The sequence below is a fragment of the Dermacentor variabilis genome, chromosome 6 (assembly GCF_050947875.1).
Source record: "Dermacentor variabilis isolate Ectoservices chromosome 6, ASM5094787v1, whole genome shotgun sequence".
In the NCBI taxonomy this organism is placed as follows: domain Eukaryota; kingdom Metazoa; phylum Arthropoda; class Arachnida; order Ixodida; family Ixodidae; genus Dermacentor; species Dermacentor variabilis.
In genome coordinates, this window is record NC_134573.1 from 48,822,281 (window position 1) to 48,966,459 (window position 144,179).

The window sequence follows — 144,179 nt, forward strand, 5'->3', positions numbered from 1 at the left end:
TTTCTCAGAATATATCCGCGTATGATGACAGCCTCCCTAAATATCATTAGCCTGTCGAGAGGCTGGTGCTTGAATCTATTGTGTTGGCTCTACCGCAATTTGGACTCTGTACCAGGAGTCCGAAAGGAAGTTGGCCTACCGTAGGCGCCTTTCTTGTAGCTATTTCTATTAATTCTATCAGTGACATACCCAGACCATACACTCATGGCTCTACAACTGTGGGCGAATCTACAGTAGCTGTGATCTTCCCCGCAAACTGCGTAACATTTCTGTTTCAAGCCTCTTACTGAACAGCATCGACTGCTGAGGAGCTTGCTGCACTTAGGAGCGGACTTCATATGATTCATGAAGATAACTTCAAGGGAACGTTCCACGTTCGTTATCCGCTCTACATCGTGGACGACGTAGACCACGTATTGCTGGAAATAAGACAGTAGTAACACCAACTAGCAGAGGAAGGGAATGAGCTGAATTTTCAGTGGTTAACAGGATACGGCAGTATCATGGACAAGACACATGCTGATGAAGCCGCTAGGGTAAGCTTACGAAAATGACGCTGAACAAACGCATTCTGGGGTGCTATGCAGGATGCGCCGAGTTTCTCGTTCACCCGAGTTTTACCCGAGTTTGCTCGACGGCAGTCAGTGAACGGAGATAGCTTGAAACGCGCCGAAGCTGCAGACAAAAAAATATGTAGACAAAAAGCCGCGCATGACAACATGAGCGCACCCTGCGCGGCACGCTGCTTCCACGTTTCAAGCGCAGAAGGCTGCACAACGAAACGCACCAGCGCCGCGTATTGTTATCAACGGATTATCGCAACTTAGCGATACCGCGACTGTGCCGCGGTCTGTCTGCACACTTGCCGTGAGCCGCTTGCCACGCCTTCCCCGGGCGCGTCAAGGGCGTGCCTCCTCTTTCGAGCACTATCTTTGTTTCCTCCTTCGAATGTGAACAGGGTACATGTGGCGCATTATTGCACCTACACTTTCACTCAAACGAATGCGTTAAAATACAACAAATAAAATAACTAACATTTTTATTTCTTTAAGTATCTGTTTTTTGTTTTCAACGCTAGAAATTTGTGATGACAAACGGAGATCGAGCAAATTATTAAATTTTGCACTTCTTGCCGCGAGTGGCGACAGTGAGGCGAAAGCTTAGAAGCGGTACATTGAAGCGGGTCGCACGCACGAGGGCGTTCATACGGTGATAAGTCGCCTAGGGGCGCTGTAGTGCTATTCTCAATAGCGGCGCTGGCATCGAGGCACCCTAATTCTCAATAAAGTCGGTCATGATCCATGGAGGGTCATGGCCACTCTTTCTCTGTTAGGGGAATACAAACGCAGCGCCGTGGTACGGCTGTTCATCGCAGGCCCTTCAGTAGGCTATTAAGGCTCCCGCTTTATCAACTGAAAACGACACAACGTCTACCGCTGCAAAATGGCGGTATGTTATTATAGAGTGCGTAGTGACGCAGTTCAGTGAAGATGTACCAGTTTATCTTTGTGCGCGAAGCCTCTGCGATACATTGTGAAAAGTGCGTGCTTCCCAGCGACACAATTCATCGCTTGTCATCGTTTGCCCAGTGAAGGTGCCTCTGACCGCATGTACGCAGTATATGAGTGTGTTGTGTAGTCGAAGGTGCTTGCGGATTACCTCTGCTGGAGCCAGCAGCGATCGTAGATGGATATCGTAACGACACCACAGCACTCGCATTTTGGCAGGGGAGGGCTCTTGTGTGCAGTTATGAAATCAGACTTCGAATGAAGAGAGGTGTTGGAACTGTTGAGTGCGCAGTGCTTGTGATGAAGAAATGCCATTGCACTGGGTCTAGAAGAGCGAGCGACTCTCGGACGCTGATCGTGATTACGACGCTGTGGCTCCGTTTCATCACCGATGACAGAGCAGCCATCTCAAACGACTGCTGCAATACGCACTCCTCAGCATCGTCGTCCTCCTCGGCGCATCGACGCCTTGCAAGCAGCTACAGTGACGTGCCGATAATTATTTACTGTGCGCTACGTCGCCACAATGCAGGCAATGAAACCGTGCTGTGGGGCCCTCTCAGCCCGAGAAGATATATGCATAAGCCAGCGACAGTCAACGCTTTGTTTTTGATAGTAGTGCGCAGTACATCACCGATGACAGTGTGTTGTGCGTGTTTTATGTCGGTGGTGAATATTGTTGATGCCTCTCAGCTCGGCACCGCGTCGCTGTTGCCGAAAGATAAGTTGGGCGTGGTCCAACCGTGGTGGGTGCGCGCACAAGAGTTACGTGCCTCGCGCGGGGCGTGACCTCTGGCTTTGATTGACAGGCGAACTCGTGCTAAACTCGTACATCGCGAAACCCCCTCCGAGTTCAACTCAGTAACATGGCGGCGGCAGCAGCAGCCTGTTTCATTGCATCCCGCGGCAGCAAGCGTCAGTATGACCGTCCGGACCCGTTCACCTACATGACCGACAGGGAGTTTCAGCGTCATTTTCGCCTGTCGAAGACAACAGTGCTCTGGCTGTGTGACGAGCTAGGCGAAGACTCTCGTCTGCGGAGACAGCGTGGCGGGCTTCATTCGCTCACCGTCGTAGAGCAAGTCATCTGTGCCCTCCGTTTCAACGGGACTGGGAGCTTTCAGGGAAGCGTCGGCGCCGAGCGTTACATTGGACGCCATCAAACTACTCTTAGCCACTGTGTCAGAGATGTGTCTGACGCGCTTATCGATGCGGCAGTGCGTAAGCGGTGGCTGGCTTTCCTGAATACTGCGGCTGAGCGGGCATATATAAAAGAATGCTTCCTACTTCGTGGGAACATTACGAACGTAGTCGGGTGTGTCGACGGAACGTACGTAGGAATTAAGGTGCCTTCAATGTCAGTGTTACTGTGATTAACACTGAAGCAATGTTTAGAGACCCATATTGCCAAATTTGCCACTTCTGTGTAGCCGACTTAAATTTTGTGTTAGCGACATCTCACATGCGGCTGCTTATGATACTGACTTTTTCGCTGGTTGATTACTTTTCGCAGATTGTTCTACTTGTCTGTCAGGGTGCCTTCCAAATGGCTCACTTTCTTGGCAAAGAGGTTAAGTATAAATAGATAAATGGATATCACAAATTGTGTGACGTAACCTATGAATCCTAATCTCATAAAGAACTTGGGGTTCTTCGTTGGTGAAGTTACTTAGTATGCACAATGCTGAATTTTGGTCATGCGTAATCTATCGACCGCACTATGAAACAGCGAGGCATTGCACAATTTGTTGCAGCGCGAGATGTGGATGTTGCGCCAAGCCGGTCGTGCCTATGCATTTGTGGCGAAATGAAAATGCATTGAGAATGTTAGTGTGTTGGCTTGCATGAAGAAAATACTTCAGATTGTTTGCTCTGTTCACTGTCGATGCATGTGCCAGAGGTTCAGTGTACCTTCTTTTTTTTTTGGGGGGGGGGCGTTACTGGATGGATAAATCGTATATTTTCGTATCATAATGGGGCTCTAATTCTTAAGCAGTAGAACAATGCACATCCAATGCTCTGCAGAACTCTCTGTACGTGAAGATGTCGTGAACCACGAAGGCAAAATTACATATCGGGAGAAATGTGGTGCAGATGCCAATGAATAGTGGGTCTTTAACCCACCATGGTAAAAATAAAAATTGCAGATCAAATAGACCATTTGTACAGCTTTAGAGCAACGATTACACAAAACGTGATATACTCAAACGAGTAAACGCTTGCCGCAATGCCATAGTAGGATGAGCGACATGCAGCATATATTGGCATTGAACATGTCTCATAACCGTTATTTTTATTGTAAGCCCTCGCTGTCACACCTTTCCCTCCGACACTCCCTTCACTGAAACGTGGCACTGTCTTTCCATTGGTGTCATGATGATAATGGTAACGACAGCAGCAAGGCTGGTTAATGCTTGCCCCTTTGATTCCTGTGAGTTTAGTGGTAAAGAATATGGCACATGCATACATACACCTGTGCTGCAAAATTTAACACTTGTGATTTTTTGGAGAGCTAATTTGTGTTGGGAAATTTCGAAGATGTGCACCATTGTGGCCTAATAACTAGAGCATTGGCGAGGTTGAAGACTGGGTGTATTGGTATAGAAGCTTGAAGTTTAGTTGCATAACAATTCGACGGGACACAAAGAAGAGAAATAGTACACACAGCAGAATGCTCTGCTTTGCGTCTTACTCTTCTTTGTGTGCCGTTGAATTGTTGTGCGATCGAACTTCAAATAGGGCATTGGGCTTCTTTGGTGCAGGACCGAGGAAGTGTGAGCTATTCGACAACATGCCAGTGCCTTGCCACACAATTATGGAAGTCGGAAGGTTTGCAAACAAAGCTTTGCTTTCAAATCCACCTACCTGCTCACGTAATACAAGCACTGATTGAAAGAACCATCATACAAAAATAATGGTGAAATCAGTGGCCTGTGAAAAGTGTAATTTCTATATTGAGACTGTTTACATATTAGGTGCCATACCGGCCTCCAAATTGTACTGGACAGAGCAGTTTGTTTCCTATGTGAAGCACAACCTCCCATTACATGCTGTGCAGATAACCAAACTCAGTTTGTTTTGACGTGCTATACAACATTCACGGTAATATGTTTTTGATTCTGAAGAAGTGCCAAACAACACCCCTTTTTTAAGGACGTCATGGGAATATTTGGCGAGACCTTTTTACAGCCCCTCAAAATGGAAGTGTGGCCAGCCAGCTTTGCTTGGATGCCTTTATAGATTTCTGCTCCTGATCATTGTGTGCTATCAAGTTGCAGAAGTCTATGCAACTGGTGCAAGGCATTACGTGTTTCTATAGTCGGATACAACTTTAGGAGGCTGTGGAATCTGCACTTTAAGGCAGGTGAACACAAGCCTGCACCAATGGTCACGCACTCTATAGACTGACATCGTGCCGCCGGACAGACTAATACCTGCTCGTTGGAGAGGGACTATTTCTTTAGACGTGGAGGCAATCGGCTGCTGCGCTTTGGTGATGTGGGCGGGGCCTCTCCTGTCTTCTGAAGTTTTATCCGACTGTAAAGGATGCTGCTTTTCATACAACACAAAAGGACAAAGTGTAACATTATTTGGCCTATGAAATGGATAAATCAGAAGTGTGCTATGCAAGGGCTTAAGATGTGTGAAGTACAGTACATGCAATTATAAGACAATGTTAAAGAATATGTGGTATCGAACATGCATTTAATGGGACATTTGAATCGGGGAGTGCTGCAGTCATATGCACAGTCTATAGGTGATAGCATTATTAAGCTCCTGCTGTTTCCTGTCTTCATTGTGAATTACACACCCCGTTCATCTTGTGGCTAATCAACACGCACTGTATTCTTGCACATAGAAAGAACAAACAACACAATGACAAGTATTCTGCATTAGTGTATTTTTTATTTACATGGTCTAAGAGTGGCACAGGTTGTCTTACGTTTCTGCCTATTTTGAAGAGACAACAAGTGCATGTTACAAGTCTCCTAATATGCACAGCACAATGTTTACTGCAATAATTTTATTTATGTTCTTGAATAATAAAATATTAAACTGAAAGCTCCTTTATAAGGTGCCTTCTGTGGGATCGACAGGAGAGCAGTGAGGGCACCAATACTACTGTTGCAGAGCAGCGCTCTGGACCTCTGCCACACTCTCAAGAGCATGTGCCTGGCGCTCCCCTACTGCCACCAGGCGGTTGAGTGCCCCCAGCAGCAGAATGTTTTGCTGCAAAAAAAAATTGTATTGGAATGAATCAGCTGCATACAAACCATTATTTACAAAGAAAAATGCTCGTTGCAGTATTAGTACTATGTGCCCTTGACTGTGGAAGCCTTTAGTATACTATGCATAATAAAAGAATGTGTCGGGACAACGTTGCTTTATTTTTCATAACTGGGGTTTTCTTTTTCAGAGCCAATTGTCAGTTGATTACTGTGCCAGCAGCTGAGGTGGCCCCGCACCTTCTCGAGTCTCTACTGTCAGCACCACAAACCTATTTTTGTTCGCTGCAAAACAAATGCCTCACCCTACAATCCCATCTTATACGAGCTGATTGCATCCTATGCCTACAAACATCATATTTTTGTCCCATTACGCAAATTTCTACCATCCTCGGCTGTAGTTCTCTCTCCTTGACATCCATTCTGTCACACTTATGTAATCGCCTGTTATGAATTGGCAACAATTGATCGAATACGTGCGTGACCTGCCTGCCGATTCCTTTTTTTTTTTCTTAATCTCACCTAGCATATCAGTTGCCATGGTTTACTACGCCACTGTCTTCCTGCCTTAATGCTATCTCCAACAATTTTTGTTACTTCGTTTTCTGCACAGTCCTTGACATCTCAAGTTTCTTTGTTAACTTCCAGGTTTATCTCCCATATTGCATAACCGGTAGAATGCAATGATTCTAAACTTTTTTCAAGGATATCGGTAACGTGGCGATCACGATTCGGTAATGCCTTCCATGTGCTGTTCAACCCATCAAATTTTTTTTGTTTCCAGCTTTATATCAATACCTGCTATTGATATTTCACCTGGATAAAGGTACTCTTCCATAAATTTTGCGGGCTTAATGTCACTCATGAATTTCTGTTATCTCACCAAGTTAGTGAAGGTTACCTTCATCTTTTCTATATTTTCGCGGGCCCACTTGCATGTAAAAGCACGAACACTCATTGGTTCTCACTGCCTTTTTTAAACTGAAGGACATGCAGTTCGTTACTACGAAAGTGACTTAATCCGTGCTCTCTTATTATGCTAAATATGAAACAGTAGAAATATACTTATCTGCAGTTTGTCGATGTCTCCTTCACTGTGTTGGTAGCGAGATCCATCGTCGGTACCACCTCCTTGTCGCATCGTAGCTATATAGGATGTCTTCCTTTTGCACACACTATGTAATGTTCGTAACGCTCGCAGTCACGCAGAGTGGATGAACTCCGCGCATTCGCAGAAGCAGCACCGGACAAGTTTCTTCAGCATTGCGCTGTGAACAGTAGGTGCGCGTTGCGATCTGTAAAATCGCCCAAGCTATTGGCAGTCTTACGGGGTGCACGGAAAGATTGCTGACGGAGGAACAGAACTATCTAAGAAATAGTGGTCATCGTCGAGCCTGATCACTACGTCGCGCACTGCAAGCTCGTTGTACGAGTTTGTTTACAGTGGGCCTTTTCGATGTTTAGCCGCCATGCTCGCCCGGTGAATGGATGTGATGACGCCACCACAGCGTTCCCTCGTGGTATAATGGGAAGCGTACTAAATTACAAATTAGTCTAATGCGCATTCAGTGTACATGTTGTAAGCTTTAAAATGCTTCTAAACCGCGTTAAACTAACTAATAATATTGTACTAAATGCGTTTGTTTTATAACTCGCTTGTGCATGTAATGCACTCGGTGGAACGACAAACAAGTGAAAGAAGGCACGACCGTGCACCGACGGTATGATCACGTGAGCCCTTTTTGTCGACCGCCCAGACGGCAACGCTCAAGGAATGATAGCCAGCCAGAGTGAATCTAGATAAACCAATGAAACTGGAGGCTTGTCGAAAGATGAACTGTGTCTCCGTACCATTCGTGCTTTCATCTTGGGGTGTCGCCAGAGCTCGTGAAGATCCCGAGTTTCGCCAAACTCGGCGCATCCTGCATAGCACCCCTGCGATCAAAAATTAATGCAGCAACAGAGATATGCATACTCGCGCGTGTTGTCACACGGTCCATGCTAAACATGAAAGCTTTCCGGCGTATTCCTCCGCATGACCGGTACCCATTCCTCCGGCTCCGCCTTGAAAGCGCCGGACGCTGGCGAAAATATAAGTTTCTTTCTCTCTCTCCCAGCCTTCAATGTAAACTCTGCTAAACCGAAACAACTGTTCTGTGCTTACGGTAGCTGGAGTTTTTCACAAATGCGCTTGTTTGCCACATCAAAATCGCTCATAGTGCGGCCTGTGTCAATCGCGGCAGTGAGGAAACTATTGATGATAACCTTTGATTTTGTCCTCACTACAGCTCCCAAATACAGCCCCTAGCGATAGCACTGGCACATCTCGACAATCGCAATCGGGCGCTTTCTGATACACCGAGCTTGAAGTGCTACCTTATACGGACTTGACACAAGAAGTTCACGAAGGTGGTGCTGAAGTTTCTCCGGTCATGTGGCGTAGTCGAGCGGCTGTGACAGTAGTGCGTTGTTTTGTGTGGTTGTGTTTTTTTCTCTCCCTTTGCGCTTTCCTTCCGTATCGATCTTCCTCCCCTTACCACTTCTCGATTACAGGGTAGCAAACTGGATGTTTATATTCCGGTTAATCTCCCCGTCTTTTGGGTGTCATTTACATATATCTCTCCAATTTCAAATTGAATATTAGGCTATTGGAACAGACAATTGCTGAATCAAAGGTGGATCGAGTTGAAACAAATATTCGCAATCAAAATTTCACGTACCAGCACAACTCTTACAGCAAATCGTACACATTCGATGGGACGAAAGACAGTTAACGCACGATAAGCGCTTGTCTTGTTTGTAAAAATAGAGGCTGTTATTCATTTCTTAAGCAATTGACTATATCGAAGTGGCAGTCATTAACATTAATTAGCTGATTTAGGGAGTCAATTTATTGAAGGGAAACTTCTGCTAGATATCTATATTTGCATCCGCAATATGAAGACAAACGTTGGCTGCAATCTTGAAATTTGCCATACCTAACCATACCTAGCTATATTGGTACTTCCATAGCGCAAATATGACCCACGACAACTACCAGGTGATCAGTCTTATCTGTGCACCACTGGGAAGGAGGACTGGGCTTATGTCTGCCGTTCCTCTGTCCTCGTTCCAAGTGGTGCGCAAATAATATTGATATTGAATTGTAACCAAAGCGCCCAAAACAGCTCCAGATGATGTCAACGAGGTGAGCATCCGCCTAACCGCCTCCTCCGCGACGCTTCGCCTGCTTTCTCTTCTTCGCTTCAACGGTGGTGCGGTTCAATGGTGGTGCTGTTGCTTTGCCGCGAGCTCAGCCCGCTGCTGCGTACGTTCCCCGGCGTGCGATTTTCTCCACCTACAGGCACCTTCCTCCTCTGCAGCTCGCATCCCTCCAGGGGACGCACATGATCTCGCCGATGTCACCAACGCAGCATTCACAGTTGCGCGTAAAAAACAACCCGAAAATTCGTCTTCGCGCATAGCTTTCGTTGCAAGTGTTTCCTGGTAAACATTATGATTGCATAGGCTGCAATTACCGAAAAGAAGTAAAAGCCGGGAGCGACATCATTGCACTTTCTTACGTAAAATAACAACCTGCTTAGCAAGTGATCTCGTTTGTGTTGTGCTAGCGCTATGGAAAGGCCACGGATACTTTGGACTTCCGAAGAAGAGCGTGAACACAATGAGCGGCGACGGGAAATGCATCGTCGATAGGGACGACGGCTTCATAGTCAGGCTAGAAGGACACAGAATTTTCTGCTCAAAGCAAGCCACGCAGAGTTAAGACTACTGAAGAGCAGCGAAAATACAATAAGCTGCGAAAACGAGTACCTACCTCAGCAGGCGCAACGGCTTCGTGCTCAGGCTAGGCATGAGCTAGTTCAAGGCTGCTTCACATTGATTCTGTGCGGTGGGTGCCGGCCGTACAATAAGAAAAAGGGCGGAAACCCAGTAGTGCTCTCAGTGGAGGCATAGTAGGCGTAGATGACGAAGGGCAGACTGGCATTCCAGCTTGTGTGGTCGGAGGCTACGTGCATTGCGCGCATGTCGCCAAGCGTGCGGTTAAAGCGTTCTGTGAGACCACTGGTCTGTGGATGGTAAACAGTAGTTGTGCGCTGCACAACATGCAACGTTTCGATGACGGCTTCTACGCCTTCCGGTAGGAAGACACGTCCGCAATCGCTGAGCAACTGCTCTGGTGGACCATGACGCAGTATAATCGGCGAAACAGGAAGGCGGCAACATCGCGCGCTGTAGCAGCCGGGAGAACAGCAGTTTCGGCGTACCGCGTGAGGTGGTCAACAGCCGCGATAGCTCAGCGGTGGTGGCCGGGGCGCGGTGCTAGCCCAGCGCAAACAGGGGTTTCTTTAATATGACGTGGCGTATGCAAGTCGTACGCTTAGGAAAGCTGAAAACAATTACAATGTGAGAGAAAAACAATGCCTGGCCATCATTAGGGCTCTATGTTCAGGCATAATTTGCAGGGCCGTCCGTTTGATGTAGTCACGGACTCACATGCACTATGTTGGCTGTCATCCAATAAATATCCCTCAGGCCGTCTTTCTCGATGGGCACCTCGCCTGCAGGGCGACGATATCCTCATGCTATACCACAGCGGCCGTCAGCACTCTGACGCCGAAGCCCTCTCTCGCTCTCCCTTGCCCGACGACAATGCCCGCTGCTCCATATCCAGGCTTGCCGTTTATTCCATCCACCTTCGCGTCATCGCTTCTGAACTCCATGATGACTGGATGACCTCGGTGATAGACTTTCTCCCTGATCCATTGGCACAACCAACCACTCGCGCGTTATGGCGTCAAGCCCACCATTGAGCCATTCGCGAAGACCTACTGCACCCACGCAATTACACTGCCGCGATGGCAGCCAGTGGTTGCTAGTCATCATCAACATCATCAGTCTGGCTACGCCCACTGCAGGGCAAAGGCCTCTCCCATACTTCTCCAACAACCCCGGTCATGTACTAATCGTGGCCAAGCCATGCCTGCAAACTTCTTAATCTCATCCGCCCACCTAACTTTCTGCCACCCCCTGCTACGCTTCCCTTCCCTTGGGATCCAGTCCGTAACCCTTAATGACCATCCGTTAGCTTCCCTCCTCATTACATGTCCTGCCCATGCCCATTTCTTTTTCTTCATTTCAACTAAGATGTCATTAACTCGCGTTTGTTCCATCACCCAATCTGCTCTTTTCTTATCCCTTAACGTTACACCTATCATTCTTCTTTCCATAGCACGTTGCGTCGTCCTCAATTTGAGTAGAACCCTTTTCGTAAGCCTCCAGGTTTCTGCCCCGTTGGTGAGTACTGGTAAGACACAGCTATTATATGCTTTTCTCTTGAGGGATAATGACAACCTGCTGTTCATGATCTGAGAATGCCTGCCAAACGCACCCCAGCCCATTCTTATTCTTCAGATTATTTCCGTCTCATGATCCGGATCCGCCGTCACTACCTGCCCTAAGTAGATGTATTCCCTTACGACTTCCAGTGCCTCGCTGCCTATTGTAAATTGCTGTTCTCTTCCGAGACTGTTAAGCAATACTTTAGTTTTCTGCAGATTAATTTTTAGACCCACTCTTCTGCTTTGCCTCTCAAGGTCAGTGAGCATGCATTGCAATTGGTCCCCTGAGTTACTAAGCAAGGCAATATCATCAGCGAATCGCAAGTTACTAAGGTATTCTCCATTAACTTTTATCCCCAATTCTTCCCAATCCAGGTCTCTGAATACCTCCTGTAAACACGCTGTGAATAGCATTGGAGATATCGTATCTCCCTGCCTGACGCGTTTCTTTATTGGGATCTTGTTGCTTGCTTTATGGAGGACTACGGTGGCTGTCGAGCCGCTATAGATATCTTTCAGTGTTTTTACACACGGCTCGTCTACACCCTGATTCCGTAATGCCTCTATGACTTCTGAGGTTTCGACAGAATCAAACGCTTTCTCGTAATCAATGAAAGCTATATATAAGGGTTGGTTATATTCTGCACATTTCTCTATCACCTGATTGATAGTGTGAATATGATCTATTGTTGAGTAGCCTTTACGGAATAGTCCTGCCTGGTCCTTTGCTTGACAGAAGTCTAAGGTGTTCCTGATTCTATTTGCGATTAGCTTAGCAAATAGTTTCTAGGCAACGGACAGTAAGCTGTTCGGTCTATAATTTTTCAAGTCTTTGGCGTCCCCTTTCTTGTGGATTAGGATTATGTTAGCGTTCTTCCAAGAGTCCGGTACGCTCGAGGTCATGAGGCATTGCGTATACAGGGTGGACAGTTTCTCTAGAACAATCTGCCCACCATCTTTCAACAAATATGCTGTTACCTGATCCTCCCCAGCTGCCTTCCCCCTTTGCATATCTCCCAAGGCTTTCTTTACTTCTTCCGGCGTTACCTTTGGGATTTCGAATTCCTCTGGACTAATTTCTCTTCCATTATCGTCGAGGGTGCCACTGGTACTGTAGAAATCTCTATAGAAATCCTTAGCCACTTGAAGTATCTCATCCATATTAGTAATGATATTGCCGGCTTTGTCTCTTAACGCTTACATCTGATTCTTGCCAATTCCTAGTTTCTTCTTCACTGTTTTTAGGCTTCCTTCGTTCCTGAGAGCATGTTCAATTCTATCCATATTATACTTCCTTATGTCAGCTGTCTTATGCTTTTTGAATAACTTCGAAAGTTCTGCAAGTTCTATTCTAGCTGTAGGGTTAGATGCTTTCATACATTGGCGTTTCTTGACCAGATCTTTCGTCTCCTGCGATAGTTTGCTGGTATCCTGCCTAACGCAGTTACCACCGACTTGCATTGCACACTTCTTAATGAAGCCCACAAGATTGTCGGTCATTGCTTCAACACTAAGGTCCTCTTCCGGAGTTAAAGCCGAATACCTGTTCTGTAGCTTGATCTGGAATTCCTCTATTTTCCCTCTTACCGCTAACTCATTAATCGGCTTCTTATGTACCAGTTTCTTCCGTTCCCTCCTCAGGTCTAGGCTAATTCGAGTTCTTACCATCCTGTGGTCACTGCAGCGCACCTTGCCGAGCACGTCCACATCTTGTGTGATGCCAGGGTTAGCGCAGAGTATGAGGTCTATTTCATTTCTAGTCTCGCCGTTCGTGCTCCTCCAGGTCCACTTTCGGCTGTCCCGCTTGCGGAAGAAGGTATTCATTATCGTCATATTATTCTGTTCCGCAAACTCTACTAATAACTCTCCCCTGCTATTCCTAGTGCCTATGCCATATTCCCCACTGCCTTGTCTCCAGCCTGCTTCTTGCCTACCTTGGCATTAAAGTCGCCCATTAGTATAGTGTATTTAGTTTTCACTCTACCCATCGCCGATTCCACGTCTTCATAGAAGCTTTCGACTTCCTGGTCATCATGACTAGATGTAGGGGCGTAGACCTGTACAACCTTCATTTTGTACCTCTTATTAAGTTTCAGAACAACACCTGCCACCCTCTCGTTAATGCTATGGAGTTCCTGTATGTTACCAGCTATATTCTTATTAATCAGGAATCCGACTCCTAGTTCTCGCCTCTCCGCTAAGCCCCGGTAGCACAGGATGTGCCCGCTTTCTAGCACTGTGTATGCTTCTTTTGACTCCTAACTTGACTGAGCCCGATTATATTCCATTTACTACCATCTAATTCCTGCAATAGCACGGCTGGACTCGCCTCACTAGATGACGTTCTAGCGTGAAACGTTGCCAGGTTCATATTCCAATGGCGGCCTGTCCGGAGCCAGTGATTCTTAGCACCCTCTGCTGCGTCGCAGGTCTGACCGCCGCCGTGGTCAGTTACTTCGCAGCTGCTGGGGACTGAGGGCCGGGGTTTGGTTGTTGTGTTCATATAGGAGGTTGTGGCCAAGTACTGCACCAGGATGGCCAATCCGGCTCTGGTGATGGAGTGCGTTACCGGTTCTGGTCACCGGGATCAGGCCACACTCCAGCCCTGTTTGTGCAATTTTATCAACTCGCGGATTTTTTTTTAATCTGGTGGAAAATTGCCGGCACCGGATTCGAACCACGGACCTCTTGCACGCGAGGCGGGTGTTCTACCTCTATGCCACCGCTGCACATGGTTGCTAGTAGTACCGCGCATCTTCACCACTCGTAAAGGCGTTTATTGGTCACGAGCGTTTGGGAACGACCGTTAGAGCAGGGCAGGGACTCACAGCACGAGCGGCATTCACGAGCAAAACGCTGAAGAGGACAACCCACTAGAAAGCACTGGAGAGGAGGACCCGCTATGTCGTTCCATTCCTTCCCTACATCGTCGGTTCAACGAATCGGGAGGCAGGACTTCTGACAGACATCCTCCACAGCACTATGCCCGGTAAATAACCAGTCGCTCGTGTTATAGTCTGTATCGAGGCTTGCTTGATTTACTTTAAGCCATAGCGTCGCAGATATAACGTCGCAGACTGGAGATGTAGATTTCGTGAAAATTTCAGCGGCTTGAAAAGAGCTGGTTTGCTTAATGTATATTTTAAAAAATATAAAAAAGCGGAAAAAAAGAAGATTGCGCACAAAACTGGGAAAAACTCCATAGACGTGTTTCCCTCAGATTGAAAAGAACATAATTGTTACATTATTGCATCACAAAAGCCCTAGCAGAGCTTCCGGCTTCAAAATTGAGACATGATTTACATTAATTCATTGATTTCACATCGAAGCACCAAGACCGGCATTTATACGAATCAATGCCCGATTAATTTGCGCTTACGCATCAACGCTTCATTCTGCACGGTGGAGGCCCTCTGGACATAGAGGTTCGAGTGCGCGGGCTCAACTTTTTGCACGCGATGCTCTGCGAGTCTATTGGGCATCTTGGTGCGCAAACTGGTCCCAAACTGGGACCAGTTTCTTTCACCTCCCACAGAAGAATAATAAATCTCATGTAGGCGACAAGCGAGGAGGCTCAAGGCTTGGTAGGAGCAAGGACCTTGCCACAACGAAGATGGTTTCAGGTGCTTCGGAGGTTCCGCCCAAACTCCTTCTCTTGACCAAACTTTTAAATACGTCGCAAGAAGTCACATCGTAGCAGAAGGATTCTGCAGGGAAAGTCTTTTTCTTATTTTGTCATGTTTGAAAAAATATGAAAAAACTTTTCAGACCGACATTTTGAGCATTCTTTTCAACCGCTTACATCATTACATATGACAGAATGCACTGCGCATGTTTTCATTAACCTACACGTTTTAACACAATGCCTACGCGACTTGCACTTTTTTTATACGTATAAACGTTTCGTGGTCGTATTTTGTGCGCTTAATAATTATGTACACCAAGAGGCTTAAATTCGCGGGCTATCGAAGCAGCGTGTAAGAACTTGATTGCGATACTTTTAGATTCAGCACACTTTTATTGACAAAATTTGAGGCTCCATCGTGAAAACTCTTGTTAAGAAAGCAACTTTTTGCCTTTTAGCGTTGCTTATTACTCATCTTGAGAGGGAATGGGTTTGTGCGCCTGTTTCGGTCTGTTCGCTTTTGGTGGTCGGCCGGTAGATCTGCGGTGCAAAGGCACCACGTACGAAAGCGTGCATGCTCTCTATAAATCAAGATAGCGGGTGCATTTATCGAAAAACAGCATCGTAGATCGTTGAGACGGACATGGTGATTCACGTAAGCTTTAAAGTGTGTGAAGGCTTCGATGCTGCAGCGGAACACTCGCAGAGGAAACGTGCGCTCGCCGGCTCGTTCACTCGGTCGTTTATTCGCCACTTGTTTTTTTTTAATTTCTTTCCTCAAAGGTCTCTTGCTGAGACATTACTTGAAGGAGTGGGGGTTAATGACAAAGAAAGACACTACAAATTACAAAGGGATATTTTCGATGATACCCGCCGTGGTTGCTCAGTGGCTATGGTGTTGGGCTGCTGAGCACGAGGTCGCGGGATCGAATCCCGGCCACGGCGGCCGCATTTCGATGGGGGCGAAATGCGAAAACACCCGTGTGCTTAGATTTAGGCGCACGTTAAAGAACCCCAGGTGGTCAAAATTTCCGGAGTCCTCCACTACGGCGTGCCTCATAATCAGAAAGTGGTTTTGGCACGTAAAACCCCAAATATTATTATTATATTTTCGATGAGTCACTTGAATGCAAGTGGGTCGATGATAGTGACAACTTTGGTCTGGTGTGCGCAGGAAGAATGATTGCTGAAAGTCACGGTATGGGCTTGTGGGGGATATACTGTGTTAGAGTGACTGGTGCGGGCAATGCGATGTGCTCTTTTTATGTGTGGGTTGTCAAAAAACAAAGAATGGGAAAGAATTTTGAAAAAGGTTAAGACGTGCTCGTAATTGGGGCAGTAATTCGCTCGCTTTAATCGTACACTCGGTCATAACTTGACTAAAGTGCGGTCGTTCGCTCGTTCGATGGCTCGTATAGTAGTCATTTTTAGTCGTTTGATCGCTTTAGTTGTTCGCTAGGTGATAGCAAAACTTAAGGCAAATCTTGCAAATGCTATTTTGCAGTGAGCGGAACCATCATCAATGCGTGTACCTCTTAATTGCTGACGGTGCAACTCGCTTCGCCATAACAAGTGTGCCACGTCGTGAACAGATCACCTAACGAACGATGGGATCTTACTCGAGATCAGTCACTAACCTGCAAGATTAAAAATAATTTACTCAACTTAAGCTCACTATGCCCTTTCAGTCCGAGTGAAACGCTGTTGCCGTGTTCCCACTAGCGAAGTAATGTTAACAATTGGTGTAGAATGCACGCTGTGAAGGTGGTTGTACAGCGAAGCTGCGGTATCACCTGATCCAATAGAACAATGTGAAGTAGCCTCGAACAAGTTCCTGGCAAACCTGAACACGGCGCCATTGTGCATATTGAAGTCGTTGTTCCTTTGGTCCCTCATCTTGCCGGCAGTGCTCTACGGGAGTGCTAACTGTGCGTGGCCTTTCCATAGCGCTATCACAAGAAAAATGAAATCGTTTGCTATGAGGGCTCTTTTTTATGAAGGAATGTTTAGTGTTGTCGTTCCCTGCTTCCTTTTCTACCACTCCCATTTCCCGGCAACTACAGTTTCGATGAATGTGTGTTATCCAGAGGAGCAAGGGTCAAATATGGGCAAACAGCGCCGCGCCATTGGTAATGAGTTTGCAGTGGAGCGATGAGTTCTATGAAGTTGATGTGACCTGGCTGTAAAGGGGCCTAAAATAATCGCTGTAAATTGCGTAAAATCTACGTGTACTAAGATAACAGCAATGACTAATGACCTGCACCATGACGATTAAAATGTCATGCGAAATATTGCTACGATATACAAAATATGTCAGATGCTGAAATTGGCTAAAGCACTACTGCCTCGCCATAGCCCCTGAATCAGAAGTGCCTGGAGGCACGCGCTATACAAAAAAAAAAAAACTATTACGACGGCATCCTCTGGGAAGTGAATGCGCTGCGAAGATATTGGGCTTATAACAGATAGGATAATATTATTCAAGAAAGCGAGAACTGCTTCGGTCTTAAAAAGTGGTTCTTTAACCAAGGAACATAGCCGGATTAAGAGAAACACAATAAAGGTATGCAAGAGAAAAATGTTTCTGTTCGCTCTCTTTCGGCTTCCCGACAATCTAGTACGACGTAGAGGACGGTCAGCCTGTCACCGCATCTACCAAAGGCTGGAGGCCCGTTGCCAGTCAACAAAAAGTTATGAGTGCCATGTGTGTGTCCTATTTTGAGACGAGACAATAGAACATCTGTTACGCGTGCTTTCGTAGTTGAGGGCCAGAAACCTAACTTCGGCCTAATCACTTGAAGCTTAATGCTTGCTTCAGCATCCCACAAGCTTTGCCAGTGGCTTGGCAGTTTGTTTCGTATCAAAGGCTTCAGTTCTGTGGCAAGGGCAGCAGCAGAATGATTAATACCTTGCGGTGCTATTGATTTGGCGATTTCGTCGCCAAGCACATTACCTTCTATGCCTCTATGGACAGTTATCCAGCATAAAGCTACATGTCATGAGATAAATAAATTTTGCACAGGAGGGAGTAAAGTTGAAGCGAAACTAGGATTTGTATGTTTTTCAAAGACATTAACGCTTTTACAAGTATTAACGAGTATGCGACTGCGAGGGGCGCCTGAAAAGTCCCTGGCGTTTTCCGGACGTAGGGATTGTGGGCTGAAATTTTGCAGCGAGTTCTCGAGATAGTCTGCCTTGAGGGTCACACATGTACACCATCGCTAATGAAGTTTCATTATTGCAGTTTGATGGAAAGTTTGGTCCTGCTCGTTCAAAAAGTCTTTTACAGTGCCCATGACGGTTTCATCAGAAAGAAAACTGTATTCTCCGCATTGTGTGTGAGGTTGTCATTATTGTGTTTATCACTGTTTTACATACCTGTTATTTTGGAAGTCTGTAATGTGAAAGTTTGGATGATGTTGTGATTTGTATATCTCATAAGCTTCTCCGTCATCTGTATCTTCTTTTGCAGAACATTATGTATAATTCAAATAGCTCGATTCTACGTTATCTTCTTGCCATACTCAAGGATGTTAACATAGGTCCAATATCCTTAACACTTTCTATGTACCCTTCTGGGTACTTATGAAAATGCCTCTACCATAATGTCTACAGACCCTTGTAACCGAATCCTGTTAAAAAACCTGATGGGATGGAAATATCACGAAAAAGAAAATTTAAAAACCCGCCAAGGTGTTTTTTTTTATCTGAGGGAATAGGTGGTTGTCCTACAGAGCCAAATCTTGTGAATATGGCAGGTCCTCAAGCAGTTGGAAACCACAGGAGTAAATTGCAGTCATCACTACAGCCAATGTATTAACTGGCGCATTGTCCTGGTGGAAACCACTCCTTCCCAGGGCATCCCTCACCGTTTTTCCCGAATTGCCGACCTCAGACGACGAATCTGAGTTGCATAGTATTCCCCGTTGATGGCTTGACCTTTTAGGGGAAATTCCAGAAGAATGACATCTTTGCGATCCCAGAAATGTCATGCAACCTTGTCAGTGGAAGGAACCACCTTTGCCTTTTTGGGGCGGGTGCAGGTGGGACGTTTTCCCTGTTTCGAGGCTTCCGTTGACTAAGGACGAAATTGATGCACCCAAGTTCCATCCTTTGTAACTAATCTCTCCAGAAAAAAAAACATCAACTTCAAACACTTGCAGGTTTTCTGCAGAGCGAAGTTTTGTCAGCCGTTTGCTCTTTAGTGTCTTTAGACAAAACTCTCGGCCAACATCGGGCCGAATAATTGTGCATGTCCAGGAGCTGTGTTAGGATACAGACAAGCCTCTCCACTGATATGCCCACACATTCTGCAATGTGCCGTTGTGTGACACGTTGATCAGACATTTCAATGTCTTGCACGTTTTCGACGTTTTGCAACTGTGCATGCTGTTCAGGAATGACAACTGCGCGCGTCACCTTCAATTGATCTGTGAAGTTGCTTGAAATAAGCTACACACTTTTTCACCATACCATAAGAACGAGCATAGTTCCCTGATGCTTCCAGCGTGTCCTTGTGAATTGCTTGTGGTGCCAGTACTTCATTCAAAAGGCATTGAATGACGGCTTGGTTCGTGAATTTCTTCATTCCTATATTTCAGATTCAAAACCTTGTTTTAAACGACTGTGCGAAACAAAATAATCTAAATAAATCCAGATTGCTCATGGGACCATTCAAATAACTGAATAGCATTGCCAAACAAGACCAGGCCCAATATATTTCACGGGGGGCTTCAAAATTTTCAGGCACCCCTTGTATTTTTGCTTTCTCAAGTTTTGATTTCTTTATATATTTTACAGTAGACAGTTCCGTAAAGGCTTCTTCAGTGAACATACTTCACAGAGGGTTCAATACGTCAGATTTGGAAAAGGGGGGACCAACAGCAGCGTAACAACTGCAGCTTAAGCAGCCCTTACATTTACCGAGATACGCTTAGTTAATTTCTTTTTCCACCGCTCGGCCGGTGCTACGCGAATGCGAGCGGGATCTGGTGGTGACGCAAAAAACTCCAGCGCCACACGCGCCCCGCGCCTTCCGCTGTGATTGATCGAGTTTTGGCTACGGAGACGAAAATATCTCAGGCTCCTATAGTAATATTCATCCTTTATGCGGTGATTTTGAGAGCGCTGCCATGTCTAATCACGTGGCGACGCGTCCATTACATGCCTCATCTTTCTCCGTTGCCTTCGCACTTACAAAGAGTGTGTATGACGCAGGTGCGGATAGTTAACCTCTGTTTCAGGAGATATCGTAGACGGTGACTGGGTGGACGACCCGAAGCTTCGGCCACAGCTTCAAAGAACATCAGGTGAGCTTTGAAACCTGAATATGTCATGTCCGAACGCTGCGAGCAGTGTATATGGTGCTTGTTTTAAAAGCGAGGCTAAATATGTATTCCAAGCTATCGAAACTTTCGCTCATGAAATGAATTACAATTAGTGTGTTTTGCTTTTCGTCCTTTATTTGGGGAAATATTTACAAGCAGTGGCTTGTCAGATTTCTGACTGAGTAAATTTCCTTTGAGTGGCCAGTACCATATTATTACTGCCTGATCGCTCGCGGGTATGGTCAATTCCGATAGATTTGTTCTTGCCGCGCGCAAGGCTTGAAACGTAGCGGTTTTGTACATTAAAATGCATTGAAGCAAAACATGCATTATCGCTAGTAGCTCGCTTACTATTGTGGACCGTCACTAAACATTCAGCTTTGACCATTCGTGCGCTATCGATGTCGTCCGTCATTTATTCTGCGTATGTCGTACGTATATAATCAAGTGCGCGCCCATTCACTTATATACACGTTGGCGATAGAGTAGGCGTAAGATTCCGTGGCAGCTGGGGTAGCTGTGTGTACATACTGTGCGGAAAACGTTCTATGACAGAAAGCGGCGCTACTTGCTTTGTCATTGTTTAACGAGCTGTACTCACTCTTGTGGACCTTGCGGGGCTGAGGCACTTTCTTTGAAGGCTAGCGAGACAACGCTGGCGGATCAGCAAATTTCTGTGTCCTCAAAGAAATCCGTACATATCGAATTGCCGGTAACACGCGCGAACAGTTGGAGCAGTGGTCCGCGAAGTAGACTACACAGATTCCTTGATATGCCAATCCCAATTTTTTTCAGCCAACTACTGCTCATGTCTTCAATGGCCATCATTCAATCCGGCATTACTAGAGCACTGTGCCTCAGCTAAAACTAGCGATAAACCAACCGCTGATCGCACAGAAGCGAGGTGGAACCGGTAATGGTTTCATGATGGTGCGCTGTTGCTGAGGTGACGCGCGGCGCGCCGCCGGAAGCGCCGCGCGACGTTTATACAGACAAAGACGCGTGGAAAATCCATTGTGTACGTCTTGTCGCTGCTGCGAGACACTTCAGCACCTTATATTTCAGTGTCCCGCTTTCAGTGCGCAGCGCATGTCGCTAGTGAGAAACTATCCTCTCCTTGGCCTGCGGTGTACGACACTCGAGGAATGTTTATACCCCAGTGGTTGTGCGTCTAAACGTGGTCAGGCTCATGGCGCCCTACTTACTTTTCCAGATTTAGCTAACTTAGGATCACGTTTGTAGCGTCGAAAGTATTCTATTCAACTTTCTGTAGTAGCGTGACCTTCAGTGACAGGCCCTACTGTGTGTGATCCGTACTGTTCTACTTCAGCCTTTAGATTTCTCCTGTTGCTCTTCCTTTCCTCTTTCCTCCCTTCCTTCGTATCTTCCAATTCTGTGTTGCTGTCACCTCCCTTCTGAAGAGTAGGCAGGCGTTGTGTCCCTTCCGGTGGCAGTTGCCAGCTTGCTCCTCGCTTTCCCTTTCCTACTAATTGTGTATATGTGTTCAAAACAAATAATAATAATAATAATAATAATAATAATAATAATAATAATAATAATAATAATAATAATAATAATAATAATAATAATAATAATAATAATAATAATAATAATAATAATAATAATAAATTGTTATTGCTATTATAAATCAAACAGAGATGAGTGTGTTCCCCTCTTTGCTTTTTATTTGGCGAACAATTTGAAGAAGCAAATTGTCATCTTTCCGAGTCAGTAAAGTTGATCGGTGCAGTTCGTATTTCATTGTTCATTTGCTGCCTAATCGCTCGCTGGCATGCTCAGCCGCAATAGACTTTGTCTTGCGTGCTGCGCACAAGGCTTGGAACATAGCTATTCTGTGTTTTGTGATAGGTTGTAGTAATGACGTGTTATTGTTACTCGTTTGCTCACTCTCTGGGTCCCCGCGAACAATTCAGCATGGACCATTCATCTGCTGTTGGTGTAATCGTCGTTACCCCTGCTTCGGCGCATTGATTCAAGTGGCCGCCCATTTACTTATTCCTAATACAGTGGCACTATAGTGGGCGTAAGTTGGCCTGCGAGTTGGGGCGGATGTGTGTGGATAGCTTGCGAGAAACTTATATGCCAGGAAGGGACTCTACTCCCTACGTCATGTATTAACTAGTAATTCGTTGAAGAGAAAGAAATTTACTCATCCGCTATCATGATTTCTATGACTAATCTTTAAGGAAGCGACTTCAACCCGGAAACGTCGGCAGCAGTTAAATTCCAAGTTAATCGGTACTGTCGGTGCTACTACTGGAGCTCCCGCCTTCGCACCATATTCAAAGAGAGAGAGAGAAAGAGAGAAAGGCAAAGGAAAGACGGGAAGGTTAACCAGAGATTATTTCCGGTTGGCTACCCTTTACTGGGGGAGGGGCAAGGGGGTGCGGTAGGTGAGAGAAAGAGAGAAGGATAAAAAATATATTAAAAAAACTACAAACACACGCACATACACGCGAACTGTTTCTGTGGGCACTGTCACGCAGCCCGCAAAGGCGTTTGTAGTGTTACGCAGTGTCACCGTACAATCATAGAATCAGCGGATCGCCCTGGTGTTCGCGTGGGCAAGTTTCCAAGAATCTTGTTTTCTGTCATTGGGCGCTTGTCCACGTTGTCAAAGGTGGCTGAGAGGACTGCTCTTCTGGTGCTGGTGCTGTTTCCGACTAGTGCTGAATAAGCTAATGACACTGTCCAAGGCAGCACAGCCTGGATGTACAATACACGAAACCCCAGAGACGCAGTGGGTTGCGGTCACGGTTCCCATTGCCACTGCTGCAGTGGCTGCTGTCATCATCGACATCATCAAACAATCACCTTCCCCAAGACAAATACTGCATCAGTGCACATGCTACAACGACGTTAGCTGGAGCGCGCAGTTCCTAGTGGAGGCAACAGCACAGCTAAAGGCAGCGGAAGTAACTCGAAGCCCAGTGCACCACTCTACTGCGGACCGCATGGTAGCGTTTGTAATGTTGTACCTGCCTTTTTCTATTGTAGGTGAGAGGATGGCTTGGGACTGGAGTAAGAGCCATGGCTACGCAGGGTAGCCGCTGCCACCTGCATGATGATACAAATTGTATCAAATCATATCCGTCTGCACATCGTTGAGTGAGTGAAGCATGTGATATACAACATAGGCCTAGTGGAGAGAGGCTGCAACAAAAGAATGTAGAGGCCGAGTAACTGACGCTGGTGTGGTCAGTACCGATAATAATAGCCGGTGCATAGCATCAATTGTAGCATCCATCAAGCTGGCTGTTCGGGTAAGTTCGTCTGCGTTCTCGAATAAGTACCAGCGTAAATAAGAATGTGGCAAGACACATGCGTTGTACTTCAATTTGCATACACATTACAAAAATTAGTTTGAAGTACAGCACAGGTACGTCGTCACTTTCTGTTTAACACAAATATTAATCGAAACATTTTAACATCCCTTCAAGGGCTATGTCACCCACATATTCAACAAGTTAATGCAACATAAGCCTTTTGGGGTCGGACATTTTCTTGCGGCGGGATCACACTAAACTGTATTGCTGCCGTAATTACAACTGCATCTATTATTCCTGTGCTAACATGGAAGGTGCTCTCCGGCTTGGACAATCTGTCTCCCCTGGAACCGACGACGCAACCACGTAGTCTGCCAGGCTCCGGTCCCAGAGTATACACGGCGAGAACCGTCATGCCTGCCTCACATACCAGACGAAAGCGTGCACAGAATCAGCCACGCGCTGCTATGACGGTCAAATTAGAGAAACATGAAGACCGAAGCGTATGAGCATGCTGTTGACGGCAGATACCGCCTGTGCCACATAAAAGTGGCCTTCTGCTCACCGCTTGGTGCGATAATGGCAATAAGAATGCCCTACATAAATCCGATTGCACCGGGAACGCCGCCGCGTCGTAGGAACCCTTTATTCACTGCCGCCTCTTCTTCCGACATCCTCGGAAAGTAGACCGACTTGTTGTGGGCATAGGCTTGAACGAGCGCCTCCGTCAGTCGTCGGACGCAGTTGCTGACCGCAAGCTGAGTAACGCCAATTGTCTCCTCGCTTCCTACCGAGCCTTGAAAATTGCCCGTGAGGAAGAACCGCAACGTGCTCAACACGTGACGCTCCAAGGACAGCGCTGGAGCTCGCATGCCTCCGAGTTCGTCCACCACTTCGTCGTACAGCCACCGCGCAGATTCTTTCTTTACACGAAAGTGCCGCCGAAGCAGGTCGTCTGGCTAGTGAAACACGGGCTGCCTTCTCACGCGCCCGAGCTGACGAGCCGCAGCTGGCCACGCCATCAAGAAGGCAGCCTTTTCTATTCCAAATAGAACGGGGCAGTCACCGGCTATTTTATGATAGTGCTGGGCTTGTTCGATATAATTTAGCAGAAATAGTGCGTAAGCGTCACTTTGACGTGTCGATATTTTGAGGTTTCCCGACGTCGCTTCACAGACAGCAAAAATGGGTGCGACCGGACGAATTTGAGCCTATCAGCAATGAGCAATAGCGTATTTGGAATAAAAGCAGTTTGAAATCATTTTCTCATGCAATCCATGGGGTCTCTAAAGTTGAGATTCTCTAAAGCGCGCGAGTTAGCGCCGTCCACAAACTACAAAACGCTCGCAAGCCGCGCAATTTCCCTGCGGCAACAACTGATCGCCGCGGTGCTGTGAATCACGTTTAAGAGGAAGCTTTAGCTCGAGGGTTCCTATCTGATACATCGAAAAAAGAATGTTTTTTGTTCTGTGACCATTGCATCGAGTTTCACAAGATCTAGTGCATTTAAAAGAAAAAGTTAAGATCTAGTGATGTTGATAGCAAATTATTTATTTGACTTGTCAATTTGTTGAAAAACATTGGCAAAAATTTGGTCGGTACGTGCGTTTTGCCGACAAAAACAGTGAGTACCACATTAACGGGCCTTATTTCTCATAATCGTTACCACGAAATATCCTTTGAATGGACAAGTCAAGTTTGTGCGACGCACTCTAAAAATATACTGTGAGCTTGCCGTGGTGTCTAATCTAACTATAAAACATGTGTTTCACAGATAAATGAATGCTTTTCTTCCACATTGTGAGTGACTATTTCTACGTTTCCATGCTTTTCTCCGCGATCCTGGCACAAGTAGAAGATGTAGTGTTAACAAACAAACCTTAAGTCCTATTTGCAGCCATGCACGGCCCGGGGAATGCGTACGGGAGAGTTAGTACCCCTGTACATACAGGGACATTAGGGAGAGTTAATTATTCATGACTAGCTTATCGCAGCGGATACTGTAGGCATCCCGAAACCTTAACGATTCAACCAATGTCGCTCGTGTGGCGACATTAAACTGCCTTGCTTGCGCTTCCACTGGCCCGCTATTCGCGCATTTACTATCACGTACGCGATCAGGCCAACTCGCGTCACCGAAATAATTTGTTTGGCGTGTTTATAATTAAAACTTTTCCTGCCTCGAATGTAATTCCCCTTCGTGTTCACGCTAATTCGCACGCTTGCTGTTACGGCAAAGTGTTAAGTTCCAACTTCAAGTGTGATGGTTGCGTGTGACACGCCTTTCTTCTTTTGACTTTGTACTGCGCATTCTATCGAGATACAGACACGCTTCGAATCGCCTGACTGCTCGTCGGTATTATTAAAATATTGCGATCTTCGCAGCTGACCGCTCAAGGTTGCATTCTCTGCAGGAAGATGAGAGCACACCACTTTGCGCATGGTCTTCCTTGGCGTCCTCCGTTTGACCCATCAATTGTGTTGGGCTACGTTAATACGCATTGACGTTCGTAAAGCAAGTCATGAATATAAATCTCTTGAATCTCGCGGGCTCAAGATGAGGAAACTTTAGCCAAACTCGTAGTTAATAAAAATCTGGGGCTTTACGGGTCAGAATCACGATATGATATTCAGGTACTTATTAGTGGGACACTTTTTACCACCGGGGGCTCTTTAACGTGCACCCAATGCACAGCACACGAGTCTTTTTGCATTTCGTCCCCATTGAAATCTTGTTGTCATAAGCCGGGATTTAATCCTGCGCATTCTAGGCGATCTCATAGTGAGATCAATTGCGTGGCTGCTGTTCTGTACAGCGGCTTCTTCGGACAACATGCATGCTAATTGTGCCGTGCCGACGTGCCACCTCTCGTACGTAATATACGGCGTGCTATCTTTTATTAATTACCACACTTTCTAAAACTAACTTGTGACATGTCGCGCAATTCTACTTCTTGAGCTCAATCAGTCTGCGGCGGACATTATATGGACGATAAATCAAAATGTTTCACATATTAACAATTTTTAATTAGCATTTAAACGAATAACCTTACGGCACATGTCGCCATTTACAAGTTGTAGCCATTGTCATTGAATGCCACCCGCTGTGGTTGCTCAGTGGCTATGGTGTTGGGCTGCTAAGCACGAGGTCATGGGTTCGAATTCAGACCACTGCGGCCAGATTTCGATGGACGCGAAAACACCCGTGTACTTAGATTTAGGTGCACGTTTAGGACCATGAAGTGGTTAAAAATACCCGAGTGCCTCACTACGACGTGTCTTATAATGTGACAGTGGTTTGTACACGTGAATCCTCCTCATTTCATTCTTTTTCACTTGGAATGCCATATCCACTTTATAAGAGTATTTAGAGATATGCTTTACTAAAGTTTGCGAGGAAATGTATTGGTGTTCAGCTATTTATTTTTCTTCAATATATAAAATGCGTTTTCTTAAGTAGGTAAGCGGAACAACTGGGCATTTTTGCTGGAAGTGTGAGAGCGCATGTCTCAGCACTGCTGCTAGTTTCGGAATTTGCGGGAAGTCATATCTGCAATATGAAATCACTCGCTTCAGTTTGTCTATATTTATGTGCGCTAAATTAATTAGTTCGAAAGGTGATTATGACACTTTTGGTAATGAGTCAATTACCCATGTTGATTTTCGGTGTAAGTACCGTCCGTCTCTCCGGCTAATCTAGCAGAATAATCAGTGCCATATGCCATAGGCGATTTACGTTATCGTAAGACATCCGGTATTTTTGTCTATGCTAAATGGCTGCTATACACGAGGTGGCGGGATCGAATCGCGGCCACGGCGGCCGCATTTCAATGGGGGCGAAATGCGAAAGCACCCGTGGTGAACGTTAAAGAATCCCAGGTGGCTCAAATTCCCGGAGTCCCCCACTAGGTCGTGCCTCATAATCAGATCATGGTTTTGGCACGTAAAACCCCATGATTTAATCTTGTTTTTAATTACAGGCTTGTCATATATCTGAGTGGAACTTCTATACGAAAGATACCGCGTGAAGGTCCCATGTAACGCGCCCCATCGTAACATATTGCTACGCCGAATTGAAAAACTGTTCTTTGCATTTCTCAATTAGCATCGTTGCCGTCTGAGAGGATGTGTGTCTTTTTTAAATGCTTGATTTCTATGCTTACCCTACACACAAAGCCGTCCGTCCAATAAGACGATCGCTCTCATGATAGGGCGCGCAGCAGCGAGCGAATTCACCTTCGTGCTGCCTCTCGCTTCAACGCAAACTAACCGGCGAGAACGCAGCGCTTACGGCCTCAACACGCCGCACTCTGCAGCCGTAGGATATCGCTTTTAAGATTGGCGGGCGCGCATCACGCTTCATTATTTCCATCGAGGCTGCTTTTTAGAGCGCAGCTCTTTGGCGTCCGTTCCTGGGTTTCGCGTCGTCGTCGGCGTCGTCGTCGGCCTCGTAACCAGCTCCGCCCCCCTTTCATCCCCCCAGCGCTAGCAGCGACCGACTGATACCGCTGGATGCCGCTGACGCCGCTAGAGAGTCAAGATAACGTGACTGCATAGAACACCGTCGCCGCCATGCAGAAAGAGGAGGAAAGGGTCCCCCCCCCCCTGTTCTTGTGTGGCGGATAGCTGGGGTTGACTCACTATCGCCGTCAGCGGCATCAGTCAGTCGCTGCTGTCTCTTTCCTCCTCCCTTTATCGTGTTGTCCGCTTGCTGCGCGCGCTTCTGCCCCCATCGTTTGCCGCTGGGTGCACACGCCGCCCCCCTCCGCTTCCGCTTACTGCTGGTTGCTCTCGACGGCGGCGATGAGCCTCCGCTTCGGCGGCGCGAACTGCAGGGTCTTCTCGGCGGCGGCGATGAGCTTCTGCTTCAGCCTCGCTTACTGCTGGTTGCTCTCGACGGCGGCGATGAGCCTCCGCTTCGGCGGCGCGAACGGCAGGGTCTTCTCGGCGGCGGCGCTTAGCCTCTGCTTCCCCCACGGCTGTGACAACCTCGCGAGGCACTTGTATAGATCTCGTCTTTGAGAATCAAGCATTGGTGTACCAAGTCGAACATATATCAGTCTATTTCTCCGACCACAAAGCTTCCTTCATGACTGTCAAGAACTGTTAGTGGAGTCTTTGTTAAAGGAATACGTGTGAAAAATAAAAAAAAATTATGTGGTAGCGCATACATGTGTTGCTCGATTTCTTTGCCTCAATCTATCCAAAAGGTGAAACAGCTTATTTGCTGCGCTCACATTTCGCATTAGGAAGTAACGTAATCGTCGGTAATTTTTGGTATTACTCCCTAGTCTAATGAACTAGTGGTGCTTGTCGATACAGTATTAAGGTGCTGACGCTTACAATTAATGGTAAACATTCCTGACTAGAAGTGGCGCCAAAATTTTAGTGCTTTGAATGGTTTGTACGTACGTCACCTTGGGGCCCTAAATCACCCCAGGCAGCACACCAGCATTGGTCCAACCATGGCCCAATGCTGGCAGAAATTGGTACCAATGTTGGACCAATGTTGGCATATTGGCAAAGTGCAACCCAATCCAATGATGGCCCAGCGTTAAAGCCAAGATTGGACCAATGTTATGCCAATGCAGCAGCCATCGTAGGACCAGCGTTAAAGCCAAGATTGGACCAATGTTATGCCAATGCAGCAGCCATCGTGCTGCCAGCGTAGGACCAGTGTTGAGCCATATCGTTGCCATTATTAATGCCAGCTTTGAGCCAATGCCCTTTGCATGACGGATATTCTAGATACGCTGGCTTTATAGCACGCACACATTCTTACCGCAAATATTTTGCTAGCGGCATTTTTGTAGCAATTGTCCCCTTACCGTCTTGCTCAATAGTAGCTAGGAAAGCTCGACAAAAAGATGTCAAGAAGCAGAAGTCATATATGCTTACAAATAATAATAAAAGAATACTGATATTGATGTTTATGACATTTTATTTGCGAATAAATTTTCACAAACAGGCATTTTCCGTGGACCTAGATGGGTGACGCTCGGTTATCTTCAAACAGTTTATTTAGAGGCACTGCCCTCAGGATAGGAATTGGGCAAGGTGCCGAGGATGGTGGGCTGGCCAGGGGTTTCAGGGCAGGGAGCTGACGTCGATAGGCAGGTTGGTCAGTGCTTGGATGACGGCGGGCTGATCACGCCCCCGAGGACCACGATAACGCGGTGGTTTCGTTGATATTGCTACCATATCCCATAGCGACTTCACCACTACTTGGAGGAAATGCTTGCACTGTAAAATAAAAAGAAACATTATCAGAAATGTTCGTATGACAAATGTATGTGGCAGCGTTTTCATTTGAAAAATGGCCATACTGCAACAATATTATATGTCTGGGCAGAGAGTTCCAAGGGGTGAATCAAGAAACTTTCTTGCAAGAGATTTGTCAGGTAACACTTCTTAATATTTCCACATATATGGCATATCTTGTACAAGGTGTAACGTAATATTTAGAACAGACATAAAATGCGCAAGATCCATCCGCCTTGTTTACAGCCCACACCTAGTCAGCGTAGCACTTTATAATAAAAAAATTGCAGAAGAAACTGCTACAGCACAAGAAGCCTAGTTTCAGACTGTCTAGACACAATGCGGCCTTCGTGCGAAATTTTTAATGTGGAAACCGAGAAGTTCCATCAGGAAACACTAGTAAAAGAGGCATTTATTATACGAAAAAAAAGAAATACTGTCGGCTGGAAATGATGCTTGACCTAGAACAGTGAGAAGAAGCGTGGTTCGTCGGTATCACTAGCATGATCAGGCCGCGCGCGTGACTTGATAAAATCATAGTCCTGGAATTTGGGTGAAATTCACAGATTTACACGTGGTTCTACTCCGGGCACTATTCAAAGGCTGCAAATGAAAAGAGCTATGTAATTACGGGCACTCTACATTAGCCAGGCCTGTTTCAGTAATATATAAACCGCGTGATATTGCTTGGGTGATATTGCTCCTTATAAAACTTATAACATGCGCAAAACAAAGGGACTCACCATTGTAAGATCCATGCTTCTGTGTATCCGAGTTCATCCCACATCGAAGGCGGTGGCCACGATCGCCGACTTTTTTCTAATTCTTGTTTCGCCTATATTAATTCTAACACTCACAAAAATTCGTGGCCACATTGCTGCGTATTTCAAGATGTAGGCTTCTCAGTAGGAATGACGACCGCAAGCGAGCATTTTTCACGAGAGGAGTGCGCTGGCAAGAACGGACAAGACGGCAAGCACTCAGGTGGTGTTGCACCCAGTCGGCGTGCTAGCGACGCATTGAAGGAAAGAGTGAAAGGAAAGGGTGAACGAAGAATATGGGGTAAACGCCGCTTTCCCCCGCTGGACCTAGCCCGACCGCGTTTTGGAGTGGCAGCGACGGAGGGCGACAAGGAGCACAATAGTGACCCCGCCGCTTTCCCCCATGCTTCCGAGAGCACCCAATTCGACACAGCAGCTTATGGCTGTCTGAACGCTTGACTGATAGCATTGATCAGGCTCACGTTGGTGCGTGGGGGAGAGGCAAGTGGGGGCTGAAGGACGGAAAGCTAGGCCGAAAAAGAAAATCCGGAATGAGCCGTGCCTACTAAAGGCAAAGTCAAGAAGTTGTAGACACGCAAATGCCGAAACGTGCAATTAATTTTTTTTTATGTCAGGGGGATTCATACAAGGAGCTTACTACACATGCACGAACAAACAACAAATTAGAATAGGAGCATGATGATTATGTCGCCGCAACATGCCATGCATGCTAATCAAACAAAGAAAAGTTTCACTAATACATATGCGCTCCATCTCGATGCGATATAAAACGGTTCCATCAGCTCTGAGGCACTGTAATTCTCGATTCTCCTCAGGATCCTGATCCACCAAAGCCGCGGAGCGTACATGCAAAATATACAATGCGCAGGCAAATTCGCAATACCGTTGCTTCTTATGGAAAGGTCATGTTCTTATGCACGAAGAATAACGCAGCGGCTAATTTTATGCGACTACCCATGCTTGCTACGTGGTACACTGGCTTTTCTCTTTAGGGAACGCATTTCGCGAAAGGAGAAGTGCAAAAATGGCGGTGTACCATGCGTGGAGTTGACATGGGAGAACATATTCCTGGTTCCTGCGCAGTTTGCCTGTGATCAGTGCATTCGTTTTCAAAACACGTTGTTCAATCTCAGCAAGTCGTAGAGCACTAAAAGCCGACAAGGTGAAAATTGGCTTATTACGGGCCAATGTCCTCCAAAGAAAGCCAACTAGTAACCCATATTGGCAAATCCATACGAAAATCGGTCCAATAATTCCCGCCTTGTTGAACGGCAGTGCCAATATTGTTTACTGACTGTGTAATGTGGGCCAACGTTGGATCTCTATCAGAATGGCACAGCCAATATTGGCGCCACGCTGTTAACCTTAGGCCATCATTGGGCCAGGAATCAGAATGGCACTGCCAATATTGGAACCACGCTGTCAATCTTAGGCCGGCATTGGGCCAAGAAGTGCCAATATGTTTCCAACGTTGGCCCAACCTGACGTGCCGCCTGGGACATGTCCCTCAACAAATTCGCAAATGTCAAGCAACAATTTGCTTTACTAAATTTAGGGCTACGGTACACAAATATTGACTCGAAGGTGTCGTAGCTTGGTCTTCAAAAATCTATTTAATCGGTTGGGAAAACATGTTTAACACGTCTACAAGACGTCTCGCAACATTTCTTACGGCCGTTTTTAAAAGGGCTATATGATGTAACACATCTCACAGCGAGGGACGAGACACCGTGGTTGAAGAAGGCAGGGCGAACACAGGCTAACAACTGGCTTATTGAAATCACACATTGCTGCTTCTTAGAACCATGCGCATGCCTAAGCTAGATCACAACCGTGTGACCATGGAACACTTCCTCACCGAGCACCTATGTACAAAAAAAAATCAATCTCTTTCTTTTACACTTGTGTGTCTCGTCCCTAGCGTAGTTTAAGCTCACCAAAAATATGCCGTACCAACTAGCCTCCCAATACACTCTGCTTAATGCATACCCCTTTCTGAAACAGCTACAAAACGTCTCCCAAAACGTCTCGTAGCCTTTTTAAAACGGCTGCAAGATCTTTTGCAAATTGTCTTATATCCCTTATGAGGTGGCGAACTAGGAGGTGTTAACGACGGCTACAAGACGTTGTAAAACATCCGACAAAGTTTTGGCAAGACGTCTTAAAGAAGTCCTAAATATTTGCCAAGACGTCTTGATGATATGTTGTAAAGGTTTATAATAACTTACAAGCCGTTTTCCTCATCTTGCCAACAGGTCTTGTAGACGGTAATAGACTAATGTGAGTTCAGTGTGTTAAGTGCCATTGGCGCAGCGCATATAAAACGGAATAAAGAGGCACAAAAATGAGGTAATCTAAGCTTGTACGTTGGGCTCATTGGTGAGGTATATTAAATGCTATTGGCCCAGCGTGTACAAGTTGGGACGAAGAGGCACAGAAATGAAGTAGCCTCAGGTTCCACGCTGCACTTCTTGGTGTGTCGTTTTGAATGCCATTGGCGCAGCGCATTTAAGACGTGACGGAGAGGCACCGAAATGATGTCGTCTAAGGTTGCACGCTGCGCAATCACTAGTTAGATTCTGTTCAAAATATACTAACCAACTGTGTTCATCCATTTTTGTAATATACAACTTAGCCAACCAATCAACTGACTAACCAGGTCAGTGAAAGCAATGCGAAGTCGGCCTGTCTACTGCGACAGATATGCCTTAGTTAGGGCGTTATTAAATCTCAACCAAAATAGTGATGCTTGTGTCTAGTGTCGAACAGCCAAGATGAAGGGATTCTATGGCTGTTGAAGGGTTCAGAACATGTCACTATGCAAATCAGCTCTAGTTTCTGTGCTATGCATAGTGAATTGTTCTTTATTTATGTTTTTAAAGGTTAGCAGTACACAGTTTTCGCAAACATTAGCAATAAGCATTCACGGAAGAAAATGCAATTATCAAGCCAGTGTTTAGCCCAAAAGACAACATACAACCCATGTTGGCAAATTATGGTAATGTGGACCAAATATTTTCCGCTTTCTTGCACGGCAGTGCTAGAACTATTTACTGTCTGTGGTGATCAAGGAAACCATTGGATGTCTATCTGAATGGCACTGCCGAAATCGCGCCAAACTGTTAACCTTCGGTAAACATTAGACGAGGAATCTAAATGGCGCTGTCAATATTGGCACCACTCTGTCAAGCTGAGTTTGACATTGGACCTGAAAATATTGGACCAAACGTTGGTACGAACTGAACTGATATACCGCCGGGAATGACGCGCAGTCTACCTGCGCCGAAATTGTAATCTCCGAGTCTGTATGGGAAAAATGAGTTTCTAGTTATCGGTACCCTGTTCATTTGTCTTTGAAGAGATCTTCAAGTGTTTTAACTTCAAATTTGTGATATCACATGGATAAAATAAAATATATACAACAAGATGCACATTGGCAAACTTGTAGCCTTTAAATAACCTATAGATATACATATATATGAGAGCAGAAGAAGCCTATTCGCTTCTGTTAAAATTTCAAAAATACATATAAAGCCTCGGCGTTGTAGTGGAAACTACCACGAATTAATGAAAAATTCTGTACTGTCCGTTCTCTCGCAGTGTCGCATAGTTATTTGAGTATGAATCTCTCTGCTGAGATAAGCAGAGATACGTTCCTGGGTATGAAATGAAATAGCAGCACGTTCGGTATATTTGTTCTTTAGAGAGCGCCGAGTGATGCCATGTAGCCAACGTTTTTCCGGCACTGGCGGTCTGCTGTCAAGCGCAAATGCTGCCCCCACCGATAACAATTGCGAAATTAATAAAATTTCGATAAGCATGCACTTTTTTTTGCCGACAACGGCAGCGAATGCTCGCCTGATTTTAAGTGCAGCTGTCTCTAAGCGGCTTTCCTGGCGGGGTGAAATGATTTGCGTCGCTGTGCTTTGAATCGTAGAAGCCTGGTTCGCAAATAAAAGTAGTCTGTGCGTCAAAAAGGAATGTAAAAACGTAGCAAATGAAAGAACGCATTTTCGTTTTACCTGCAGGCTGACGCAGTGGCTACACGCCTGGCTTTAAAAATGCCTGCCATCAAGCAGCCTTCTCAGTGGAGTGTTCAGAGACGCTGCGATGCAAACTTGGGCTGCTTTTTCCCTGGCCTTGCTCTTACCAGCCACCGTGGTCATGGGTGAGCTGGGCCTTCCAGGAGGACCCCTGAAGCTTGATCACAAGGTGTACGACGGGGCAGACATTATAAAGGTAGCTAGCTGTCCTAAGTGTAATGCCTTGCAGTGCAGTTTATCACTGTGCAAGCTTATAACGTTTGCACGTGGTCGAAGAACTTTGTTTCCTAATAGTGAAAATATTGAACAGTTATGGGTTACTTATACAGAGATTACATTGTGATTACTTTCATACTCGATTCGAACCCCCAATGTTCAGCTCATCCAGTAAGAGGGACATGGCTCAGAAGGCAGTGAAGGCACTTTTGTACTATCTCAGAACTTCTGGTTTGCGCAAGCGGCTTTAACTCAAGTGCTGTGCGTGCACATATCTACAACCTCTCTCCCTCCACTCTCTTCCCCTTCTCCCTTCTCCCAGCGTAAGGTAGCCAACCGGGCTATTGACAGGTTAACATCCCTGCCTTCCTATATTCCTCTCTCTCTCTCTCTTGTTCATCCATTATCTTACGACTTTGGGTGACATCTTTGCGGCCGCCTCGCTTACGGGGCCAGTATTTTTGCTATTTTTCAGTGTGTGGCAACTGGTAAGTCTCGTTGCCGTTCGTATTGTACAAGTGTCAGCTCATGCCAAGTATCCCAGACGTAATGCTTGATCATCTAAAATTTACCGCTTTGCCCACAATCATTTCGCAGCATTCATTCACTGAAAAAATTGTCACGTGACGAGTTTCGAATGTTTGCGAGCGTGTGCTATACGTGTTTCTGCGAAATAAAGTGTATACAAGGAATGTTTTTCTAAATTAGTTGAAGTACAACTATAGATACCTTGACAACGAACAGAAATAAATTGTTCGTCACCATAAGAAAAGTTCTCATAGTTATTTCTCACATACTGGTTTATAATTCTACCGAAGGGTTCTTAGTTCGTTACGAAAATAATAATTTCTTTCCTTCATCAGTCGCATAAAGAAGGCCTTAGCATGTGAAACGTCTTTCATTGGTAGAAGAAAAATAAGATACATTTATTTGCGGCGGTGCTTTCTCCGCGTCACTATACAACTGAGAAAGAATTCAAGAGAGTATTCGCGGAATGTTTGTTAGTGCTTATGGAGCGTTGATCTTTCTTGGCTTTCTCCCCTTTATTCTGATAATGGAATAACTACAGAATAACGTGATGTCGGATGCCTTGGGACAGGAATATAAGCGGTTTTAACATATAGGTAGCATCCCAGTTCGCCATTTCTTCACGTGGTTCGAAAAGCATGGATTTCAGCCAGTTGAATTTTTGTTTTTTTTCTCTGAGTCACGCTAGAGAAAATGCTGATGATTGACTATAACCTGTACATGGACATTACATTCAGCTTTTTTTTATCTCCAATGCAGCACGGACGCGTCTCTCAGTGATCTGCTACAATCCTTTTAATGCATCGTAGTCATGTGCATTGTAATCATATGCATTTAAATTACATAACCTGATCAAACCACTTGATCGTCTGCCTTTGCATCTCTCATTTAGCATAATCAACAAACTCGCGGATCAACCAAAGCTTCAGGAGTTACTGTGGTGCATTTCTTGTACGTCTCAGATCTTTGTACCATTTTCTTTCGTTCATGCTTACAAACTGTGCACAATTGTTTACGTCAGTCCACGCGTGCTCCTTCATTTGGAGTTGTCTATATAGCATTCCATCCCTGATAAGAATTGTTGAAAAGTTATTCAAATGTCATTGGTCAGCGTGAACCTATGGTATTCATAGCACAATGTGGTATTGTTTAAACATCACTGAGGAAGTTGACAAGTACTGGTAGTTGACCATGGATATTTTGTCAAAACATTATTGAGGCACTTTAATTTGAAAAGTCATTGATGCATTCATAAGAACGGAATAGTGGGCTAGTTGGTGGTTCATAACAGAGTGCTCGTAGGACAAAAAGCGGGGACGATGTTTTAACCATGTGGAATAAAAATTCAGATGGTAGTAACATTGTGTCTTCGTCTTGTTTTGTTGGCCTACGCGCTCTCTTGCGCTTAACCTCTAGTCATTGGTGGATTGTTGAAACCATGTTGTATTTCCATACTGAAAGCCCATTGAATAATTGTTGAAGACTTCTAGTCTAAACATTGAAAACCCCTGTGAAAGTGGAAGGTGTTGTATGTAAATATGCAACACCGCTTTGAAAAACCCAGCTCCAGAACAAGAGTTATGCGGTCTGCCTCGAGAAATATTTAAAACTTCGCAAAGGGAAAAATGATCATTCCGTATAACCTTATCATTCATAGGTCGAATGGAGTCATGCCAATTTCGCTAACCATTTCCTACCTGTGAAACAACATGGCAATTGCATTACGTGATGCCATAGTGGCAGTTCACTGTGCTGAATTGGTTGTTGAATGATCCAGTTTTCTGCCATGATTACTAGGTTCCTCAACAGGCCGTCCCATGCCAAGCGACTTCTTTATTTTGACTACTTCAAATTTTTATAAGGAATACCTTGGCCATTAGCAGCATGCTAATGTGTTAACAACATGCAACATGCTAAAAATGGTGAAAGACGGGTCGTTGACTGTGTCTCGGTGTTATATGCGTAAGTAACGAAGGGGAGTCCCAATATGAGTAGTAGGAGTCAATGTACATCGAGAGCCTATCTCCCAGCGTGCAGTTGAATCGTTGAACAACAGCTTTCTTTCGTTCTAAGACTTTAAACAATTGTTGCCGCTGTGATTTCTATTTCTATTTTAATCATTGCCCCAAAAATTTAGAATAAAAGAATTCACCAAAATATCAGAATCAATATACATGGAGAGCATATCTCCCCGCGTGCGCTTGAAACGTTGAACGATGGCTTTTTGTCGAGCTAAGACTTTCAACAATTGTTGCTCCTGTGACTTCCATTTCTATTTTAACCAGTGCCACATAAAATAATAAAAGAATTCACAAGAAATTATATTTCAAATATACATGAAAGGCGCATCATCGCCATTACCAGATAGCTTGTGTCGCACTTTAAATTCAAGCAAACTTATAACTTTTAATCCTTATTCATGGCCTCACGCAAGGAGACACAATTTCTCCAATGCTATTCACTGCTTCCTTGGAAGAAGTATTCAGGCTATTAAGCTGGGAAGGCTTAGAAGTGTGGATCAATGGCGAATACCCCAGCAACCTTCTGTTTGCAGGTGACATTGTTCTGTTCATCAACACTGCGGAAGAATTGCAACTAATAAAGGGATTTATTGACGATAAGCGACAGACGTAAAACCAGCGCAGTCCCAAGAGAACAACGGCCTCGGCGCCAAACGCTCGTGATCTGCGCTCACGTAATACATCAATGATAGCGCCGCTCTACTTCTTGCTTCCTGTTCTTTTTCATTACAATAACCCAGGCGGCGATGAGGAGCCATCCTGGCGTCTCAATGCGATAAAAGTATGAGATGGTCGTGATGCGGCTTGAGGCGGCTGATAGGAACCGTGTCGCGACCAAGGCCGCGCTTGTCCAAGTAGGTGCTGACCGGTTCAATGACATAAGTGACGGGAGACCGGCACTCGATGACGCGGTAAGCCCCGTGGTACTTGACAGCAAACTTGGAAGTGAGGCCAGGGGAGTATAATGGTAGTCTGAGCCAGACGATGAATCCAACGGCAAAACTCTGCACATGCTGACCGTCGTCGCGGCGATCTTTTTGGAGGGCTTGGCTGTCGGACGTAAATGAGCGGGCCAAGTGACGACACTCTTCTGCATCGAGAAGGGTGTCGAGAGAGCGATCGAGGGCGATCGAGAGAGCGCATCCGCGTCAGAATGCTTGCGCACGCATCGGTCAACATCGCGAATGGGGAATTCTTGTATACGAAGAGCCCAAGGACTGAGGCGACTAGAGGGATCCTTAGGGAGGCCAACCAGCAGAGTGCGTGATGGTCTGTTACCAGGTCGAAAGGCCTGCCATACAAATAAGGGCGAAATATTCCTAGCGCCCATACAAGTGCGAGGCACTCTTTTTTGGTGACCGAATAATTTGCTTCCGCCTTGGTGAGGGCGCGGCTTGTATATGCCACAACATACTCACGCAAGCCGGGCTTGCGTTACGCGAGAACTGCACCAAAGCCGTAACTACTGGCGTCTGTATGTATTTCGGTTGGCACAGCGAGGCCCTAATGGCGCAGCACGGGTGGCGAAGTAAATAGGCGACGTAGTGTCGCAATGATGTCATTGCAGGCGGATGTCCACTGAGAAAAGTCGACGGGGCCAGCGAGGAGATTCGTAAGCGGAGCGATGATAGAAGCAAAATTTCCGACGAAGCGACGAAAATATGAGGCCAAATGGACAAAGGTTCTGAGTTGTTTGATGGTAAATAGCTTCGGAAACTCGGCAACAGCACGTAGTTTGTCCGGGTCAGGTAGAATTCCTTCCTTGGGGACGACGTGGCCGAGGATGGTGAGACGGCGAGCCCCGAAGTGTAATTTCTTCAGGTTGAGTTGTAGGCGTGCGCTCGTAAGGCAGCGGAGAATTGTGTATAGGCGAGATATTTGTGAGGAGAAATCGGGGGAGAACACGACGACGTTATCCAGGTAGCAAAGACATATTTTCCTTTTCAGACCGCGTAATATGCCGTCTATCATCCGCTCGAATGTTGCGGCTGCATTGCAAAGCCCGAAAGCATCATTGTAAATTCATACAGGCTGTCCGGCGTAACGAACACCGTCTTCTGACGATCACACTCCGCCATAGGGACCTGCTAATGTCTCGATGGCAAGTGGAGGGTATTCGGTCGTCATCTATGCGAGGGAGATGAGAAAAGTCTTTGCGAGTAATCTCGTTGAGGTGCCGGTAGTCCACGCAGAACCTAATAGAGCCATCTTTCTTTTGACCAGTACAACAGACAAGGAGCTGCAAGAAGGCGTGATGACTCCGAGCTGAATCATATCGTCAACTTGTTGCGTAAATACCCGATGCTCCACAGGGGGCACATGATAGGGGTGCTGTCGCAAAGGAGCCTGATTCCCAGAGTCAATCGCGTGAACGAACGCATTAGTTCCGCCGAGTGACGCTTGCGGTAAGTCAAACGAAGTACAGAACTTCGTTCTGTACTTCGTTTGGGCATATTGCCCTGACTTGTTGCCCTGACTTCGTCAGGGCAAGAAGCTATATCTGTTCAGGCGGAGCGAGGCCGCTGTTGATCGAACGGTGAAACGAATCCGAGGGCGCGGCATCGGACGCAAGGTGAGGTGGCAGGGCGTTCAGCTGATGATTTGGCTCAGGCTCAAAGGGATCCAGGGGCACGATAACGTCAACGTCTGTAGGCTACACGCGCCCACGCGTTTCATTATGGTACAAGGTCAGAGGGCCCGAGTTGGGGTTGCAAACAAATAGTCCGGGATTATCTTGATGAAGCGCGAGGATGGTAAATGGCAGTGACATATTGTGGTGGCGACGAAATATGTCGGATGACGTGAACAGAACGGTGGCATCGGGAAGGACGGTACAGGAAACGGGAAAAACAACGGCCCTGTGAGGTGGCAGGTCAGTATCGACGGCGACGACAAGCTTGCTATCACCAGGAGTGGCCACATAGGCAGAAGGCGTCGCGCAATATACATAGAGCTCGACCTGAGCACGAGTGCAGCCGATAAGAGCGTGATTACTCGATAAAAGTCCCACCCAAGTTAGACCATAAGAACACGAAGCCAGCACAAGAAACTCAACGCTGTAGCTGACGCCTTGCATGAGCACCCTGACCGTACTTGCTGCAATGGGTTGAATATGTTATGCGCTCGCAGCACGGAGAGAAAACCCTGAAGGTTGCGTCGTCAATTTACGGAGAGAGTGGCAAAACTTCTGGCTCGTTACAGAAATAACGGCACCAGCGTCAGCAAGCACGAGAGTTTTCCACTTTGAACAAACACTTCAATAACATTGCCGGGGGACAAGCGAGGACTGAGACGGTTGAACGATGGCGTAGTTCGTGCCTCAGAAACTGCACCAGTAAGTTTTCCGCCTAAAGACCGCATGGCCGGGGCCGCATAGGCGGAAGAAAATGGCGGCGCGGTGAAGGTGACCGAAGAGGAGCGATAGGCTGGGCTGCAGTATGCTTCCGGTTGTTGATCTGGCTGCGTGCTATAAGGAGGTCGGAAGGGGTAAACCGGACATCTTTGTGCACTGGTGGTCCCCGCGGAATGCCGGCGATAGAAACGGGCAACATGACCCGCAATTCCGCAGGCGTAGCAGATCGGCCGGTTTTCTGCAATGCGGATTTGCGTACTGCGGCTGTGCCCCGACAGGTGGCGTCACTGGTGGTTGAATTGGTCGTTGAAGGGTCAACATCGACAGAGGACTTGGCTTCATGATTCATTCGCATACGTCAGTGGCGTGCCGAGCGGAGTCGGCGGAGTGGCAGACGGCAGCGTAAATGATAACGGTGAGGGGACAGGAGTCGGCTGGCAGACAGACGGCAAAGCCTAGGTGAATGAATGAAGTAACTTTATTTTGGTCCAGAGAAGACGCAGGGGAGATCCCGCGCCACCCGGCTAGTCCCACGTAGGGACCGCCAAGCCGAGCTTGACGGCCCGATCGCGGGCACTCTGGACGGCCAGGGTTTGGTCGTTGAGTTCGGGGCTGCCCAAGAGCGCAGCCCACCTATCCTCGCTGAAGGAGGAGCCGATGGCTTCACACTCCCACAACACATGGTCCAATGTTGCCCTTAGTCCACAGGCAGGGCAGTCCGCACTGGGATATCTTTCGGGGTATATGGCATGAAAAACCGCGAGGTTAGGGTACGCACGGGCTTGTAAAAGTCGAAGGGTAACCGCCCGCGCCCTACATAAGGCGGGGTGCGGGAGGGGGAAGACCCGTCTTGACAGATAGTAGTGCGTAGTGATCTCATTAAACGTAAGCAAGGGTTCCCCGCGGGGCTGAGGGACTGCTGAGGCGGGCAAAGCCTAGGTGACCTGCTCCTGTATAACGTGTCGGATGGCCGCAGACAGTGCGTAGGTGATTGCGTGGCTGGGAATAACGAAAGCTGTCGAGTAACTTCCTCTCGCACAATCTCCTTGATCTTTGCTGGGAGCGCCGTGTGATCGCCACCGATGGTCAACGCGGCGAGAGTATCGTCTTTTGAGATCTGCCGCAGAGTTAAGACGCGTTGCTTCGGTAATTTGTTGAAGCTCTGGCACAGGCTCACGAGTTCAGACACGGTGCGTGGATACTTAGCCACCAACATATGAAAGGCGTCGTCGCCTATGCCTTTCATGATGTGCTTGATCGTGTCTTGGTCAATCATTGAAGGATTCACGCGCTTGGACAAGTCAATGATGTCTTCGATACAGCTGGTGAAGTTCTCGCCCTGCTACTGCGCCCGCTCGCGCAGAGGCTGTTCAGCACGGAGCTTGCGTACTGCGGGGCGACCGAACAATTCCGCTAAGCTCGTCTTGAAAGTAGTCCAAGTGGGGAAGTTGGGTTCATGTTTGCAGAACCATAGGTTTGCGACATCTTTTAGGTTGAACAGGGCGTTCCGCAGTTTCGTAGCGTCGTCCCACTTGTGCACGCTCACCCTTTCAAACGACGACAGCCAATCTTCTACGTCATGGTCATCAGTGCCACTAAAGAAGGCAGGATTGCGCTGGCGCAGCACGCTTGACACGATGAGCGGCGGCGATTGTGCCGCGCTTTGCTAGGCGGCATCATCAGGAATTGTCGGAACGGCAGTGGGCAACAGCTTGCTGAAGAGCTCCAGGTTTCAAAAGGGTACCTAGAACCTCCGCCACTTTGATAAGGGGATTTATCGACGATAAGCGACAGACGAAAAACCAGCGCAGACCAAAGGAAACAACGGCCACGGCACCAACCGCTCGTGATCTGTGCTCGCGTCCCGCATCAATGATAGCGCCCCTCTACTGCTTGATTCCTGTTCTTCATTACAAAAGAAATGATTGAGCACCTTAAAATAGAAAATAGAGTGGGGTTTAAGATTCTTCTGCAGAAGACAAAGATAATGTTCAGTAGCCTGGCAAAAGAACAAGAGTCCTGGATCCCCAGTCAGCCTCTAGAGTCGGTAAAGGAGTACATTTATCTAAGTCAATTACTCATAGGGGACCCTGATCATGAGAAGATAATATACACGCGAATAAAAATGTATTGGAGTTTATACGGCGTGCATTGCCAGATCCTACCTGAAAGCTTACCACTATAATTGAAAAGTGTACAATCACTGCATTCCACCAGTGTTAATATGGGAAAGAAACTTGGAGGTTAAAAAAGAAGCTTGAGAACAAGTAAAGGACCGCGCAAAGAGCGATGGAACGAAAAATGTTAGGCGTAATGTTCAAAGACAGGAATAGAGCGCTGTGGGTCAGAAAGCCAACGGTGATAGCCGATTTTCAAAATGACATTAGGTGAAAATAAGTGCAGTTTGTCAGGCCATGTAACACATAGGATGGATAACCGGTGCACCATTAGAGTTACATAATGGGCGCCAAGAGAAGGGACGTGCCGTCGAGGATGGAAGAAGACTAGGTGGCGTGATGAAATTAGGAAATTTGTAGGTGTAAGTTGGAATCAGTTGGTGTAGCATGTGGGTTTTGTAGATTGCAGGGAGATCGCTTTCGTCCTGCAGTGCACATAAAGAAAAAATTGCTGCTGCTGCTGATCTACTGGCACAGAAAAATCAACCATTTTTTAGCCTATGTAAATTACACAGCTGCTATTACATGTGAAGGAAGGAAACGAAAGCTTTCGAAAAATTTCTTCCAGCACTTAGTTTTGCTTATTGAACAAACTTGAAAAAGTGTGGCTTCATGGAATAGATATTGAAAAAAGGTGGGTTGTTACAGACCAGCCCAATTAGCATACTGTTAGCACAAAAGCATCGAGCGCTACAAATCACATTGGTTTGTTCATTTAAGAAATCCAAATTGAGCGTTTCAAGAGACTAACGTAAAAAGAATCATCATCAGCCTGATTACACCCACTACAGGGATAAGGCCTCTCCCATACTTCTCCAACTACCCCGGTGATGTACTAATTGTGGCCATGTCGTCGCTGCAAACTTCTTAATCTCATCCGCCCACCTAACTTTCTGCCGCCCCCAGCTACGCTTCCCTTCCCTTGGAATCCAGTCCGTAACCCTTAATGACCATCAGTTATCTCAACGTCTTCATAGAAGCTTTCATTGTCCTGGTCATCATGACTGGATGTAGTGGTGTAGACCTGTGCGAGCTTCAATTTGTACCGCTTATTAAATTTTGCAACAAGACCTGCCACCCTCTCGTTAACGCTATTAAATTCCTGTATGTTACCAGCTACATCCTTATTAATCAGGAATCCAACTCCTAGTTCTCGCCTCTCTGCTAAGCCCCGGTAGCACAGGACGTGCCCGCTTTTCGGCACTGTACATGCTTCTTTCGTTCTCCTAACTTTACTGAGCCCTATTATATCCCATTTACTGCCCTCTAATTCCTCCAATAGCACTGCTAGACTCGCCTCACTAGGTACCGTTCTAGTGTTGAACGTTGCCAGGTTCAGATACCAATGGCGGCCTGTCCAGGTACAGGGATCAAGCATACTCTGCTGCGTCACAGGTCTGACCGCCGCCGTGGTCACTTGCTTCGCAGCTGCTGGGGACTGAGGGGCTGGGGTTTGATTGTTGTATTCATCTAGGAGGTTGTGGCCAAGTACTGCTCTAGGGTGCTCAATCCTGCTCTGGTGAGGGAGTGCTTTACCGGTTCTGGCCACCGGGATCAGGCCGCACTCCGGGCCTGTTTATGCAATCTTATCAACTCGCGGATTTTTTTATGCGGCGGAAAATTGCGCGGCACCGGGATTCGAATCATGGTCCTTTTGCACGCCAGGTGGATGCTCCACCTCTAAGCCACCGATGCACCACCGCTGCACCACTAACAACCATAAAAGTGCGTAAAAATCTCGAGATTTACAAAAGCATAACACTTGTGTTCCGGTTTTAAACTGGTTTCTCCAACTGATTGCCGAGGAGGGCGAGTGCCTATATTTTTGTGACACGATTTGATTTGTCATCTCATAATGGATTGAGCTCTTCCATTGTTCGGCGAACTTCTGCTTAATGTCTGATAGCCTGTGTTTCTTTATGCGCGCAATAGCCGGATTTGTCAGACTCCCGATGGCATTCTATAGCGTGCAAGCAAATGGAAGCGTAGTGTCCATCCCTGACAATCATGATGTTTATTATTGGTGTGTTACGAGCACTTTTATCGTATTTTTTCTAGTTTGAGCTTTCTCTTACTCCTGGAGCTACAGATTATTTTTTCTAACGCTTTGGCACTGTAGTTCTCTATGCGGAATAACAGAATGAAACAGCACCTCATGGCTTCAAATTATCAAAACTTATTATTTTTGCACAATTTTCTGTCATCTTGCGCGCTGTTAGCTTAAGCCTTTGTATTGAGTCTAGTGTTGGATTGTAGCTGATCTACTCGGGATGAAACATTAAGCAAAAAACGGCAGGCACCGACCAATAGAAATGCTAAATATGAATAATTCTTTAAGACGTTTCGGCTTCATACGGAAGCCTTGTTCACAATGGGTGAGGTAAAGTTCATGGGAGTAAAAAAAACTCGGAGGACACCTCGACACTTCTTACAAGTTGGGAATGTGAAATCATCAATGTCCAATGGACACATTGCAAACAAGCTGCTGCGCATGCGCGCCGCTCGCGAGCGCCCCTTATGCGGTTAGGAAGCTAGCAGACGACTCCCCGCCTGGCTGGGCTTTCCGGCACGCTCAGGCATGCTCCGGTGTCCACGTTTCTGAATGCCATGACAGCGCACTGCGTTGCGTACGGCTGTGCGAATTATAACGGCCAACTCACAGCTACCAACATTCCATCGCCTTCGAGCAGCTGTCCGCCACCACGTGATCACCGGTTGGATCTACCATTCTCGATCCACGAACTTAAGGCAGCATTAGCTTTGTGTAGCCGCACATCAGCGCCAGGGCCTGACGGAATTTCCTACCGAGCTCTGTGTCACCTGGGGGAGCGAGCGAGAGGGGTTCTTCTTGAGGTGTACAATGAATCTTGGAGAAATGGCACGCTACCAACAACCTGGAAGACAAGTCGCCTTGTTCCACTGCTAAAGCCTGGCAAGTCGCCGCTGGATCTCTCATCATATCGCCCGATCGCTTTGGCGAGCTGTGTGGGCAAAGTAATGGAGAGGATGGTCCTAGGACGCCTGGAGTGGTACTTGGAGTACCACAACACCTACCCAGATGCCATGGCGGGCTTCCGACGCGGTCGATCATCGATCGATAACGTCGTCGACCTGGTGACCTACATTCAACATGAGAAACGCCGTAAGCGTCTCTGCGCATCCTTATTCCTCGACGTTAAAGGGGCGTATGACAACGTTACGCATGAAGCCATCCTCTCTGCTCTCGCAGAGGCAGGAGTGGGTGGTCGGATGTTTCAATGGATGCGGAGCTATCTATCCATGCGATCCTTCTTTGTAAGCACCGAGGAAGGCCATACTTCTCTACATTATAGCTACCGCGGCGTCCCCCAGGGCGGTGTACTTAGCCCCGTGTTATTTAATCTAATACTAATTGCTCTCCTTGAGCACGTGCCAACCACAGTCAGGCTATCAATGTACGCGGATGACATCTGCATATGGACATCTGCAGTAACACGCCTTCAGCTGCGAGCGAGGATTCAGAAAGCCGCGACGCAAACTGCTATCTACCTCCGTAATCGAGGCCTGGAAATTTCCTCCGAAAAATGCGCACTTGTGCCATTTACGCGCAAACCCATGGCAAGCTACAGTGTAACGATAAATGGCCAAATAATACGACGGGTCCGATCGTACAAGTTTCTAGGTGTCATAATCGACAGGGACTTGTCATGGAGCCCACACATATCTTACGTGAAAAAACGGTTGACAGGCATTTGCCACCTGTTCAAGAGTTTCGCTGGCAAGACCTGGGGAATGTCGCCTAGTGCCATGTTACAACTGTACAGGGTGCTTTTTCTGGGATTTCTGCGATACAGCTTGCCAGCAATAAACAACACAGGCAAAACGAGTCTACGCACAATACAAAGTCTTCAGGGTCAAGCGCTCCGGATCTGTCTAGGCCTGCCTCAGAGTGCTTCAACAGTGGCGACGATAGCAATCGCTAGAGACCACCTTGTCAAGACCCACATTGAAATTGAAGTACTCAGGACCCATATAAGGCATCTAGCCAGGACTCCTCATCACCATTTAGCCTCTCTACCAGCGGACAGGCCACACACATCTTTCAGCCAAACGATAACTGCATATGATGAATCATTGCCAGCTTGTTTCACTCCGGCTGCGAGACCTTCGATCCCTCCATGGTGCCTCGCTCAGCCAAAAGTCAACCTCGCAATACCTGGTATCTCGAAAAAAGCTGATCTGTCATCACCAGCCCTTAGACAGCTCACGCTACTATATTTGTACGAGAACTACCGTGACTCTACGCATATTTACACTGATGGATCTGTCCTTCCAAGCAGCTCCGCGGCGGCAATCGTCATACCAGCGAAAGCTACTACAATCAAATTTAAGACGACCCACGCGACAACATCGACGGCAGCAGAGCTCGCAGCGCTCTTTACTGCTCTTCATCACATTGGTGATGAACCGCCACACAAATGGACAATATTCTGCGATTCGAAGGCGGCACTGCAGTCTCTACTGTCACCTTTACGACGCGGACCGCACGAACAACTAATATTCCATATTACAGAGACATTACACCATATAAGTGATGCAGGCCAAGAAATAACCTTTCAGTGGCTTCCAAGTCACTGCGGGATCAGCGGCAATGAACGGGCGGATCACGCTGCCCGCTCAGCCCATACTGAGGAGTGCCATGTCCCAATTCCTCTTTCTAGAACTAACGCGGCACGGAATCTCCGCCTACTTGCTCGGCAGTGCACCGCGTCGCAATGGAATGAGCCACATTTAAGAAATCCGCGACTGTACTCACTTGATCCAACATTAAGTCTTCGAGCACCCTCACAGCTTCGCCGTAGAGACGCCACGCTTTTATATCGACTTTGGTTGGGCGTTGCCTTTACTAAAGCCTATGCCTTCCGCATAGGGATGACCGACACCCCAACCTGTGACCACTGCGGCCATGAAGAATCAATTGGTCATATTTTGTGCACCTGCCCGCAGTACAGTCCACAGAGCGCATGCCTTAGCCACGAACTTGAACAACTGGACGACCAACCGCTATCCGAAAAAAGAATTCTGCAACATCGAAAGGACCTACCGTCACAGAAGAAGGCCGTGCAAGCGCTTTTGCGCTTCTTGCGATCTACCGGCCTGTGTGAACGACTTTAACTGGAACGCCTTTTGTGTGTGTGTCTCCAGGTGTGCGCGTTCGTTTTTTTTTTGCGTTTTCCTCTCTGTCATCTTTCTAACACCTATCCCCCATCCCCAGTGTAGGGTAGCAAACCGGAGACTCATATCTGGTTAACCTCCCTGCCTTTCCTCTTCACTCTCTCTCTCTTGTTACTTAGTTGTTTCTGTCCAAGTAGCGGTACACGCTGAAATGAACGTCGTGGGTGAACGCCGTAAAGCAGTAGAGTGCGGACGGCTCACTTTTGTAACTCAAGGATTTGGATTCGCAGCGAGCACTTATAGCAGCTGTATGTCATGAATTTTGGTCTGTAATGAGTCCTTTTTATTAATATCTGCTCTTCTTCCATTTTAGGCCAGCTTCAAACTTTTGTAGCCAACCTGACTACGTGCCAACTATTTTCTCATACACCCGAAATTCCGGCCAGGCTGCAGTGCAGCGGCACGGTTGTTGCATAGATAAAGAGGCATGTAGGAGCACGTTAATGACAGCGAAGTAGGATTTCAATGTGGCATGTGCGTTGCGGCGTATGCTACCAGTTTTAGAGCGCGCTTTCGTTCTCGGTGTGCGCTCGTAGGTCTCAGCGCGCAGGCTAGTTCCGCCGGCGTATTGCCGGCTTAAACCGTGCGCGCGTGCGCGCGACAACTAAGGCACGCGTTTTTGTTGCGTGAGGAAACGAAAATTAAGGGCCGTAAATGCTAACGATAATTTTGAAAATCATGTAATACCACCTCGCACGTCGCTACACATTCGATAGCACATTGATTGGCTACTTGATGCGAGTGCATAAATGCACTGTGTTGGAAAATATGGCGTAAAATCCGTGATCACTCCACGCTGCAAATCGAAGTGCGAGATGAGTCAGCGATATGAAGCAAAGCCTTCCCGACGTAATGCAGTCAGCTTCGACAGTTGACAATGCCACAGGTTGTATGTGTTAGCGTCTACCCAAGCCACTTGATTCAGTTCATCCCTGAACTACATTTTATCTTTAATTTAATACATACATGTAACAGTTTGTACAAAACTAAATGTGCATTGTAATACATATAGCTGAGCTTCTACAACATTGCAATAATAATAATATTTGGGGTTTTACGTGCCAAAACCACTTTCTGATTATGAGGCACGCCGTAGTGGAGGAGTCCGGAAATTTTGGCCACCTGGGGTTCTTTAACGTGCACCTAAATCTAAGCACACGGGTGTTTTCGCATTTCGCCCCCATCGAAATGCGGCCGCCGTGGCCGGGATTCGATACAACATTGCAGGAAGAGAACACCAAAAGTCAATTAACACACGTCAAATCCAAAGAGTAGACGCAAGCCGCCTGAACAAGAAGCACTTGTGGGTCACTGACGCTTAGACTGAGCATAACGTTCTTCACGAAACCTTCTTTTTTAAATGCCCAACCACAATGGGCCTGACGCACGGTAGCGGTTGTTGAGTGCATGGAGTTCCACGCCTCGTCGCTGGCGAACGAGCATCGCGAAAAGTCACAAGTCCATCCCTTGTCCAAGAAAGGAAACGGAATGCAGTCTTCCTCCATCTTTCTTAAACGACGTAAGGAGACTTATTATCAATTTCACGCCAAGAAACTCGATGGCACAAGTAGCAACAAGGCAACGACGGGGAATTTTTTCCACGCAAATACTCTCGCACCCAGCGCACCGAACCCTTCCTTAGGCCTACGGTAGTGGGCGCTCACTTTTTTTGCAAAGTGTATATCGTAATTGGGTGGTTTTCCTTTTTTTTTCTTTCGTATTTCGTGTGCGCTCGTGTGTTTCGTGTACATTTGATTTTGCAGGATGGTTAGACTTCTTTAGCGCCACGTGCTTCAACACGTGCAGCCGGATGGGACATTGAGTTACTAGAGAGACTAATAGCTATTAGTAATAGTCGAGACTACTAATAGTTGAATTGACTTGTAATAGAGTACTAAAAGTAGACTAATAGTTGACACTGAAGCTATTAGTGGTTTTACTGTCCGTGTTTCGGTAGGAAAGTGAGAGCGGGGCCGTGTGGTTGAGCACGTGCGAGAGCGTGTCATATCTTGGGTCTCCGCAGCATTTATTGCCTTTGAAACAGTGGTGAGAGTTGCTTTGCAACTATATGAAGATTTCGATCCTGTGCGTATCGGCTTTTGCTAAAAGGCACGTGCTCTGTATTATTATATTATTGTAGTACTTGCATCAGAAAAACACATGCAATACATGACAAGAAAGCCGGGAAAGCCGGCAGTGCGGGGGGAGGGGGTGTCCCTCAAGGCCGATGAAGGAACGGATGAGAATGGAGAAGGAATCGAGTCAACCGGTACACACTGTGATGTCGAGACTAGGCTGCAGAAAATGGAGGCCTTCCAGGAAGAGCTTGTCAAACAGGGGGAACAGCTCATAAATAAACTAAACAGCGAGCGTGATACACACAAGGTAGTTGTATAAAAAAGAAGTAGCCGAGGAAAAGCTGAACAAAGCTGCCATTGTGAACGAGAGAGAGAGAGGTGGTTCTTGTGAGGAAAGGAGGAAAGGCTAGCACTATCTTCTGGAACCCATGCGGGAGCACGGCTCAGCGCCAGCAGGCTGGCGCAGATGGAAGTAATGGAAAGAGAGGTAGGAGCGAGAAAGGTAGAGGGTCGTCTCAGCAGCATCAGAGCAGCCCAGCCGGCAGGGCCCAGTGGGTTCGACTGGAGTAGTAGGCTGGTGATAGACCGTATAGGAGGTGGCGCAGCAGAAACGAAGTTGTGGCGGATCGGGAAACCCGAGGTGGCGGGATGGCCATTAGGCTATCGGTCTTTGTAGAAATTTCCTATAGTCTCGCCGAAGCCCCGACGAGTCGAGGTACTCGAAGACACTTAGAAAGGCGGGTAGCTGATTATGGCAGGGAAAGAGGATATATTCCTGTCGTGAACATGGGAGTGTCAGGCGGTGAAACTCCTGCAGAAGTCGGCCGCGGTGCGGCAGGGGAGCAGGGCAGGCCAGCAAGAGGTGCTCCAGAGTCTCTGGTTCACCGCAAGAGGCACAGGCTGGCGAGGTGGCTTTCCCAAGGCGGTGCCGGTGGGCTGCCGTCCAGTAACAGCCAACTCGCAGTCGGACCAGCAATGAGGCATCCCTTCGTGGGATGCCGTTCTGTAGAAGAGGCCGTGGAGGCCGGCCCAGTGATACCCACTTGTCCGGGTGGCAGGCGATGATGTGCCGGCGCAGCCTGTGTCTCGAGAAGTCTGCGGCTGTTACAGCAGGGCTGAGGGGACTGCTTGAGTGCTGGGCACTCTTCGCAAGAATGTCCTCCTCTTCATGCCCACGTGTGCCGGTAACCAATGCAGGGATAGTGAGCATCCTGCGTCCTGAAGGGCCGTCAGTCTTGAAGAGAGCAGCGCAACCCTAAGGCTAGCCCTGTCAGGGGTCTGCAGGCAGAGCAGTGCCGCCTTGGAGTCACAGAAGATGGCTGCCGGGGTCGCTGGTAGTTCCTCTGCCAGCAGGTCCACAGCAAGGTGCAATCCTGCTAGCTCTGCTGCGGTAGAGCTTGCATGTCTCGGGAGATGGCACAGCTTGCTCTTTTGTAGGGCCTGTGCAACGCAGGCTGCTGTGGATGAGCCCGTCTCCGGTTTCACGGATCCATCGACGATGATGTGAAGGCCGTCCCCAAGTCTCTCTTACAGAAGCTACCGTCTGCTGTAGGGCACATGTTGGAGAATGGTTCTTCGAGACACCTGGCAGCTCCATCGAGATAGGGACTGGTAGTCGCGTTGGTGGGCGAGGCTGTACAGCGTTCGCACGCGTGTTCCCTATGACTTCCTTATCGAGGCCACACAGCTGTCCCTTTTATGATGCTGGCCGGGAGCGTAGGCGGGTCAGGAGTCCTTGACCATCCGCGGCATGGTGTAGGCGATCAATGTGCCGTAACCCCTGTTGCAAGAAGAGTAGGGACAGGAGCCATGCACCTGCCTCAGCAAGAGTGGTGGTCACTTGTGAGGTTCAGGAGACGCCAAGACAGAGGCGTATTGCTGACCGGTGCTGCAGCCCCAGTTACCGCAGGCGGGCTGGGGGCAGCGCCACAAGAGAGAGGGTATACAGTAGCCGTGAAGTGGCTGAAGCTTCAAAGAGTTGCAGGGCCCACCTGGTGGTACAGCCATGTCCTCGGGCAGCGAGCTGTAATATCGCCTTGCGGACCCGAAGCGTCTAGGCGCACAGGGCCTTGGTAGCCGGCAGGCAGGTCAGCCGATTGTCAATGTGCAGCCCCGGGTAGGTGACTGCCTTGTTCCATTAGATCTGGGCGCCTTCCAAGAGTAGCCGGGCAATGGAACGCAGTCCCCCGACGTGACAGGAGAGGGAGTGCTAGCAAAGTATGTGGAATGCGTGCAACATTATGATAGGTAAGCTGGAAAGAGCGGCACCTACCTTGAGGCCGCCACGCGGCAAAAGCAAGAGCCCAGGGGATAATGCCCCTTGTCGAGTCCCAATCACGCGGAAAAAGACAAAGGGCCGCAGGGAGAGGTAGGAGAGAGTGAAAGGGTGTTTATCGCCGGCGACTCAAACCTGGCTGGGTGCTCAGAAGCAATTGTAGAGAGGGTTAAAGGCGATAAACGAGTGGCGGTATGGACATTTCTAGGGCGGTCACTGGCTTCTGTCACCGAGCGAGCAAAAGAAAAGCTCGCGGAAAATCCGCACGTGCGCAATCTTGTCATAGTAGCAGGTGACTAAATGACGTCATAAACAGGAAGGGGACAGGACTAGCCTAGCTCTTGGCGAAGGGGGTAGACGACTTACGCGAGCTATCCCCTAAAGTGCAGATCGTGGTGTGCACGGAGCCGGAAGTGCCTGTACGTTACCGTCACGTACTAAGAGCCGTGGTGGCTGCTAATGAGGCGATATGGAAAGTGAGCCGAGAGAAAGGCTTCGAGGTTGTCGAAGTAAACAGGGAAGTGAGAAAGTGTGGGGGTTTTAAACGAGACGCCATCCACTTCTATTACAGGCTGGCACGAGAAGTGGGCTGGCGACTTGGTGGTCGCGCTGTTGCGTTTTGAGGGGGTCCGCAGGCGCTCACGAGGCAGAGTAGGTAGTAATGAAGAAGGTCCCCTAGGGGAACCTCAGAAGATCATCGCCGTCTATAATAGAAAAAAGAGAAAAGCAAGAAAGAGAGGTCGCCATGCAATAGGCTGCATAAACATGCACGGTTTGCGCATGCACACATGCATGCATGTTGCCGTGCATGCAAACATGCACGGCAACAGCCCTTGCATAAACATGCAAGGACTGAGGAGCGAGGAGAACTTTCATATCAACAAGAGACTGAGGCAGGGGTGCCCTTTATCCCCTCTGCTATTTATGATGTACATGGTGAGGACGGAGAGGGCGCTAGAAGGAATATCGGGTTTACTTTCTCATACAAACAAGCAAGTACAGTAGTAGAGCAGGAGCTCCCACGTTTATTTTATGCGGATAACATTGTGTTGCTAGCTAACAAGCAATGTGATTTGCAACGTCGGGCTAGTATCTGTGGACAGGAAGGCAACAATTTAGGTTTGATGTTTAGTGTTAGAAAATCAGGTGTTATGGTATTCAATGAGGAGTGGGCACGGTGACACCGCAGAAGCCATGTCACCTGTAACTCGTCTTCTGTTCCTTGAACCGGTGCTATTGATCTGCACATCTTGCCATGACAACGCATACAACACGTGCATCGTTGCATCTGTTCCTGATATGGTCGTCTTCGACTGGGAAGTGCCTGTCAGCGACACCCTCGGCACCAGATACTATGGAAGCATCACGGGAACTTCGTCCAGTGCTATAAAGGCAGCGGATTCAGCAGCCTGCGTCAGTGGGCATGGTGGCACCGCAGAAGCCATGTCACGTGTACCTCGTCTTCTGTTCCTTGAACAGGTGCAGTTGATCTGCGCATCTTACCATGAGAACGCATACAACACGTGCATCGTTGGATCCGTTCCTGATATGGCCGTCTTCGACTGGGAAGTGCCTGTCAGCGACACCCTCGGCACCAGATACAATGGAAGCATCACGGGAACTTCGTCCTGTCCTATAAAGGCAGCGGATTCAGCAGCCTGCGTCAGTGGGCACGGTGGCACCGCAGAATCCATGTCACCAACTCGTCTTCTGTTCCTTGAACAGGTGCTGTTGATCTGCGCATCTTCCCTTGAGAACGCATACAACACGTGCATCATTGGATCCGCTCCTGATATCGCCCTCTTTGACTGGGAAGTGCCTGTCAGCGACACCCTCGGCACCACATACTATGGAAACATCACGGGAACTTCGTCCTGTCCTATAAAGGCAGCAGATTCAGCAGCCTGCGTCAGTGGACGTGGTGGCACCGCTGAAGCCATGTCACCTGTAACTCGTCTTCTGTTCCTTGAACAGGTTGTTTTCTATTCGTACTATGATTACAAGAATGATAATTGCTTCATTGTAGTGCTGCCGTGCCCAAAAGTGCTTTATTTATCATTCGCTTCTCTGTGTCTGTTGTTATCTGGTGAAATTGAGACGAATCCAGGTCCTAACACAACAACGCTCATGAAAGTACTGCTTGACCGGCAACAAGCCATAAAAACGGATTGAGCCGACTTGAGTGAGAGAATAAAACAAGTTGAGAAGACAGTGCATGCTGTCTGGGACCAAGCCAAAGTGATAGCTCAGTTAACTAAGACAAACAAAACCCTGAACGCGTCTGTAGAAACGCTGTAGGCTTGTGCCATTGAAAGACAGAAGCAGACGAAATAACCTCAAGGTTTTCGGGATTCCGGAGGGCGAAAAAAAACAACAGAAGAACAATCTACAAAAGTGCTTACCGACTTATTTGCCAAGCAGCTGAACGTAACTCTGCACACAGTTGAACGAATATACCCGCCGTGGTTGCTCAGTGGTTATAGTGTTAGGCTGCTGATCAGAAGGTCGCGGGATCGAATCCCGGCCACGGAGGCCGTATTTCAGTGGAGGCGAAAAGACCCGTGTACTTAGATTTAGGTGCGGGTTAAAGAACCCCAGGAGGTTGAAATTTCCAGAGTCCTCCACTACGGCGTGCCTCATACTCAGAAAGAGGTTTTAGCACGTAAAACCCCATAATTTTTTTTGTTGAACGAACACATAGGATAGGGAAACGGCAGAGCAAACAGCCGCGACCTGTTATTCTAAAGCTTTACGATTCCAGTGAAAAGTCAAAAGTATACAAAAACTGTAAAAAACTGAAGGGAACAAGGCATATCCATTGCTGATAACTACAGCAAGGAAAGAGTTCGCAAACGCAAGCTTCTTTGGAATTCTGCGCAGGATGAATGAAAACAAGGATCGCGCGTGCGTCTTGACTATGATAAAATGTTCGTCGATGGTGATATGTACAGTTGGGACGACGAAATACCGTCGAGTCAAGCTCAGGCGTTATAAGAGTACTCTATCAGTTGTAAGCGAGGAGTGACCGAAGCAGGGAGGGCATCATGAATTTCATCTAGTTAACTTTAATGCTAAAAGCATCGTGAGTAAAACTGCAGGCTTAGAGTACAATTTAGGGAATTATGATCCGGTCGTTGTTACGATCACAGAGACATGGTTGCGTTCAGAGATTCAAGATAATGAGATAATACCTCCCGGATACAATGTAGTACGTCGGGATCGACAGTGTCGAGGAGGCGCCGTTGCAATAATAATGAAAGAAATTATTGAATTCAAAACACTAAATGGTATCCCAGGACACGAAAGTCTTTGGTGTGAAATGAATATTGGAACGTCACGAGTCCTTCTCGGTACAATTTACCGACCCCCAAACTCGCCTCTTTCATTCTTAGAGTCGATACAGAGTTACTTAGAAGCAAACAAAAAGCGCCACTGCCGACTACTCCTAACCGCTGACTTCAATTTACCTGCAATTAACTGGGACACATTCGCAAGAGAATTGCGGGAACAGGCACACTGCGATTTGCTTCTTGACATTGCATTCACTGATGACCTTTCCCAAATTGTTCGTCAAAGTACGCGAAATTCAGGGGAAAGTCCATCCATCCTGGATCTGGTATTCCTTGACGGGCGCTTTGACCAGTTTGAAGTGTCGGTGTAGGAGGGTATCTCAGACCACGAAGTTGTCTTCGTTCAGATAGCACATAACGAGACAAAGTCAAAATATAAAGAGGCAGTTACATAAGTTCCAAATTTTTTGGAAGCTGGTGACACAAGTATCATTGACTGCTTGTCATTTGCACTGGACAATTTTGATTCTCAAAGTGATATCAATACCATGTGGCAATCGTTCAAGCATATTATTTTCTATTGTATTAGCAAATTTGTGCCGGTTCGTAAAAGAAAGAAAACTAAACGGAACCCTTGGATCAACAGGGAAATCATCCAACTAAAATGTCGAATAAGCCGCCAGAGACGGGAAGTAACCAAAGACCACGCAAAAATAACTGAGTTGTCTGTACAACTGCGTTCTATGATTACTGAAGCCAAAAGTAAATATTACAAAGAAACATTGACAGATTTCATGAGGTCGTCTCCCGATAAAGTTTGGCGTCGCATGTCGAAAAAGGAGAACGAGTCGCATAGCATTGTAGTTGATAGCGCTGTAGTTACTGATCCTGCAGTCATTGCGTCTTCTTAGAAGGAGTTTTTCCAGTCTTTGTTTTCTGCTCCATCACAATGCAGAACTGAATCCATACTCTCCCCATCGCTTCGCTCGGAAGAGATGCCAGACGCTGTAGTCTCGTATGAGGGAATTGTAGTTCTTCTACTAAACATTGACGTCAAAAATCGGCAGGTCCCGATGACATACCCAACGCATTTCTGCGCAGGTATGCGGAATGAGTTGCGCATTACTTAAAAATTATGTTTGACGCGTCCCTTGCGGAAGGCCGAGTCCCTGATGACTGGCTTACGGCAAAGGTTATAACTGTGCACAAATCTGGAGATGGACAGATAATTCAAAATTATCGACCAATATCGCTTACCTGCGTTTGCTGGAAGCTCCTAGAACATGTTGTAGCCAAGTCAATTTACACGTACATCGAAAATTCGAACTCATTATTTCCCAACCAGCACGGATTTCGACAGCGCCTTTCCACAACAACACAGCTTCTTGGAACAATCCATGACTTTGCCAGCGCATCAAACAATAAGAAACACATAGACGCCATCTGTCTTGATCAGTCGAAAGCATTCGACAGAGTGGTACATGCAGAATTGATTGTGAAACTGAATAATGTGGGAATAAACGCGAAAATAGTGAAATGGATAACCGCGTGCCTCCGGGGCAGAACCCAATACGTAGAAGTGGAACAGATTAAATGAAAGCCGTTGAACGTAACGTCTGGTGTCCCAGAAGGGTCTGTTTTAGGTCCTGTACTATTTTTAGTATATATTAATGACATTCCCTCTGAAATTGACGAAGGTGTCACGGTGCGACTTTTCATCGATGATTGCTTACTATACAAAGGAATTAATAGCACAGAAGATCAGAAATTACTCAGTGAGGCTCTTAGGGCTATAGAAAAATGGTGTGACAAATGGAAAATGAAAATAAATGAGAGTAAAACTGTTGTATTGCGCATAACAAATAAAATAAATCATATGTTTAATTTTAATTACATAGTGAATTCTTCGGTTCTTTCCACGGAAGGCGTGCTGAAATACTTAGGCATACATATATCCGCGAGTTTAAGCTGGTCGAACCATGTCACAAAAATATGCCAAACTGCGGAAAAGAAGCTTTCGTTGTTGCGACAGAAATTGCAGTTAGCCTTACAGTCAGTAAAACTAACAGCTTATTTAACGTACGTTCGACCCACGTTAGAATATGCCAGCATAATCTGGCAACCTTATCAGTCAGGGTTAATTCAGAGACTGGAAAGAGTTCAACGTCGACCAGCAAGATTTATTCTATCGCGTTATTCTCGCACAGATACAGTCTCCGAAATGCTCGGTTTGCTGAACTTGCCTACGCTCGCTGAACGCAGGCGCATAGCTTGGTTAAAGTTCTTTTTTCTTCTCACTAAAAACACAGTCAACATCAATAGCGAACAGTATTTGATAGAACGACAAGGTAGAACACTACGGAAAAGCAAATATAATACTTTTCAAATACCTCAGATGCACATTAACGCTTACGCATGTTCCTTCTTCCCAAGAACCATTAAAGAATGGAATGAATTACCGGTGTTAACGCGAGAAAGCATCGGTGCGGAAGAATTTGAGAAAAACTAAAGCAACATTGAAAGATGCACGCACGTATACGTGTTTTTTTTAGGGGGATGAGTGTATGACCTTGTTTATTAACGCTGCATTTATAGTCGTATTGATCGGAGTATAATACTTCGCTTATGTATCGCCTTTATTTGCTTATGTTGACCTATTAACACACTATTGATGTACTGCCTTCACGTAGTGTACTAATTGCCGAAATACTGCTATTGACTTGTTTTTTGTGCTATATGTAATATTGTAATACCATGTATTGTACTAATTGTTGAAGTGCTGCTTTGACCAGGCGTCTAACGGCCGACAGGGCAACAATATCAGTAAATAAAAAAACAGTGAACAGACATTGGCGATACAGGGCCAGGAAATACCTGGTGTAACAGAATATAAATACCTTAATATATGGGCAAACGAAGGCAATAGATATATGGAAACACAGGAAGAAACAATAACAGTGAAGGGGAAGAGAAATGGCAGCCATAATGAAGCACAGGGCGCTATGGGGATACAATAGGTACGAGATGCTCCGAGGTATGTCGAAATGTGCAATGGTTCTAGGACTTACTTTTGGAAATGCGGATGTTTGCTTTAAATCAGGGTTGCAATCGGGACTCGATGTGAATGAAAGGTCCGTGGGTCGCCTCGCATTGGGCGCTCACGGGAAGACTACGAATGAAGCTGTGCTGGACTAGTTTTGAAGTGAGGGAAGCTCGCAGTAAAATTGATTAGGAAGAACGACTGATGAATATGGAAGAAAGGGAATGCGCTGGTAGTGTGTTGAGGTATTTGTACAGGAAAAAACATTGATTCACAGTGGAGGAAAAGAACTAGGAATCTTACCGGCAAGTATGCGGCCTGTAGAGTGGGCAACACAGCAAAAAAGAGCCTCAAGCTGAATGTCAGACAGGCTGAAATAATGTCATGGGTGGCGGTAATGGAAAATAAACCTGCCATGAGTAACTACTTAAGAGGAAAATGCTAAATCAGGAAAGAATCAATTTATTATAACTCAAAGGTGTGTCCATTACTTTTCGAAGCGAGATCAGGATGCCTCAGATCACGCACGTATGTAGCGAGATATAAGAAGGAAGAAGCATGTGCTTGTTGCGGTAAAGCTAGAGAATCTATGGCGGATCTTTTATTAAAATGTGAAGATGTCTACCCAGCGGTCGATTTAGGCACCACTTGCCTCCTTGAAGCCCCTCGGTTCAGCGAGAGCAGTGGAAAAGGAAACATGTCCGCAATAGGGATTATTAATAGGCGATTAGAGGATTGGTGGAATAAGAGTACTTAAACTACAACAAACGGAGACGTACAAAAGCACAGTGCGTTATAGGGGATCAGAAAATTTGGCTGTGGGAGTTGATATAGTTTTTTTTTAGTTTAACCTAGGTAGGTCATTAGTCAGTATAATAGCAAGAGCTTGGTGGCGCAACCCACTGCTCCTTTCAAAAGGGGACGCTCATAACATCCATCCATCCAGTGTGCATTAAACGCCGCTGAGTGTTCCTTTGAGTTACGAGCTCATCGCGTGCAAGCGAGCGCGTTGAGATGCGTGGCACGTTTAGATTTCGCCTTACTGAGGCGTAGTTTGAACGCAGATGAGAGCTTGCGCGGGGAAGGAATGCGCGGGTAACAAGTACCTCCGAGAGCAAGGGTGACATGGCGTCGTGGTGGTGCCTTTTCCACCTCACGCAACACCTGGCTCACTTTCCTTGCAGCAGGTTTCTCTTTCGCCCGATTACCACCTTCGAGGAACGCTCATGCCGTGGCGTCGCAATTAATGACAACCCCGTCGAGGCGCACAGGTGACGTGGCGTCGCAGCCAATTTCGATGGGAGCTTAGCTACCGTTTCGCTACGGGAGCCGACAGCCAGGAGGCTTTCTCGTTCAGTGAGTCATTTGACGCTTTCGCATCAATAAAATTGACAGTGGCTTAGCTCGGCTATGCCAGGATATACATAGCGAAAGCTAAGGCATAGCATGGTTAGCCTTGGTTAATCTTGATTGCAATTCCTGGTTAGTCTGGTTGTGTAGCGATGTTGCGGCGTTTAGCCAGTCGTTAGGCGCGCTCTACGTCTGTTCCCTGGGCGATTCGCTTCCTCTTCATCTCGTTCCGATGTCGATTCGAGGCCTCCTCCTGCTTATCAGAATTGTCGGCATCCATAATGCCGCCTCAACTGTGCTTGCGGAGCAAGCGAGCTCTCCTTTTCAATCCTCCGTCATGTTATCAGGCATTCGATGCAGCTGGTGAAATGAGTGGAGGCGTGCGCAACGACGAGGAACGTGGTGTCAGGTCATACCAAACCGCGGCAGCGGAAAGGCGCGGCGCTGGGCAGCGGGGGAACACCTGTGGCTCGGTGCTACTAGTGGCGCATGCGCAGTAGTGACTAGGGAGCGAGAGGGAGAGAAATATCCGCGGCGAAGCGATGGTTGCGACGTCATGTGCCTCCTCGGTGCACCGCCACGGCGAAATGGCAAGTTCGCGGCAAGTAAAGCTTTTGCTTTAATATCAAAACTTTAGGAGTAGCGGTTGTTGGTGGTGGTTTAACCCGTTTCTCTGCTGCCTGAGTTGACACTTGCGAGGCACATTCTTCAGCGAAGTTCGCGGCGCGTTCCTTGTCAAGATTGGCTGCTTTGTCATCACGGCATACTAAAACTTTTGTTAGAGCTCATGGTCTAAATGATTTTACTGCGGAAACAGCGCTTGTTGAACTTTGCGAATGACTTTTGTTTCATTGAAACTACGTCATTGCCTGAGGTGGCGGCAGAAGGTCGGCCCACTTCAGGTAAGACGGGTAGCAGTTTGTGTCCTGTGTGCCTTTTCGCCAGGAAACGTATGAACGTGAATGAGAATCCGAAGAGTCGCTTATCGGTGTGGCTTCAGACAGCTTACGCTAACGTGCTCGGACGTGCCCAATAACTCTGACTATTCGTCACGACATCCTGTACATGGTTAAGTTGTGAGAGGCTACATTTCGCCCTGTTTCAGTGACGTGCGTGGAAACCTCGCATGTCGTTGTCAAAGGGCCCTGTGAAGTGTTTCACAAAAACTCTTTATTTACTTGTTCGTGCTGTGTTCTTACTGACCCTTACTAGACTTGTTGCAAAATTCAAGCTTACATCTATTGCTTTTTCTACGAGTTAAGGCAGCCCTTCAAAAAAGAAAATGCTTGCATCAGTATGATTAGATGAACAACTCTGTATCATACAATTCGTTGCCCAACTAAATATTTTGTTCGCACCTGGGCCATGCTTTCCGAGTGATCTCTTATTTCATGGGTAATTCGCATTTAATTGCCATATATTAGAAAGTCAATTTGTGAACAGTTTCACTGTTTTTACGAGAATCAGTAGCAAAATATTCTGCGGTATGGTAGTTTGGTTCATACGAGAAAAAATTATACAGTTGTTGGTAATATTTGCAGGATGAGTCCTCCCTCTTAATCGTACGCGGCGGGACAGAATTACACAGCAGAAAACGCCAAGTATTTAGCAAAGAATGTTTGGCTTCACTATAGTGGCATTTTTTTCATATGGTGCACTTTCGGTGACAAGTTGATATATTCATGTCGATCCGAAAGCGGGTTGACTACAAAAAGACTTGCGCACAACTTTTTTTTTTACTCTACAATATGAAGTGGTTGCACACTATACAGATTTTTGTGAAAACATATGTGACAGATGGCACAATTATAGTCCTTGGGCTGTATAAGATGAAGAAGTAAACAGTCCTAGCAATAAAAATCTAAAGACATAATTAAAGAAGTTAGCTACTTTGCTTACGGCACAGATCGCGACGGTTATTCATGAAAGGGTATGTATTCACCTCAAACAAATTCTCAGGACAACACCAGTTTCAAGATACTGATTCCTAAAATGTGCGCGGAACTACTTTGGCATTCCAGTTACTTTCGCGGTTTGATGGATTAAAGAATGTTTTGTCAAAAACGTAAGTGAAACGGTGCATTTTCACAAGAGATTTTGCTGCGCATATAATAAAACCTGTGGCATCCTGAGAAATCCTTCCTAGTGGAGGTATCCTACACTCACAGGTAGCACTTCGTAAATTCCAATATAGGTAGCTAGACAAAATCTAATGAGTAGATTTTTCTTGGTAATCTTATGTGCATTTCCTTTTGTGCGCAAATATTTCACTTTTGGGGCGTCCAGTTGAAGAAATAAAAATGTGCTATGAGGCACGGATAACTTTTGGAAATTCTGCATAATCTGATAGTCTAGAGGAGGAGGAGGAGGACAAATTCATTTGCTCGAACTGGTTAGAAATAAGCGGTGGCGGATGTGGTCGGCCGTCTTCACGGTATTCTTCCCCATCTGCGCAGGGTCGATGCCCCTATTCCCGGGCACCACTTAGGACGGCTACTCGGCGAGCGTGCCTTACAAGCCCATGCTGGATAGTCGGGTCGCTGATGGAGAGCACCCTCTCCCACTGCTCCGCACTCAGGTCTTTTATTTGAAGGAATTGTTGACCGTGAACGCATCCCCATGTAACGTGGCATAAGCTGGGCTTGGCACCTCATCAGGGGCAAATGCCTCTATACTGGGTGGGAAAAATCTTCGATAGCGTGTTTAGATTTGGGTATGTTCCTGTTTGCAGCCTCCTCCAAGAGGTTGCTTCATGCTGATTTAGTATGTTTTTGCGTGGAGGGTATTTGATTCGAGCCTTTCTTTAGTAATTCAGAGCGTCACAGTAGTTTGGGTCGACTGGTATGGGTTCCTCAGGATCGGTGCTTGTGGCCGCTCGGTTTGTGTGCTCTTGAGTAGTGCGCCCTTAGGTGCCCTTCTATTCCAGAGTGTCCCGGTACCCAGAAAATTGCATGCCTGACTTTGTTGTTAGCCCTGCAGGAGCTGAGGACGTGAAGCGCTCTGCGTCCTATTCTGCCGTTCATGTAATTCCGACACGTAGCTTGCCAGTCTGTGAGTATTCTTGAAGCCCTTTCGCATCGGTGGCCCTCCACTGTCGCTACAGCTACGGCTATTTCCTCAGGTTCCGTTACCGAGCAATCCTTCATTGACGCACTGCTGATCTCGTTGTATTCCGTGCTTATTACTATCGTAGCTGTCTTTACTATGTTTGTTCTCTTTGCTTGGCGTATACTGTAGCATCTGTGCATATGGTTGTGTTTTTTTGGCCAGGTACTTTTCGACGTATTTCGCCCTTGCGTCTCTTCGCGCCGTGTGGAAGTTTGGGACCATGTTTTTTTGGGTAGGGGGCTAACAGTGTATGTCTTCCGATATTCATCAGGAATCCCCTCCGTTTTTTTGGTTTCTTTGATTCATTCCACGAAGCCTATCCTTATTAGCAGTTCTCTTCCCGTTTTGGTTGCCTGGAGTCTCACGAACTGTACGATACTTTGGGCTTCTTTTAGTTCATCGAAGGTGTTGCTTAAACCAAGTGCCATTAGTTTTTCTGTCGATGTGTTGTTCGGCAGGTGAAGCGCTGTTTTGTACGCTTTGCGCAACATGAAGTCTGCTTTTTCCATTTCCTGTTTGGTGCAGTTGAAGTACGGGAGTGAGTATGCGACCCTGCTGACCACCAGGTTCACAGCCAGCTTAAGTTTGTCTCCTTCTTTCATCCCATATCTCTTTTGTGACACTCGCGTGATCATGCGTGCTATTTGGGTTGTTGACTGCTTGAGTGTTTTCAGCGTGTGGGTGCAGCGCTGGTTGGATTTCACCCACATTCCGAGGATCCTGATATGTTGGCTTTCCGGTATCGGATGCTCCTTTGGCCGCATGTTAAGGGTTTCTTTACTTTTCTTGTCGCGTGTAATTCTCAGGAGCTCGGATTTCTCCGTTGAGCACTCAAGGCCTCTTTCGCTGACGTATTCTTCCACGCAAGTGGCTGTTTCTTGCAGATAGCTTTCTTTTTGGCGCAGCGAGCCTTTAGTGGCCCAGATGGTGATGTCATCTGCATACATGACGTGTTGTGTGTTTTCGATTTTGCTCATTTTATGTACTAGGCCTCCCCGCAGGGGCGTCTGCATCAGCAGGCGTTTGGTGCGTTGTGACACCACGGACCGGAGCACATGAGGGTTGGATCCTCCCGCGTGTAGCCGTGCGCGGCTTAGCCGTGTCCGGGGAAAGGGGGATCCTGGAGGTTGAGCCGATGCCGGGTGCTCGGACCTTTAAGGCCCCCGGGCGGAGGCAACACACCTCTTTGGCCTCTGCTTCACGTAGAGGGCACCCCCGGACTGACCCACCCGGGGGAAATCGGTAGTTGCCTTTTCCTGTCTCTCTCTTCCTCCAGCCTTCGTCTTTCTCTCACTTTTCATCTTTCCTGTCTTCTACTTTTTTCCGCTTACTTCCAAATTTTCCAGGCAGCAAGGGTTAACCTTGTGTGAATAGCCAACCTAGGTTACTTCATATTTGGTTATAGTGGTAACGTACAGCTGGCGTTTGCAGGCCGTGTTTCGCGTGTACTGCAGCGTCCCCTTGTAGGACTCCACGGTGGGTGGCTGGCGTTACTGCCGAAATTACAATCTCCTATGGCTACTTCCTTTCCCCCACTACCTGATCGCTCCCTGAAGAGGGGGCGCACCGATGATGTTTTAGAATTTTTCGCTCGTCAAAAAGAAACTTTTCCTCGCTTCCACGTTGTCCACTCCGAAACACCAAACAAACCAGTACGAACAATATCACCATTACTCGTGTCCAAGTCTCTGACCCAAGTTCTCGGTACAGGTTACAAAGCATCCAGAATGACAAGCGGTGATCTCCTTTTGGAGCTCCGCAACCTGAAGCAATATGAAAACCTACCCAATCGAGTTTCATTTGGTGACGCCAAAGTGACAGTAACTCCGCATCGTACTATGAACACCACCCGTGGCGTAGTCTCCGATGATGATCTCTTAAAGTTGACTGAGGCTGAGCTCTTGGAGGGCTTCAGCGAGCAGAACGTCATCAACGTTAAACGAATTAAGATGAGGCGTGACAAAAAAGAAATACAGACGAAACACCTGATACTTACTTTTGGAACAAGCATCCTACCCGAGTCAATCGAGGCCGGGTATATCAAGCTCCGTGTTCGGCCATACATCCCTAATCCCCTGCGTTGCTTCAAATGCCAGCGTTTCGGTCACAGTTCACAGAGCTGCCGAGGCCGCCAAACCTGCGCGAGATGCAGTGCTCACGAGCACACTTCTGATTCTTGTGAAAACTTTCTCCACTGCGTAAACTGTGAAGGCGAGCACGCCGCGTACTCACGGTCGTGCCCATCCTGGAAAAAAGAAAAGGAAATTGTTACAATTAAAGTCAAGGAAAACGTAAGTTTCAAAGAGGCACGTAGGCGGGTATCTTTCCTGCCAAAGCACACCTTTGCCGATGTGGCGCGTCAGGGGGCAGCGCAACAACGGTCTCCGGCGGCTGTCCGACCCACAAGCCGTGAGTCCGTAGCTATGCCATCTGCCCCCGCGGCGGTTGCAGCTAGCGCTGCTCCGTCAACCCAGAATGAGGGATCATCGACCCCGAAGGTTGGCGCAGCCGGGGCTGCCCCGGCCTCCCCGGCCCCTTCCAGCGCTGGCCACAGCCGGCGCAGCCAAATCAGTCAGGGAGCCCCATCGACCTCCGGGCTGGTGGGCGCAGGGGTCTTGCCCTCCAAGGCGGGACTCTCTCTGGTAACCTCTCGCTCGCAAGAGCACGTGTCCGGAGCCTCACTAGAGGCAATGGGCACTACACCTGTCCTGAAGGCGCACCAAACGCCTAAGGAGCAGCGAGGCTCCCTCGAACGCTCCAGAAATGGCAAAACCCCGATTACAGGGCCTCGAAAGGGCTCTGTAATTTAATCTCTGAAATCTCCACAATCACTACTTCTGTTTCTGTACACACAGCACCTATTTACTATCAACATGGATACACCGATAATTCAATGGAACGTCAGAGGTCTCCTTAGAAACCTTGATGATGTACAAGAACTCATCCACAAACACAATCCAAAAGTGCTGTGTTTACAGGAAACACATTTAAAATCTATACACACACACTTTCTCCGAAAGTATGTTACATTTCGCAAAGACCGCGAGGATGCTGTCGCATCATCTGGCGGTGTAGCCATTATTGCTGACAGAAGTGTAGCGTGTCAACTTTTAAAGATCCAAACGGCCCTTGAGGCCGTGGCCGTTCGAGCCATACTTTTAAATAAACCTATTACCATCTGCTCTTTGTACATACCACCACATTATCAGCTTCACAGACGCGATTTAGAATCATTAGTAGATGAGCTCCCAGAACCCTATATGATTCTCGGTGATTTTAATGCACACAGTAGTTTGTGGGGCGATTCACGCTGTGATGCGCGAGGTCGCGTCATTGAATAGATGCTTTTCTCTTCTGGAGCATGCCTCTTGAATACAAAGGAGTCTACGTATTTTAACCTGGCTAACAAGTCATTTTCTGCCATAGATCTTAGCATTTTATCGCCGACACTTTTACCCTATTTTAAATGGCATGTGCTTAACTGAACGTATGGTCACTCCCATACGGGTTGTATGGGAGTGACCACTTCCCAATAATCCTAACTAAGCCGAAACAAGCTCAACTTCCCCCGCAGGTACCGCGGTGGAAGGTTGACTCAGCCGATTGGGAGCAGTACCGCACTCTTACACATATGACCTGGTCTGAGATGTCCGGTATAACCTTAGATGACGCTGTTGCATATTTTACAGCTTTTATACTTGATGCCGCATGTAAATGTATTACTCAAGCGAGCGGCATGGGTTCCAAACGGCGTGTTCCCTGGTGGAACGATGCATGCAGGCAAGCACGGAGGGACCAGAACAAAGCGTGGGCGATGCTTCGCGATTCTCCAACAGCAGAAAACCTGGAAAACTTTAAACATATCAAATCCCAGGCGAGGAGAACGCGCCGACAAGCAAGACGAGAGAGTTGGGCGAAGTATATAGCAAGCATCAACTCGTACACAGACGAGAGCAAAGTATGGAATAGAGTGAAAAAAGTCAATGGGCAACAAACATATTCCCTGCCTTTAGTAAATAGCCACGGAGAAAGCCTGGAAGATCAAGCCAACTCTCTTGGTGCACATTTTGAATACATATCAAGCTCCTCGCACTACTCCGAAACCTTCCTAAAGTACAAAACGCGAATAGAACAGCAAAAGTTACAAAGAAAATGTGATAAAATTGTGGCGTATAACGAACCATTCTCCATAGCAGAACTACAGGCAGCACTGAATGATTGTAATACATCCGCCCCAGGCTCAGACCGCATAATATATGAGATGTTGAAACAACTACCCTCCGAAACACAAAAAACCCTCCTTTACCTTTACAGTGTTATATGGTTTTCGGGCGAAATCCCTTTGTTTGGAAGGAGGCTACTGTAATTCCAATTCTAAAACACGGAAAGGATCCTTCCTCTGTATCAAGTTACAGACCAATAGCATTAACAAGTTGCCTCTGCAAAGTTTTCGAAAAAATGATTAACTGTCGCCTACTACACTTCCTCGAATCAAACAAATTACTCGACCCATACCAATGTGGGTTTCGGGAGGGTCGATCTACCAATGACCATCTCATACGTATCGAGGCACGTATCCGTGAAGCTTTTGTTCATAAGCAGTTTTTCATATCCGTATTCCTAGATATGGAGAAAGCATATGACACTACGTGGCGGTTTGGGATACTGAGAGACCTCTCACAGTTAGGTATACACGGTAATATGTTCAATATTATCGAAAGTTATCTGTCTGATCGCACATTCCGTGTTCGAGTGGGCAACGTTCTGTCGCGGAAACTTGTACAGGAAACTGGAGTGCCGCAGGGTGGGGTGCTCAGCTGCACGCTCTTTATAGTAAAAATGAATTCTCTTCGTCTACACATACCACGTAACATCTTCTATTCAACATATGTTGATGATGTGCAGATAGGTTTTCAATCAAGTTCTCTCGCAATCTGTGAGCGACAGGTCCACCTTGGTCTTATCAATGTCTCCAAATGGGCTGATGAGAACGGGTTCAGACTGAACCCACAAAAAAGCACATGTGTCGTTTTCTCTAGAAAAAGAGGCCTGCACCCTGATACTGAAATTGTGTTGCATGGTGAGCGTCTGCCCGTAAACAGGGAACATAATTTCTTAGGCATAATCTTAGACGCGAAATTAACCTTTATACAGCACATAAAGTATCTTAAAAACAAATGTATGAAAACAATGAATATCTTAAAGGTGCTGTCATGCACAACCTGGGGCAATGATATAAAATGTCTCATGAACCTATATAAAAGCCTCATACGCACACGACTAGACTATGGAGCCATAGTTTGCCAGTCGGCTACTCCAACTGCTCTGAAGATGCTAGACCCTGTACACCACTTAGGAATTCGCCTATCAACAGGGGCCTTTAGAACAAGCCCAGTGGAAAGCCTTTACGTTGAATCGGATGAGTGGTCACTTCATCTGCAGAGAACATATTCGTCGTTCATGTATTTTCTGAGAGTGAACGCAAACAGTGACCACCCCGCGTATTCCTCTATAAATGATTTGTTCAGTTCTCAACTTTTCCGCAACCGGCCCACAGTGGCAAAGCCTTTCTCACTGCGTGTTAGAGACATAGCTGCAGAAACAAGGGTTCCACTGCTTGAATACCACCTTATGCCCCCTGTTATACAGCCGCCGCCCTGGCGGTGGCAACCTATACACTGTGATACATGTTTCGTAGCTGTTACAACGCGCGCGCCTGTCGCGCATATCCGAATGCACTTCCTCGAATTACAGCACAAATATTCCTCTCCTGAATTTTTTACTGACGCATCGAAGTGTTATTCTGGCGTGTCTTACGCAGCCGTCGGCCCATCCTTTTCGGATTACGGTGTTCTGCATCCTAGTACAAGTATTTTCACAGCAGAGGCCTACGCGATATTGGCCGCCGTTAAACACATTAAAGAAAATAATATCCCAAAGGCAGTTATATACATAGATTCATTGAGCGTCGTAAAGGCTTTGAAAACTGTCAAAAAATATCAAAACCCTAACATTGTATCTCTTTACTCAGCATTACTAACCACCTATGCGTCCAAGCAGCAAATCGTGGTATGCTGGGTGCCGGGGCACCGAGAGATAGAGGGAAACGTGCTGGCTGATCAGCAAGCCACATCGGTCCACGCGAACGGTTCCAACTCTTCCACGACTGTCCCTGTAATGGACCTCAAGCCCTCAATAAGAAAAAAGTTAAGGGCTTTCTGGCAGCGCTTGTGGGACAAACAAACAGAAAATAAACTACATGTTATCAAGCCGTATCTTGGTAACTGGCCGCCGGTATCAAAGAATCGCCATACAGAAGTGACACTTTGCAGACTCAGGATAGGACACACATACAGCACACACACATACCTCTTGTCCGGTGGCGATCCACCCATGTGTGATAAATGTGGTGAGCCACTTACCGTGCTTCACATCCTGCTGCAATGTACTGAATTAGACGCAAATAGGAAAAAGCATTTTCCATTACCACACCGGCAACAAATTCCACTTCATCCTCTTATGATCATAGGCATAGAACCGCTCCTTAAATATCAATCCTTGTTAGAATTTTTAAAAGATGTGCAAAATTTTCATGTTATATCACCAGGAAGTCCGTAGCACGGCCTCTTACCTGAAGTCTCGGCTGCGGTAACTGCATTAAGAGAAAGCACCTGCCTCCCAGCCTTTGGGCTCAAAGGCCTCCCGGAGGCACAGGTGCTATTTCCATGTTCTTGCATTTTAGCACCATGTTCATTTATCATGCATACTATCTCCATAGACAACTACATGTATCACTATAATAATTTTATTTCATATATCATTTTATGCTTCTATCATACGGATTGATTTTAGGCCACTTTACAGCCGTGCTACATCCCACCATCGCCACTCACAAATCAGCGCTTAACCGAACATTATAAGTCATGGCGCTCTTTGGCCACACCTGGCCCTTGCGCCACTAAACAACACACATTCATATGTACTAGGCCAATCATTGCGATCTTAAAGAGTGTCGGGGAAATTACTGAGCCTTGGTGTGTGCCCTTGTTTGGTGTGGGGGATATTTGTGATTGGATCTCTCCCAAACTTATTCTTGCTGTTCTATTGGAGAGGAAGGCCTTTGACGTATCCGTGTACTTTCTTCCCTGAGTCTACGCTGTTAAGGCCTTCTAGTATTGCCGCGTGGCTGACATTATCAAAAGCTGCTGTTATGCCTAGTGCCATTAAAACGTGTTCTCCTTTGTATGGGATGTTGCTGAGAACTTCATGTTTAATTTGGAGAATGATATCCTGTGTCGATAGCTTGGTTCGGAAACCGAACATACTATGGGGGTATAGCTCGTTTTCCTACATGTAATGTTGTAATTCTTTTTTTACTTTCCTCTCATATAGTTTTCCTAAGCACGATGTGAGGGAGATTGGAGTTTTTCTTAAATTTGTCTAAGTTTGTCTTAAGTCTGGTTTGGGAATTATTACAATGTCGGCGTGTTTCAGTTCCTCTAGTACCGTTTCCGCAGCCCAGTGTTCGTTGAGTAAGGTGGTGAGCTGTTCCACCAGTTCGTCCCCTAGGTTTCGAATGAGTGAATTTCTGATTTTGTCCGCGCCCGCTCCTGTATTCATTTTTACGCTTCTTATGGCCGCGTAACCTCTTCGTCCAGCAGCTCGTTTTCTTTGCCTTTGTATTGCTGTGTGTATGCCACCGCGTTGTCATGTCCGAAACATTTGACTCTGACCTGCTCTAGCAGTTCAGAGTCCTGTGCCTCGAATTGGTGTACTAGGCGTTGAATGGCCTATTGTTTTCAGATTTTGTTTTCGTTGGGTCTAGGAGCGCCTTGAGAATAAGCTGCTACGTGAACTTAGTGTAACTGAATGACCTCTACATAACTTCGCTTCTAGAAAACACTCAGACGAAGGAGCGTGCCACTGTGGGCTCCCAATCACGTTATCGCTGGCTTGCATCCTTCAAAGATTGCTGAGTTGTGCAAGATAATTGAAACGTAATTTTTCTTGCAGTTAATCTCGACCTTCGACTATGTTGTGGCTATATCTGATGCGGACAATGATACAATTTTTGAGTGCATGTCTGCAAAACGACTCGAATATGACCCGGCGGTATTGTCAGCCACATACCTCTGGGTGTTCCCGTCAACAGGGTAAGTACATTCTCTTAGGCGAAAAGAAAGTGCGAAGCAAAAATGAAAATAAGTATATCCTGAAATATATATGGATCTCAGTTAAGTATCCAACGTGTTCTCGTCATTGGCGGTTCTGCTGTATCATATTAAACGGCTATCGCCCTGTGCACATTAACGCGTAACCAAGATGCATTCCCGAAACATAACTGCGCTGTAGGAAATGCAGTGCTCCTTCGTAATCGTACGTGCATTGGGAGTGAAAATGGTGACTTGCCTTCTTCGTTCTTGTATGAATGGTAACGTCATTTGTCTAATCGTCAGTAATCACTTTATCACTCTGCGTACGTTCTTAGTATCCGAATGTGCTTAGCATCAGAATGGTTGGCTGTTATGTGCCTGTGTACCACTCCATTTCATGTATGATTTCTATTATCTCTTGCTGTTGTTTACTTTGTGTTATCTATTGCTAAAAATGTGTACATTGTATATTATTCCTATTAAAAGCGGGTATAAATTATAGGCGTTACAAGCGTCTTGGCCATCGAATTCCAACTCGGCATCACTCCTAGTTATCATTAAGGAAATTCATTGTGTCTACCTTTAGCTCTTATACCTTTGTGATAACTGTCACTGCGTTGAGTTCTTGTTTGTTCTGCCGTGTGATGCTTATGTATTATTATACTTGCATGTAAAATCCATACGCCCACGTGCTATGGTCTTGGAAAAAAATTGGCGCTATTCAAAATAAAATAGTAATAATGATCACATCAATACCTCCACGCTGTTCTATCTGGGGTCTGGAAAGCTTGCAATAATTTTGCATATTTAGCTCTCAAAGGAACCATTTATAGGAACCAACTGCAGCTTCTCTATTGCAGTGTTTCCTAAAGGCTAGTATGTTTGTGGACCTACGTCAGAGAGACAAAGAGAAATGTGTCGCAGGCTTCCCGGTTCTCGAGGTAGCCGATATCGTTTTCACAATGACCGTATTAGGTGGGGCTGCATTATTACTAGTTAGAGTTACGTGCGTTCTCCATAGTGATATGAAATCTTGTTTTATTTGGTATGGGCAAACATTTTTTTAAAAGCGCATTGACTCGCTAGTGGCCAGTTAATAAGGCAAAGAGCACGAAATAGTTTTCAAGGTGTTGTCTTTTGCCAAGGACGTTACAAAGCATAATATGTTAATAAGATATGTGCTTACAAAATCTTTTGGTAGCAATTCAAACCGAAGCTTAGTTTTCAAGAAGCTCTGAACTGCCGTGATTAACACGAGCTCTTCAACTTGACCAAGATAAAACGGGACAGCATGCCGAAAGACGCCGGGATCAAGTATGGTACTTCAGACGTGCTCCTTCGACATAGGCAGGTATTACCGTAATTGACGGAAGTCTGTGAACGTAGTGAATTCCTAGTCGAGAAGCATTTTTGCGTCTAACGCATTAACCTTAAGCGTTCCAGATTCTGCTGTAAACTAAGTATATCCTGAGTTAGATATCGTTGCGCAGAACATCCGAGGGAACAGTATTGCAGTGCAGTAGGCTTATAGATTTTTAGAGCAACTTCTCTACTACTGATGGAATAATAGATACCAGAATTTTTTTTTGTGCTAGAACATAAAAACAACCTTGTGACTGACACAAAGTTTAGGTTTGCTTATTTTGACATAACACTTATTTGCTTCCCTGATTGGCCGAAGGAGTTTGCACACGCTCGTAAGAAGATCGTGAGAAGATTCGAGCTATGATGCAGCGGCTTGCTTAATTCCGTAGGCGTTCTGTAAGGCGTGAGGAAGGAGAGCATGCAATATCGGCTACGATTGCCTGATGCAGTAAGTTATAAAATAAAAAGAAATGCCCTAGCGTACGCAGGTTTCTATGCACACTAAAGAACCGTCCGTGGCGACGGCTAATACATAGTTCTCCACTATGCTCCAAAAACGACTTGAGATTTGACTTGCTTACTTTGCAGGAACGTTCACTATTTGCATTTAGGTGTGCATTCACACTCAGTGTATTCGCAATTTATTTGCTATTGTTTTTAAGTATGACAAAGAGCGGCCGTTGTCGGTGGCAGAAATGAATTCCTTAATGCGGTGCATCGGAAGCGATGTGGTATGAAAATTCACAGGAAAGATGAGTATTAGATAGGGAGTGGCAAAATTTTTTCTGAACCAAACACAAATATTGTCATGCAGCGTTCATGTACAATAAACTGCAGCGACATCTGCAACTCTGGTTATTATATATAATAGGGTAGGCTACTAACTGCTTCTGGATAATTATGTGCATGAAGTAGTGCTTTCCAGTATGGTCAAAGAGAATAGAACATTCAACGTTACAGAATGTGAAGCTGTTGCCTGATCAATTACGGGCTAAGCAGAAATGGTCAGCAAGACAGAATTGAGGCATACAACGAGTACAAAGCAATATTTATTTCCTCCACAGGCTGCAAGTTCCCATTTTTATACAACCGGGTGGCCCCGTAGGGACAGTTCAGTTTACGATACCACAAGGTGAGGAACATATCTGGCTTTACAGCACCTGCGTTCACACTATACACTCTGTTGAGTTATAACATCATGAAGCGGGCACCCAAGTTTATCTGTTTAGAGTTGAATAAGTTATTTCGCAAAGGCATGGAACGTATAACATTTTTTTTCTGTGATGTGCTAGAAGTGCTCATTGTGCACTTCGACATCATTTGGAGGAAATTGCAGATGACAACGTTATGTGCTGCTTTACAGCTTTTGAAAGCGTTCGTTATAAATTTTGCACGTTTGCACAGCGAATATTATAAATGTTGAAATCTAAAAATATATTTTATCGAGAGGGTGATAAAAAGCGTATCACCAGGTTACAAATGAAGTGTTGAAACAATAAAACTTTCCTTCTTTTATGAAATCTTGCAGATGAAACTCCGAAGGAAGCCATTGTATACTATTCAAACTACGAGAACTGCGTGGTCATTAGTGTGGAGCTCTACGGAAACCGTAAGGAATACGACGGACATGTCTTCGCGCACGCGCGTGTGTTTGTGTGTTCGTGTGTGCGTTTGTGTGTGCGTTTATGTGCTGGCGTCGGCAGCAGGCTTAGTACCAGTTACAATGGCAAACATTGGCTCAAGCTGCAGAAAGTTAAAAATTATGGACAGTACCAGCACGTGTGTTAACGCAAGTCTCTGAGGGATCGCACACCTCTAAAGATAATGCTCCGAGTGGTCATACCAATGAATAAGTAATGGCCACGCTCTCACATGATCCTGCGACTGGCAATAGGTCGCAATTTGCTCTCATTTGGAGCAAATGACGGATCACAAGCAATGCAAAGAAAATATTTCTCAGCGCAGTCGAAAAAAATAAAATTGCAGTTTAGTAATCCTTCAGTCGTTTGCATTGAATTTGGAAGTACAGGGTTGTTTCTGCTTGTACAGACTTGCTTGCACATACATTTTCTGCAAGTAAAGACTTGTTTCTATACGTACTGTGCACACGATGACTAGACAAAACCTCTGAGTGGAATGGCGCATAACGCTAAACAAAGAATCTCGAGCACTGCCACAAGAGAGAAAATAATCACATTGTATGATCACTACCAGTGCTGCAATACATACAATTACACGGCCTACTATTAGGTGGTGTGGGTGGTTACAGTCATCACATAATACAACACTTTAACCTGACGCGAACGTATCCTTACAGGAAAAGCAGACATCTGTAGTCTTCGTACACTTTGGCTGCAAGAACAATTACTTAAAGCACAGACACAGCAGGAATATAGTTTGGTTACAAGAGCAAAGTACTTAAAAGAGCACACAGCAGGAATATCAGGGTGGCAGCAGTGGCAGCAAACACATGTTTAAGAACGAGCGCGAGAGGAAACACCAACCAGCAAAAAGCAAAGTAACAGTTTAGCGTTGTTCCTTCCTGCCACCGCTGCCGCCAATTGTGGGATGGTCCGCGCCGACCATCCTTTTATCTTCCCGGTCGTCGGCCTGAAGCGCCACGGGTGGTTTGGGCCAGCTCAATGATTGGGTCATAGAGAAAGGAATACAACAAGAGCGGACACTCCCATAGAGCCCAGCGGCCGAATTAACTGCAGCGCACCAAGCCGTGGATGTTAAAACCTTAAGCACACTTCCGGTTTCGGTTTTGTGCGCGCGAGTTTGGATACTAGCTGGTGCGCGTCACGCCGGCTGCGTTATTTTTGTTTGCTTTCGCAGCAAATATTTATTTATATATTTATTTTTTATTTAATAAGTATTTATTTGCAAACCATATTAAGTAAAATTGATTGCGAACGATCTTTACAAGGCTCCATTGAATATGTGCCACGTGCAATTTCATAAAGACGCTAGACACCTTGTGAAATGAGGCAAAATTAACGTTTATTTTATTCTTTATAAATGCTCGTCGGGGGCTTTTTGTGCGTTCATCCAACGTTGTGGCACCAGGTAAGCAGCAGTAGTTTCCGCAGGAAGCTCCACCAGACGACATGTGCTGAAACAATTACAAGCGTTATTTCGGTATTAACATGCAAGAATAATGCCTGTAGAGGCGAAGCGTGCGAAAGTGGTGAGTGGGCGGCATTACAAACAAAAGCAGTTCGTATTTACACACACGGCGTAGAAAACACCCGACTCATCCCAAGCAATACCGTACATACCACAAACACATTCTAATTCCAAGCATTCCACTCTCCCCAATACTTATTTCCTGCACTTTAATAGCACGAATGCGCGGGCAACGGCGCGTTTCGCGAACTTGGCTACAACCGACGCGATAGTACCCTACGAGTACACAGAGGTGGCCACAACACAGGCTCTCAACGAGAGCATGCTGGACGCTCGCAGAATTCCTTCTACTCGCACTCAAGACAAAATGCGTGGGTGCCGTTCAGAAGACAGAATTTTCGAGTTACTACTTCCTGGCGTTTAAGCTCCTTGGCTTATCTCTTGTGCGTCCTGCAAGCGCAAGCAACGCACTCCCGTGTTATCACTCTTGACGATTGCTCTTCGCGTTTTCGACAAGCGTGGGTACCGAAAGAAGGCTTAAATTGTTGCGGGGACATAAAAATTGCCACAAACTTGTCGCAGTAAGATTCAGTACGCGCCAAACTAACTTTTTCACGACGGCCGAGCTGCTTTTTGCTGCGTCATGACAGGCGCGGCGAGCGGGTCGCATAACATAAAAGTTCGAAAATAATTTTAAACAATGTTGGGCGTCAGAGAAAGAAAAGCGCCATGAACTTGTCAGTGCATTAAAGCGCTAAACCCCGCACCACGGCCGAGCTGATTTTCGCTAACCGAGTCACAGCGCCAGGCGCGCCCACTGCGCTCGAAAGGTCGCCCAAAAAGTAATGGAATTAGTTTCAATAATGTTGGCAGTCAGATAAAGCGCCAAAACTTATCGCAGTAAAATTCAGTACACGCGAAACTGCGTCACAGCACCCTGTGCGACTAGCGTGCCCAAAAACTACCGAAATTAGTTAAAATAATATTGGGGCTTATAGCAAGCGTCGCAAACATCTCCCAGTACGATTCTTTAATTCAACTTAACTGCTCCACGACGGCCACGCTGTTTTTCGTTAACTGCGTCACAAGTCTAGCCTAGGTGCCGGGCTAGTAAGCCTAATTGCTTGAAGTGCGTCACAGACTGTCGAACAAAGTTTCTCACCTTGCCGTAGTCCAATAGTGCAGTGCTGGCATGTCGAGGTTCCGAATGAACGCAATAATTCGCCGGGAGGCCACCAAACCAGGCTAAATCCCAATATAGAAAAACAGGCAGACGGGTGCCCGAACAGTCCAACGCTCAGATGCGCGGCCGCTCTCTCGCTTCGGCGGTGTGTCTGACGAATGACGGATACATCTGGCTCGTCATTCGCCGGTTCTCCTGTCGCTAGGCAACGGAAGTAAGCCGCAAAGTTTAATTTAATTTATACGCAGATATCTTTAATTTTTCCGGGAAAGAATAGAAAAAAAAATTACCGACGATTACGTTACTTCCTAATGCGAAATTTGAGCGCAGCAAATAAGCTGTTTCACCTTTTCGATAGATTGAGGCAAAGAAATCGAGGAACACATGTATGCGCTATCACAGAAATTTTTTTTATTTTTCACACGTATTCCTTTAACAAAGACTCCACTAACAGTTCTTGACAGTCATGAAGGAAGCTTTGTGGTCGGAGAAATAGACTGATATATGTTCGACTTGGTACACCAATGCTTGATTCTCAAAGACGAGATCTATACAAGTGCCTCGCGAGGTTGTCACAGCCGTGGGACGCGTTACGAGCGAGAGGAACGGGATGTTCTCCCGCATAAGTGTCAGGAAATTGCTGTTTGTCTTTATGTCAAGCCGCCACCGATCTGGCTCTCTGATTGCCACCGCACAGGGCGAACGGCAGCGGCAATTTCGGCTCGGGCGGTGCACATATACAGATCCGCCGCCACCGATCTGGCTCTCTGATTGCCACCGCACAGGGGTTGCATTGGAGGAGGAGCGAAGAAAGGAATTAAGTTCGAGCCGGCGCTTTGACAACCGGACACTCGCAGGAAGAGGGGGGAGGGGGGCGGCGTGTACACCCAGCGGCAAACGATGGGGGCAGAAGCGCGCGCAGCAAGCGGACAACACGATAAAGGGAGGAGGGAAGAGATAGCAGCGACTGACTGATGCCGCTTACGCCGATAGTGAGTCAACCCCAGCTGCGGAGTTGGTTTCAGGGACAACGCCGCTGATGCCGACACAAACAATATGATACCCTCGCTTCCGCAGCGCTAAGAACCAGGTCTAGCCGTGGGAAGGTGGTCACGTATTCGTCGACGTGCCGGGGCCTACGTGAAATAACCGGCGCGTCGGCCACTGAAGAGCACCCTATCCGCCACACAAGAACAGGGGGGGGGGACCCTTTCCTCCTCTTTCTGCATGGCGGCGACGGTGTTCTATGCAGTCACGTTATCTTGACTCTCTAGCGGCGTCAGCGGCATCCAGCGGTATCAGTCGGTCGCTGCTAGCGCCGGGGGGATGAAAGGGGGGCGGAGCTGGTTACGAGGCCGACGACAACGCCGACGACGACGCGAAACCCAGGAACGGACTCCAAAGAGCTGCGCTCTAAAATATAACAATTTCTGTTAATCTCATTTCACATTCTTCTTTTTTTCGATGCTCGTGGCCCCAATTCGTCGATGTTAATACTATAGCGTGACGTGTTTCCTGTTTCCAATTTTCGCCGAGTGTCCGCTCTTGTTCAATCCCTTTCTCTATGATTTGGTGCCGTGTGATGATTCTGCGCAGATGGGTCCCAAGTACCGCTCAGACTGTTTCAGGGAAGGCAGCGATGCGGTAGAGTAGACGAAGCTGCAAAAAGCCGAGTCGCAGTTTAGCGTGGTTCCTTCCTGCCGCCGCTCCCGCCAAGTGTTTTAGTTCACCCATGATTTAAAGAGAAAGGCGTAAGAGGTCAGCGAGGCTGTAAAGTTTTGTTAGGCGCTTGAAATGGCGAAACATTTCTGCTGCTCGTTGGCGTAATAACAACAAAGCACACCCCAGCAGGTACATTGCAGCAAAAAGATCTTCAAATGAACCACTAGAGCAATCCATCTTTGAGACTAGAATGTTTGATGGCTGGGAGAAAAAATGGCTCTGAAAATTGTCTATAAGAGCCTGCATATGTCCCTCATTTGCACAATATTGCAGGTATTGCCACGTGGTGCCCGATAGGAATCAACGGGCATTACCCAAAGCCTAAGTAAGAACATATTGTGCAGTGCGAGAATTAGCAATAGAACACACCATTCCCAAATGAGGATCGGTACCACAGCAAACAAGCAAGCAATCTATGAGCTCCTCAGTCATGAGCTATCGCGTGTTGATGAAACGCATTACACCTACGTGTCTTGGCAAACATTAAAAGAAAAAACAGTAGCATATGAAACTCATAATCCTTAACTATGACATGTAACACGCTGTCGTACGAGCTATGCAAAAGAATTGAATCGATACTGGTTACCTTCGCTGTTAAATAACTTGCAACAATAAAATGGGGTCACCTTTGCAAGAATAGCATTGAAAGACGTTGACGACATGTTCTTGTCAAGACGTTTTATTTGTCCCTGGTTTTACCAGACTTCGTAATACTTTCTTCTTTCATCCTTTTAATTGTTGAACTTTCTGATATGTTAACTTATTACATTGTCGCGTTATTTGTTTCTTGCAAAATTTGTTTCATTGCGTCAAAACTCCTTTTTTTAGCAATAAAGGTTGCCTCTCAGTTCTGTGTTTAGGAAATTTCAACCATCATTGTAGCAGCTTCTCTATGTAATCTGATTTTCTTCGGCGAACTGCCTGTTGCTGTTATTGGCAGCCACCTTGTCAAGCTACTCGGTGTAGTAGGGTTATGTGACTGCGCCTTTATTGCTTTCAAAGAAACATAAATAAATCATTATATTGAACAGAATTGAATTTAATAGAATTAGAAGGTTTTTCAGCAGCACAATTCATGTACAACGAGTACTGAACTGGGTACAATGCATATGGCCGCGTCAATAATGTTCAATCAAACAGGTAGTGACTGCTATGGAGAGTTTGAATATAGCATAGCGTTTTAAGAACCGAAACTATGATCGCTGGCGCAACGCTATAACAATTGCCAAAAATATTAGCGCTTATCATGCTTTCACTTAGACAAAGCTCACTTTTTGTTCCTTTATAGCATAATGACCGTAGATGTGAACTTTTCATTCTGTGGTCGAAGTTAACAACACCGGTGGTCCGAAAAAGATCGATTAGGTATGTGGTTACTATAAGCGAGGAGAGCAGCTGGATTTTCTTTTCGCTTACACGAAAGCTAAAAAAATGTAGGTTCCGAGAGAATTAAGCAGAATGATCAGCGTTGTTGCCGTGTTGAAATGCGGATCTCATTTGGTAATGACGCCGTAGTGAATTGCAAGGGCAGCAGATATTCAAAAAAGTCTGATAAAAAACCAAGTACTTTGCCCCCGCGTGAAATTGATATGCGTGAAAAATATTGGCATATATAGGCTGTAAAGGTCTGAAAAAACTAATGCCAAGCAGTACAAACGCGCCAGCGCATCTCAGAGGAATTGAACTTTTTCTGCGGTATTAATTGCTAATAGCCCAAAGTACAAGCGACAAAATCATCAATGAATGCGCGTAAAGGGGACGAATTATATAAAATAAAGAGAAGGTAACTGCAGACCGAGCACGAAGATATATCATTAAGAATTGTAACCATCATAGCCTTGTTATGCGGACTTGCTTGCAATATACAGCGCAAACACGAACGCAGGTAGCGAGATGCCTTAAACAGTTGGGGTCAACCTGCCGGGAAGTCACATTCTGCGTTAAGCTATTGATATAAGTAGTAAATTCTTAACGGCGAGTTCGTTGTCACACTCTTCTAAAAGAAGATGCTGAATTTGGTGACCTCCATGACCACTTCTTATACGAATGTAAATTAAATTATAAAAAAAAATGTTAAGCTATTCATAACAATAATTATGTCGATAGAGCCGCTGTTTCATTGGCCGTTTCACAGGAAAGCTAAGTTCTTTGATCTATTCATCCTCATAAAAACAGTGTTCTACCAGGAGTGAAGTGCTAATTTATCATGTCACAGAAGAGACTAGGTTAAACAGATTATATATTGTCGAGTCTTTCTTAGCATCATTTAAAACCTTAATTGCAATAGTCCTCCAAATACAAACGGCTCTAATGTCAAACCGCGAAGTCTGAAAAGCAATGCAAATAAGGAACAATAGTAAAAACGTGCGCTCTAATTATTTACCTTTCTTTTTATCCTGATGCACAGAATGCATACTGTGGACCAATACAGCGGTTAAGGACAATGTGCCGCAAGACTGCATCGACCATTTTGTGGACACGTGTGGAGTCATCGTGCCAAAACACAGCCGAGACTTGTGCCCCGACGGCGAAGGAGACTACTAGTGTTGAAAGAAGCGCTCCAAAAGATGACATCACTAAATGAACGTTTGTTAAGCTCATCATCACAATAAAGGTATATAGATAAACAGGAAAAAATAAACTGCTTGCAATGTTCTGAGTGATGTTACACATGGCGGAGCGAATAATGTAAGACGTCTAGTACTCTTTTATGTTACATATGCGACACATATCTTTTTTATATTTAAGGCGTCTTTACCTTTTAAATTATTTATGTGTGTATTTGTTGCTGATCGAAGCTGCAGCTTCTCCGTAAATACATTTAAATTTAAATGCACAATACACAAAGCGACCGATTTAGACAAAATATTCTCTTGCGCAGGTATTTTACAACAGAAAAATTAAGCGTCAGCGCTGTTTATAACCAACGGGGAACAGTTTTGTGAAGAAAAGGCGACATTTAGAGGAATTTGCAGTGCAAAGGCGATGCTTAGATTGTGGATCTCATATCGTGCTTGATTCTGTATTTGTCGTGCCTTATATGCTAATACTTGACTTGCAAGTCCTGTTCTACCTTTTAGAGCATGAAGTCAACTTCGGGGGAAAAATTTGTCGACCGTAATGAGTACAGATTACTAGCCTATGGTGAAGAGCACACATTTCTAGGCAAATTATAGCCTCATAATATGCGTTACATTCTTATTATGTTTAAAAGAAAGGGAACCTGGATGTCGCGGCAACACTCAAAACATTTATTTGCTTAAACGCAGCGATACTATCTTTGGTAGTAATCTGAGTGAGTGCCTGAATTCTGCAATGAAAGAAAACTAATGACTATGTGAATTGTCGGAGAACAGTGACTGAATAATAAAAAGCAACTACCCGTTCCCAATTCACACGCCTTGCTATAAAACAAGCCATATCAGGAATTCTTGCAAGATTTCACTTGATGTGGTGGACTGCATGCCTAACTATGTGAGGAATAGGTGTGCAAAGCGTCAAAAAAATCAGGTTTTTTAAAGAAAAAAGTTAACCGTAGACGATTGCACTTCATAAATATATCTTCGAATGACATTCTTACGGAAGTCCAAAATTTATACACGATAGGGCCCCGGCTGCCGCACGAGGCGTTTCGATGTGTTCGCGCGCCCCGGTGCGCTGTGCATTTCGGAGGCCACGCACAGGGTTCGCGGTGGCGGCGGTGGATGGCGCTCAATGTTCTTAAAGAATCGCGAAAGAGGGGTCCAGTTGGGGTCCAGTCACTACGCTCATTCAATGCTAAAGCATAACCGTCAACAGCCATGAGGCCTGTTCTTTCTTTTGACTGACCTTTGCAAATTATGAAGACAAGACATGGTCCTCTTTTGCGGCATCTTCTTCTATTGAGCTTGCGAGATCACTCGCAGTAACTAGCAATATGGCAAAGAAAGTCGCTTGCAAAAATGTGATAAGCTTGCCTAGAAAAATCCTCCTTCCGAAGCCTTACTATTATATTTCAAAGCAACCAGAATAGCTATCGCAAATAGAGACGGATTTCATGATCCCTTCCTTATTTCGTTCCTCACGCTTTTATTGCGGTCACAATTATAAGAAAACTCCGGAGGCACTTTGCCGTCGGCGTCGTTGTGGCCCTGAAGTTGCATATGAGTGAAAGCATATAAAGGTGATCCAGCGTACGCGGTTCAACCTCGCGTGAGCGAGCGAGGAACGCGGCCAGGATACGCGCCCTCTCCTGTGGCGCGCGATGCATGGGGCGTCAGGCGAGGGAGGAGGGGCGTTCGTGAGTTGAGTTGTTGAGTTGAGTGGTTGTAGGCTACTGGTGGAATTAGCTTGCAGTTGCTGCTGGCAAGTGCGCCACCGTAGCGACACTTAAAACAAATAAATCACAGAAATCAGACACAGACCTCACAATTACAATTAGTCACTCCTAATGCCAACATGTGGAGGCCAAACGCGTGTCCTGCAGGTAATTTAAAGGAAGGCGGAAACCTGGTTCCTACACAACTGGTTCCCACGCGGGAAAACAATGTCCTGAAGAGAACTGTGGTGAGTTCCTATCTTCCTGAGGGACCCGAATAACAGACTACGCGTTATACAGAGTACAGCACATAAGGTAATGTACAATGTCCCCGCACACACCACACTTTGAACATAATGGAGACAACGCCAGGCTAGTCTTATACATCTATACCAGTGTACCAGCAGAGCCCGTGCGAACGTGGAGCTTTAAAGTGGCTTCGCTTGTTTTGAGGCCCTTGGTCACACATGTCTTTTCAGGTGAGCTCCACAAAGAACTGAATTGGCAGAACACCGCTTATCTGAAGAGACTCTGATCCTCTTGAGGCACTTTTCTCAATGGATTCCTGACAGTGCTCTATGGGGGAGGCTGTCCGCCCTCTCGTTGCCTATGATTCCTATGTGTGAGGGCACCCATTGGAAACGTATGGAAAAGCCTTTGATATGGAGATTGTGCACCGAGCGTAGGGAGCTAAGACATAAGGCCTCAGTCGGGAACACGTGTTCTAACCTTTGAAAGGCAGATTTCGAATCTGTAAGAATGACGACAGGTTGAGGCGTACAAAACCATAGCTTCTTTTGTGCTGCCTCAATTGCAACGCTTTCGGTCATTGTGGAGGACACGGCTGCAGTGAAGCGAACAGACCAGCCATACTTCAAAGAGGGAATGAGTAAAGCAGCTGCAATAGATCCTCTGACTTTGTGCATAGAGCCATCAGTAAAAATTTGAAGATGACGTGCAAATTCAGCCTCAAGGTTTTCCAGTGCGAGCGAACGCGTGGCCGCCAAGGGAGAACTCCGCTTAGCGCCAACGTGAGGAGTTGTCAACGAACAATCAAGGCTCGCGAATGACCAAGGTGGTTTCAACCTGTTAGTTCGACCTCTAGCGTCAAGACCCAGGTAACCAAGAGTATTAAGGGCCAAGTACGCTCGGAGCTCCGATCATTTTCGAAGGCGCTGTAGAAGGGCTTGCCGGGCTACCGTCTGTTTGAGGTGGTCAATTTGCATCAATAACCTTTGTGGAGTGACTAGGCTAAGGGTCTAGACTCATAAATTACTGAATCGGCAGGAGCAGTCTGCGGAACGCCAAGAGCCCTACGTAAGCCATTTCTGTGCAAAACCTCAAGTCGTTGCAGCTGTGACAGCGAGGGGGAAATTAAAGGGAGCTCATACATTATTCGACTCGTCACAAGTGCATCGTGCAGCCTGATCCTAGAAGAAAGGTGATTTCCCCATCGCTCACTTTCAGCTCTATGGATCAGATTGAGACGCGAAGATAGTGATGTCACAATCGGGTCCACAGCTCGTCGCCACTGTAGACGGTAGTCAATAATGACGCACAAAAAGCGCTTGTGCTTCAATTGGCGAAGGTAAGATTGATCAAGGCCTATCTTCAGCCGCGCATACCGTCTTCCTCTACCTGGAAACATAATGAAGCCATATTTTTCCACCGAGAGAGTCAACCAAGCACCTTGAAGGTAATCTTGAACTGAAAGTAATCCCTGTCGAGCTATCAGAGCTAAACGCTTGTGTTGATATCCGGTTAACCAAAGACAAATGTCGTCCACATATATCGATATATGGGCATGCCTGCAATGTTATTGCACTTTAGCGGGAAGACCAGCCATTACAACATTAAAGAACGTTGGGGAAAGAACACTTCTCTGAGATACACCTTGCGATAGCGCCCTTTCGAGGCTTACGATACTTCCTAACCACACTTGAATTTTATGTTCACAAAACTCACATCACGGTACCTCCAAAGGGCCCGTGAACTAATCTCAATCTCTTAAACACACAGCACCCAACACATTTATCCTAATGGAAACAAATACTACAGTGGAGTGTACGAGGACTTCTACATAACCTGGACGACGTTAGAGAACTACTACAGAAACATAATCCAAGGTTGCTGCGTGTTCAAGAGAAACATCTGAAACCTGCACAGACAAACTTTCTACGTCAGTACACAATCTATCGTAAAGACAGAACGAGGCTAACGCCTCCGTCGGTGTTGCGGTAGTTACGGACAAGTCTGTAGTTTGCTCGCGAGCACATCGACCTCCACACGCTCCATGAGGAAGTGTCAGTTCGGGCACCCCTTTTTAAGGAAGGGGTGACTGTGTGTTCTATATACTTACCACCTAACTATCATCTGCGATAAACTGATTTTTATAACCTAATTAATCAGCTTCCTAACCCCTACATACTCGATGTAAGTGACCAATTTGCTGTAACATTAAACTGGATGACTGTGCTTGAGAACCCTCCGTATATTCCTCGATGTAAATTAGCATCGGCGGATTGGGAGCATTTTAAAGAATCATCTAATTTACCACCAGATTTTATAAATAATTTTACTATAGATGATGCCGTTGCATATTTTGCCGCTTTTATTATTGATACAGCCGAAAAGTTTATCCCGCAGAGGAATGGTGGTTCACCAACAAGACATGTTCCCTGGTGAAACGAAGATTGTAGAGCTGCGCGAAAATGAGAGAACAAGGCATGGGGCGTATTGGGCAGATCGCCTAATGCCGAAAATCTAATTCAGTCTAAACAAATTACATTAGAGGGAGGGCGGACACGACGTCAGGCTGAGAGAGAGAAAACTGGGTGAGGTTCCTCTCCGCCATTAATTCATACACACAGGAGGCAAAAGTGTCGAATATCTTGAGAAAGCTAAAAGGGACGCAAATCGATCCGTTGTCTGGTGAACTAACAAGGGGATACCTTGCAAGATCAGGCAGACTCTCTTGCGGAACACTTTGAGCGTGGGTCGAGCTCAATAGACTATTCTGAATCTTTCCTTAAATACGAAGAAATAGAAGAACTTAAGCCATTTGTCCGTTAATGCAGACACGCCCAAGCGTATAAGCGGCCATTCAGTATGGCCGAGTTGAGAGCTGCGTTGATCTCATGCAAGAGCACTGCACCAGGACCTGACCAAGCCATGTATGGCATGATCATAAACTTGCAAACTGACACACAAGTTACACTACTCACACTCTTCAACAATATTCGGGCTGCCGGATACCTTCCATACAATTGGAAAGAAGCGATTGTGGTCAATTTTTTGAAGCAGGGGAAAGGCAGTACCATGGCGGCAAGTTATTGCCCGATAGCTCTTACAAGCGGCCTGCGTAAGCTTTTAAAAAAAAAGATTATTCGCAGATGCATTTCCTTGAACTCATCAATATACTCAACAATATATCCGCGATGCATTTGTACATAAACAGTTTTTCTTGTCAATATTCCTCGATATCGAGAAGGCGTTACTGGATCATGCGGTACTTGTCTGGAATGGGCATCTGTGCAAATATGCTGAAAATAATTGAAAGTTATTTGTTCAATCATATCTCTCGCGTGAAATCGGCAACCTATTGTTGCGACCTTTTACACAAGAAGCAGGTGTACCCCAGGGTGGCGTGCTTAGTTGTACGTTCTTTATTGTGAAGATGAACACGCTTCGTGCTGCATTACCACCTGCCATTTTTTATTCCGTCTACGTGGGCGAGATTAAAATCGGCTTCAAATCCTGTTGCCTGGCAGTATGCGAAGACAGATTCAGGAATCAGGAATCAGGAACACCTTAGACTTCTGTCAACCAAAGGACCAGGCAGGATTCCGTAAAGGCTACTCAACAATAGACCATATTCACACTATCAATCAAGTTATAGAGAAATGTGCAGAATATAACCAACCCTTATATATAGCTTTCATTGATTACGAGAAAGCGTCTGATTCAGTCGAAACCTCAGCAGTCATGGATGCATTACGGAATCGGGGTGTAGATGAGCCATATGTAAAAATACTGGAAGATATCTATAGCGGCTCCACAGCCACCGTAGTCCTCCATAAAGCAAGCAACAAAATCCCAATACAGAAAGGCGTCAGGCAGGGAGATACGATATCTCCAATGCTATTCACAGCGTGTTTACAGGAGGTACTCAGAGACCTGGATTGGGAAGAATTGGGGATAAAAGTTAATGGAGAATACCTTAGTAACTTGCGATTCGCTGATGATATTGCCTTGCTTAGTAACTCAGGGGACCAATTGCAATGCATGCTCACTGACCTGGAGAGGCAAAGCAGAAGAGTGGGTCTAAAAATTAATCTGCAGAAAACTAAAGTAATGCTTAACAGTCTCGGGAGAGAACAGCAATTTACAATAGGCAGCGAGGCACTGGAAGTCGTAAGGGAATACATCTACTTAGGGCAGGTAGTGACGGCGGATCCGGATCATGAGACGGAAATAATCAGAAGAATAAGAATGGGCTGGGGTGCGTTTGGCAGGCATTCCCAAATCATGAACAGCAGGTTGCCATTATCCCTCAAGAGAAAAGTATATAATAGCTGTGTCTTACCAGTACTCACCTACGGGGCAGAAACCTGGAGGCTTACTAAAAGGGTTCTACTCAAATTGAGGACGACACAACGAGCTATGGAAAGAACAATGATAGGTGTAACGTTAAAGGATAAGAAAAGAGCAGATTGGGTGAGGGAACAAACGCGAGTTAATGACATCTTAGTTGAAATCAAGAAAAAGAAATGGGCATGGGCAGGACATGTAATGAGGAGGGAAGATAACCGATGGTCATTAAGGGTTACGGACTGGATCCCAAGGGAAGGGAAGCGTAGCAGGGGGCGGCAGAAAGTTAGGTGGGCGGATGAGATTAAGAAGTTTGCAGGGACGGCATGGCCACAATTAGTACATGACCGGGGTTGTTGGAGAAGCATGGGAGAGGCCTTTGCCCTGCAGTGGGCGTAACCAGGCTGATGATGATGATGATGATGATGCGAAGACAGGTACAGCAGGGCTCGAACAAGTTGTCTAAAGGGGCAGACCAAAACGAATTTAAAATCAATCCGCACAATAGTTTTTGTGTCCTTTTTACTAGAAAGAGAGGCCTGGTTCCAGATCCTTGTGTTCAACTGTGTGGACATCAAATACCTATCAATAAAGAACACAAATTTCTAGGTATTATACTTGACTGTAAGCTTACTTTCATTCCTCACATTAAATATCTTAAAGAAAAATGTCTGAGGGCAATGAATATTACTTAATTCCTATCCCACGCAGCACGGGGTAGCGACAGGAAGTGTCTGATGAATGTTTATGAGAGCCTAATTTGATCAACATTGAAATACGGTGCCGTCGTATATAACTCTGCCGCTCCGAGCGCACTAAAGATTCTAGATCCTGATCATGTCCACCATCTAGGTGTCCGCGTAGCCAGTGGCGCTTTCAGGACAAACCATATTGAAAGCTTATACGCTGAATCAAATGAAAGGTCACTCCACCTGCAGAGAACTTACATAATTCTCCCATATTTCCTGTAAATACACTCCAATCACCAACATAATGTTTTAACACTGTTAACAATATGACGTGTGCTACACTTTTCCGTACACTTTTCCGTAATCATCCCTCTGTAAGATAGCCTTTCTCACAGCGTGTGAGGGAGTTTATTGATGAAATGCATGTCCCACTCCTCGAGCTTCGCTTGATGCATACAACCAAGCTCTTACCACCTTAAGAATGGCTGGTGGTAGAATGCGACATATCCTTTCTAGAAGTAACAAAACACGCACCAGAGATTGAAATTCGAATGCATTTCCTAGAACTCCAGCACAAGAACTCCTGCGCGGGGTTCTACACGGACATTTCGAAGTCAAATGCCAGGGTGTCCTATGCAGCCGTCGGTCCATCCTTCTCAGAATCCGATGTACTGCGTCCGGAAACAAATATCTTTACCGCCGAGTCCTACGCATTACTGTTTGCTGTGAAGCATATAAGAAAATAAAAACTTCAAAAATCAGCTATATATACAGACTCCCTAAGCGTCGTGAAGGCGTTGATGTCACTCTATACACAAAAAATGCAGTATTTAATGAACTCCATTCCATCTTGTCTAAAGCGCACATATCTAACCAGCATATCATTATATGCTGGGTGCCTGGCCAGAGGGGCATCGAGGGTAGCGTTCTGGCGGACGAGCTGGCCACGTCAATCGCATCGCGAGCTGTTAACCCTACCGTTGATGTGCCTGTCACAAATCTGAGGCATTTCTTACGAAGGAAACTGCGAAACCACTGGCAGTGCACGTCGGTCTCGGAAACAAATAATAAGCTCCACGTGATAGAGCCGCAGGTAGGATTCCGTCGTTCAGCAACAAAATCACGCCGAACAGATGTCCTATTCTGTCGTCTCAGAATACGACCCACATTTGGCAACCTTAACTTCCTAGTCACTGGACATGACCCTCCAACCTGTGGTAGATGCGGGGAGAGGCTGACCGTCCTCCACGTCCTACTGGAGTGTCGGGAAGCCTAATCTGAGAGGAGACATTTTTCCTTAGCATATCGGCAGCACATTCCTCTTCATTGTGTAATGTTTTTCGGTCCAGAACCGCTTTTCAATACAAACTCAGTCCTAGGTTCCCTCAGAGATGTCTTACATGTTATTAGTCCCATACATTCGTAGCGCTTCCTCTGTTCAGAGGATGCCGCTTTAATAGTCGTACTGTATAGCACATGTCTCCAGGATTTCGCGTTTCAAGGGCTCTTGTGAGGCAGTTGTGCTGTAGCTAATTTTTGCGTCTTACATGTTCTCTATATCATATCATTCTTCCGCAATGCAGCGTAAGGCTCATAGTACTCGTTATTAGTCATCGCCATAATCTGAGCACGTACATTTTACGCACTTTACCGTGACTATTTTAGGCCCCTTTACAGCCACGCCAAATCAACTTCACAGAACTCGTCATGGGCACGTTGTAAGTGCTAGGCGGCGCCCTGTCTTTCGGACCCCTAGCGCCGTCTGACGAATAGTTGCTCAAGTGTGGTAGGATTACTCACGGCGTCAACAGCTTGCGCTGCGTGTTTGGCGCCCTGTCAAACGGTAGTGATCGCGCGAAACAGCGTGCCGATATTAATTTTAGCCGGGTTTCGGAAATCACAACATCTTGCCAGCTTTTTTCGTGGAAGGTATTTGGAGAAAGGAAGTCGTCAATTTGAAGCGGGGCACGTGTACGACGTGATGGATGTGCTGAACTCGCACGGATCGGAAGTGACTGCTAGGTGTATTCCGCAAACGAAATTTAAATCACCGCATCAGCGAGATGCGTGAAGCTCAGCGTAAGTTACGTCGTTATATACGTTGTGGACGCATGAAATTATAAGTGACATTGATTCTTACAGATCGGCGACAGCCGACAAATCTTAGCGGGGAGCTGCGGTTGCCGTGCTGATATCGTAGGCAAGAGCAAGCACGCCGCGGTAGTTGCCCTGTGCATACAGGACGGCAAATGCGACTCCAAAACATCTCAACCAAGAACGTGGGGCGTACCAACGTCTCGTAAGACCTAGCCAAGGTACTGTAACGTTGCTCTCCCAAAACACAAAAAGTGAGGAACTTACCAGTTTTGTTAGGCTAGGCTGGGAAAATATTTTCGCCCAAGTTACTGGAAGTCCGACACTTCTTATGTTGTTGCGATTTTTCAGTGCGTGCAAAGGAGGTTCCAATAAACCACGTCGTCAAATATTTTGGTGATCTCAACTGCCCTCTAGTTGATACGCTGGGTGCAGAAGAGTGTATGCCAGCTGAGCCAGCTGCAACCCCTCCTCGTAGCTCTCAGCAAGAAGCCCTGGCGCCGTTTGAATGGGAGAGGATAGGGAAGGAGTTCCACAGCTTTACTTCGGTAGAGTGTGGAAACAAATTACTTTGTTTGCTGTATATGCTGGTACGCCCCACAGGTGTCCCGTTGCTGCCATCGTTGCTGTAAAAGCAACGAATTCAGCGTTAACGCATTTGGCGTAACGCCGGAACATAAACCACTCTGCCGTCGGACAAGCGCGAGCCAGCATTGACTCCGTTCTACTTCATACGGTCGGCCCGGAAACTTGTAAAACTTTGCTCCTAGTGAGTTGATGTACGAGCTGTTGCAGCCCACTACGTAACAGCTCGGGTTGCACTTCAACATTACTCCGAAAAGGCAACAGCTACGCGCGAAAGAGGGCACAGACAGGCTTTTCGATCGCCAGCGGGCCGGTCGTATCGTGCCAGTTGCGCGCTCGCCGCCGCCAGGGGCGTCCTAGTAGGCGCGGGAACTACGTTCGCAACATGCCTATTTCACCGTCTTGGCACTCTTTGGCCATACCTGGCCCTTGCGCCACTAAAAAACACACATTCATTCATTCATCACTGCTCACCATCTTCACTGGCACCTTCATCAAATTCTTCACTTGATTGGTTAGACGAACTGTCGTATTCCATAACACTTTCATCGTCATTCATGGATTCACATTCTTCTTCTCTGCTGTTTTTAATTAGCACAACCACCGTCCTGGGATCCTGAAGTAGTTATGTATGGAACTTATTCGGGCCACGACGAATTCCGCCCCCTTCCAACGAAGTCAGAGGAAACCAAGCCCAACGCAGTTCGCCATTGTGTGGTCGGTTCATTAACGTCTGATTATAGTTTCAGGCCGAACGAGTCTTCCTTTCTTGTCTGAAAGGTACTTTCTTTGCGATTGAAATCACCCATTCGTGGAAACACACTTAGATACGACGGCGATGGTATCTTGAATGGCCATTGGGTGCTTTACGGCTCTCTGTATACGCCAGCAGCCAGCACGCACGCCGCCTAGCGAAGCGATCGACACCTAGCGCCATCTATCGGAGAAATCGCGCTCACGTGATCAGTGTAATCCACCTATATATTCAGATAGGCTTCGTCAAGACAAATCCTTGGGTACTGATCTCATTTGTATACGACTGCCCCTTGACGAGTTACAAACCCCTCAAGGTACGTCCTAAACCGCAATTTACTTCGTTTGGGGGGTCAAGGTCAGCTTAGAATTCGGCTTTCGGTGCGATCTGTGTACGTTACAATTAGTAATTCCATGTACGCAATGTTTATTATTTAATCGTGGCTTTATATTATACAACCGCTCATAGGATTTTAATTACATACCAAATACGGTACGCAACTGCCCCGGATGGGCACCCCTTGTTGTAGTAGTATACAGGGTGTCCCAGTTACCTTGGACAAAGCTAACTATAGCCACAGTTTACAATGTTTCTGTTGACGTCCTTGCGTGTTTCACGCCAGGGGCGTCCACCTCTCACGCGATGACACCTACAGTGCCGTGGACTCCTTCGAAGGCCGAGGTCTCCGATGTTGCTGTCTCTGCGGGGAATAGTCCTGAGACCATTGTCGATGCGACGGCCTCAATAGTTGGCCTCTCTGAGGTCTGTTGCGTTCAGCACATGGCAGGCTTCAACTTCCAAGTCACCGTCAAGAACATAGCTTCCATGGCTCTAATCATCGATGCTGGCTTCCTTTTCATCAGTGGCGAGCGTTGTCCTGTCGTTCCCGTCGGCCCGCAGGTCACCAACGACTCTTCATGCTGCCGTCGTTCGTTCCGAACGAAGTCCTCGTACAGACACCATCACCGTACGGCAAGGTTCTGTCTGTCAACGCTGGTATTATGAGGTAACTATGTGGCATGCTCACGGGCAGCCGCTTCGTTCGAAGGAAAATGAGCACCACAAACTCTGTCTCCAATTATATGCGAGTATCTAGTCATCATGTGACGTTTGACTACCGTGGCTCTGCAATGCGTGTGTCGTTGCTGCGGCTCCAGGGACCATTGCACTATTAGTCATTTCCTGGTTAACCTCCCGGATATAAGTGGTACTCATCAGCATGCCACATGTTTAAAGGCATGTATGTGGTCTCGCAAGAAGGGTCATGCGTGAAGAGGTCATATACGGCACAAAGATCAGTGAAGGTACGCATATGAAAGATGCTAAGGATGCGGCATGCTATTATGTGGCCAGTAGATCCTGTCCCAAATACAGACGGCCGAGGACCATGCGGTGCATTTCTTGCCACTGCTCCACTGGACTAGAGCGAATATTTAAGTCATTTGCGTAAGAAGAAGTGATTAGCAGCAGTTACATCTTACAAGAATAAGAATGCGTTATCTACAGGTCTTGTTATATTACGTTTCAATTACAGCATAAGGTAACAAGCGTTAACGGTAATAGTTGCTATTCAAAAAATAAGATACTAACACAATTATCATAGGAATATATTTTGGCTGCTCTTATATTGGAATGGGGTATTTAAGCTTATTCATTGTCCTCGCATAAAACGTTCCGGCAGTTGCTTGAGGGAAGGATGTCGTATATGACTGACTTGGAAATTCTTGACTGCTGCTGGGTGGTTAGCGAGGCGTCAAGAAAATTACGTACACTTTTCGCCGCCTTCTTAGTATATATGCGACGAGACTGCACCTTCGTCGGCCGCATTAAGGACGGTGAGCGAGCGTTTTCATGCGTCTCCAATTGCTGTGTCCGCGCAGCGTTGCCGGTGGCTGCCGCCGTAGATCCGCAGTGCAAGAGTGTGTCGGCTGCTCAAAAAGTGATAGCGTTTAGTTTGACGTTCTTTAGGTTGATGGGCAAACCATCGAGCACGACAGAGTGCACGCGGCTCGAAGTGGCTGTAACGCTGTTGCTAAGATTTTTGTCTCGCATTCAACGCAATGTAGGTGCCTCTTCGGTTGAAGGGGGTTACGGCCGCTTTTGTAGAGGAATATTGTCGCGCTACAACGTGAACAGAACACACAGAGACATTCTTCAAGAACAACAGGACAACCTGTTCAAAAACAAACGGAACAGAAGCAGGACTTCGTCCTCACTTAGTCTCACCCACCCACTAGGCGGAGTCCGTTAATGCCCCCGTCGTCGTTGTCTTCTGCGTAGAATACACGCGTCATTTGTCCCTCCCGAAAAGAGCATCGCCCCTATACTAAACCAGAAATGTCACTCGCGGAAGTAAGAGTCTCGCGCATATTTTTTTGCTCACATACGGCTTCATGCGGACAACGTGCACAAGTTCAGGACGGTGCATGCGGCGTCGCGCACATTTGGGACTATCGGGGACGACCTCACTGAGTCGGCGAAATACACGATATGGTCCGGAGTATCGCCTTAACAGCTTTTCGGAGAGGCCTCGTTTCCGCATGAGTGTCCAAACCCATACTCTGTCGCCGACGTCACAGATTACCATTCGACGGTTAAGATCATACCGCCCTGCGTCATAGTCTTGCTGCTGGCAGATCCGCAAGCGTGCGAGCTTCCGAGCCTCTTCTGCGCGTTGCGCAAACACATCGGCGTTCGTATCAGTGTCGTCAAAGTCTTGTGGAAGCATTGCATCCACGATCGTTCATACATCCCGTTCGTGAACAAGGGTGAACGGAGTCATGCGCGTTGTCTTTTGTTTCACCGTGTTATATGCAAAGGTGATATAAGGTAGGATGTCGTCCCAATGTTTGTTTTCAACATCCGCGTACGTGGAGAGCATGTCTTCAATTGTTTTGTTTAGGCGTTCCGTTCATCCGTTGCTTTGTGGATGGTAGGCGGTTGACTTCCGATGAGCCGTTCCACTTAGCAGCAAGACGTGATTAAAAGTGCAGCCGTGAATGCGGTTCCTCGGTCTGTTATCACGACGGTTGGTGCACCGTGTCGCAACACAATATGCTCAATGAAAAAGCGCGCCAGCTCGGCTACTGTGCTTCTCTGGATTGCCTTTGTTTCAGCGTAACGTGTGAGATAGTCGGTGGTGACGATAACAAAGCGATTCCCTGAAGTAGCAGTAACAAGTGGGCCGAATACATTCATTCCGAGTTGGTCAAATGGTCTTCGAGGAACCAGGACGGGTTGTAGGAGACCAGCTGATTTCGACGGAGGCGACTTGCGTCTCTGGCAGTCGAGGCAAGGGCGAACGTGATGTTTCAGGTTTGTGGTAAGTCTCGGCCAATAGTACCTTTGCTGCACTTTGTCCAAAGTACTCGCCTAGCCTCAATGACCAGAAGTCACCTCGTTGTGAAGGGCTTCAATTACTTCCGTGCGAAGAGCTGCAGGAATGACGAGTACATAGGGGGACCCAGTCCAAGAAAAGTTTCGTTTGTAAAGTACTTTTGCCCGGAAACAAAACTACAACAGTTCTCTTGCGAAAACTCTAGGAGGTTTCGCAGATTTGCCCTCTAAGTAACTGATGAGTTTAAGCAACTCAGGGTCGTCCCGTTGTTGCTGCGCCATGGTGGACGTGTCCAGAGCACAAATAAACGCCGAGTCTTCTTCGGGTGTAGCACAAGACCCTATCGGCGATCGAGACAGGCAGTCAGCATCCGCATGTCATTTATCCGACTTGTACTTGACAGTCATGTCAATCTCTTGCAGCCGTAGGCTCCAACTCGCCAGTCGTCCCGAAGGACCTTTATGGTTTGTCAACCAACGCAGTGAATGTTGGTCGCTGATAACTGTGAAGTGGCGGCCATACAAAATATGGGCGAAATTTCTTAACCGCCCATACTACGGCGAGGCATTCTTTCTCAGTCGTGGAGTAATTAGCCTCTGTGTGTGAGAGTTTTCTACTTGCATAGGCAAGTACCCTTTCTGTGCCGTCCTGCTGCTGCAGAAGAACAATTCCCAAGCCAAGATTGCTTGCATCAGTGTGGAGCAATGTAGAAGCCCTCTCATCAAAGTGAGTACGCACTGGAAGTGTTTGGAGACGTTCCCGCAAGTCGTTGAATACACCTTGCTCTTCGTCGCCCCCTACAAAAGCAACGTCGTCTCTCGTAAGTAGAGTTAACGGCGATGCAATACAAGCGAAGTCTGCAATAAACCGCCGGTAATAGGCATAGAGGCCGAGGAAGCGCCCGACAGCCTTTTTATCGAATGGTACGGGAAACTGTGCGACGGCGACAATTTTTTCGGGATCCGGGTGTACAACTGCATGGCTGACAACGTGATCAAGGAACTGTAGTTCCGCAAAGCCAAAGTGGCACTTCCCTGGTTTCAGGGAAAGGCCGGCAGACCGGATGGACTGCAGAACCGCTTCAAGCCGTTCGAGATGTTCTTAAAATGTTGCGGAGAATACGATAACGTCGTCGAGCTACACTAAGCAGGTTTTCCACTTCAGGGCTGAAAGCATGGTGTCCATGAGGCGTTGGAACGTAGCAGGGGCAGAGCACAACCCGAAAGGCAAGAGCTTAAATTCGTATAGGCTGTCTGCTGTCACAAAAGCAGTTCTTTCACGGTCTCTCGGGTCAACTGCGATTTGCCAATTTACGCTTTTTAAATCCATTGAAGAGAAGTAATGCGAGTGTCGAAGGCTTTCGAGCTAATCGTCTATACGGGGAAGCGAGTACACGTCTTTGTCACCTGATTTAGTTTTCGGTAGTCCACACAGAAAATGCAAGCTGCCGCCCTTTTTCTTCACTAGAACTAAAGGAGATGCCCAGGGACTCATTGATGGTTGGATCACGTCGTCTTTAAGCGTTTTTTCACTTCTTGCTGTATGGATTCACGTTCTCTGGGAGCAACACGATAAGGATTTTGGTGAATTGGTCTTGCCGTATCCTCTGTAATTATTCGGTGCTTTGTTAGAGGTGTCCCACCGACGCTCGACATCGACGCAAAGCAGTCGCTGAATTTGGCCAGTAGCGTAAGAAGCCGTTCTCGTTCGTGCGACGACAAAGCAGGGCTGACGTCAAGTACAGGAGCTCAGTATTGCGTAGGCGCTTCTTCGAGTAGTGAACAGCAGCCGTAGACATCCACAACACCGTCAAAATAAGCTACAGCCGTGCCCTTTGGAAGGCGCCGTTGCTCTGTGCTAAAATTTGTTAGCAACAGGTTCGTGCGCCCATCGGTGACATTCACGATTCCTCGGGCGACCGAGATACCATGAGTGAACAACAACATAGTGATTTGGTCAACAACGCCTTCGCAATGAAACGGTACATCAAATGCTACCGAAACAAGGGTACATGATCGATGTGGAATGACAACGTCGTCTTCTGTTAGACGAAAGGAGTGGTGTTGCGGCGATAAGCAATAGACTAAACCAAGACTCTTATAAAGCGTAACCATGCAATCCGGGATCGTAATTACGATATCATGTTCTTTCAGAAAATCCATTCCAAGATTCAAATCTTTACAGCACACAGGCAGACCGATGAAAGCGGCCACGAAAGAAGAATCCCCGATATTACTTCTAGAAGTACATCTTCCAGTAGGCATCAGTAATTGGCCACCCCCCGTCCTTATGTGAGGTCCCGTCCATGGCATCTTTACTTTCTTCAGGCGGAGGTCGAGTTCCTGACTCATTATAGAGAAGTCTGAACCAGTGTCGAGTAAAGCTGTCACTGGCTGTCCGTCCATCAAAACAATTTCGGCGCTCACAATTTATACGGTGTTTATCGGCTTTACAGCGTTCTGCAGCGGGAGTGTTGGGGGCTTTTTATTGTCTTGCGGCGGGCCGGCAACCTTACCCCCAGAGGTCGCCGCCTTCAGTTCCCGAGAGTGGGCTGGTTGACCTTCGTCCTCGGAGGTAAGCAAAAGTATGTCGAGTAGGTGAAGCCGTCTGACGTGGAGGGGTTGGAGAACGCGACCGACGGCCGAAATCAGGCCTATCATTGGGCACGGATTCGTCATTTGGGTGCGCTATGGGAGGTTCCCGATAAGTAGCGTCATCGCGGCATAGCTTGGAATCATCATTTCCACGTCGACCATAGGACCACGGACGATTAGGTCGAAATGATGTGTCGCGATGACAGCAATTACGTGAAATGTGGCCGACGCCTCCGCAGTGAACGCAAAGTGGTCGCGTATCGACGGTGCGCCATACGTCGGTTCTTCGAAGTTGCGGCCGTCCCGTATCGTCGTTTTGCGACGATGACCAAGGGGCGGCGGACGACGGCTGCTGGTGTGACGGCCGCGGCATAACGGGTGTGCGCCTCGAAGCATCCTCCTGCGGCGGCGACCAAGGAGCGACTTTCGGAGGTTGGTGGCACGGCGGTGTGGTTGTGATGGGTGGTGGACATCGGGCAGCAGCGGCGTAAGTCATGGGACGCTGGTGATCTTGAAGATCAGCTGCCTGGAACGCCTGCCTGATTTCGTCGCGCACCACTTCGGCTATTCATGCTACGGGTCTATTCAATGTCGGTGTCAGAATCGTTTGCACTTCCTCCCTGACAAGCTCTCTGATTAATTCACGCAAGGAATTCTGATACTCCGCAGTCCCTGCTGCGGCACTGATTGCAGTGCTAGTGGACAGTCGATCGTACTGCCTGCGCCTTTGATGAAAGGCCCGCTCAATAGCCATCCATAGCCTCTTTGATAAAGTCGGCGACGGTGACTGGTGGATTCTGCACAAGCCCCGCAAATAACTGCTGTTTTACAGCTTGCATGAGGTAGCGCAACTTCCTATCGTCGGTAATGTTCGGGTTGGCTCTACGAAAGAGGCAGGCCATGTTTCCTGCGAACATTGTGACCGACTCATTAGGTTGTTGCACCCATAGCTCCATCATCTGCTGGGCGTGGTCGTGTTGGTCGGCACTCGAAAAAGTATCCGTGATCTTCTGCCGAAAGTCATTCCATGTCGTCAGGCTAGCTTCACGATTCTCTTACCAAGTACGGCTATGTCGTCGAGAGCGAAATAGATGTGGGAAAGATTTTGCTGCTCAGTACACTGGTTAATCTGTGCGACGCATTCATACTTGTCAAGCCAGTCTTCAACGTCCTCGAAGACTGCACCGCGATAGCGATCGGGAACCAATGGATGCAGAACGGTTACCTGTTGTGGACTGGGAAACCGTCTGCTTTGGGGTGCTTGCAGAGAGCTGGTTTCTGCCATTGCGAGATGTGTGCAGCTCCCGGAGAGAGGTGGTTGAAGAGGGGAAAACGCTGGGGCAAGGCCTAGGAGTCCCCCTCTAAAGCAATGCACGGGTATCATAACTGTGACAATGCGTCCGGGCTAGATGAACGACGCCCAGAAGGAGTCCGGTGCATCAGGCGAACTCAGTACTCCGCACCTCCACCAGTGTCGCGGTACAACGCGGACAGAAGACAGAGAGACGTTCTTCAAGAGCAACAGGACAACCTGTTCAAAAACAAACGGCACAGACGCACGTCTTCTTCGTCCTCATCCACTCTCAGCCGCCCACTAGATCGAGTCCGTTAATGCCCCCATCGTCGTTGTCTTCTGAGTAGAATACACGCGTCAATATGCTTTCGTATTTCGACGTAAAAGGCGTCTTGCGGGGCCGACGCAAATTTGAAGACAGCTGTGTGTGCGACGGTTATTTCCGGTCTACTGACGGTTCTCACCTGCCGGATGCGCCGTACCAAACATCCTGGTTTGCATACTGCAGCATAGCCCGGTTCACCATGCTCGTATAGGTAAGTGCCTGTATTGAATTTTTCTGCGGTTTGTTATACACGGCTTCTAGGCTTATGTGACCCTAGCTAGGCAGGCACTCCAAGTTCAAAATGAAATAGCGGTATGTGTGGTTTCGCATTATAGAGATGTATACTTTAAATGTGTCCTTAAGCGTTATAACGTATTTTTTTGCTCTGTCAGAGAGGCTACGAATTGTCAGAAGAAAAAAACCGTTCATTTTGCTGCTAACGCGTAACCGCCTTAACGTGTTTCAAAGCCCATAGTATAGAAGACTGCAGTGGGCAAGACCGCAGCAACACCGACAGGATGCCTAATGGCGTGTTGTTTTTCGTGCAGTTTCTTTGCCGTTCATTGGAATCTTCAATGCTGGCTTTTCCTCGAGTTGCCTCAAAATGGACGCGTCCGTTGACCATGCGTTGCATTTGAAGCTGCAGCCTGTGCCCGCGCATGATGGTCTGCGTCCGAACGGCCCTGTCACCTTCCCGTGCGGCAGCTTTGGCAAGTGCGATAGTAGTCCTATAGTCGCACCACTTGGTTCCAATTTATATCTGACGTCATTGGATGGCCCAACAGGAGCAGGCTCTTGGTCAATAACGTCATCGACACAACGCTTAAAAGTCCAGGACCTTGTTTCCCTCGTCAGTGGGCAAGACCGCAGCAGCACGAACAATATGATTAATCGCGTCTTGTTTTTCGTGCGGGTACGTTACTTTAGGCACGTCCATAGTTTGAGATCAAGTGATCGTTGTTTGCTGGCGCTCTCTTGCCCACAGAGCTTTTTGTTTTCCTTTATGCATGCACTGTTCTGCGCAAATCGACTTGTCCTTAGCGGTGATGTAGAGTTAAATCCCGCTCCTGCGAGAGAGACGACTCGTAACACCAGTAATTCTGAGGAAACTACGTGCTCATCTGAACCTGGTATAACTGATAATGGCTCGAACAGCCTTTTCGGAATGCTGACCGAACTATTGGCTGCGCAGAAAATGATGGCTCGTGACACCACTGACATCAAGGTTTTCCAGCAAACTGTTAACGAGCGTTTTGACACTCTGGAATCCCATGTGGCTGCCCTAAAAAAAATTAGCGCTGATCCTAGAGTCTCATTTGATCATTCTGGTTCTGTCGTACACTCCTTATCTCAGGCCGTTTCAAAACTAACTAAAAAAATGGTGACCTTTAAAATCGCTCCAGACGGAACACGTAATTTACAATATGATATTTCGCACGGACTTGCGGTACATAATGGTGAAAACACATACACACACGCTTCTGTTTAATCTACACCTATTTTTCACAGAGAGCCTCCAAATTGAATGCCCGCCCATTAAACGCTGTCACAGAATTGGCCCCAAACGTAAAGGTAGATCGAGCTCAGTTGTATTGCGAGTACTAGACTTTAGGAACAAAGTAGAAATCGTGAAAATTGTCTCAAAGCTTAAAGGACCAAAACTTTACATTACTGAAGATTTATCGGCTAATGTACGTGTCATTCGCAAAAAGCTATGGGCAGCAACCTCTTCTTTTCGTGACCAAGGCTCTGTGGTTAGGTTGCGTTATCACCGTGTTTTTATAAACGGTGTCCGCTAGATGTGCAATGATACAGCTAACGCCCTAGTTGACGATTGAGGTATCACTGGAAACACGGTACTTAATAATTCAAGTCTTTCTGAAGGCATACCAAGCACTGTCCCGGCTACGTCGTCTTCACAATGACATATCCGCGACTCTTACAGGCTTCCTTTCTTGAATTTCAAAGCAGGAAATCTAGCAAGTTCCCGCTGTTTCTCTCCCTTGATAGCCTCCTATTCCCCATTTCATTTCAAAACGCAGTAACGATCCAGATGGAATTGCTAGATTCAACTCTACCAAAGAGGAACTAAACTTGAAAATGAATATGGCCAAAGATTTCTTATTCCATGTCAAGCTGCCAGGATTGCTAAGAAATAATCCTGGGAAGTTCTGGCGTTCTGTCATGCCTACTACTGATTCTTCATCTTCATTGACTATCGGTGATGAAATTGTCAACGATCCTGTACGCATCTCCAGTGCATATACTGAATATTTCCATTCGATATACGCCAGCGATTGTCATGTCTATCCTGCTTTTGATGATTCATATTTTTCGATTTCCGAGATTTCGGTTGCTGTTAATGCCGTTCTTAATTTGATATTAAATTTAGACGCAAAAACAGTCTAGTGGCTCAGCCGGTATTCCGAATTCGTTTTTACTTCGCTATTCACAATGGAAACCACGCTATTTGGAAATTATATGCAATAAGTCTCTAGAAAAGGGGCTCGTTCCTTCATCATGGAAACTTGCAAAAGTAATACCATTTTATATAACAGGTAGCAAGACAGACGTAACCAATTACAGACCAATTTCTTTAACTTCCCAATCGTGCAATATGCTGGAACCTATTATTTACAAACACACAATAGATTTTCTTGAGTCGAACAACATTCTAACTAATGTTCAGCATAGATTTAGACGTGGTTTCAGTACTATCACGCAGTTGAACTTCATCTTTGACATTGCTTATTAATTGGATCTCGGTTAACAGATTGACCCTATCTTCGTTGATTTTTCTAAAGCTTTTGATTCATTACTTAATTCTGACCTCTTGCAAAAATTAAATGCTATACTAAATATTCCCCTCTAGTCGATTCGATTGCAAGTTTCCTTTCTAACCGGTCCGATTACGTCAACTTTAGTTCTGCAAGGTCATTCATACTTGAAGTTGACTCCGGGGCTCCTCAAGAATCCGTCGTGGGTGCTTTATTGTTCTTAGTTTATGTCAATGACCTTCCAAAAATGTTTCTTCCAGGATTCATCTTTATGCTGACGATTCCGTCTTGTACGACGTAATTGACTCTGCGACTAGTTATAAGCGATTGAACACTTCCTTTGCCTCTTTCGGTGCTTGGTGCAAAAAATGGAAAATGAACATTAACATTACAAAACGGTTGTTTCGTCATTCACGAAATGATCAGCACTTGTAATTGCGACATATTCCTTGAATGGGTCACCTTTAACCAGAGTTCGGAAATACAAATGCCTTGGCTTAATATTTACTGATTATCTTTCGTGGACTACACACATTGACAAAACATGTTCAAAGGCCCTAAAACTACTAGGTTACCTACGTTGTACTATGTAAAAGGCTCCGAAAGCGACTAAACTCTTAATGTATAAAACGCTTGTTGGCCCCGTTATCGATTATGCCGCAACAGTCTGGTCGCCCCATTACCAAACAACATAATTAAACTAGAAGCAGTGCAAAGAAAAAAGCCGTCCGTTTGATTTTTCACCGGTATGACCGCTCTTTTTCACCTACATCTGTCTTCCCTACACTGAAACTAACATTACTTTCAGTACGTGGTGAGGTGGAATCATATAAGTTTTTGCACAACATAATTCACAAGTCCTTGCACATCTTGCACATCTCGCACATTCATACAGCTTCCATATCTTTTGCCAAGCCTTCTTGTACGCGTAACTACCAGGAGCTTAATCTCAACCTTCTCTATGCCCGTACAAATACTTTCAAGTAAATCTTCTTTCACCGCACAGTAGAAGTATGGAATTCCTCACCTGACTGCCTTCGTTCGCTCCCGATAAGCGAATTCGAAAGAGCTCTCTATGGAAACCAGTATGTGTAACTACTTAAACAATGTTTAGTTTAAACTTTATGTGTATGTCTATTGCTGTTTCGTTCCTATAAGATTCGATGAAATTGATTTTCCAGTTCTTTGACTGTCTTACATATGTTGTCAGAGTCATTGTTGATTTCACTTTGTTACAACTGTTTTTACCCACTCCTGCCATAGCCCTCCTATGGGGCTGCAGTATGTACAACTAAATAAATAAATAAATAAATAAATAAATAAATAAATAAATAAATAAATAAATAAATACCACTGCTGTCAAATGGCGACGGCCGTTAGCTTCAACAACGACGCAGTCCATTACTGGCGACTTAGGCTAAAGACAACACGGAATATGTGGTTTGTACGCAGCCGACGCAAATGAGGTGACTTGCATGTGGGTTGCATGGCAGACTAGATAAGAATAGCGATGTGGGCGAGTAGGTATAAAGTGATGGCGTGATTTGAGCAGCGTGACGTACGAAAGTGCAAAAAGTATCAAGGTTCAGCAAAAGGATAAACATGAATGCTGCCACCTTTTGTTTCTGAGCTTTAGTGCGTTGTGCTGCTAAAATCACGCCATGTGAGAGTGGGAACGAAAAATAAATCCGAGGACAACTAAGCACTTCTTGTGAGATCTGAATGGAAAAGCAATAATGTTCAATTGAACACGGCTGAGACGTCCTTCGGGTTTTGCCCTGAGAGTAGTGTTTTTGAGTTTTGCTGCGGGGTATTTTACGGACTGTTGCGATTAAATTCGCGTAGGTTATTTTTGCGGGTACGTGTGGGCAGCACGTACCATAGCAGTATCTGCTGCTGGACCGTGCAAGCAGCAGCAGCTTACGGTGCCAGCGCCGCATGCCACCAACGGCCTGCGATGACGAGAGACCGATGAAGCAGCATGTGTCACCACGGCTGTTTCGCCCGGTTTGCTCCGCCGAGGTGCGCTCCTCGCGTAGCATCACTGTCAATGGTAATTTGCGTACGGTTTTGCTGCTACAGATTCCAGGCATTTTTGCTCATTGGGACATTAGATGCTTTCGCACAAGAACAAAAGAACTTTTCTTGGACCTATTCACACCGCCCTGTTCTGTCCTATTTTCTTCTCTGGTTTTCCTACTTTCTGAAATACTCATCAGTGTTGATGCACCTATTGCAACGTGTTCTTCTCCTGCGGTCCCGAGCCAGCAGCCTTTGCCAACATGCAGTGCGCGAACAGAAGCATCGTTTCAAGAGTTCCGAGCCCCAAATATTGGTAAGCATTTGATGTACTTGCACATATTTACTCGAATTTAGCGTGACGACGATTGTGCGGCACTCGACCGTGGTGCACCGAGAATATGGACACCATGGTGGCGTATACGTGAGTAAAAAGCGGGGGGCATCCTGGCGAAGTACAACAAGCACTTTCGGCCGCTTTTATTGTTCTTTTTGCTTCCGCGACGAGAGTACGCCCTGCAGAAAACGGGAGGAACAGCAAATAAAACGTGCAATTTTTCCGAGCTGCTTCCACGGAATAATTATGCAAAATAGAAGTGAGGCGTGCAGACAGGACACAAGAGTAGAGTAGTGGACAACACGAACGCCGACTATCAACTGAAGGGGGCACTGAGGCGAAAAAAGAAAGAAGGCACAAAACTCATCTGCACATGCTCAGGAATGGTAACACCAGGTGTCAATCGGGTAAACGTGCCGGCCTACGTGAGAGATAACTGTTAAGGTACTTAATCTCTTCCTTATGTAAAGTAATCGAAGGCTGACTCACGCACGCACTTCCACCATTATAGATATGCCATGCCTCTACCATAAGACGCGTATCTTCATTCTTATGCCTGTACAATATCGCGCATTCATCTAACTCTGGCGTGTAGGTACAATCTCGGCAATGAAGCGAAAGATTAGAAGGCGATCCACCGGTTAACGACCTTTCATGTTCCATCAGCCTCTGATTGATACACCGTCCCGTTTGCCCTACGTAGAAGCGGCCACAGCTAAGGGGAATTTTATAAAACACACCCATACGACAGTCAGTAAAACAGTTGTTCTTATTGTGCTTCACTGGACAAATATCTGTTCGTTTTTTGCCTTCTACCCGCTCCTTTTTATTCTGCATGGCAGCGCATATCTTACCTAGCTTATTGGGAGCAGTAAAAGCAACATTAACATCATATCTACTAGCAACTTTTTTAAGCCTGTGCGACACTGAATGAATATACGGAATAGCCACTACTCTTTTTTTGCTATTACTGCTTTCTGTAATCACCTCCGTCCCTCTCGAAACCGACTTCTTTAGGCGCTCAGCCACAGTGGCCACCGCTACACTAGGATACCCTGCTTCTAATAGACGCCGGACCTGCGCATTAAAACTGGCGCTCATTTTGTGCATGCACGATCTGGTGAGGGAAGACTTAAGGCACGACATGGCAATTCCGTTTTTTACTAATTTAGAATGCTTGGATTGAAAGTTTAGCAACGGCTTCGAAGATCTTGGGGAGTACTGCCAACAAACATGATTTTGTTCGAAGATCAAGGAAATGTCAAGAAACTGAATTACGCGTCGCGGAAGAAATTCCTTGGTAAACTTTAATCCTCCCCCATAAAGTTTAAATTGCTCACTTACTGAGGTAGCAGCGGAATCGAATTCTTCCCCATTACAGAAAATCAGGTAATCATCAACGTAACGAAATATCTTGATAACACTATCACCTAAGGCTTTCTCTAAGCATTTGTCAACCTTACTCAGGTAAATGTTGCTAAGAATAGGGGCAACCTTTGAGCCAATACAAATGCCTGATTTCTGCAGAAAAACGCCACCTCTCCACCCAATCAGCGTCGACTTCAAGTACATTGAAAGAATTTCTAGAAAAGCTCCCGTGGAAACACCGCATCTGTCAATAAAAGCTGACTCTTGCACTTGTTCTTTAATGCACTCATTTACGGAATTTAGCAACCCGTCATGCGGCAAGGAATAATACAGGTCTTCGATATCCATACTAAAAGCAGTACAATCACCAGGATTTTCCTCTGTCTTCCTCTCTCCTTTCCCCTTAGCTGTGGCCACTTCTACGTAGGGCAAACGGGACGGTGTATCAATCAGAGGCTAATGGAACATAAAAGGTCGTTAACCGGTGGATCGCCTTCTAATCTTTCGCTTCATTGCCGAGATTGTACCTGCACGCCAGAGTTAGATGAATGCGCGATATTGTACAGGCATAAGAATGAAGATACGCGTCTTATGGTAGAGGCATGGCATATCTATAATGGTGGAAGTGCGCGCGTGAGTCAGCCTTCGATTACTTTACATAAGGAAGAGATTAAGTACCTTAACAGTTATCTCTCACGTAGGCCGGCACGTTTACCCGATTGACACGTGGTGTTACCATTCCTGAGCATGCGCAGATGAGTTTTGTGCCTTCCTTCTTTTTTCGCCTCAGTGCCCCCTTCAGTTGATAGTCGGCGTTCGTGTTGTCCGCTTCTCTACTCTTGTGTCCTGTCTGAACGCCTCACTTCTATTTTGCATAATGAATCCTTACCAACTAGCTCAGCTTTCTGGAGTTCTAAGTTCCACGGAATCTCGTTGCTGCCGTCGGCAAATAGATTTATCAGGCGTAAGATAACCGGAAGCGTGCGCTATAATGTTAAACGCTTATTTCGAAGGCAGGTGATAATACGTCACAGGCCGCCATAGGGTGTTTCGCGCTGTTCTTGAAATCGACATTCACGCGCACTTTTAGCGTATGCCGCCCCACAGTTTCTCGCAAAGTATAATGGTCAATGTTAGAGAGCGAACTTTGTTCCGGCCACCATAATTCGGATAATTTTTGTGGTCCCGCGAAATCAAAAGTTTTCTGTTATTCGTATTTAATCTAGGGAATGGCTTCAAGCAACGAAAATCTTCAAGAACAAAAGAAAAGAATGCTTGTTGCAATTGAGTAAATGCAGCACCTCTGCTCATATATTTCTTTTAGAGTTAGCCTTAGCCTGTCTTTGGTGATGTCGGGTAGAGTAAAAGAAAAAAAATGGGTGTTTAGTTTTGTATACTTGTCGGTTATGGGATCTTTCTGCTTCGTAAGAATTTTGCCCCGTGGCGGGGTTATTGGTTTTTTTTGGCCATTCGGAAAAGCCTTTTTTTGTTTTCATGTGTTTTAGCACGGAATTGAATAAAGGCGAATCATGGCGCTCAGTTACGGTGATGGTAGGTATAAATTATTCAATTAGAGCGTGCAGTTTGTTTTTGAACAGTAGCCAATTAGTTTCAGCAGTGCGATCATGAAAATTGCTTAGAAATCAGGTTCGCAACACATCAATTTCACTTTTGATGCTTTCATAGTCTTCTTTGTCATCACTCATTACTGAGTGGTCACTGATTTCTGGCAGATTCAAGAGTGATATCAAGATTTCTGTATGTGACGCTAGTATTAGGTCTAATATGTTCGATGATTGAGCATTCTCACTTGTTGGGCTGGTGAACAGTTGGGTCAGACCAAAAGCGTGAGAAATATTCAGAAAATGACGCCTGCAAGAATTAGTCGTGTCAGATGGCTTCTGCCAAATAATTTTGGGAAAGTTGAAGTCACCTAGGACAAAGAGACATGCGCGTGGAAGTTCCGAAGTGATCATATGAAGGGCGTTGTGGAAGGATGGAATAAACGCCGCATCACTGTCTGGAGTACGATAGCAAGCGCAGATTACTGTCGGCGGAAATGAGGCTTTAGAAGAGATGAATAATATTTCGATGCAAGAGTCAAGCGGCATCACATGAAATTTCAGGCTGCGGTGTGTTGCTAATAGAACGCCACCGCCTCGTTTACCGATGCGGTCGCAGCGGAAAACATCACAGTTTCGGAATGCGGTCTGTACTTCCTTATCTGTTGTCTTCTCATTTAACCATGTTTCTGTTAGCACGACTACATTGCTTTCTGTGGTGTTGATTAGGTTAGATAGAGCATCGCGTTTAGGCAGGCAGATTCTAATGTTAGTGTAAAGGACTGAGAACGGGTTGGGAGTGCTTCTTTTTGGGTGTGATTGAATGAAAGTAAGACGTTCGAGGTAACACTGATTGCAATGTGCGATCGAATGTGTACGTGAGAGTACCGATTACCATCCTGTCTTGTCGAAGGGTAAACTTTTTTTGTGGACTTTTAGCGTAATCTATGAAGCTTTTACGGGAAAGACGAGTGTTACGGGAGTAGTCTTCGAATACGCTGTGAATTGTACCCTTAAAGTGTTTTGCGCTTGAAAGAACCAGCTCCTTGGTTTTGAAGTGTGCGAACTTCACAATAGGCCTGTTCTCAGTATTGAAATTACCAAGCCGGTGGGCCCGTTCGATGTCCATAGGTTTGATTGTGAGATTTCGCTCGGATTTGCAAATATCGATTATGAGATTCGCGGATTCGGCCCAGGTTTCACGGTCAGTATCCTTCACACCAAAGAATACGAGATTGGAACGACGGGCGCTCTCCTTGCTGTCGTCTAGCCTATGTGCAAGGTCTGACACTTTGCTTGCGTTTTCTTGGATGAGGCACTGGACGTCGTTAACTTGGGCTTTAAGGGGGTCTAGTGAGCCGCATTGTTCATAAATTTTAAATAGTCTTGATTTTATCTCTATAAACGCTTTCTCTTGTTGAGCCAGTCTTGTGTGAATTAATTTCATCGCGTTAAGAAGGGTTGCTTGCCCATTTTTTAACTCGTCCAATGCCTCAAGCAATTCACTGTGCGAATCTGTATTGCCTGAGCGGGTGTTGGGTCCAGGTCCAGGATTTAGTTCAATGTCCGCACATAGCAATAGAAGGTGGAAAACGACATGTGCACAGTCACTATCAATGGCAATACAACAAAGTGGACTCGGCAGCACTATCAAACCAGCGAAACGTGTATGCTTCGCAAAAAGAGGGTAAGGATTGTTTACCTGCACGAAGCAAAGGCGAGTCATTTTGACGTGACTGTCTTTGGAAGAGCTTTATACGTGGTGATGGTGATGTGGATTGGAATGCTGATAGTCCTGGGAGCACGAAAGGCCAGCTATATGGTGATTCCGGGTGTGGCGCTGCGGGACAGGAAGGTCGGTCGTTCGGTAGATCCTGGGCCGGTGCAGGGTGGCGCGGCTGGCACCGTGCTTCCGCGATGGTGGCAGGATTCAAGGACCGGGAAGTCAGGCGTTCAGGACAGCAGCGCAGCAGGTGTAGGAACCGGGCGACCATGAAGAGGCAAGGAAGAGCAGCTGCACGAAGTAAATGCGAGTCATTTTGACGTGACTGTCTTTGGAATTGTGGCCGAGTCCACTCATAATGGTACTGTGACTTCATTTGTGTGCAGCATGTGTGGAAGTACCCATTTCTTTCTGAAACATTATCAGGAGCACAAAAGAAGATGTAAGATGAAACATTCGGAAAGTAATAAGCCACGAAAAAGAGTTCATTCAGATGGTGAAACAATTGATCGTGATCTCGTCCCTGTGCCTCTAGAGCAGCAGCCGAACAACTATGTCATCTTATCCAGTATGATGTTGGATCTATGCTGGCGACTAGAAGGTCGACATAAGTGTCCGAAGACATGCATTGACGCCGTTGTTCAAGAACTGAGAAACATATTTGCCGTAGCTGAATTTCCCATAGTCACAGCTAATATTAAAGCAGACAGGCTTCTGAAGCGTTGCTACGAGAACGCTGGCATGTACGTGCCTCCAACTGAAGTGTGCAGCTCGAAGGAACAAAAAAAGCATACTTTGTATAGCTTGAAGATCTCCTAACAAATATTTCGAAGTACCCGGAGATTGTCACCCACGTGAGAAACCTTCATCAAAACAAGCACTTTTGTGGCCGTAGTAGATTTCGTTCCCACCCAATTTTTCAGAAGCAAAACAATATCATTCTGCTTAGCCTCTACTACGAAGACATTGAATTAGCATATGCTATTGGTGTGAAAAGAGAAAGCCGAGGAAAACTCAGTATGTTCGACTTATCGCTTGTAAATCTCCCACTTAAATAACGCTCCAAGCGAAGCCACATATATTTGCTAGGAGTTGGCTACACTTGCCCTTTGAAACAACACACAGCACGTCTAGAATTTTTGCATAATTTCACAACAGTGCAAAAGGCTCTAAGCACTGAAAAGATGAACTTCCGCACAAACCGGGGCACATAAAAGTTTTTTGGTGCTCTCATGACCTAGACGGGCGGTGCTCTGGCTGTTCAATCATTAGCTGGCTTCAAAGGATCGTTTGGCCCTGCACTGTTTCATTCCTGCCGCACATGCCTGGCCCAAACGGCCGACTGTGCACGGCCGAGTCGGCATGGAGAATGCATTGTCAAGACGAAACGCGAGACAATTGCCCAGATGGAGCAGCTATAAGAAAGTACATGTGCTGCAGATCGAAGTAAGGTCTCCAAGCAGTTTGCAATAAATGGAGAGTCCGTGTTGACCTGCAGTCCTTTTTTTCTTTGGACAAAAGTCATTTTGTATGATCCAATGCATGTTTTACTACAGGGAATTGTACCGAAAGAAACAGCACTTTTCTTTCAAACTGCAGTGAAAGAGAAAGCCTGGTTTTCTCGCAAATAATTTGATGATGCCCTAAGCACATTCAGTTTTCGCCGAGCGGTACGCAGCAGTGACCGGCCAAGGATGTTTGAGCGAGATCTTACTGTTGTTACTTCTGCGAGTGCATCACGGGTGCTAATTCTACATCTTCCTTTGATTCTGGGATCTTTCTTGCTCAAAAATTCAATGCAAGTGTGCAGCCTTGTCCGGTTAGCGCAAATTACTCAATAATACTGTCCCCGGTTTTTACAGCAGAGGCCTTAGAAGAACTGTTGCTGACCACCAGGAAATGTTCTTAAAATTTTTTGGGGAAGTAGAAATGTTTCGCACGCAACACATGCTTCTGCACATTGTCGAACACATTTAAACCCCCGGCCTGGGCCCCCATTACGGGACTTTGCGATTGGAAGAGAAGAATGCTCTCCCTAAGACAATTTTTTTTTTAATTTCAAGAACTTGCCGTTATCTGTCAGAAATTTCCTGCAGACAAATACATCATATGCTCTTTGGAACGACGATCGCACTCCATGGACATGGGATGCTACTAATAAATGTTGCCCAAGACAGGTACTTCCAAGGAGATAGCCTTAGCGTGGCCGTTTTTATTCAGAAAAAACGAAAGCCCGCAGAGTTTAAAAAATACCACGTGACAGCGCGCTCTGTTCGCCCGAATGCGCCGCAATTACAGCGCTCTCATGAGTGATCTGTAAGTAAATCGCCAGCGTGGCGCCTTCCCTTCACTTACCAGATAGGGCTTCAACCTTTGCTCGGCTCTGATATTACTGGCAGCACCTGGTGACGGCGCTCCGAAAAAGCGCTTCGTCAGCAGCCGCTCGCGCCTGTCGCCGAAGAACGCACCGGCATTAGCCGTTTATTGCGACATGACGAGAAGAGAAATCTTTTTACAGAGTTCAAGTCGATGCGGAATAGAAAAAAATACACACAAAACATGCATCATACATCCGGAACCTGTGCAAGAGAGGGCATCATTTGTTACAGCGGCGCTTTTCTTCCAAGCTGTGCCAGCGGCTAGATACATGTGAGCTCGACTCTCTGTTACAACCGTGCCACGCAACCGTTTCGAAGAATTTGTTTGCAGTGCCCAAAGCAAGCCGTACTCAAGAAAACAGAAGGCGAACATGGTGTTAGCCTTGGGAGCAGCACAGGGTGACAAGAAGAAAGCTGCCAATGTATAACGAAATTGGCAATGTGGCGGAAGACCTAGCGCGAACACAATTATGAGGAGTTACTTGATGCTGAAAAAAACAGGTAGCTTTAATAATACGCGGCACAAAAGGCGACCATCAGTGAACAGGCTGAACGAGACATTTTGGCTTTCTTGACTGCAAACGCTCATTCTGGCGTTGGTGATGTGAGTGGTGAGGTCGGCATATCAAAGTTTTCATTCTCAAAAGTTCCAAGGAAGGCTGAAATGCATCCGTATAACCTCCAACTGCATCAAAAGCTGCAAGAAAGAGACATTCAAAGTTGTCTTGATTTCTCATAATGGATCCTTGTGAACATTGACGAAATACAGGATTTTGTTGACAAAGTGCTCTGGAAAGATGAGGCAACCTTCTCCAGAAATTCTCAAGGCAACATCCATAATCCGCATTAATGAAGCGATACGAACCTGCATTGGCTGGCTCAGACCAGACACCGGTACCAAAGGTCATTCAATGTGTGCCGCGGCGTTTTTAACGGAAGAATAATTAGCCCCATATCTCTTGACCACGTGCTCAATGCGCAGCGGTATGGGAACGACATCTTGGAAGGCCCAGTCGAAAATTTTTGGTGTGATCTTCCTCTTGCGTTTTTAAAGCAAACTTTGTATCAGCACGACGTTGCACCAGCTCACAGCAGAAGCCTTGCCCGTGCCTGGCTTGATGAAGCCTTCAAACGCCAGTGGTGCGGGCGGCATGGAGCAGTCGCAGGGCCTGCAAGGTCACTGGACTTTACACCTCTTGACTTCTTGTGGGGACAAGTGAAAGACCGAGCGTACCGCAAACCTGCAAGTACACCAGATGCGCTAAAGGCAGATTGTGCTGAGGCCTGCAGCGAGATACCGTCTTGCGCCATCAAAAAAGCTACATCAGACGTGCTCGAAAGGTTCCAATACTGTATTATGGCAGAGGGCGGCTTGTTTGTACCCATTCTTTAGACGGACATCACAGCAACGAAATCTCTACGAGTGTTATCTATGAAAAGAGCCATCTGTGTGAAAATTTTGAACGACGTGGAAAAGGCACGTAAGTAATATTGACACGTGTACTTATCTTTATCGGGAAACCACGTTTGGCCGCCTAACAAATGTTATCGCGCAGCGCAGGACGCGCCTGCATGTAAAAGAAGTTTCTGGAATGTTATCGATGGTTCCCTACACTCTCTTTCACCGCAACGTGTGTAATCTGATTGCATGTAGTCTCCCCGTGATTAGGCAACAGCAGCTCAGAAGTCTGCTCCGACGTTACAAAGGCTGCTTTTCGACGTCATCGAGGATTCGACAAACACCAGCGCCGTCCCGGAACATCGAGCAAGCCTCCGACAACAGCAGCTGCCCCCGGAACACGGAATTCGACCAGAGACGACCAAGAAGATCGTCAGAGTAGTTCGTCTAGAGACGACCAAGAAGACAGCCCCAATGGCAGCCGGAGCAGCCCCAATATTCTGCAGCAGCCCAGGGAGGTTCCACATTTGAGGACCCGGAAACCTGGCTCGAGACGTATGAGAGGTTCGCTACGTTTAACAGTTGGGACAGCGACGAAAAGCTGCGGCATGTCTATTTCGCACTGGAAGACGCCGCCAGGACCTGGTTCGAGAATCGAGAAGCCACCTTAACGACGTGGGACCTGTTCCGAACCGGCTTCTTGCAAATGTTTACAAGCGTCGTGCGAAAAGAGCGAGCACAAGCACTACTAGAAACCAGTGTGCAGCTGCCAAACGAGGCGATCGCGATCTTCACGGAGGAGATGGCCCGTCTTTTCCGGCACGCCGACCAGGAAATGTCCGAGGAGAAAAAAGTCCGCTTCCTGATTCGGGGCGTCAAGCAACAACTTTTCGCAGGACTTATTCGTAACCCGCCGAGGACCGTAGATGAGTTTTCTGCAGAGGCATCGACTATAGAGATAACTCTGGAGATGCGCACCCGGCAATATAACCGCCAGGGGCTCACGCCGGAGTAAGCCATCCAAGGACTGAATTCCGACGACCTTCAGGAAACCATCAGGGCCATTGTGCGCGAAGAACTGCGCAAGGTCCTGCCTTCGTCGCAGCCCCAAGTGGCTTCGATCGCCGACATCGTGAAAGAAGAGGTGCACCGATCGCTTGGGGTTCCCGAGCTGCCACCACGATTACCGCAGCCCCAGCCAGAAGCGATGGCACACGCCGCCGTCGCACGCCGTCAACGTCCCTCTCCGCGACCACGCCAGGGCCCTGCAACGACGCAATTACGTCGTCCGCCGCTGCCGCCGCCAACACGCCCACCCATCGCCCAGCGCACCTACGCGAGGAATACGGACATTTGGCGAGCGCCCGAACACCGCCCACTCTGCTATCACAGCGGAGAAGCCGGCCATGCGCATCGCCGATGCCCATACCGGGAGAAGGGACTGCGAGGTGTCGCCGTCAACGCTCCGCGCCCGCAGCAAGGTGAACGCCCTCGCGATATCGCCGACTACCTCGCCGCTACTCAGTGGAGCTCTCCACGACCGTCGCGCTCACCATCACCAGGCCGCTACTTCTCGCCGCAGCGCCGACCATACACTGTCCCAGCCCGGGGCCGGTCAGCGAGCCCATATCCGGAAAACTAAAAGCAGCAACCGATGGAGGTGCGGTTGCTGTTCGTCGAACTGACGAAGATCTTCCGCCGCCGACGAAGACGACGAAGAAACCATCTCGACGACCTAAGGACGACACGCCGCCGTCCCGACGAAGTCAGGATGCCAAGACTACACCGACGAAAGACGACTTCACGACGCGACGTTCCAGCTTCAGTTCAACACGACGCAGCCGTGATCCGACGCCAAGACCCAACTGCAACGCTAAATACTTCTGGTCGATGGACCTCAAGTCTGGCTATAGGCAAATAGAAGTCGACGAAAGAGATCGCGAAAGGACGGCGTTCATCACCCCAGACGGCCTCTACGAGTTCAAAGTTAGGCCATTCGGACTGTGCTCGGCGCCTGCAACGTTCCAGCGCGTCATGGACATGGTGTTAGCAGAATTGAAGTGGCAGACCTGTTTCGTTTATTTGGATGACGTCGTGGTCTTCACCGGAAATTTCGACGATCACCTCAGGCGGCTTGCGACAGTACTAGAGGCCATCAAGTCGGCAGGGCTTACTCTGAAGCCGGAAAAATGCCGCTTCGCTTACGATGAGCTTCTGTTCCTAGGCCACGTAATCAGCAAATCTGGTGTCCGTCCAGACCCGCAAAAGACAGCTGCCATCCCACAGTTCCCGCAACCCATCAACAAGAAGGCAGTGCGTAGATTCCTTGGCATGTGTGCCTACTACAGGCGCTCTGTCAAGAACTTTTCACGCATCGCCGAGCTGTTGACACGTATAACTAAATGATATGTTGAGTTCCAGTGCGAAACGCCGCAGGCCGACGCATTTGAAGAACTCAAACGACGCATGCAGTCGCCGCCGGTACTTGCGCACGTCGACGAGTACGCCGATACAGAAATCCATACTGACGCCAGTAGCCTAGGCCTCGGTGCCGTTCTAGTTCAGAGGAGAAACGAAGTCGAACAGGTGATAGCTTACGCTAGCCGGTCGCTGTCAAAAGCGGAAGGCAACTATTCTATGACCGAAAAGGAATGCCTCGCACATCGTTTGGGCTACAGCTAAATTTCGCCCGTATCTTTATGGCAGGCCATTCAAAGTAGCCAGTAACCATCACGCGTTGTGTTGGCGAGTGAATATAAAGGTTCCTTCAGGACGACTGGCACGGTGGAGCCTCAGAATACAAGAATACGACGTCACTGTAACCTAAAAGTCCGGACGAAAACAGTCCGATGCCGATTGCCTATCACGCTCACCCATGGACCCGCCGCCGCAAGATGAGAATGACGACGCGTTCCTTGGAATGATAAGCGAAGACTTCGCTGAACAGCAACGGGCAGACCCTGAGCTAAAAGGCCTCGTCGAATATTTGGAAGGGCACACCGACGTTGTCCCCAGGGCATTTAAGCGCGGATTATCTTCCTTCACGCTTCAAAACAATCTACTCGTGAAGAAGAACTTCTCACCAGTCCGCGCCAACTACCTTCTTGTTGTTCCGTCGGCGCTGTGTGCAGAAGTACTGCGCACCCTACATGACGATCCGACCGCTGGACACCTCGGATTTTCCCGGACACTATCGAGGATACAAGAAAAGTATTATTGGCCGCGCCTGACCGCCGACGTCGCCCGTTATGTGAGAACATGACGAGACTGTCAGCGACGCAAGACACCGCCGACAAGGCCAGCCGGATTACTACAGCCAATCGAGCCTCCTGGCCGACCATTCCAGCAGTACGGAATGGACTTGCTGGGACCCTGTCCGACGTCAATAACCGGAAATAAGTGGATTGTCGTGGCGACGGACTACCTCACCCGCTTCGCTGAAACTAAGGCACTGCCGAAAGGTAGCGCAGCCGAAGTGGCGAAATTCTTTGTCGAAAACATCCTGCTGCGACATGGCGCCCCAGAAGTCCTCATCACCGACAGAGGAACGGACTTTACAGCGGAGCTCACCCAAGCCATTCAGAAATACAGTCAGACAAGGCACAGGAGGACAACGGCATACCACCCGCAGACGAGTGGTCTTACGGAGCGGCTGAATAAGACCCTCGCCGATATGCTAGCTATGTACGTCGACGTCGAACACAAGACCTGGTATGCCGTCCTGCCGTACGTACGTACGTAACATTCGCTTACAACAAAGCGGTGCAAGGAACTACACAGATCACGCCGTTCAAGCTGGTTTACGGTAGGAACCCGACGACGATGCTCGACGTCATGCTGCCGCACGTAACTGACGAGGAGAATCTTGACGTCGCTACCTATCTCTAGCACGCCGAAGAAGCTCGACAGCTCTCCCGCCTACGGATCAAGAGCCAGCAGCGTACCGACAGCCGACGCTATCACCTTCGACGACGCTTCGTCGAGTACCAGCCCGGCGACCGTGTTTGGGTACGGACCCCGATACGCCGACGAGGACTCAGTGAGAAACTACTGCGACGCTATTTCGGACCCTACAAGATCATCCGACGTATTGGCGCACTGGACTATGAGGTCATGCCAGACGGCATTTCGCATTCACAGCGGCGCCGCGCACGATCTGAAGTGGTCCACGTGGTGCGCTTTAAACCCTTTTATGGACGCTGACGAACTTCCTTATTTTGTTGTTTTCTTTGATACGAGTGCTTCTTTTTTTATTACTTTCGTTTGTTTGCAGCATCGGGTCGATGCTTTTTAAGAGGGGGTAATGAGACGTGTACTTAATTTTATCGGGCAACCACGTTTGGCCGCCTAACAAATGTTATCCCGCAGCGCAGGACTCGCCTGCATGTAAAAGAAGTTTCCGGAATGTTATCGATGGTTCCGTACACTGTCTTTCACCGCAACTTGTGTAATCCGATTGCATGTATGCGTGACGCGAATAGTGTAGAACTTTGTGGAAGGCACGCGAGTCCCATCTGTTGATCTGGAACGTTCGACGACTGATCTACAAAAGCCGACACGCTTGACCCGCTGATCAGATATTTCGACGATAGCCGACTGTGTTCGCCGCTTTCGTTGTGCTGTAAGTGTAGCCTGTTCTGCTACTGTGTTCTTAACGTCATCACCACGTGACAATGTGAAATTACAAATACTCTGCCGATAAGGAATGGACAGCAAGCTAAAGAGCAACCTTCCGTGTCAGTCTACAATTCTTCCCTTTGTGAAAATCAGCGTAATTCACACGATGTTATCAAGCTTGTTATAATGCGTGTTTGATTCTTGTGGTTTTGCTCGCAAATTCGAACTTATGAGCTTGTCATTTTTCCTCCGCATGCATTCTGCTAGCGTGTGAGTGCAATTATTGCTGAAGAAACGAGAGCCGCGCTGTATTTCCACTGCCGCCCGAACGCACTGGCGTTTTTCTCGGAACCAAGCACAACGCGAAGCTTTGTCGTGGGCAGGACGAAAGGCCCGAGGCAAACGTTTTTGTTTACAAAGCACTGTTGAGAGCGCTGTAATGGTGACGCATTCGGGCGCACAGAGCGCGCTGTCACGTGGTAGTTTTTAAACTACGCGGGCTTTCGTTTTTGCCGAATAAGAACTGCCATGCTAAGTCTCTCTCGTTTGAAGGGCCTTGGTTGAGCAATATTTGTGGAGCTCCACAAGTTTGCTATTGACGCCTGAACGTTTCAAGCTATATTTAAAAAGTTAGTTAATTTATGTCGGCTAATTACTCAAAAGAAGACGAGCAGAAATATGGTACTGTAAGTTTAGATAAACGCTAACAACATGCACGCGATTTCCGTTCTGAAGAATGCAGTTTTTTTTTTTTTTAAATCTTGGTCCAAGCTAGCTGGGACAGCCTGTATATAGCGGAACGAATGTATGCTTCTGTAGCGGTCGCGTAGAGGAACAGTTTTACTGCCCGTTATATGATCTATGTTGGGGGTAAGAAGGTGTTTGGCCGCGACTAACTTTATTGACAGCCATCTTGGCTATGACAACACTGAGAGCTGCTATCTTGGATTTCGGAAACCTAAACTCTGGCGCTACATTGTCACATCACTTCATAATCGCGGAGTGCCACCTGTACCCGCCATATTGGACCGTTACGTCATCATTGGTACACGAATTTCGCCACCATCTTTGATTTCAAATTCGGAAACTATGCCGCGATACTGAATTATGACGTCGTCATTGGCACCCGAATTTGGCCGCTATCATGGATTTGAGATTCGTAAACTATGCCGGCATCGTTTATTTTTACGTCATAATCACGTGTATTAACTTCTAACGGCCATACTGAATTACAACGTTATCATTAGCACCGGAATGCGGTCGCCATCATGCATTGTGACGTCAGTCACGTGACGTTAACAATCACCAATTGGGTTGCTATTGATTTAGCATAAGGGCCGCCATGTTGGCTTTATCAGTGACGTCACCCATCAAAAACCAATTTGATATTCTTATGACGTCACAAATCAACCACCATTGGATTTTTATATCGATTTGCTATGGCGGCCGCCATCTTGAATTCCTCGGACTTCAAAAATTTCAAGCCGAAGGGAGGTGGGAGCAGACCCAAAGAAATCGACAAGCGTGATGAGTAAGAGCTAACACTCTTAAAACTTGCTGATTCTGCATTTGGGAATTAGGGGTGGCCCCTTTCGGTTTGCCGACGCTTCATCTTTTTCTTGATTTCAGTTGTGGCTCCATAAACGGAAAAAAAGTCTGAGTCGCGACACGCCATGAACATTTTCAGAATGAAATATCGCACGTGTTCATCGAACATATTCGAGTATATTTGAAGCGAATGTTTTTATATTCATATACTATATACCGCTAACGCTGATGTGGAGAGTTATTTGATTTCATACTATTCAACAAGCAAACTGATGCACAAGGTTGAGAAGGTTTATAGGAATGCAACCACAAAATCAAGCTGATGCACAGCATGACACATCTGCTTAGTGTCACGACGAGGACGGCAACGTGTGATGCTTGTCAAGAGTGCTGATGACAGGTGTGTGCACAGGGAAGTAGGACACATTCTTCATCACACGTATTCGGGACATATTCGGGGCAGTTGTAACCTTGAGAAAGCGCGTTTCGACAGCCTCTTGTACACGACCACATAGTGCCGTGTACCCTCTGTTGAAGCTATGCGCTTATGTGCCTAAGCATACTTGCAGAGCAATGATGGGAAAGATCTGCGTAGCTGAGCGCACCTGGATAAAATGAGAAACAGCCGTGTCTGCCTTGCCCATGGGTTATTACTGAAACCAGCGCGTAGCTTACCATTCTGTTTTTTTGCGTACCTATTTTCTTTGTGGACGATCCTTGAAACCTGTCTGTGCGCAGTATAGCTGTTCTCTTATGTCCAGTTTACACTTCAGTTTTGACTTCTCCTTTTACGTTATTCTTTAGGCCGCGAAGTGGGCCTAAGTTATTCTGTTGCATGTTTTAACAATCAATACTCCTACCATTACCACTACTACTATTATTACTACTACTAAATAATTATAATATTTTGCGCCAGCGACATTCTTAGCCCAAGATTAAGACACAACATCATTGGCATGACGACGTGATCGTGACTATGTCGTTGGTGACATGACTACTTAATTTATATGGTAGGAGAAAGTAGCAACTGAGCATGTACAGACCGTGATTTTTCATCAAAGTTGATGCGTAAACAGCGGCGGCGGCGACAGCAGCAGCGTACGCTTAAAATGTTCATGGTTGCGACTTCTAAGTGATTATCCTTATTTCCTCTTCAGCCCGTATCCGTAGTTGGTCGGTGCTAAATGGTCGGTGGTCGGACTCCACAAGGAACACGTTTGTTCATCCGTTCGTTAAGTAGTTAGTTAGTTCAATTCATTTGTTCTCTCTGTCGTTAGGTCTTACATTGATTGTATGAATCATTCTTTCGGTCAATAGCGTGTTTCTTCTTTCGTTGATTAGTTTGATTGTTCGTTCATTCGTTTGTTTGGGCTTTTGACTTGCGTTGGCAATTACGGTTGATGGTTTCTGCACAATTTTATGATGCCAAAGAACCTATTTAGTCATGCCACTCACGTCATGGCCACCATCACATACTCGTCATATCGCCGTCATCTTGCAAACTTGTGGTTGTGGTGCTCAGCATGTCGATGCCTTCTTCCTCTACGTGTCATTGTCGGCACGCCTTCCTCACCGTTTGCTTATCTCATCGACGTCGTGTGGATGTCTTAGATAAACGTTGTTTAAACATTTTCGCCGGGCTCATCTTCGTCACATCACCGCAATATTCGTGTTGTCGCTGGTACCATGACTGTACTCGTCATTTTTTTCCGTGCTTCAATGCCGTTTTCTTCATTCATGCTGTGTTGTCGACGTCATGTGATTGCCCTCTCAATGTCCCTCTCTCTCACAAGGACGCATTTACAATGAGGACAAAGCGTATTGTAACATGGTGCGGAGTTGAGGGTGCGCGAAGGGTAGGTAGACAGGTTGCTTATTGCACAGTGAATAGCGTAGCCATAACGTAAGCGACGTAAAAAGTGTAGTACCAGCAGCTTTGACATTCGCGGTCCCCGTATTGCCCAATTATTTACGTACGTGTGTATTTTAAAGCGAAGCTTTCTTGGCCTACCCTCCAGGGTTTGACGTGGCAGCTGCCGCTAGGCCTGCGGGTACAATAATGCATATATTTGTCGATATACATATGCGAAGGCTATTCGGGACTACACTTCGAGTACTCGCAAACGGGCTTTTACAAGGCCTTCACGCGGCCCTCTGCCACTCAGCATAAGGCCAGTGGGTACCTGTATCGCGTAAAAAAAAGTGCCTTAACACCTTACGATATATTTCTGCATGCGCGGCTCTGACGAAGACAGACGTCCTAATGTATTAGTATGATATTGTCACGTGGTAGTGACGGTAAGGAACGCAGAAGTAATACTGTGAAAGACTAAACTAACTTTCATTGGGCGAACATGTGCCCACAAAACAAGCTACACCTCAAGCACACCGATAGCGGCGAACACAGTCGGCGATCGTCCAAATTTGCCTCCAGAGCTATCGCTGGTGCCCGCGTGTCTTCCAGAAAGTTCAAGAGCGTTCGCGTCGCGCGATGAAATCAGATTATACAAGGTTCGGTGACAACAGACATCAGATAGAACGTCAAAAAACTTCCGATACATCCAGACGCCTCCAGCGCTGTGCGATAACATTTCTTAGGCGGTGAAACATGGGAAACACTGGCCATCCTATATGCCTCATGAGCTTGAGCGTACCGGAATGTTGGAAGAACGCTAGCGTAATCCTAATCCATAAGAAAGGGGACGCCAAAAACTTGAAAAATTACAGACCCATCAGCTCACTGCCCGTTGCCTACAAAGTATTTACTAAGGAAATCGCTAATAGAATCAGGAACACCATAGACTTCTGTCAACCAAAGAACCAGGCAGGATTCCGTAGTGGCTACGCAATAATAGACCTCCGAGCCGTATGTAAAAATACTGAAAGATATCTATAGCGGATCCACAGCCACCGCAGCCCCCTACATAAAGAAATCAACAAAATCCCAATAAAGAAAGACATCAGGCAGGAAGATACGATCCCTCCAATGCCACTCACAGTGTGTTTACAGGATGTATTCAGAGACCTGGATTGGGAAGAACTGGAGATAAGAATTAATGGAGAATGCCCTAGTAAGTTGCGATTCACTGATGATATTGCCTTGCTTAGTAGCTCAGGGGACCAATTGCAATGCATGCTCACTGTCCTGTAGAGACAAAGCACCAGGGTAGGTGTAAAAATTAATCTGCAGAAAAGTTAAGTAAAGTTTAACACTCTCGAAAGAGAACAGCAGTTTACGATAGGTAGCGAGGCAGTGGAAGTTGGAAGAGAATACATCTACTTAGGGCAGGTAGTGACCGCGGATCCGGATCAAGAGACTGAAATATTAAGAATAAGAATACACTGAGGTGCGTTTGGCAGGCATTCCCATATCATGAACAGCAGGTTGCCATTATCCCTCAAGAGGAAAGTGTATAACAGCGGTGTCTCACCAGTACTCACGTACGGAGCAGAAACATGGAGGCTTACGAAGGGTGTTCTACTTAAATTGAGGACGACGCAACGAGCTATGTAAAGAAGAATGATGGGTGTAACGTTAATGGACAAGAAAGGAGCAGATTGGGTGAGGGAACAAGCGCGAGTTAATGACATCTTAGTGTAATCAAGAAAAGGTATTGGGCATGGGCAGTACATGTAATGAGGAAGGAAGATAACCGATGGTCATTAAAGGTTACGAACTGGATTCGAAGGAAAGGGAAGCGTAGTAGGGGGCGGCAGAAAGTTAGCTGGGCGGATGAGATTAAGAAGTTTGCAGGCACAACATTGCCACAATTAGTACATGACCGGGGTTGTTGGAGAAATATGGGAGAGGCTTTTGCCCTGCAGTGGGCGTAACCAGGCCGATGATGATGATGATGATGATGATGATGATGATGAAACATGTTCACCCGATAAAGATAAATTGCACGCGTCAATACCCCCACTTGAGCAACATTGTTCCGATGCTGAAAAAATAAGAGAGCGAAAGACCAAAGAACGCTTCTTAAACAAAAGAAACAAAACAAAAGAAAACAGTCTAATGCAATGCAGTCCATAAAAAGAAGGTCCACAGTTCAGCTATGCAAGGTCCGAATGTTCGTTAGCGCTGGTACAACTGTTTAAGTCGCAAAACATCGACTATTTCAAAGCGTGAGTGGTGCCACTCTAATAGCGAAAGGCCGTCTGGTACGACCCAACAGTCGAGTGAGCCAATTCGTCGGACGATCTTGTAGGGTCTGAAATAGCGGTGTAAAGACTTTTCGCTATGTCCACGCCGCCGTATTGGGGTGCATACCGCAACACGGTTTGGTATTCCACGTAGCGTCGTCGAAGGTTGTAGTGTCAGCCGTCGGTCCTCTGCTGTTTCTTGATCGGCAAGCAGGCGAGCTGTCGGGCGTCTTCGGCGCGCTGGAGATAGGTGGCAACATTAAGATTATCTTCGTTGGTACCGTGCGGCAGCATGGCGTCGAGAGTTGTCGTCGGGTTTTTGCCGGAAACCAGCTTGAACAGCGTGATCTGTGTTGTTTCTTGCACCGCGATGTTGTAAGCGAAGGTTACGTACGGCAGGATGACATGCCAAGTCTTCTTTCGACATCGACATACATCGGTGGCGTGTCGGCTACTATCTTATCCAGGCCTTGCTAAGACCATTCGTTTGTAGGTGGTAGGTAGCTCTCCTTTGGATTGTCTGGCTGTACTGCCAAATAGCTTGGGTGAGCTCCGCTGTAAAGGCCGTTCTCTATGGGTGGTGAGGACTTCTGGGACGCCATTTCGCAGTAGGATGTTCTCGACGAAGAACTTCGCCACTTCTGCTGCGCTGCCTTTCGGGAGAGCTTTAGTTTCAGCAAAGCGGGTGAGGTAGTCCGTCGGCACGATGATGCACTTGTTTGCGGTTGTTGACGTCGGTAAGGGCTCCAACAGGTTTATTCCAATCTGCTGAAATGATCGTCAAGGAGGCTCGATCGGCTGTAGTAATCTCGCTGGCCTAGTCGGTGGTATCAAGCGTCACTGACAGTTTCGGCATGTCTTGACGTGACGGGCAACGCCGCTGGTCAGGCGCGGCCACTAATACTTTGCCTTTATGCGCGATAGCGTGCACGAGAATTCAAGGTGCCCAGCGTCTGGATTGTTATGTAGGGCGTGTCGCACTTCTGGACGCGGCGCTGAGGGAACTTCAAGGAGGCAGTTGGCGCAGAAAACCTCGCATAAATGCCCTAGGGACAACATCGGTGCCCTTCCAAATACTCGACGTTGCTTTCAAGCTGCGTGTCTACTCGTTGCTGCTCACCGAAGTCTTCCGGGCTTATAATTATGAGGAAGGCGTCGTCATCTTGCGGTGGCAGGTCAGTTGGGGCGCATGATGGGCAATCAGCATCTGAGTGTTCTCGTTGGGACTTGTAGGTTGCAGTGATGTCATATTCTTGTAGTCTAAGGTTCCACTACGCCAGCCGTCCTGAACTGTCCTTTAATTTCGCTAGCCAACACAGCACGTGATGGTCGCTGACGACTTTGAAAGGCCTGTCATATAGGTGGGTGTGGAATTTCGTTGTAGCCCAAATGATGGCGAGGCATTCCTTTTCGGTCGTAGAATAATTGCCTCCCGCTTTTGGCAGCGGCCGGCTAGCGTAATCTATTACCCGTTCAAATCCGTTTTTCTCTAAACTAGGACGGCTCCGAGGCCTAGGCTACTGGCGTCAGTGTGGATTCTGGTATCGGCGTCCTCTTCGAAGTGAGCAAGTACGGGAGGCGACTGTATGTGCTTTGAATTCTTGAAATGCGTCAGCCTGCGGCGTTCACCACTTGAACTCGATATTCCATTCAGTTAGATGTATCAGTGCCTCAGCGATATGTGAAAATCCTCGATAAAAGCCTGTGCGAGGCACACATGCTAAGCAATCCGTGCACTGCTTTTTTGTCGATAGGCTGCTGGAACTTTGCGATGGCAACTGTCTTCTGCGGGTTGGGACGGACTCCAGAGATGCTGATGGCGTGGCCTAGGACCAGAAGCTCACCCTAAGCGAAGCGGCACTTTTCCGGCTTGAGAGTGAGCCCAGAAGACTTGATGACCTCTTGTACTTTCACAAGCCGCCTGAGGTGATCGTCGAAATTTCTGGATGACGATCACGTCATCCAAGTAAAGAAGACACGTTTGCCACTTCAATCCTGCTAACACCGTGTCCATGACGCGCTGAAATCTTGCAGGAGCCGAGCACAGTCAAAATGTCATAACCTTGAACTCATAGGTGCTGTCTGGAGTGATGGATGCAGCGTTTTCGCGATCTGTCTGGTCGACTTCTATTTGCCAGTAGCCAGACTTGAAATCCATCGACGAAAAGTATTTTGCGTTGGAGAGCCGATCCAACGCGTCACCTATCCGCGACAGGGCGTATACGTGCTTCTTCGTGATCTTGTTGAGTCGGCAATAATAGACGCAGAAACGCAGAGTTCACTCCTTTTTCGTCAAGACTATAGGGGATTCCCACGGGCTTTTCGACGGCTGGATGATATTGTGCAGCATTTCGTCGACTTGTTGCCTAATAGCTTCACTTCTGTCGTCGAAGCTCGGTAAGCCCTCTGCCGGAGTGGCCGTGCTCACTCTTCGGGTATTGTGCGATGCTTTGCGACAGGTGTTTGTCGAATTCTCAATGATGTCGAAAAGCAATCTTTGTGTCATCGGAGTCGGCCTCCGAGCTGTTGCTGCTTAGTCACTTCGATTTCGATTTATGTCGAAGTCTGGTTTGGGAACTATGGCCGACGGGGTTGACACGGCAGAATCCGGGAGGACAAACCCATTGCTGGTTTCCACAATTTCCTCATGTACGCGATCGTCGTGCACTTGTTAATGACCTTGAATTCTTGGCTGAAGTTTGTTACCATAACTATCGCTTTCCGCTCGGTCCACTAGAACGATACACGTTGGTCACTCTCGATGACGTCTTCTACGCCTGAGGGTGTTACGGTACCAATGGTAATAACAATGCTGGAGCGAGGCCCAATGTTTACTTGATCTTCGAGCGCACTCAAGGCGTGGGGATTGCTATAGCTCGCCGCCGGTTTCGCTTTATCTTCCGACAGCGTTATCGACTTAGTCTTCAGGTCGATGATAGCGCCTTGTTGGTTCAGGAAGTCCATGCCGAGAATGATGTCTCATGAGCACTGTTGAAGGATAACGATGGTGGCAGGGTAGGTACGGTCATGAACTGTAATTCTTGGGGTGCAGGTTCCAGTCGGCGTGATTAGGTATGCTCCAGCGGTCAGAATTTGGTGGCCTTCCCCCACACCTTAACTTTCTTCAAATTAGTGGCGAAGGGTCCATTCATGATGGAGTGGTCGGCTCCTGAGTCGACTAATGCAGGTAAGTGTGTCGAGGTTGGTGGCTCTTTGTTTTTCGTTGCAGTTAAGTCTTGGCGTCAGATCACGGCTGCGTGGCGTTGACGTGTTGCTGGTACGTCGCGTCATCAGGTGCTTTTGGGGTGCATTTTCTGCTTCCAGACTTCGTCCGCATGGTGGCGTGTCGTTATATCGTCTAAATAATGTATACGACGTCTTTGTTGGCGGCAGGAATTCTTCAGCATTTCGATGAACAACAACCACACCTCCATCAGTTGCTGCTTTTAGTTTACCGCATAAGATCTGACAGACCAACCACGGGCTGGGGCAGTGTAGAGTCGGCGCTGCGGCGACAGGTAGCGGCCTGGTGATGGTGAACTAGAACTGGATGGTCGTCGAGGGCTTCACTCAGTGGTGGCCAGGCAATCGGCGATGTCACGTAGGCATTCACCTTGCTGAGGGCGCGGTGCGTTGACGGCTAATCCTCGTAGTCCCATTTCCCGGTAAAAACATCGGCGGTAGATGTGGCCACCTTCGCCGCAATTATAGCAAAGCGAACGGTGGGGGCGCGCCAAATGTCTGTCTTCCTTGCGTAGCTGCGCGGGGCAACGAGTGGCCCTGCTGGTAGCGGCTTTGGTGGATGACAGAATGGCGGCGCGGAGGGGGACCATGACCGGGGGCGACAGTGGCAAAGGTCATTGCTTCCGGCTGAGACTGCGGCGATTGTGGCTGCAGTTCGGGAACTCCAAATGATTGCTGAACCTCTTATTTGACGATTTCGGTGACTGAGGCCAAATGAGGCTGCAGCCTCAGGTACAACTTCTGCAGATCTTCCCGTAAGACCGCTCTGATAGTCTCGCACAGATCGTCGGTGACCAGTGATTGAACTCCGGCGTAGTTTGTAGAATTCGTGCGGTGGTTGTATGGTCGTTGCCGTAATTCGAGTGTCTTCTCGATGCTGGTGGCGTCACGAAGAAACTCGTTGACGGTCATCGGTGGGCTTCGTATCATTCCGGCGAAAAGTTCCTCCTTCACACCACGCATGAGAAGGCGGACTTTCTTCTGTTAAGATATTTCCCGGTCGGCGTGGCGAATACACGGTTTATTTCCTCCAGAAACAACGCGGTAGTCCCATTAGGCAGCTGCACTAGTGCTTCTAGTAGTGCTTCGGCTCGTTCTCGGCGTACGGCGCTTGTGAATGACTGCAGGAACCCAGTTAGGAACAGGTCCCACATCATTAAGGTGGTTTCTTGGTTCTCCGACCACTTCCTGACGGCGTCTTCGAAAAGGAAAAAGACATGTCGCAGTTTGTCGTCGCTCGTCGAGCTGGTAAATGTAGCTACCCTCTCAATTGTCTCAAGCCAGCATTCCGGATCCTCGAACGTTGAGCCCCGGAACGGCGGAGGCTCCCTGGTCTGTTGCAGCACGATGTTGGACGCTGGGGCTGCCATCGGGGTTGACTTGGCAATGATCTTCTTGATGGTCTTAGGCAAGAGTCCATGCTCCGGGGCCAACCCTTGCAGCCTTCGGCTGCCTGGCTTGTTCTTGGCAACTTGGGTACGATCTTTCTGGTTGTCTCAGGGAAAAGTCCGCGCTCCGGAGGCAGTCCTCCCAGCCTGTGGCCACTTGCTGGCTCTTGGCGACGTTTGTCTTGTGCTCCGCGTTCGGGCTTGGGACACAGCTTTGTGGGGGCGTCCGGTACGTGAACACAAATCACCTCCACCACATGTCACGTGGTAGTGACAATAAGGAACAAAGTAGTAATACTGTGAAAGACGAAATTAACTTTTTTATTGGGTGAAGCTGTGCCTACAAAACACGCTACAGTTAAAGCACATCAATAGTGGCGAACACGGTCGGCGATCGTCGAAATTTGATCTGTGGGTCAAGCGCGTCGGCTTTTGTACATCAGTCATCGAAGGTACCGGAGGGATCACTGGTGTCCATGTGTCTTCCAGAAAGTTGTATACCATTCGTGTCGCGCGATGAATTCAGATTACACAAGGTTCAGTGACAACCGACAGTGGATAGAACCAGCGATCTGTTTCGAGAAATTTGCGATACAAGCACGCGCGTCTTTCGCTGTGCGAAAACATTTGTTAGGCAGTGAAACGTAGTCACCTGATAAAGATAAACAACTAAACATGTAAATATAATCAATAGATTTTTAGTGCACTTTAGTTTCTTTAGTCTAGCCATTCGGCATGGGGCGCTGGCGTGTGCAATTTCTTTGCTGATCCTCTAGACTCCTCTTCATGGAAACTGAAGTGGTCACAAGATGCTCGCAACGAGAAGCTATGTTCATGGCGTGATTTTTGCAGCTCGATGCACTAAAGTGCGGGTAGAAAACAGACAGTTTGTGAAGGGACAACCATTAGCACCAGTGTTCATGGTTGTCTGCGCGTTAAACTGCTCGTTTTTTTCCGCACTTCAGGGTATCGAGCAGTAGAAGTCAGGCCATGAGCATAGCTTCTCGCTGCGAGCACTTTGTCGTATTCAAGTTCAAATGAAAGATGAGTCTGGAGGATTGTCCAAGGAATGGCACACTAGCAGTGGCACACGCCGAGTGCTTAGTTCAAATTATCCAAATGGAATAATAAACACCTCATGTTTTACTGCTACCTTAGTATATCTGCGTTCTTCAGAGATAAATCGGCATATACATAAGGTAAGATTTTACGTGGAAATATCTTCGTTATTACTTAGAGCAGGTACAAACCATCGACTCGCAAATAACCTAATCTTATTTGCATCCACAATTTTTTTCTTTGTCCTGAGCCATTGAAACTTGCCCTACATATATTACCGTCTTAGCGATATGCCTTTCGACTAGTGTTAATGATTCGGAAATATTTGAAGATGGTTATAGCTTCGCGATTTATAGGCAGTATTGGACTGTGCGATGTGAAGTTGCTGTTTTTCTCACTAATGCTAAAGACAATCGTTCTTAATATTTGCTACTACTACCTCGAAATCATCTGTGTTTCATTTGCAATAGGTCACTCGAAGGCAATTATAGGCGTCCTCTTTTTAACCCACAATAATTGTTGAATAACGTGACGTAATTAATAGGGTATCGTGATGTTTTGCATTGTCTGCACTTTATTTGCTAGGCAATCTTAATCTTACGAAGAATAGATAGTAAACTCAACCTGTAACATTACTACCGTTCCGTCTCATATGCCAGTGTTTTGATTTGCGTTCCATTTCTTCAGTTTCGCAAGTGACAATACAGCATAAGGATACGTCTGATATGCCAAACACTCTCGACATAGTACAGATATCAATACCTTTTCAAATACTACTTTGCCTCTACATTTAGGTGACTATTCGTTTATATATTTTATCCTTAGCGCAGACCGTCCTGCATAAAAGAACTATGCTGGACAATAAATTAGGGGCACTTCGAGGCCACCAATAACAAGTTATGCGCGTTTCGTCATATATTTTTGACTGACTTTTCACGGCCGTTCTGTTCAGGTTCGTTGGGACATCGTTACCGACCATGTAAACGAACTACAACGACAATGAATATTGTGCCAGCAGTACCATGATTTGTAACTCGCATGCCCCTTGGTGTACCGACTTCGTAAACGAAAAAAGCGCAGTTACTTCTCAGCCAAGTTGCCTAGCAGTGTTTGTCTTTGGAAGGCATGCAAGGTGGCTTTGAAAGACTACAGTCAAGCGTTAAAATATGTAATACCTAATTTTTACTGTTATTCTCCTATCCATTCTTAAATCTAGTATTAAAATATTGGAAACTAATTAACCCTCTTTCTGGTAACCCTTCTGCTTAGCCGTTTTCTTAAAAGTTATTCTATAACTCACCTTAACAATGTGCTTGTCAAAATTTTTCATAAACTTATACTAGGAGACTTCCTAATTTATGTAACTCTGATTATCCATTTATCTTCCCAGTGACAATCGATATTTCTGGTGTTGCTAAACGCATCAACAAAATCTATTACAGTTTTTCGCTTGGCTTTGACTCTATTAACGCTATGTTCTTGTAAGAACACTTCCGCCTACAGTTCTGTCATATTAACAATACTTTTTTAACAGTTACTCGATACAGCCGTTTTATCAGGTAAACGGAAGGTACGGAAGATACCACAAATCTGGTCATCAATATTTAGCAACTACCGCCAAATTTCGCTTAGAAAAATATTTGCAAGTTCTTACAACTTGGCGTATTGAAAATTCTTGTCGATGTTTTGATAACTGGTTTCTTTTCAGTTGCAGACCATGGCTTCAGGAAATATTGCTTTGCTGCTAAAATGTGTCGCATTTTGATTGTTCATCATACGCTGAATACCTTTCTTTAACTTTCACGAAAGCATTAGATAAAGTATTACAGGCTTCTAATTCACATAATAATGCGCTTGAATACTGGCCCTAACGTTTCACAATAGATACAATGTTTTCCACTTAATCGCTTGCAATAGATTGCTGCTAAGGGTTATAATTTCTCGACTCATGCGTACCAAAAGTGGCAAGCCGTTATCAATTTCACCTTGTCATGTCGTCGCCGCCACCTCGGCTTCACATTATAAAATAGCAATAAAAACGGAACCTTCCTGTTTTACAAGAATCGCCACCGTGAGTCAATATAATACTCCTGTTCAAATCAGTTGTGTTCCACTGCTTTATCGTGTACCTTCATCGCTTGAAAATTTGCGTACTGTTTTACACCACACGCAGAGACGGAAAAGATTGGTCCAGATGGTACAAGAATAATGTGGCCTTAAAACCAAACAAATTTTCATGGCAGACCAGGTACTCTGTAGCGAATATAGACGAAGAGGTGTGTGTTGACGCATTGTCGTTCGGGCACCGTTACGTTTCGCTATTAGTTTGATTTAAAGCTTCCTTGCTTTTGTTAAATCATTTCATTACTAAGCCTTTTTTGCATTATTTTATATTCGATGACAACAGAAGAATAGAGGGTGAGCTCCACCCACAAAGACTGGGTAGGCCCCACCTTTATCTCTAAAAGAGAGCTAAACCAGGTGGGATCCGCTAACAGCTTACTCACTTTGAGCTGCCAACGTAATTGCAACGCTAATCGAGGAAATGAGAGATCATCGTTTTAGGCCAAAAGATATTACCTGAGCGCTGATATTATGATCGTCCTTCAAATTTGCCCATGTGTTCGAGTTTTATCCTAACAGCAGTGACACAGAAAGATCTGTAAGGAAAAGACAGTTGTTGCATATTCACAAAGCCATTTGACGTCGCGCAAATCAGCGAACCTATAGCATGGTGTATCCATGACAATTGTTTGAGTTGGACAGCGTACATATAAACTGTTATTCCTCGATTGTTGCCCACGATACGCACCTTATGGTAGGCAGCTACCAGGGTAGGTGGATAGCTTAGGTACGTTTCTGTCTCGCGTTGTTTTAGCGAAAAAGAAATTGTTGCGTCACGGGTGATGGAATCGCACCTCTGCCGCCGAGTACCGCAGTCAGGTGCTTTGCCCTTAGACCAGAGCTCAGAAAAAAATTAGACCATGATCGCAGTCGTAATTCCAGTCTTTTTAAGCCACCCAGGTTTTTTAAATGTATGGTCCCTGCATCACGTGCCGGTGTCCCTTCTTATTTATTCTGGAGAGATCACGTGTTTAGGCGATTATCCCCTGGATTTGCCCACAATCCTGAGTAATTTTGTAGCAGCTCAGGCTTCATAGAATCTGTGCGACATTGTGCCGGGTTCATGATAGGCCCAAGTCAAAGCAGGCTTGAATTTTTCATTGCCTGAGCACAAAGACCTTCAACGTTTTAACGTAAACCGCATGGTAAAAACATACATGCATGCCGTACATCATTGTGCAACACTAACATTTCGCGCAGATTACGTCACAATATGGTTTTCCCGCGGTAACACCCCCAAAGGTAACCCCAATTTTCGAAAGAAAAAAATTGTAGTCCATCCGCGTATAGCACAAATGTACGAAGGAAGTCCGTGCGGGTTTCTCAGAATGAAATCTTTACAATGGAAGAAAAATTCGCTTTTTTAGAACAAGCTGAATAAGCACGAATTTTCTTCTTCAGGTGCACGCGAATTTCGTCTTTCGTGAATCTTTCACCTTTTTTTCCGGATCAAATTGTTTTTCTTAAGCAGAATGATGTCCAAGAATTTCGAAACGTAAGCGATGGAGAGCTTACTTTACTTTCAACTGTGTCGAAGGCAGAGCAAATTAACTTCCGGAAAGCTTCCCCGTTAAGCGAGGAAACCTTCGATAATGAGCAGCCAATGCCAGTGCAATTATTTCAGGTTGAACCACGCTTGCTCACCATCCTGACAATTTTGATTAGCAGCAAAGTAGTATGTAGCGATTGGTCAGTGCATGCATTTTCTTGTCGCATTTGGTTGTAAGACATGCGCTACTGAGGTGTGACGGAGGGCAGCTTATCGCAGAGCCAATCCATTATCAAAGCGTGACAAGAAGCAAGAAAACTAACCTCGGGCATAGGAAGAGCAATCAAGCTCAGGTTTAGGCAGAAAAGATCCGAAAATAAAATAATGAGCAAGTGCCGAAACACTTGCTTGTCTTCTTCGCCTATACTAAGTTCTGATTTCAGGCATTTGTTGCTTGAGATTTGAGAATCACTACAGACGACAGTAGTGCTGTCAGAGTTTTTTCTTGTTTCCTGCGCGTTCATATCTCGTAATTCTCCAGCCTCGTGAATTGTTCTCGCACAGTGGGGAATCGGCACCTCTGCTTCCAGGGCGTACAGACAAGACTGAAATCAGAAGCACCAGTTTCACGCTTCCGCTATACAGTAGCACTGGCGGTGGCGACGGCGTTGTGGCTAACACGTGCTACGCTGGCATGGAGGAAGCATCGCGCATTTTGGGAAACAAATCTGGGTTAGCCAAACTTTTGAAAGAATAGCTTTAGTTATGAATTGCTGTAAAACTTACGCTTGCACTGACGAACTGGTGTGAGGGATGTAATTTCTGATGCCCGAAAGGACAAATGTCAGCTGCTGTTCGGACAATATGGTGTTGGCGTAAATAGGATGCGTAAGTTCAGGATCTAATACCTAAGTAGGTGGCAAAGAGGCAATAAATTTGCTCGACCACACAGTTCACCAAGATTGGCGAAGGTTGTACCATTAAAAAATGTGCTACTGTTGTAGTTGAAGGAATCACATTTTGGATTTATATCTTAGGCATAAGATAAAGTTTAGGAACTCTAGCATACAGCATATTATAACAGCTATTTGTGTCCATGATCACTGAACTAGTCCCAGGTAGCTTCATCAATGCGTAATGTACTTGCGACATCTTTAGCATAACTCGTGTTAGTGTGTGAGAATACTAAATGCGGCCTACAGAAAGGCTCTGTTAACTGATAGCGGGAACATGTCTGAAAGTTTTAGTGAACTTTTGGGTCACATGACGCACCTGCGAGCATGAAAGTGAGCCTGCGCAAAGCCTCACGATAACTTCCATAGTGGCCCTACTGTGGGTTCTTAAATTTTCTTTTCCCTCAAAGTGCACATGTAAACAGTCTATTTCCTGCACACTTTTACTGGCCACGGTGCGTCATTACCCCTAATGACTGAGTCGATGCGATGTAATCATTAACTCTTATTTGGTTGCATTTATGTGGTTTACTCAAAACTGGTGTGTGCACTTGAGAACTCCACTTGCAATGTTCCTGCAATGGCTTTATTGAGACAAATGCTGTATTTTGAAGGAGATTGTCAAATCAATAAGCAGCCTGCAGAACCTAAATCCAAGGAACACGTTAAAGAACCCCAGGTTGTCCAAATTTCTGGAGTCCTCAACTGCAGCGTGCCTCATAGATCGTGGTTTAGGCACGTAAAACACCATAATTTAATTCTTTGGGTGCTTTCGAGAAGCACGCGAATACATGCAAAATTACCGCGCGAATGGCCACTCGATGCACTTCGCGTGTATTTGCGGGCTTCTTTCACGCTTGAAAAAAAAAACACGATTATGTAGCTCGCACCAGCTACAGAAAGCGATGTCGGGAGCTTTACAGCGAAGCTGCATATGGCTAGCCAATTCGTTCGTCCGCCCATCGCCTCTACGCCAAAAACTCCTCCAGCGCAACCCCATGTGCATGCGCGAAGAAAAGAAAGAGAAAGAGAGGCGTGCGATTTTCTGTGCCAGTAGTGACGTCGTTGCTCTCCGTCGCAGCGATGTGCACAGAGCAGCAGTTTCTTATCGGCTCCGAAATGGGTAAGCCCCGCGTCATGCCTACTCCTGATGAGCAGGCAGCTTTCGATCAGCAACGCCGCGAGCAAAACCGGGAGCGAGCTGGTCTACGCCATGCCGAGGCTGCAGTTTGGGCAAAAGAACAGGCTCAAGCAGCCGATCAAAAAAGGATCCGAGGATCCGGCAGTCTACCAAGCGGTCGTTTAATGAACTGTTGTGATTAACCCAGTAACAAACACCAGGGCCGAACGTTCCAGCTTCGCTGCTTAACCATCTGTACGCAGTGCGTGGGTAGTGATATTTTTTATGTTTCTCTACAATTTCCTCATTCACACTTTACTATCTAAATATTATATTCCATATGTTATATATTTATTTAGGCTATTTAGATTGTATTGTATTATTTCATTAGATAAATGCAAAAAATACTATGGGTATCTCTAGAATACTTACATAATTTGAAATCTTGTATGGTAGGTGGGGAAATCTGCATATGTGGATTTCAAGGGGAAATGCATTTAAGTCGTTATATCACATCCAGTTAATAGGTGTAGAATTTTTGGGAATGGTTTGCACAAACCCACGAGATGGTGCTATCGGCAGAGCTCCGCACGTTGACTCGGGCGACAGCGCACAAATGTGAAACCATTGCCGGTTTTGCTTTGCTACTGTGCGACGAGCTGTCGAAAAGGTGACTGGGTCATGGCTAAGGAACAGCGCTGCATTGCTGCTGGAAAATTTGAAACAGCAGAGGCAGACGTGTAAAGTGCTTGACTGTGAAAATAGTGACTGGCATATTAAGGAATCGAATGCATTATGGAGATCAAGTTCACGTTCGGGTGCGGCTTATGCAGCGGCGGTCAATGAACTTACTTGTAGGCCCGGCGCAATGCAGCCCCTTCCTCTGGGAGTAACAGAACCGATTTACCTGCCAGCGTAGTATCGCTAAGCTGTAGAGAAAACACTTCAACCCCGGAACGTGGGCAAGACCGAGTACCGCTCGTTACACAGTGAGAAATAGAGTAGGGTCGTCCTTCTATAGCGAGTTTCTAGTACGGTGTCTGTGCACTACACCACAACACATACTCAAATCACGCCCGCTCTATCGGCGACCTCTTAAGCAATAGCAAATGGTCGCTTCCTTGAATCAATGAACCGAAGCTTAGATCATGGAGTACGCCGACAGCACACAAATGTTCGAAGCAGATCGTTTCGTGAAGGCCTACAGGGTAAGCGAGTGTCTGCTAATAATACGTCGTTACTACAAGGTGTACCAAATAGAGCTCTGAAAATAAAGCAATCGTAATTGTGTAACAGCAGCACCTGCACTAGCAAAACGGCATTTACTTGTTTAGAACTCATTTCTAGCGCTGAAGTCGTGGGTCACAGAGAATTTCCGGCACATACTCTATAGCACACGCAAATTCTACATGCATTGATGACGAGAACTCTGCGATAACCTCTTGGAGGAAATGTTTTTCACTGCTGAGAAGGCATGCACTGGCGCTAAACAACGAAATGCACACTGAAGTGCGATGGTTTGTAAATCACTTCGGCATATCTTATTCTGCAGTGGGACGCAGTGACTTAACATCAGCCTCCACATAAGGTCGATTCTGGGCTGCCGGAGGGACAAGACATCGTTAGAGCGACGCAAAGTCGGCACCAGTCTTCTTTTGGTGCCGTTACTTCCGGCTGCATATTTACCTCAGACACGCACATGAAGATTGCCACTCCATGCGTGTTTCATCTCACAACTGAAGTAAAGTGAAACCACTGTCAATATCGGAGGTAGTTAGAAAAAGAAAAAAGTACACATAGTGCCATCGGAGTCGAGACATCCGTGCATACGCGATCGCTCGACAAAGCACTGTGTGACGACATGATCGCTGAAGTTCAGTGACTCCGTTTGGTGCTTTCCGTGCTGCATATCTTTCACCCTTAACTCTATGTTTTTCATGAGTAATCGCTCGCTATCCGAGTAAAAACACTCCTTCTTACCGTTCTTGCGGATTCTGCGGCCCTGTAGCACCAGTGTCTCCGTAGTTGTAAGTTGCGTGAAGTTGTGTTTGTTGCTTTTATGACTACGGGGGGGGGGGGGATGTCCCTTCACCCATTTAGGAGTGATGGTCACCAAAATTCGGTACAACGAAGATGGTGTTCTGAATTTCTTATGGGTGCTCGAAAAAATACTCCTCCAAAAATTTTCATAACGTGCGCCTTTGAAGTTTGAAGTCAGCATTGCTCAAAATCGACCTAATGAACAGACCAAACCACAATGGTGTTTTCAGTCTGGTACGATAAATTCATGTTTTCTTTCGCTTGCGGCTCATCATGAAGCAACGCATGACTACCTTATGATAAAGTAGCACACTCCGAGATATTCCTATTTATTAATATAACATGTATGACCTTAATTGCGCCGGCTACTTAGGTCCTCCGACATGGTCACACGTTGCGATCGCATCAGCCTTACCGGCCTGAGAGCGACTGATCGATCGTTTTGCTTCGAACTTTTTTCTTTTGCTTCGAAAGGGCCCGGGACGGGGCTTCAAAAAGAAACGCCGATTCTACAAGTAATTATGCATTGTTGCCGTTGTTGACGCTTCACCTACTGATCAAAGTGCAGGAGTAGCTGTGTGTCGACAAGCTCTACATCTTGGTTGTGCAAATTGCAGGCATGGGCCGAGCATCGTGGCAGCACAGCACTGCGGAATGCCAGAGGAAGCCACTGATTTCTGCTGAAGGAATCGGGCTGATAAAAACCTGCTATCTTTTGAGTTATCATCATGTTCGACCAGGACACGTGTTAAGCCACCACCGACCGAAGCGGCGCCAGACACTCGGCACTTCCGAGTGTGAGGAGAACACCGGTGGTGCCCAACCATTCCTGGAAGCAGTAGCAGCGGGTTGACAAGCACTGTCGACAAGCGCTAAGCCTCTGTTCTGCAAATGGCAGGTTTGTTGGAACCACTTTTCTGTAGGCTGCACCTTGTTGGCCCCCCCCCCCCGCCCGTTTATCCTACCAGTGCTGCTGCCCTTGCTGTAGTCCTGTTTTTATTGTTTACAGCGAAGCTGCCTTTGGGTGGGATCCGGGTTTTACGGCGTCCGCGCGGAGAATTTCCCTTAAAAAGTGATAATTAAACAGCCAACAACAAAAGAAAATGGATATTGCCGCTCGCTATGGAGCTCCGTTTAACGGCCACCCGTGCCTAAAATGGCGCTCCGTCGCAGCTATGTCTATTTAAATGCATGACATAGAGCGTGCCGATGAGGCGACCAAGGGGTAATGTTTGGCACCATTTCGGTCCACTGTACCTATGGGAAGGCCACACATGATCCGTGCGCCTGAAGAGCAGCCTATGTACGAGGAGTGAAAGCGAGAGCAGCTGCGGTAGAAAGACTGTCGACGTCGTGCCAACCAGTCGGCCCGAGAAGAGCGTGCCTGAAATATGGTACGTAATCAACGAGCAAGAGCCCATGACTCATATCGTGGCGCCGAGAATGCCGCAAATAGACGTCGACGCCACGAGGGCATACTGCCGGGATTCGATGACGCCCAAGCAAGGTTCCAGAAAGACTTTCTGGATTGCACCTTCGGATCAAGGTGCGGAGTATGTAATCGCCTATTTTTTCATAACGACCTCTTGTAAATCAATGGCGTACGGTCGACAAAGCGATGGCACAAGGCGGTGGATGTGCTCACGCCTTGCTTTCCTGGCGAGAACCTTGGGGAGTTTCGAGTTTGCAGCAGGTGCAAGGAGCTCCGTATAAAGGGTAACGTGCTTCGGTTCAGTAGAGCGCGTGTGAAGTCTCTTCTAAAGGTTGTGGTTCTACGTGACTCGAAGATGAAGGGTAGCGTGTACCCGCATGTGCCTGCGCATCTTCGGAAGCTGAAAGCCAATGGGTGCAGTTTGGCTGGTCAGAGTGGAATGGTTCATGAATTTCTTTTTTTTATTCTGCAAACATACCACTTTCTGCAGATAATCTATATCCTACTCGTAATGACAGTTGCGAAAAAGAGCTGGCAAGGGAAATATTCCATGTGCCACTTCGGTAACTGCTCTAGGATAGCAGAATCTACCTGAAATCAAAAAGAAAGCAAGACAGAAGGGTTGGCATTACCAACCATGTAAGACAGCGAAGTCGAGGAGCAGCCAAAGCAGCGAAACAAAAAGAAAAAAACTAGATGAAGACATTTAAACTGTGCTTCAATGTATAAAGGCAAAACTGGAAAGCGTCATGACACTAAAGGACACAGTGGAAAAAAACTGAGCTCTCAGTGGAAGTGATGTCAGATAAATGTGACGAAGTTCTAGCGCACGCGTGCAACCATGAGAAAGAAATACCTCAGCTAAAAAAACGTGTTGAATGCATTGAAACTCAATGCCGCTAAACTCAAGGAGCATACATAACTAAATATTTAAATGATCTTGAATGCAAAAACAGCAAAACGAATCTCGAATTCCATGACATACCCTCAGTGACAACGGGGATTTATTGTCAAAAGGTAATGCAGTAGTAGCGGAGTTTCAGACTCCAGAAGTAACTAAAAGTGATATTGTTGCTTTTCCCAGGCTTCCAGGGCTTACAGATACTATAGTAGGTATTATTGCACATGTTGCAAGACATGATTTGAAGGCTTAGTTTTTTAAGCAAAGAAATGCTGAACTCAACCAGTCAAACAAGCGCTGCTAGATTCCGGAAAACTTAACCAAACTAAAAGAAGTGTTGCTTCCGATAACGAAGAAATGCGCCAAAGTGCACGATTTAAAGTACGCCTAGCGTCTCAACGCCAAAGTTCTTCTCCACCAGAAGGAGGGAAGAACAGCATATCACATAAGATGCAAGAAGGACTGAACCAAGATTATATAGGCTTGTTAAGCATATTTTTCTTTATTGTGGCATAAAAACGTTTAAATGACGTCATCGGAGTTTAAAGTTGAGGTATGTGGACAAGAATACGCCAATTCATTGAAGCTGTTTCATTTCAACACCCAATCAGGAAAGAAACAAACCGCTTAGTTCGAAATGTTGTTCGGGCAAAGCTGGTTTCGCTTTTGACATCATCTTGCTTATAGAAATCTAGTACACAGAAGAAGATGATGCATCATGTTTCATCATCATAATAATAATCATCATCAGCATCGGCCTGGTTACGCCCACTGCAGGGCAAAGGCCTCTCCCATATTTCTCCAACAACCCCGGTCATGTACTAATTGTGGCCATCTTGTCCCTGGAAACTTCTTAATGTCATCCACCCACCTAACTTTCTGCCGACCCCTGCTGCACTTCCCTTCCCTTGGAATCAAGTCCGTAACCATTACTGACCATCGGTTATCTTCCCTCCTCATTACATGTCCTGCCCATGCGCATTTCTTTTTCTTGATTTCAATTAAGATGTCATTAACCCGCATTTGTTCCCTAACCCAATCTGCTCTTTTCCTAACCCTTAACGTTACACCCATCATTCTTCTTTCCATAGCTGGTTGCGTCGTCCTCAATTTAAGCAGAACTCTTTTCGTCAGCCTCCAGGTTTCTGCCCCATACGTGAGTACTGGTAAGACACAGCTGTTATACACTTTCCTTTTGAGGGATAGTGGCAACCTGCTGTTCATGATTTCAGAATGCCGGCCAAACGCACCTCAGCCCATTCTTATTCTGCTGGTTATTTCAGTCTCATGATCTGCATCCGTGGTCACTACCTGCCCTAAGTAGATGTATTCCCTTACTACTTCCAGTGCCTCGCTACCTATCATAAAGTGCTGTTCTCTTCCGAGACTGTTAAACATTAGTTTTCTGCAGATTAATTTTTAGACCCACCATTCTGCTTTTCCTCTCCAGATCAGTGATCATGCATTGCAATTGGTCCCCTGAATTACTAAGCAAGGCAATATCATCAGAGAATCGCAAGTAAGTTATTCTCCATTAACTCTTATCCCCAATTCTGTCCAATCCAGGTCTCTGAATACCTCCAGTAAGCACGCTGTGAATAGCATTGGAGAGATCGTATGTCCCTGCCTGACTCCATTCTTTATCTTTATTAGGATTTAGTTGCTTTCTTTATGGAGGACTAGGGTGGCTGTGGAGCCCCTATAAATATCTTTCAGTATTTTTACATACGGCTCGTCTACACCCTGGTTCCGTAATTCCTCCATGACTGCTGAGGTTTCGACTGAATGAAACGCTTTCTCGTAATCAATGAAAGCTATATATAACGGTTGGTTATATTCTGCACATTTCTCTATCACTTGATTGATAGTGTGAATGCGGTCTATTGTTGAGTAGCCTTTACGGAATCCTGCCTGGTCTTTTGGTTGACAGAAGTCTAAGGTGTTCCTGATTCTATTTGCGATTACCTTAGTAAATACTTTGTAGGCAACGGACAGTAAGGTGATCGGTCTATAATTTTTGATGTCTTTGGCGTCCCCTTTCTTATGGATTAGAATTATGTTAGCGTTTTTACAAGATTCCGGTACGCTCGAAGCCATGAGGCATTGTGTATACGGGGTGGCCAGTTTCTCTAGAACAATCTGCCCACCATCCTTCAAGAAATCTGCTGTTACCTGATCCTCCCCAGCTGCCTTCCCCCTTTGCATAGCTCTTAAGGCTTTCTTTACTTCTTCCGGCGTTACCTTCGGGATTTCGAATTCCTCTAGACTATTTTCTCTTCCATTATCGTCGTGGGTGCCACTGGTACTGTATAAATCTCTATAGAACTCCTCAGCCACTGGAACTATCTCATCCATATTAGTAATGATATTGCCGGTTTTGTCTCTTAACGCATACATCTGATTCTTGCCAATTCCTAGTTTCTTCTTCACTGCTTTTAGGCTTCCTCCGTTCCTGAGAGTATGTTCAATTATATCCACATTATATTTCCTTATGTCTGCTGTCTTACGCTTGTTGATTAACTTCGAAAGTTCTGCAAGTTTAATTCTAGCTGTAGGGTTAGAGGCTTACATACACTGGCGTTTCTTGATCAGATCTTTCGTCTCCTGCGATAGCTTACTGGTATCCTGTCTAACGCAGTTACCACTGACTTCTATTGCACACTCCTTAATGATGCCCATAAGATTGTAGTTCATTCATTCAACATTAAGGTCCTCTTCCTGAGTTAAAGCCGAATACCTGTTCTATAGCTTGATCAGGAAAACCTCTAGTTTCCCTCTTACCGCTAACTCATTGATTAGCTTCTGATGTACCAGTTTCTTCCGTTCCTTCCTCAAGTCTAGGCTAATACGAGTTCTTGCCATCCTATGTTCACTGCAGCGCACCTTGCCGAGCACGTCCACATCTTGTATGATGCCAGGGTTAGCACAGAGTATGAAGTCTATGTCATTTCTAGTCTCGCCATTTGGGTTCCTCTACGTCCACTTTCGACTATCCCGTTTGCGGAAGAAGGTAATCATTATCCGCATATTATTCTGTTTTGCAAATTCTACTAATAACTCTCCCCTGCTATTCCTAGAGCCTAGGCCATATTCCCCCACTGACTTGTCTCCAGCCTGCCTCTTGCCTACCTTGGCATTGAAGTCGCCCATCAGTATAGTGTATTTTGTTTTGACTTTACCCATTGCCGATTCCACGTCTTCATAGAAGCTTTCGACTTCCTGGTCATCATGACTAGATGTAGGGGCATAGACCTGTATAATCTTCATTTTGTACCTCTTTTTAAGTTTCACAACAAGACCTGCCACCCTCTCGTTAATGCTATATAATTCCTGTATGTTACCAGCTATATTCTTATTATTCAGGAATCCGACTCCTAGTTCTCGTCGCTCCGCTAAGCCCCGGTAGCACAGTACGTGCCCGCTTTTTAGCACTTTATATGTTTCTTTTGTCCTCCTAACCACACTGAGCCCTATTATATCCCAATTACTACTCTCTAATTCCTCCAATAACACTGCTAGACTCGCCTCAGTAGATAACGTTCTAACGTTAAACGTTGCCAGGTTCAATTTCCAATGGCGGCCTGTCCGGAGCCAGGGATTCTTAGCACCCTCTGCTGCGTCGCAGATCTGACCGCTGCTGTAGTCAGTTGCTTCGCGGCTGCTGGGGACTGAGGGCCGGGGTTTGATTGTTGTATTCATATTGGAGGTTGTGGCCAAGTACTGCACCAGGGTGCCCAATCCTGCTCTGGTGAGAGAGTGCGTTACCGGTTCTGGTCACCGGGGTCAGACCGCACTCCAGGCCTGTTTGTGCATATTTCTCAACACACAATTTTTTTCTTTTTTTTGGTAGAAAATTGCGCGGCACCGGGATTCGAACCACAGTCCTCTTGCACGCGAAGCGGATACTCTAGCGCCACGACAGGAGTTGTATGCCTCATTTACCCTACAGTAGTGCCTTCTTTGATCAGTCAAGGTGGACCAATCTGAGCTGGGTGAAACCGCACATAAGGCACTCAACTCGAGAAACCTGGTATTTATGACCTGTATGTTTGGCCATACATAATAGAGGCGTTTTTTTCTTTTCTTTTTTTAGGGGTCCCGTACAGTGATAAACTAAACGACAAGAAATATTAAAAACGGGGGAACAAAAAAAGAAGGAAAACAAAAAAGAAGGAAGAGAAAATGACATTTGAACTCGTGACCCTTGGATGTTGCCTGGAGAGATAGCTCAGTCGGTTGGTCCGTCAGGCCAAGGTTGCATTGAAGCACCATAGCTCCTGTCTAGAGCCTCATACTAACGTGGAAAGAAGCTTACCTTGTCCGCGATGGTCGATTCCGAGTCGTTGGAAGGCATATGCACGCGAAAAACTTCCGTAAAAAATTTAGGAACTTAAGAAAAAGTTTCGTTAACAACCTATAACATGGCAATCAGCACTCGAATACGACAAGAGGAATTATTGAAACATGGAAAATTTCCTTGAACTAAGTCTGGTTTGCGAGAGAAATGCTCCTAAGTAAGGAACATTTTAAAAGATGAGGAAATATAAGATATTCTCCGCGCTCGCAGAGAGGATGGCGTCAGCACGACACTACACCAGGCACCTTATTTTTACCCTCTTACAAAGACTGTTTCATAAAACGCACTGTCTAATGTGGAGGAGTCGTGTCAATAATGAAGAAACATCTTGTCTGTGACCAAGTGCCAAATTTTTCTGGTGAACATGAGTACTAGGAATTCCTTTGTCTGGTAGCGGACAAAATTTTAATGGGCGTAGAATATCGGTCTTCGAGTGGGTACGCTCAAAACTATTTTGTAATTGCTTGCTTCTTTGTTGACTATATGTGAAACTAAAATAATATATATGTGATCATCGGCGGAGATTATAACACCAATAAGCTTGGAGAGCTGCCCGCAAAACGGGAACGTGAACATCTAGTAAATGTTTATCGATGTATGAATTTGCTCCCATATCATCTTCGCAATTTTATATGTTTATAACCGAATTGCATGCATATAACTCTAAGGCCAGAAGAATGTAGACACATACAAAGGATCCCTTTCGTACATATATTTCTGCTTAGGGAAAGATTTGCGTAAAGCGAAAAACACACAGCAATATTTTCAAGGTTTTTAATTTAAGAGCATGGACATGTATAAAATACGAATTTCATACGCAGATTGAACTATTCTGCTGAACGAGACATTTTCTGAGTGTGCAATTAATACGTTTTTGAGTAAGCTTTATATATATAAATGTATATACTGGAGGTTTTACAAGAAAGTTTCTTTGAAGTCAAGAATTGTATATAAGCCATGGAATTCAAATGAACTCCTTAGAAAAATTGACCTTAGAGATAAACTGTATGCAAATTTCGGGGCCACACGCAACCAATA

The 144,179-nt window shown here is 46.5% G+C and overlaps 1 protein-coding gene across 1 annotated transcript; it reads left to right on the plus strand.

Moving 5' to 3' along the window:
- The first annotated feature begins 34,413 nt into the window (after positions 1-34,413).
- LOC142584788 (uncharacterized) lies at positions 34,414-81,258 on the plus strand. Its single transcript, XM_075695051.1, has 5 exons — positions 34,414-34,597; positions 71,064-71,203; positions 73,633-73,700; positions 74,097-74,177; positions 81,010-81,258. The coding sequence occupies exons 1-5, from the start codon at positions 34,469-34,471 to the stop codon at positions 81,144-81,146; spliced, it is 555 nt and encodes a 184-aa protein (XP_075551166.1). The 5' UTR covers positions 34,414-34,468; the 3' UTR covers positions 81,147-81,258.
- The last annotated feature ends 62,921 nt before the right edge of the window (positions 81,259-144,179 follow it).

Coding starts and splice junctions, on each gene's coding strand:
- LOC142584788 (XM_075695051.1), top strand. CDS start 34,469: ATGCAAACTTGGGCTGCTTTTTCCCTGGCCTTGCTCTTACCAGCCACC. Junction 34,598..71,063: donor ACGGGGCAGACATTATAAAG/GTAGCTAGCTGT, acceptor TTTTTCTTGCAG/TTAATCTCGACCTTCGACTA. Junction 74,178..81,009: donor TGTGGAGCTCTACGGAAACC/GTAAGGAATACG, acceptor CCTGATGCACAG/AATGCATACTGTGGACCAAT.